This window comes from Girardinichthys multiradiatus, chromosome X (assembly GCF_021462225.1).
Source record: "Girardinichthys multiradiatus isolate DD_20200921_A chromosome X, DD_fGirMul_XY1, whole genome shotgun sequence".
Lineage (NCBI taxonomy): Eukaryota > Metazoa > Chordata > Actinopteri > Cyprinodontiformes > Goodeidae > Girardinichthys > Girardinichthys multiradiatus.
In genome coordinates, this window is record NC_061817.1 from 31,950,135 (window position 1) to 32,093,108 (window position 142,974).

The 142,974-nt window shown below is 39.0% G+C and overlaps 7 protein-coding genes, 1 long non-coding RNA gene and 19 other non-coding genes across 35 annotated transcripts in view; 4 read left to right on the forward strand and 23 right to left on the reverse strand.

Annotated features, from left to right (window-relative positions):
* Positions 1-4,787: 4,787 nt before the first annotated feature.
* LOC124863510 (alpha-2,8-sialyltransferase 8F-like) lies at positions 4,788-17,093 on the reverse strand. The gene is made up of 7 exons (XM_047357903.1): positions 16,751-17,093; positions 15,228-15,302; positions 15,022-15,096; positions 14,295-14,439; positions 5,669-5,781; positions 5,490-5,582; positions 4,788-5,409 (listed from the first exon to the last, which is right to left on the reverse strand). Exons 1-7 carry the CDS (start codon positions 16,837-16,839, stop codon positions 4,932-4,934), a joined length of 1,068 nt encoding a protein of 355 aa, XP_047213859.1. The 5' UTR covers positions 16,840-17,093; the 3' UTR covers positions 4,788-4,931.
* A 1,856-nt stretch (positions 17,094-18,949) lies between these two features.
* Positions 18,950-26,331, reverse strand: LOC124863253 (alpha-2,8-sialyltransferase 8F-like). The gene is made up of 7 exons (XM_047357560.1): positions 25,993-26,331; positions 25,490-25,564; positions 25,323-25,397; positions 22,754-22,898; positions 21,151-21,263; positions 20,978-21,070; positions 18,950-20,890 (listed from the first exon to the last, which is right to left on the reverse strand). The coding sequence occupies exons 1-7, from the start codon at positions 26,118-26,120 to the stop codon at positions 20,413-20,415; spliced, it is 1,107 nt and encodes a 368-aa protein (XP_047213516.1). The 5' UTR covers positions 26,121-26,331; the 3' UTR covers positions 18,950-20,412.
* A 13,330-nt stretch (positions 26,332-39,661) lies between these two features.
* LOC124862422 (60S ribosomal protein L19) lies at positions 39,662-42,164 on the reverse strand. The gene is made up of 6 exons (XM_047356320.1): positions 42,126-42,164; positions 41,682-41,788; positions 40,457-40,579; positions 40,254-40,374; positions 40,015-40,125; positions 39,662-39,855 (listed from the first exon to the last, which is right to left on the reverse strand). The coding sequence occupies exons 1-6, from the start codon at positions 42,128-42,130 to the stop codon at positions 39,732-39,734; spliced, it is 591 nt and encodes a 196-aa protein (XP_047212276.1). The 5' UTR covers positions 42,131-42,164; the 3' UTR covers positions 39,662-39,731.
* A 3,775-nt stretch (positions 42,165-45,939) lies between these two features.
* Positions 45,940-94,629, forward strand: LOC124862971 (voltage-dependent L-type calcium channel subunit beta-1-like). 8 transcript variants are annotated; one of them, XR_007037042.1, is made up of 15 exons: positions 45,940-46,220; positions 53,811-53,897; positions 72,300-72,419; positions 72,542-72,664; positions 75,667-75,803; positions 76,092-76,159; positions 77,706-77,866; positions 82,032-82,112; positions 82,200-82,258; positions 82,342-82,451; positions 85,575-85,583; positions 86,801-86,952; positions 87,859-87,954; positions 90,790-91,808; positions 92,639-92,776. XR_007037042.1 is itself a non-coding variant. In XM_047357186.1 (15 exons), exons 1-15 carry the CDS (start codon positions 46,128-46,130, stop codon positions 93,176-93,178), a joined length of 2,022 nt encoding a protein of 673 aa, XP_047213142.1. In that variant the 5' UTR covers positions 45,948-46,127; the 3' UTR covers positions 93,179-94,629. The 8 variants fall into 8 exon arrangements, 5 of the variants coding, with proteins under 5 accessions (XP_047213142.1, XP_047213144.1, XP_047213143.1 ...); XR_007037043.1 differs by having other exon boundaries at positions 90,790-91,897; positions 92,639-92,775; XR_007037041.1 differs by having other exon boundaries at positions 90,790-91,973; positions 92,639-92,771.
* On the reverse strand, positions 53,158-53,229 carry trnac-gca. The gene has a single exon. It is a non-coding gene; the product is annotated as a tRNA-Cys (tRNA).
* A 3,444-nt stretch (positions 94,630-98,073) lies between the features above and the next one.
* Positions 98,074-101,511, forward strand: LOC124863013 (ADP-ribosylation factor-like protein 5B). Its single transcript, XM_047357247.1, has 6 exons — positions 98,074-98,231; positions 98,554-98,614; positions 98,709-98,856; positions 99,056-99,139; positions 99,623-99,774; positions 99,860-101,511. The coding sequence occupies exons 1-6, from the start codon at positions 98,186-98,188 to the stop codon at positions 99,906-99,908; spliced, it is 540 nt and encodes a 179-aa protein (XP_047213203.1). The 5' UTR covers positions 98,074-98,185; the 3' UTR covers positions 99,909-101,511.
* Positions 101,512-101,954: 443 nt separating this feature from the next.
* trnac-gca lies at positions 101,955-102,026 on the reverse strand. The gene has a single exon. It is a non-coding gene; the product is annotated as a tRNA-Cys (tRNA).
* Positions 102,027-105,176: 3,150 nt separating this feature from the next.
* LOC124862972 (plexin domain-containing protein 1-like) lies at positions 105,177-140,112 on the forward strand. Its single transcript, XM_047357192.1, has 14 exons — positions 105,177-105,350; positions 115,508-115,656; positions 115,879-116,022; positions 137,365-137,434; positions 137,568-137,690; positions 137,761-137,879; positions 137,979-138,078; positions 138,620-138,715; positions 138,820-138,901; positions 138,981-139,041; positions 139,122-139,239; positions 139,344-139,370; positions 139,449-139,606; positions 139,701-140,112. The coding sequence occupies exons 1-14, from the start codon at positions 105,248-105,250 to the stop codon at positions 139,812-139,814; spliced, it is 1,464 nt and encodes a 487-aa protein (XP_047213148.1). The 5' UTR covers positions 105,177-105,247; the 3' UTR covers positions 139,815-140,112.
* trnac-gca lies at positions 117,371-117,442 on the reverse strand. The gene has a single exon. It is a non-coding gene; the product is annotated as a tRNA-Cys (tRNA).
* trnac-gca lies at positions 118,297-118,368 on the reverse strand. The gene has a single exon. It is a non-coding gene; the product is annotated as a tRNA-Cys (tRNA).
* On the reverse strand, positions 119,223-119,294 carry trnac-gca. The gene has a single exon. It is a non-coding gene; the product is annotated as a tRNA-Cys (tRNA).
* On the reverse strand, positions 120,543-120,614 carry trnac-gca. The gene has a single exon. It is a non-coding gene; the product is annotated as a tRNA-Cys (tRNA).
* Positions 121,865-121,936, reverse strand: trnac-gca. The gene has a single exon. It is a non-coding gene; the product is annotated as a tRNA-Cys (tRNA).
* Positions 122,791-122,862, reverse strand: trnac-gca. The gene has a single exon. It is a non-coding gene; the product is annotated as a tRNA-Cys (tRNA).
* Positions 123,716-123,787, reverse strand: trnac-gca. The gene has a single exon. It is a non-coding gene; the product is annotated as a tRNA-Cys (tRNA).
* Positions 124,641-124,712, reverse strand: trnac-gca. Its single transcript has one exon. It is a non-coding gene; the product is annotated as a tRNA-Cys (tRNA).
* trnac-gca lies at positions 125,566-125,637 on the reverse strand. The gene has a single exon. It is a non-coding gene; the product is annotated as a tRNA-Cys (tRNA).
* Positions 127,417-127,488, reverse strand: trnac-gca. Its single transcript has one exon. It is a non-coding gene; the product is annotated as a tRNA-Cys (tRNA).
* On the reverse strand, positions 128,343-128,414 carry trnac-gca. Its single transcript has one exon. It is a non-coding gene; the product is annotated as a tRNA-Cys (tRNA).
* trnac-gca lies at positions 130,195-130,266 on the reverse strand. The gene has a single exon. It is a non-coding gene; the product is annotated as a tRNA-Cys (tRNA).
* On the reverse strand, positions 132,046-132,117 carry trnac-gca. The gene has a single exon. It is a non-coding gene; the product is annotated as a tRNA-Cys (tRNA).
* trnac-gca lies at positions 132,972-133,043 on the reverse strand. Its single transcript has one exon. It is a non-coding gene; the product is annotated as a tRNA-Cys (tRNA).
* On the reverse strand, positions 134,823-134,894 carry trnac-gca. The gene has a single exon. It is a non-coding gene; the product is annotated as a tRNA-Cys (tRNA).
* trnac-gca lies at positions 135,750-135,821 on the reverse strand. The gene has a single exon. It is a non-coding gene; the product is annotated as a tRNA-Cys (tRNA).
* On the reverse strand, positions 136,676-136,747 carry trnac-gca. Its single transcript has one exon. It is a non-coding gene; the product is annotated as a tRNA-Cys (tRNA).
* Positions 139,697-142,974, reverse strand: part of LOC124862974 — a 3,452-nt gene continuing 174 nt past the window's right edge. Inside the window, exons 1-4 of one of the 2 annotated variants that reach the window (XR_007037045.1) lie at positions 142,966-142,974; positions 142,772-142,858; positions 140,685-140,819; positions 139,697-139,810 (exon numbers count right to left, since the gene is read on the reverse strand). The exon at positions 142,966-142,974 is cut by the window's right edge and continues 174 nt beyond it. This is a non-coding gene — a long non-coding RNA (uncharacterized LOC124862974). Of the gene's footprint in view, positions 139,811-140,684; positions 140,820-142,539; positions 142,689-142,771; positions 142,859-142,965 lie in introns of those variants that run through there. The other variant, XR_007037044.1, reaches the window with a different exon arrangement.
* LOC124862973 (LIM and SH3 domain protein 1-like) overlaps positions 141,764-142,974 on the forward strand; it is a 41,825-nt gene continuing 40,614 nt past the window's right edge. Inside the window, exon 1 of the mRNA XM_047357193.1 lies at positions 141,764-142,089. Within this exon, the coding sequence (XP_047213149.1) occupies positions 142,021-142,089 (69 nt within the window). The 5' untranslated portion in view covers positions 141,764-142,020. The remainder of the gene's footprint in view (positions 142,090-142,974) is intronic.

Below are 142,974 nucleotides of genomic sequence, written 5' to 3' on the forward strand. Positions count from 1 at the left end.
TAAAAGAATAGCTTCAGACTACATATTTAGTTAGCAAGCTAAATATAAAAATGTGATTTATTAGGAAAAAAAAAAATATATATATATATATATTATATTTTCCTAATAAGGTTTACTGCTTTTATTTACACATCGTACTTTTCATAGTAAATAAAATGAAATTACGACTGGTGACCACTATTTGATACAATAGAAATCTACTTATATTTTACATTGGATTTTAAAGCAGTCAACACGTATTTAACTGGTGATATGGTCTTACCCAATTGTTTTGCGTGGGCAGAGGTAAAAGTCGTATATAGCATAGATTACAATACACTTGAGTAAAAAAAAAAAAAAAACTTTACTCAGTTTACTAAGTGTATTGCCACTATGTGGCAAAGAGCGAGATAGCAGCTAAGTCACAAATCAGCACAACAATGCTGCACTTGAACCGTTTTGGCCAAGCTCACTGATGCTGGACAGCGATTTTTACTTGCACAGCTTTGTGCCCCCCTCATGGTTTGTAAGACCTATGCATTTGCCTAGTCTGCATATAACAAGGCAAAGCCCACAGTCGGCACAGAGTTTACTGTTCTATTGTTGTGGTTCTGTTATGGGAAGCTGCCAAAGCAAAGCATGGTTCTAAAACTGTAAAACTGTTCTAAAAACACTAAGCTAATGAAGGGTTGAAAACATCTGTCTGTGGGTATTTTATCTATATAATGTGTTTCACTTAATGAATTGAGTTACCGAAATAAATGTACTTTCAATAATATTCCAATTTACTGAATGGGTGTGTATATTTTAGTACTGGTCTTATTGCTTTGCTATGAGTAAATAGTTTCCATTAGAATTCTTCAGAAACTTGCCAGTTGTTGTCACAGCCTGTGGCAGTACTGTCTCATTAAGAGACATAAGTTTCACTTCAGGGAAACTTCCTGCTTTACTTCGCTCCAGATCATCCAGAGGTTTTTAAAGGATGTAGGTCTTGTGATCGAAATGACCACAGGAAAAAGTTTTTCAGTGTCTTTTGAAAATGTTTGTGTTGATTTGGTTTTTAATGGTTATCCTGCTTAAAAACCCAGTGATGACCTTGAGGTGCTTTTCATCATATTTATTCTTTGTTTCACATTAGACCCACCTGAGGTTTTTGCTACCAGTCTGAAAGTGTGGTGGAAAAGCAGTCAAACTAGAGTCAAAAATTTAATTACTTTAGACCCGACATAAAAACACAAGCGGATGTTTGCTAGGATCCCACCAATTCTGACATGTGCTACAAATTTTACCTGCATTACTATTTGTTAGAGCTTGTTTATATCATTTGAATGACTACCGACCAGTTGCAATGACACCAGTGCTCGTGAAATCCTTTTAACATCTGGTAAGGGATCACATCACTCCTCACAAAATACTTCGACTCCAACCAGCTCGCGTACAGAGCTAATAAATCCACTGAGGATACAGTAGCCACAGACCTTCATGCTGCACTGTCCCATCTAGAACAGCAGGGGAACTACATGCATCTGCTTTTTGTGGACTGCAGGTCATCATTCAACACCATCATCCCCACAGACTGGTGGACAAACTGAGGGACACTGGACTGCCACACTCCACCTGCATGTGGATCCACAGCTTGCTGTTGGGATTAGCCTGGGTCAGCCCCCTGCTCTTTACCTTTTACACCTACGACTGCACCCCCACTCACCACACCAACACTATTGTCAAGTTTGCAGATGACACCACAGTACTAGAGTTCATCTCTGGGGTGATGAGTCTGCCTATAGGGACGAGGTGAAGCAGCTGACAGCGTGCTACACAAAGAACAACTTGTTGCTCCACATTTCCATAACCAAGGAGATAATAGTGGACATTAGGAAAAAAGAGGATGGATATTTCATCACTGATCATCAAGCGGGGACGGTGTGGAGAGGTTGGCTGACTTCCGCTTCCTGGCAGTCCACATCGAATAGAACCTGACCTGGAGCATAAACATCTCTGAGCTGCTGATTAAGTCCCAGTAGAGAGTGTGCTTCCTGAGGGTTCTTAGGAGAATTAACATCACACAGAGACTGCTGGTGTTCTTGTATCAGTGCTCTTCTGAGAGCAAAATGACCTACTGCATCTGTGTGGTACAACAGCTGTACAGTAACTCAGAGGAAAGCGCTCCAGAGGGTCTTTAATGTGGCCCAAAAGATTGTTGGTAGCCCTCTCCACACACTTAAACAACTTCACAGTTTCCACTGTCTCCAAAAGGCCCAGAACATAAGATCTGATTCACGATCTGTTTGATTTGTTATCATCAGTTAGATCAACTGAAGCAAGAACAAACAGGTTTAACAACAGTTTCCATCCAACAGCAATAGCTAAACTCAAAACAACTAAAATGTAAAGTAGGATTCAATAAAGGGAAAGCGCAGATAGTATGAATGTGTACATGTGCTGTGTTTCCAATCTTTTTATTTTATTCTTTTAACAACTGCTTTTATTTTTCTATTTACATAAACTATTTATTGCTCATGCACCGACCAGAGAGTTTTTTTCTCAATTTGGTTGTAGTTCTGATTCTAAATAAAGTAGTATGTTCAAGATCTTGCGTCACAACTGTGTTTTAACTGTTCCTTAGTCTAGAACAGAAACATGTAAACCAAAAGAAAGGTGAAGGACAATACCATAGCCTTTTCAGATGATTTGTCAGTGTCAGGACATTTTGACATGCCTGTTCTTTAAATACGATGACAGAATAAACAAAGGCATTGAAGCCTTTTTAATTTAGTCATGGGGCATATAAAAAAAACAGTTGAAATGCCAGTAAGAACACTGATTAATACATGTACCTGGGTGTGATGTGATTTCTGGTATGATGAGGTTTTGTTTTAGTTTGATTCATGAAATTCCTCAACAGCCATTCTTGTCACTCCTTGCCAACAGAACTGACATCCAAAGTGAATTCAGCAGTACTACGTGAACTCCAGCAGATGGATTTACAAAAGTGTCATTACAAGCAGGAGACTTGTCAGAGTTGATACGTTGATGTGACAATCATATTGGAGTTTGATCTTTAGGCTGTACTGGGATCTCAGAGTAAGACTATTAGTGGGGTTATTACCTACTATTGCCATTGCTCTGTTTGAATTTCTCACCTGAAAGTAAGAATTTATGACTTCAGAGTACAGAGTAATCATCAGACCGAGATGTCCATAAAACTGGTTGTGTCATTTCAGCTACTGATACCAATCAGGTGTGGTACACAGAAAAGTAATGTGCAAACATGAAAATTAGTAAGATCTGACAAAAGTTGAAAAAACTGTTGCAAAAAAAAACTCTCGTGAACAAAATTTTGCTCTTAAATTGTCTCTTCATGATCATATTTTCTTACTTCAGGCTGTAAATATTGCATTTATTAATTTACAACTGCGCCAGTACATGTGTATTACCAGCTGTGGGGAGCTGTACAATGCAGACAAAGCCCCTCATACCTTTGAAGTCTCCATATTTAACCTGCTTTACTATTTGTTTGTGGAAAATACATTCATTACTATCAGTTTTTCTAATTACAAACATTTTTCTTAACTAAGTTACACTTTGTTTAAACAGGTTAAAAGCTTTGTTATGGAAAAATGTCTAAAGAAGTTTCCTAGTCAGTGTGAAAGTGGTTTCATTGAAAATGCTCAACCCAGGGCAATGGGCCACCTTGAAAATACAATAACTGTGATTTGAAAAGTTATAATTAGTAACTAAAAGACAGGACTGACTGCAGACTTACAATAACAATGATTCAAAATACCTGTTTGTGCATTCTTATTACAACAAACTTCCCGTGTTTCAACAGCTTAAACTATGTTTAACACCAGTAACTCTCAGTAGTCACTGTCTGTTTAACATTTAGTGTCTCACATTTTAAAGAGGATTTTTAGCCCATTCTCCTTACAACATTATTTTAGTTTGTTGAGGTTCGTCTGTTTATTTCTGCACATCTTTCTCAAGGTCTTGTTGCAGCAATTTAATCAGGTTAAGGTCTGGACTTTGACTGGTCCATCACAACAGCTTTATTTATTTGTTTTTTATCCACTCTGCTGTCAATCTGATGCTACATTTGACATTATTGTCCTGTTTAATTTGGGTCAAGCATTGGCAGTTGCATAGCACTCTACATTGTGGTTGTGGCTCATTTAGTTGCAGCCTTGCAAACTGATTGCGTTGCCATGTTCATTATTTAAAGAGAAGAGGCTTTCTTCTGGCAACTCCCATGAAGTCATACACGTTCAGACGGACGATGGAGTTGGCGACGCGGTTAAATTAAGGCGTAAGCCTGATTCTGTCTCTCCCCTTCAAAGTGCACAGCCTCTCCTGCATCACTTTCGTCTGCTCCACTCGGGCTTTCACAACATCAAAATGTTCAACATCCACATGTGGCTAATATGCAAAAGCTGTGTTTCACATGTGATTACAACATGTGTAACTTCACATGTGGTTAAAACCAGATGTTAATTTCATATGTTTTGTCTGTCAGGGCAGCTTAATAATTAGTAACACATAGCTGCCACCTCCTCTGTTTATTCTACATGGAGAAATCAATGGAACATCTACATTTCCTCCTGGGTGCATTGACAGCACATTTTATTACTTCTGGTACTGAGATGTCATTAGTTATTAGTGTTGTTAAATCAAATGGAATACCCTTTTCTGTGCAGCCTCTTTTGTAAATCTCAAACACCTTAAGAAAGCTATTGGGCAGGTTGGTTCTTATTTGCTGTTTTTGTCAATTATTATCAATATAAACAGACCTTACCTCTTTTGAAGAATACATTGTATGTTATGGTAGTTTAACAAGCCTAGAAAATGTTTTTCAATATTTGCACTAGGCACAGTCCCTTCTTCAAAAAGGATTAAGTGTGCCAATCATTTGCATCCTGTCATCACCAAGCAAAGACTCTTTATCCCTTACGTGATTAGTAATCATTTGGCTTACACTCGCCAAGGTGTAGGCGTAGCACACCCTGTTTGTGTAGCTGCAACAAAATGTTAAACTCAACTGGCATGGAGTGAAAATTTGTACTTGGCTTCATGTCATCATAATAGTGGTTGGTCAGGTTCTTGAAGCTGTATGGATGAACACTGAAGGGCCAAAACCCGTAAAGATGCACATTGTCACAGAGCTCCAAAGCCAGGCTTGTCATCATGACTCCAGTGCTGAGCCGTGCTTCTTTCAGCCCGTGTGAGCGCCAAAAGAGAGAGAGTTTATAGAGGTACTCAGGGTTGAAGAAAACAGGTTGGATGGCACTTTGAAAGTCCTGGATGGTGTAAAGAGCCCGCATACATACAGCTGTGTTCATTCCAAAGGAGAAGGCAGGAAGGAGCACCATCGAGTTGCCGTAGCTGCTCAGCTTTTCCATTAGTGGACGTCGGCGTCCTACAAGAGACTCAAACCTACAAATAAAACATATTTTGAGAAACACAACTATATGTAATATTTGTAAGGTGACAATTGAATTTTAATATCTACTCACTTTTTAAAGAAGATTGTTGGGTTTGCAGTCACAAGGTCTGTCTTGGTACCAACATGTTTCTCATATCCATCTGACAAAGGAGGTAGGTTGCATCTGAAGAACAAACATGAATTCAGATTTGAAAATGTTTTTATTTTTTTCATTTTGAAGATGGGTTTTACCCTCGGTGACTTTCTCACCTGATAACAAACTCAGCTGAGTTGATCATTTCTCCACAGTTGCTGTTTGCCAGGATCCCACCATTCCCGACGACAGCACATGTGTCCCATCTTTTGTTTGAGAAAGGATGCCCCTAGAATCATCACCAACAGAAGATTTATCACTGACTTGGTGCTCAGGGTCAAGTGAGATGAATATCTCAGCTGTCAACAAAGGAAGGGCAATGTACAGCCCAATGCATCACATCATTACCACAAAGACACACAAAGGCAGACAAGCACGCATGTACTTACACCTAATTGCAATTTAAAGTTACCAACTATCCTAACACACATTTATTATTGGGGGCAGGAGATATTGGAAGAGCCGGGAGAACTTGGAGGAAACCCACATGCACAGGAAGCACATGAAAACTCCACAAAGAACGTCCATAGTTATTTTCTAATTTATAACGGTAAACTTCAACTATCAAAATGTATAAAATATAAACTAAAATAGGCACAAAAAGTAATGAAATTTGTGTTTGGTTGATTAGTTCTTGGCAATAAATCCTATACTGTTGGAAAATTTCAGGGTTTCAAGGCAAGCCTATGTTCCACTTAAGAAAAAAGTTGCTATAAGGCAGACATCTACTTAAAAAGAAATTTGGGCAACAGTCGTAGCTGATAAATAGAAGAGGAAGAAATGCTGACTGGATACTTTTGCGAATCACAGAAGTTGTAAAAATATACAGTGCCACGAAATAGTATTGACTTCTTCAGGTGGTTGTTGGTGGGAAGCACTTGGACTTAAGCTTTTGAATTTGTACAGACAAACATGGAATTTGACTCCGGTACACTTTGCTCTGAATAATAAAGAATATCTTTTTAAATGTACATGTATACACAATTTACTTTACAATCGAATAAAATTTGAGATCGGTACAAGTATGCATGGTATTGTTCTGGAGCTCTGACAAGTGTTCATCAGAAAACAGCCTGGTGGAAGAAATTGTCTCTGTGGGAGCTGGTTTTACCAGGCAGCACTCTGTAGCGCCAACCTGAAGGTAAAGAAAATGAGAGAGCAGAGCTCCCAGGCTCCAATCAGTAGCGCCATTGTGGTCTTGGATTCATTAATTACGATATAAAAAATTATACATTTATTGGATAAACTAATAATAAACTGTGCAGTGTAAACCTACAGGTCCTTCTCAAAATATTAACATATTGTGATAAAGTTCATTATTTTCCATAATGTAATGATGAAAATTTAACATTCATATATTTTAGATTCATTGCACACTAACTGAAATATTTCAGGACTTTTATTGTCTTAATACGGATGATTTTGGCATATAGCTCATGAAAACCCAAAATTCCTATCTCACAAAATTAGCATATTTCATCCGACCAATAAAAGAAAAGTGTTTTTAATACAAAAAACGTCAACCTTCAAATAATCATGTACAGTTATGCACTCAATACTTGGTCGGGAATCCTTTGGCAGACATGACTGCTTCAATGCGGCGTGGCATGGAGGCAATCAGCCTGTGGCACTGCTGAGGTCTTATGGAGGCCCAGGATGCTTCGATAGCGGCCTTTAGCTCATCCAGAGTGTTGGGTCTTGAGTCTCTCAACGTTCTCTTCACAATATCCCACAGATTCTCTATGGGGTTCAGGTCAGAAGAGTTGGCAGGCCAATTGAGCACAGTTATACCATGGTCAGTAAACCATTTACCAGTGGTTTTGGCACTGTGAGCAGGTGCCAGGTCGTGCTGAAAAATGAAATCTTCATCTCCATAAAGCTTTTCAGCAGATGGAAGCATGAAATGCTCCAAAATCTGCTGATAGCTAGCTGCATTGACCCTGCCCTTGATAAAACACAGTGGACCAACACCAGCAGCTGACACGGCACCCCAGACCATCACTGACTGTGGGTACTTGACACTGGACCTCTGGCATTTTGGCATTTCCTTCTCCCCAGTCTTCCTCCAGACTCTGGCACCTTGATTTCCGAATGACATGCAGAATTTGCTTTCATCCGAAAAAAGTACTTTGGACCACTGAGCAACAGTCCAGTGCTGCTTTTCTGCGCTTCTGCCGCTGTTTCTGGTTCAAAAGTGGCTTGACCTGGGGAATGCGGCACCTGTAGCCCATTTCCTGCACACGCCTGTGCACGGTGGCTCTGGATGTTTCTACTCCAGACTCAGTCCACTGCTTCCGCAGGTCCCCCAGGGTCTGGAATCGGCCCTTCTCCACAATCTTCCTCAGGGTCCGGTCACCTTTTCTCGTTGTGCAGCGTTTTCTGCCACACTTTTTCCTTCCCACAGACTTCCCACTGAGGTGCCTTAATACAGCACTCTGGGAACAGCCTATTTGTTCAGAAATTTCTTTCTGTGTCTTACCCTCTTGTTTGAGGGTGTCAATAGTGGCCTTCTGGACAGCAGTCAGGTCGGCAGTCTTACCCATGATTGGGGTTTTGAGTGATGAACCAGGCTGGGAGTTTTAAAGGCCTCAGGAATCTTTTGCAGGTGTTTAGAGTTAACTCGTTGATTCAGATGATTAGGTTCATAGCTCGTTTAGAGACCCTTTTAATAATATGCTAATTTTGTGAGATAGGAATTTTGGGTTTTCATGAGCTGTATGCCAAAATCATCCGTATTAAGACAATAAAAGACCTGAAATATTTCAGTTAGTGTGCAATGAATCTTAAATATATGAATGTTAAATTTTCATCATGACATTATGGAAAATAATGAATTTTATCACAATATGCTAATATTTTGAGAAGGATATGCTATATGCTATGTATATGCTATATGAATTTCTGTTTACATGAGTAAAAATCAGATATCCGAATGCAAGTACAGTAGTTGCAAATGAAGAGAGTAGAGGGCAGTAGCATGTCAAGACGTGATTAAACAGCACTAAATAATGTAAAGTATGTTGAACACCACAGAGCTTCAACATTTAAAATTTAAAACCAAATAAACAACTTGACATGTGTCAGTGTCGCCATGCCATCATACTTTTAATCCAGATGGTTTTTTGCATAAACTTTATTGTCTTTTGGTTAATTGTGCACCATTCAAACTAGGGGGGTGAGGCTGTGGAAAAATCCACTACATGAAGAGGATTTAAATATCACATTGAACAGTTCTGAATTTAGAAGCACATGGCAGAAACCCTGTTCTGTAAAATACTAATTTAGCTTTTTTCTCAACATAGTTGCATGATATAGCGGACTATAAAGAGTAAAGCTGCTGATAGACTTGCCCTAAGTATATCAGCAGGATGTGGCTTCGTCGGCTTTTTGGGGATGAAGCTCTCCTGTGGGAGTGTGCCCATGTGCTGTGGGGGGGTGGCCCAGTGGGGAGATTCATGTCGGGTTCATTGAGGATGGAGGGCTCATGGGGTTGGGATCGGAATTCATTGGGGGTTGGGGCTATTTTCTTCTGTGGCGGCTCTGGTTAGCAGGCTTGTTTAGACCATGTAGACCCCTCTTTTGTACATGGCCCCCTCCCCGGATGAGGATGGGGGTGGTTGGAGACTGGGGTCGGGGCGTGGGGGTCGGGGTCCGGGCCGGGGTCACTCAGGTTCAGGCACGAGCCCGGGCAGTCTGCCTGTCTCCACCCACCTCCTGCGTCAGGGAGCTGGTTGTCCCAATGGGCTATCGGCACCTGGACCTGGGAGTACAGAGTATGTATGGGGAGTGTGAATGAGTGTACGACGTCCATTGTTGTTCGTCTTTACGTTGGTTGCGTGGGTGTGAATGTTTTTATGTGTACGCATGAGGGTGGGAATGTGTGATTGTGATTGTGTGTGCCTGTTTTTTGTGCCAGGTCGGGTCTTGGGCTGCTCCCTCTCCTGGATCAGTTTAGGCCCCCATCGAATGTGGGGCCTATTCCCTCCATGCCATACTACCTGCCGGTGGTTGGTATCTCTTCAACCATCTTTTTTTCCTCCATTCTATTCTGCTTCTCTCCCCTTTTCCTTTTTGCCCCCCTTTCACTCTTTTGTGCTTCTTTTTTTTGCCTTTCCATTTCTGTCTCCGTAACAATTGAAATAATTCCAAAGCAGTTTCTAATAAAGTTTATTTTTATGAATATCAAGCAGAGCTTTAAAGTGTTAGCTGTAATGCTCCACTTGTGAAAGTAAATCGATTGGGCTTTTTCTTGGCACTCAGACAACAAATCAGAGAGTGCTACTCTGCCGAACAGGACACGGTAGAAAAGAAAAAAAAAAAAAAAGACTTGCCCCAAGACGTTTTGTCCTATTGACAAAACGTCTTGGGGCAACACCACCACTCCCCCTCCCCTCCAATAATGAATTCACTGTGATTAACCACATAAGCACAGGTCAGTTTCACTGGTAACCCCCAGACTTGATGACCTGATTTAATTTGCAAAGCAACCATGTTGATGAGACCTTACACTTTTTCACTCGAAATTCCAATTTCCAATAAACTTTTAGTTTAGTTTTCTTACATTAAAGTTGAAAAATGTATATCACTTTTGGCTTGGTTTATAACATACCATAAAAATGGTAAAACTACCTTTTTAACACTTATGTCAACATGGTGATACTTGGTATCTACAACATTTGTTTGTTGAGTTTAACTGTGGGAAAATAATGTTAGAAATATACTTGAAAGTCTCCACACAATATAAATTTACACAATCCCAGGCTTGTTTTAGCAGAAGGCCATACCATACACCTTAGTGCGGGGATGTCAAAGTCAAATACACCGAGGGCCAAAAAACCAAATTTGCTACAAGCCAAGGGCCAGACTGGTTCAATGTTTATTAAAACTTATTGAAATGATTGCACATAGCCTATTGAACCAAGACCTAACACAGAGTACATTATTTAATAATTAAATGAATAAAGCAATATTTTGTTATGGCTCTGTCAGTAACCTCAAGGGGAAACATTTTCAACAGGCAAACAGCAAAATATGTAATTGGTTTGAAAAACAAAGTATGTTTCTTAATATCAAGTTGAATACATAAATAAAAGTGTGTGCATTATAAACTTTATATTGCATTATATTCTTTCATTACAGCCAAACTTTCTACACAGAAGACACACAGGTTTGCCTTTTGCCTCCGTGAACATGTACTCAGCCTCCCACCTGGCTTGCAACCCCCTGTTCTCAGCGTCCACCTTACGTTTAGCCATGTTTGAGGAGCGGGGTACCTGAAAGTTGATCTCTGCTGTGATTGCTGATGAACAATGAAGCCGCTTGTGTGCGCTACAGTGACTTCGCGGACTACCATTGCATTGTGGGGAATGTAGTGTTGGTGCGTGCAAAACGCCAGTGGGAGGCTGTGGCCTGCGGGCCGGTTCTAATAGTAATTAAATATCATCCAGGGGGCCGGAGTCGGCCCGCGGGCCTTGACTTTGACATATGTGCCTTAGTGTGTTCCTAGGAAGGCTTAACAAGACAAAGAAAACTGGATACAGCCCAGGCCTGGAGATAAGCTGTCTGGAATGAGATACTCTGTGCTGAAAGCAGGCTTTGATAGTCGGCTCTGTTCTGTTAAAAAGTTGCAGGTCAAACAGTTTCTAGGCTGTCAGTCTGTGAACATGAACAAAATAAATGGAAATTGCCTTACTGCAGATTACAGGTGCTCGGTTGTATGAGTTGAATCATAAAAAAGTTTACCTGCATATATGACCAAAAGTTCAAGTTGAAAATCCATTGTCCCTCTGATAGAGCAGTGCCGGTTTTTCCACATTTTTCCCATGAGTGTTTGACTAGGGATCAAGAGATCCTCAGTGTCATACAAGTTGTTAAAAGATCCATTGATGCCAGCCTCTTTTCATTTTAATTCCGTTCTGTTTTGCTATACATTGCATTGTAAGTTTAATTACCTGAAGTATTTTTTTTAAACGATTCGATTATTTTAGCATTTTTAGCCTAACTTTTCTTAAAATTGGAGCAGCGTTACTACAAATTTTAATCATTAGATAAATCACAGTGCCCAAAGGGTAAATAAATCTTTTCAATACATTTGTAGTTTCCCAGTTTAAAGTTTATATTTTAAGGTAAAGTGAAATTGTAGGTCTTAATTAATTTTCGTTAATCTAGAATAACATCGGATACAAACCAAGACGTTTCACAGCTGAAATCTGGGTTTTCTTTTATGTGTTTCACCCCTTTCACAAAACATTTCAATACAGGATTACAACACTTTTATGTTGTCTCTATGGCATAGGCCCGCTTCAGCGAACTCGTCTGGGGGCAAGCCGATTGGGTGCTACTGTAAGACCTCAAAAAGCAACAAAATGCATAAACAAAATAAATAATGGGTGCCCTTTTCTCATGCTCTGTATTAACAATAAAAAAGAATACATTTAGAAAATATAAACAACAAACTTTTGTAAGGATTATGATTATTGATTAATTAATATTAATCAAGAATTATAATTTAAAATCATACTTTGAATTTTTTTTATTTCTTAACCAAAAATAATTACTTACGAATAGAAATTATAGATGTCCTCTGGTGTTGTGATTATGGGCTCAAAGCTCTTTAATAATTACAAATTATTAACCAAACCACAAACTGTCACTGTTTATTCAACCACCGAAGGTAGGGGAACTTCAACCTTGTTTTGACAGATAAATCACTCTTGCACGAAATAAACACAAATGCTTTTCTTAATTAAATATATGAAGATTTATTGAAGCCAAATAATCCTGATATATCATTATTCTGGTCCAAAAACCTTCCCCTAACTAACAAGCACCATTCTACACAAAGGGAATAAAAATGACTACCTAACAATAATAATAAAAGAAAAACATATATGTGCATTTAGTGTCTATGAAGATCAAACCAGTAGTTTTATGGACAAAATGTGTAATTTGGGTTAAATGGAGAGAGAAGTTCTCCTGGTGCTGATGTCTCGAATGAAGCGATCGCCCCAAATCTTAACAAAGGATCATAAACTCTGAGGCGGGAACTCAGTGGACAATCTCCAGCAATAAAACTGGAACAAAGAGTGGTCGGGTGAGGCCCAGACCGCAGTTGCCTTGAATGAAAAACTTTTAAAAGTCCAACTTCTAACTCCTGGCTGATTTGAGATCAGCCGGACAAAACATGAACCACACACAATTCAGCAGCAAATCAAACACAGCTCAGCATAACATAATTCAATCAGTACTGCATGCAACAAGTTAATACCTGAGATTAACTACTCGTGATCCTACATCACTTTAACTGCCTCATCCTGCCCAGACCTCTAAATGCACCTATCCGCTTTAATATGAAAAGAACGAAATTACTTTGATGTTGATTTCTTCTCTCCACCGGTTGAGGAGGTATCAGGTCTGAAGAAAAAGGAGGGGAGGGGGACCAGGCATCCGTGATCAAATTAAAGAAAAAAAATACGGTAATTTTTCATCCGTCCGGGAGCGGAAAAGATGAACCGTTAGTCGACTGCATACACAAGGAGGAAAACTCATCTCCTTGGACATAGAACCTCTCTGGGTTTCCACCTGTGCTGGGTGTCGGCGTGGTCTTCGATCGGTAAATAAATCTCCTGATCTTCTCGTATCAGACAGATTTACAACTTTCAAGCTCTTCCGGGAATGGCCTTATGGAGCAAAAGTTCACCTGTGAGCTTTTGTCTCTCCAGATATGCGCCTCCGTTGCGCTGTCCTGTGAGACAGGCGGGAAATGGCAACGAAGCATCTCAGCCGGTTTATGCTCCCATTGATGTCTGTTGAGCTGCGCATGTCAAAATGTGCGACCAAAATGGATGACCCCAACACGTTATAGTCTTGGCTAAATTTCGCTAAGTTTCTGAAAGTGCATGTTAGCCTTTAATTTAGCTAAATACTTTTAGCAGACAGGATTAACTATCATTAAAAGCTGACATGAACATATAGTTTGTAGCCTCGGAAAAAAGGCTGCTAGGAGTTGTGCCACAATTTAAACTCCTGGAAGTGTTGAATCAGATGCCAAATTCAATGTTATATTTTCCACCTGAAACAGCTGTAAGGTGATGTTTGAACAGTTTTAGAGCTGAATGGTTGCTGGACTGTATTTACCCTTTGGACAATCCAAGGAGAGGCAATAAAAGGTGGGAAATAATCTTTTAATTGCGTTGTAAAATAATTCATAAATAGAAACAACTCAGTTATTATGACCCGCTCGAGGCACTAGAACTGTATAACTGCTTTTAAGTGATTGAAAAGGATAGGTACTCAAGATCAAGCTTCACTTACCATCTCATCTGTTTTTATTTTACCAACAATATATGAATGAAATACTAAAGAATACTATCTTGCCCTCGTATAAATATTCTAATATTAGCAGAGAGATTTAAAGATTGCAGCATCTTGTATTGCTGGTGAGGAACATAGCTGAAGTAAATGTTGTTTGGTTGTAACAGCTTAGTCACTGCCATACTGTTTGTGATTTTTGGATGTAGTACAAGGTGCAGCTTGACTTTTGCTCAATGTTGGGGTGCTGATCTTCTGTCAGTATATAGTTCAGAATAGTTTGTACATCCCGTCTGACTACAAAGAACAATGCGTGGGTTTTGCTTTATAAACTGCTGAACTGGATTGGATTTTTCCAGTCTTTTACGATATTCTTTCTTGATCATGTTAAAAATATGTTTTGTCGTAACTCATAATTAGAAAACAACTTACTTTTGGAAATGAGTTGAAAATCTGTGGATTCACATCATAGGTCCTCTTTCTTTCCCCATCATAAACAAGTGTCGATCCCACTGGGGTGTTCGTCTGGCTTATGATGGCCTCATCAAAACCGTTGACGTTGGCTTTTAAGTCCAACCTGTGAAACCATGAAAAAAACTTGTCAGCATTTTCTTTTTTGGCATAGTATACTTAATAAATATAGTATACCAGAAAACTGTAAAAGAGCCGAAACTCTAAATTGCTTTAAATCAAGATTAAAAACCTATTTGTTTTAGAGGCCTTTGACTGTGCCATCTAAACATTATTAGTTACATTTTCAGTCCAATTTTCCTTTCATTTTCTTCTCCATCATTCTATTCTCTTTATTTTTATTTTTTTTTTAATTACCTCTGTTGTTTGATTTTCTGTATCATTGTAATGTTGTTCCGTATGTACAACGCCTTGAGTGCCTTGTTGCTGAAAAGCGCTATATAAACTTGACTTGACTTGACTATACTATATTTACTACAACAAAGTTTATATTTACTTGTTCATTTAGGTTTGTCTCATTGTAAAAAAAATGTAATAAAAATTAAAGAAACTCAATAAATAATATCTTTTTAAATAGAAGATAATACCTTTTAAATTGACCTAAAAATACATTAATTCAAAAGGATATGGTGGTACAGTAAATAAAAAGTTAAGTTAAATCAGAATATTAATTTGGAAACATCCTTACCTGAATTTTTCATAATTGTAGTCCTGTTTCTTCCAGGTTTCATAGTAAACCTCTAAAGCTTTCTTAATATTCTCCCTGAGACACATAAACACATTCAACACGGAAGTAAGGTCTTTACGCCTTTTAGTGTTAACATATCTTGATGTGATTCTGACATAACCAAAGAGACCACTAAAGGAAATAGCTGCAGCCGTTGCTTTTCTTACCCGCAGTTTTTACAGGAAGCAAAGGAGCGTGGTGCATTTCTCATCTGGGGCTGAAATTGGTTACTTTTTGCATTACTGTGATACCAACAAGAGAAAAACAGCCAACAGATCAACAAAATGATGACCATATACAAATGCACAAAAAAAATCAAAAGTTGTATTAGTTTCATTTTTTAGAAACCCTGTTATTATTAGTTATTACATCTTTTTTTATATATTATTTTCCTTTTATCAGCTCTGACGGGTTCAGATAACATACTGTGCGTAGACTACTGCCATCTTTAGTAAGACACCTTCCTGCAATAGTAATCCATTATTAAGCATGTACAAATCTTAGCATGTCAGCTAATGTCAGTATTTTAGCAAATAATACCAAATAAGTTGCTGCATACTAGATAGAGTGTGTTCATCTTACCTAACACTGAAGTATTACCCAACATGGTTATGCCAACTAATTATCAAATGATAGCACATAATCTGCAGTTAGTATAGCAGATAGTGTTAGTTTTGATTAGCTAACATGTTGTTAGCACATTATATAACTTTAGCATAATAGATAATGTTTGCTATTCATAGCCCACATGCTATCCCTCCTATTGTGTCTAATCCAGGAATCAACAAGGCAATAGTTTGGACTTTCAAAATAAAGTTTAGAAATACTTTTTAAAAAACTTAAAGCTGATTTATCATAGATTACTACAGTACAAGTGGAGGAGTTAGAGTATCTTGGGGTCTTGTTCACGAGTGAGGGGAGAATGGAGCGCCCCCTTTACTGCGGGTCCGTTGTAGTGAAGATAGAGTTGAGCGAAAGCGAAACTCTCAATTTACGGTCTACGTTCCTACCCTCACCTATGGCCATGAACTTTGGGTCATGACCGAAAGAACGAAGTTTTCATCTTTATAAAGTTTTGCAAACTGTCAGGTTCCATATTATTAATAGCCCTAAACCTGGTATGAAAAAGGGATTCTTTACCAGTCAAAGTAAAGCTCACACAATAAGTATTTTCTATGCATTAAATGTTAGAAATGTAGGAGATGCCTGCAGGGCCAGAAAGTACTAAAAAAACAGAAAACTTGTAAACTAGTGGAACTGGTTAGATGACATTGTTTAAGTATTTCAGACAGATTTTTTGTACCAATAATACAATTTCCACAAGAAGGGTTATTTCCATCACACTGAAAATCACAGTGACATTATTACATAAATAATAAAACATTTTAATCAGTTGATTTTTTCTAAAGATTTCACAAAATTTTCCCGAGTAAATTTGTTTGTTGTCCTCAATAAAAAGAACAACTGTTGGGATAATCATGGAATGAGAAACCTGATTCTTACTGTTTAAGTCACAGAAAAAGGAGTGCCTTTGTGTGGATACATTTCAAAAACCCAGACATGTTGCTTTTGAATGATGTGCTGTAAAAGCAAAGTTCACGGCTTCCTTAATAAACAATAAATAAATTAATTAACATTTTCTAACTGCAAAAATTTGTTTTTGTCTTCTATAAATGTAAAAAATGCTTACTTTTTGTCCAACGTGTACCACATGAGAATAATCAACACGCTCCCCATAAAGACGAAGGAGGTAATAAAAGTGAATATCTGTCTCCCCATCTTTTTTTTCCCCTTCTGCTAACCTTTCCAGCCGGTCACCTCAGCTTTTGTCTTTTTCTTTTCCTTTCTCCAACTGATAACCTTCAGGATGTTTCTTCTGCTGGGTGTCACACTGGGTGTCACACCTCTGATAATTCATGAACCATCCCCTTCCTGCCAGAAGTACTTGCTGTGAGAATGCAAATACACACATAGGCTTCATCCCTGTTTAACTGTTTCATGTGACCTGCAGTGTTTAGTTTCGACTATATCCTTTTCCTGACTTTCTGGTTAGACTCAGTAAGCGTCTTTTTTCTGGAGAAAGTATGTGCAAGTCGTTTTGCTTTTTTTTTTTGCCTCTAATTAAGGCAATTCAATCATCCTCTAAAGGTTTTGACAAGAATTATCTGTTAATAGATGCATGGTCATTTAGACAATTTTAGTTTCAATTTACAATCATCATTCTGCAGTATTGGAAAAATGGTAGCTGGAATAATGTCACTGTCATCATGTATAATGTCCAAATGCATTGAGGGCTTTATACAGGTCCTTCTCAAAAAATTAGCATATTGGGATAAAGTTCATTATTTTCTATAATGTAATGATGAAAATTTAATATTCATATATTTTAGATTCATTGCACACTAACTGAAATATTTCAGGTCCTTTATTGTCTTAATACAGATGATTTTGGCATACAGCTCATGAAAACCCAAAATTCCTATCTCACAAAATTAGCATATTTCATCCGACCAATAAAAGAAAAGTGTTTTTAATACAAAAAACGTCAACCTTCAAATAATCATGTACAGTTATGCACTCAATCCTTGGTCGGGAATCCTTTTGCAGAAATGACTGCTTCAATGCGGCGTGGCATGGAGGCAATCAGCCTGTGGCACTGCTGAGGTCTTATGGAGGCCCAGGATGCTTTGATAGCGGCCTTTAGCTCATCCAGAGTGTTGGGTCTTGAGTCTCTCAACGTTCTCTTCACAATATCCCACAGATTCTCTATGGGGTTCAGGTCAGGAGAGTTGGCAGGCCAATTGAGCACAGTGATACCATGGTCAGTAAACCATTTACCAGTGGTTTTAGCACTGTGAGCAGGTGCCAGGTCGTGCTGAAAAATGAAATCTTCATCTCCATAAAGCTTTTCAGCAGATGGAAGCATGAAGTGCTCCAAAATCTCCTGATAGCTAGCTGCATTGACCCTGCCCTTGATAAAACACAGTGGACCAACACCAGCAGCTGACACGGCACCCCAGACCATCACTGACTGTGGGTACTTGACACTGGACTTCTGGCATTTTGGCATTTCCTTCTCCCCAGTCTTCCTCCAGACTCTGGCACCTTGATTTCCGAATGACATGCAGAATTTGCTTTCATCCGAAAAAAGTACTTTGGACCACTGAGCAACAGTCCAGTGCTGCTTCTCTGTAGCCCAGGTCTGGGGAATGCGGCACCTGTAGCCCATTTCCTGCACACGCCTGTGCACGGTGGCTCTGGATGTTTCTACTCCAGACTCAGTCCACTGCTTCCGCAAGTCCCCCAAGGTCTGGAATCGGCCCTTCTCCACAATCTTCCTCAGGGTCCGGTCACCTCTTCTCGTTGTGCAGCGTTTTCTGCCACACTTTTTCCTTCCCACAGACTTCCCACTGAGGTGCCTTGATACAGCACTCTGGGAACAGCCTATTTGTTCAGAAATTTCTTTCTGTGTCTTACCCTCTTGCTTGAGGGTGTCAATAGTGGCCTTCTGGACAGCAGTCAGGTCGGCAGTCTTACCCATGATTGGGGTTTTGAGTGATGAACCAGGCTGGGAGTTTTGAAGGCCTCAGGAATCTTTTGCAGGTGTTTAGAGTTAACTCGTTGATTCAGATGATGAGGTTCATAGCTCATTTAGAGACCCTTTTAATGATATGCTAATTTTGTGAGATAGGAATTTTGGGTTTTCATGAGCTGTATGCCAAAATCATCCGTATTAAGACAATAAAAGACCTGAAATATTTCAGTTAGTGTGCAATGAATCTAAAATATATGAATGTAAAATTTTCATCATTACATTATGGAAAATAATGAACTTTATCACAATATGCTAATTTTTTGAGAAGGACCTGTACATGTCATGGTGGCTAAAACAAAAAGTACACACCTCTGTTAAAATTCCAGGTTTTTTAAACTAAAAGAATTGAAAGCATAATCAATCATTTCAAAACTTTTTCCACCGTAACTGTCATATATATCCTGTACAATTCAAGTGAAATACAAATCTGTTATGGGGGAAAAATAAAAAAAATAAATGAAAATGCAACATGTTGCTTGCTTAATCGTGCATACCCTTCAACTAATACTTAGTTGAACAATTTTTAGATTCAGTTTCAGCCTTTGTTGTTAGGTCTCTTTCATGCTCTCTATTTCAGACCACCTCTTTGATCAGTAGACAGCACCACCTACTGGTATTGGGGTGAGAAGAAAAAAATACCTTTTTACAGCTTGTTGCATCTTTTGTCAAAAAATAAAGCCTTTGAATGTTGCCCTGAAATTCCGAGATAATAGTGATCTGTAGCTTGTAAAAATTGTTTATAAAGTTCCAGTAAAAAGTATTTTTAAGGCTCTTTGTTATCAAGATAAGCACAAAACTGAACCTCTCTCCTTTAGCGGAGCCTTCACTCTGTCAAACCTTCTTGACTTTGGTAGATACATGCAAGGTTTCTTCCCTCTCTAGTGACAGTAGACACAAAAAATTGTTTAAAATATCTATGTTTGCTTTATTTTCTCCCAAAGAGGTTTGATTTATTCCACCACAACAAACACTTAAAAAACAAATGTAACGTTTGAGCTCATTACCATTGGAAAAAGGAAAATAAATACCAGTAAACTATTTGAAATATTACAGCTAGTGGAGTAATTAGTAAAATCAACAAAAAATATGTTTTTCTTATAGAAACAAATCCCCTTTTACCCTCAGCACCACTATAGGTGTATGTCTGTCTCCAAACTAAGTTTGCTTCACACTCTGGTTTATAATCTAACTGGTTATGACAAGACATAGTAGTTGTGGCATTTATACTTGTATTAACATGTGGTAAGTAAAAAAAAAAAAGGATTCAGGTTCTGGATCTGTTAGAGACCCGTTAAACCAATGGTAAAATATGGACAAGGTGAGATTTAGTTTAACCTGTTCTGGGTTCTGTTATGACCTCTTCGATGGGTCGTTGATGCACTCTTGGAGTAATTTTGGTTGACCAGCCGCTAAGGTCTACCTCGGTTTTCTCCATTTGTGGATAATGGCTCTCACAAGGGTTTGGAATGTACAAAAATATTATGATAGCATTCTTTGTGTAACCTACAACTACTTAAGGCATGAATTTACGTGGGAAATGTATCACACTGGTGGATTTCTTTTCGTCACTGTAATAAAGCCTAACAATATAACAATAAACCACGGGTTTCCCATCTTAAAGAGACTAAACTGTGTCATGGTAAAGTAATTGCAAGCACATTGCAAAAAGCTCATGTTTAGAGTGGGTCTACCCCATCACAAAGAAGTTTTATTTAAAAGAAGATTAGGTTCCTTGCCAGCTTGATCATTTTTTGTGACTAATAATAATCTGGTTCACAGTCCCCCAAGTGTAGCTGTAGCACACCTTGGGTGTGCAGTTGCAGCAAAAGGCTGAACTCAGTTGGCATGGCATGGACATTCTGTTTAGCTGGTTTATCATCATAATAATGGTTGGTCAGGTCTTGGAAGCTGTGTGGGTGAACACTGAAGGGCCAGAATCCATACAGATGCACATTGTTACAAAGTTCCAGTGCCAGACTTGTCATCATAATGCCAGTGCTGAGACGCACTGCCTTCACGCCCTGAGAGTCCCAGAAGAGGGCCAGACTTTCAAGGTACTGTGGGTTGAGGAAGACAGGCCGAATAGGGCTTTGAAAGTCCTCAACGGTGTAGAAAGCCCGCAGAGACACAAGGGTGTTCACACCATAGGAGAAGGCGGGAAGAAGCAGCATAGAGTCACCGTAGCTACATAACTTCTCCATTAATGGACGCCGACGTTCCATTAGAGACCCATACCTATGAATATAAAGCACACATGAAGAAACTTGGCTATATATAACTTTTAGGGTACAAATAACCTCTTAGATTATTTTACTTACTTACTTATCTAAGAGGATGCTCGGGTTTATGGTCACAAGGTTCGTCTTGCTACCCACATGTTTCTCATATCCGTTTGAAACAGGAGGTAAGTTGCACCTTAGATGCAAAATAAACACAGATGCTGTTAGATGGAGTTTTTATAGCTGAGTCTTATCTTCACTGGACAGCTTTCTCACCTGATGACAAACTCAGCTGAATCAATCATTTTTCCACATTTGCTGTTTGTCAGGATTCCACCGTTTCCAACAACAGCACATGTGGACCTTCTTGTATTTGAGAAAGGATCCCCCTGGAATCAAAGTTCAAAGAATTAATCATTATTTGCCAGTTTTTGGCTACTTTCTTGCTTTGTGAGTGGTCTGATATATTTGTTCATCTTTTCCATTTTCAGATTTGTTTTTGTTATTGACTTCTGGACTTTAAGTTTGGTTTTGACTGGGCTCTGTGCTTCTTTGATGCTTTCTTGTGCATAGTTGTAGTTTCATAGATCCATTGCTTGCACACAGATTTTCAGCACTGGCAAAACATTTTCCATGGGACTAATTCAAAACATTGTCTCTGTTGTCCTTGGGTCAGTTTGTTACAGATGTGGCTGTAACATTAGGGTCATTGTCCATCTGGAAAACCCATTTGTGCTGCAGCACAAATGGGTTTCACAGGGTCTTTTACATTTCCTCTGGGCTGGATGCACACATTTCGCACCAAAACACATTTATCCCTCAGACCCTGAACACGTTCCTTTCACAAACAATATGATGGCTGAACATTTAGATACTGTTTAGGCTTGCTTGTAATTGTCTGAAAACTTGAACCTTTGGCATGTTCAGGCATCTGGAAATTGTACCCAAGGATGAACCAGACTTGTGTATGTTCATAAATCTAATTTGGATATTTTGCCTCATTTATGTAGATCTTTCCATGACATCACACAAGAGAGCAGTGTGTTTGAGGAGTTAAATACATTAAAATACATTCAAAGGTGGGCCTGCGTTTAACTCAAATGTTGCGAATTAATTTTATCGGAAGCTGACTTAACAACGGCATCATGAGCTTGGCTTTCTCAAATTCTTTAAAGACATAGTAATTTTATGTATATATGTAAATCTCTGACTTTGAAGGAATTAATTAAAGAATCACCCCCGAAAAATCTCTTACTCTTGTAATACTAGCATGTAGCAAATATAAATTATTTTGGAAATCTTAAGTACACTAAAAAGAGAAACAGCTTAGACTCCTTTCGTGTCTAACAGTGAGGAAAAAAGGGTATCAGCTGTATATACAGATTACCTTTAATTGTTAATATTTAAGGCAAGTTTTCATATTGTTTTCTATTTTCTATAGGGTTGAACTGATGAAATTGAAAGCTATGTCCGAGTTTCCTATAGTGTTCTTTATTATAAGATCTATGGGAGTGTCTGAGGTTGATTTTATGTGGTAGTTAATAGCAGTGTTTCCTCATAGTAAGTGGACCTATGATCTGAATACCAACTAGGACCATTTTGAATGGGGTTTGCACGTTTTTGTCTTTGCATATGTGTGATTTCTCTTGGAACTTCAGCTTCTCCTCACAGTACAAAGAAATAGATGTTAGATTAACTGGTATCTTTGAGGTGTGAGGGTGCAAATGCATGTGTGCCTCTGTGCTGCCCAGGGTGTACCTCAAACCACCTATCGCTGGAAATACAGACTGATAATGGTTTTAAAAAATCTAGACAAGGCTTTCATCAACATATGTGTAGTTTTTATTTTAACAACATTTAAAAAACAGAAAAAACTTACTTTTGGGAAGGTGTTGAAGATTTCTGGCTTCACTTGGAGGGTCCTCTTCTTTTCACCATCATAAACAAGCTTCGATCCCAGTGGAGTGTTTGTTTGGGTAATGATGGCCTTATCAAAGCCGTGGCATCGGCTGCTGAGCTGAAACCTGGGGAACCGCAAGTACTTTGTTGACACTCAATTTCAGTTAGCAAAGATGTTTCACTGAAAGATCAGGCATTGTAAAATTAGACAAACATATAATGATCTGTTATAAAGTAAATAAATCTGCCATTAATGAGCTCAATGATGGACCGTACTCCTCCATCGGCCAGCAAAGTTAAAGTATTGTTATTTGTCTCTTTTGGGAGAAATTTGCTTTGGACAGAGCAAAGGTAGAAGATCAATGTCCTTATTGAATTTTTGCATTTCGTTGAAAGGAATAATTGAAGCAGTCTTGGGTTTTTTTTTAGGAAGAAATCTGTTATGCACTTAAACCATTCCATATCAGTCTATTTTTACTGAAAAGCTTACATTTGAAATATAATTCAGTTTACAAATTAGATTACAGGTTAGGACTTCAAATCAATCGAAAATAACTAAGTGAACTCCTGTTAGTAGATATTATCTATCATAATCACATAACTATTTCTTAAAGTAGAGTGAATTTGGTTATTAAAGCAGATAAAATTAGTGCCTGGTCAATATAGAACGTCTTGGGTCAGACGGCTCCCTGGCAAATGGAAATCACCAGAAATATGCACTTTTTTACTGATATACACTACCACTCAAATGTTTGGGGTCACCCAAAAATGTCAAATTTTTCCAAGAAAAGTCACATTTTATTAATCAAATAAGTTGCAAATGAATAGAAAACATAATCACGCCATTCTTTAGGTCAGAAACAAACTTTTGCACTTGAAATAATTTTGTCCTTCAAATTTTGTTTTCATTGAAGAATCTTCCATTTGCAGCAATTAAAGCTTTGCAGACCTTTGGCATTGTAGCTGTTAGTTTGTTAAGGTAACCGGAGGAAATTTCACTCCATGCTTCCTGAAGCACCTCCCACAAGTTGGATTGGCTTGATGGGCACTTATTACGCACCATACGGCCAAGCTGGTCCCAAAACAGCTCAGATAGTTTAGAACTATGCTTTGGGTTATTGTCTTGTGGACCAAAATTGGCTCCAGTAAAGCGCTGTCCACAGGGTATGGCATGGTGCTGTAAAATGGAGTGATGGTCTTTCCTATTCAATATTCCCTTTCTCCTGTACAAATCTCCAACTTCATCCAGCAGTGTCAAGTACTCCTCCAGTATCTTCTCATTTTTTCTGCGTCTCACAAATGTTCTTCTTTGTGATCCAAACACCTCAGACTTAGAATTATCTGTCCATAACACCCTTTTTCAATCCACCTCTGTCCAGTCTTTGTGTTCTTTTGCCCATCCTAACCTTTTCATTCTGTTGGCTAGTCTCAGATATGGCTTTTTCGTTGCTACCACACCAAGTATACCAGCACCACTAAAGTCGCCTGTTTACAGTTGACTAGTGTTGTTTGCATAAAATTTTATTAGGCTACCAATAGAAGACCTGTGAGGCATCTGTTTCTCAAAATAGAGTCCCTGATGTGCTTACTCACTGGCTCAGTTGTGCACTAACACTTCTTGTCCTATTTGGGTTAGAGCCAGTTTGCGCTTTTCTTTGAAGCGAGTAGCACATACCGTTGTGTGAGGTCTTCAGTTTTTTGACAACTTTCCTCAGTTCCTCAAAACAAAATATGACTGATCAGTTTCAGTTGAAAGTTCCTGTTTTTTGGACATTTTAAGACTATCGTCAAATGCACAAATGTTGATGCTCCAGATACTCAACTAGTCAAATGAAGACCAATTTTTTGGCTTCTATAATCAGTAGAAGAGTTTTCAGCTTTTTAAATGATCAATTTGCCTTTTACATTATATACTTGGATTGGCTAACAGAATCTGCCACTGGAACACAGAAGTGATTGTTGCTGAAAAAGGGCCTCTGTACACCTATGTAAACATTACAGCAAAGATCCTGCTATATTGGACATTTACCTCTCTAGACTGTATTTCAAAATAATTCAGTGTTATTTTAATTGAAGAAAGTTCAGTGCTTTTTAATGAAAAATAAGGACATTTCAAGGTGATCCCAAACTTTTGAGCGGTACTGTAAAACCACACAGCTGTATTCAATATTACTAATTACGTGACTCATGAAGGGATTTTGTTCCACTGGATATTATTTAAGGGTTTCAGATTAACTGGAGCTAAACTTAAAACGCAAGCAGCGCTTTTTATTTACCTTTTGCTTGCAAATATTTTTTTTAAATAGAGTATGTATCCTTTCTCAGCAACATCACAATTAGGCAGCTCCTTTGCATTGGTCTTTAACATTAGATGCATTTGAATCACAGTGAAGTTTGTGATTGTAATGTGAAAAAACTTTAATGAAGTGTGGAAAAGTTAAAAGGTTGCAGACTCGGCTCTCAGATTCATCTACATAAGACTGGACATTGAATCAAGGCAAAGGAAATACCTAAAACCAACCAAAAAATTCAACAAAATAGGCTTTTACCTAAAATGTCGAAAATTGTCCTCTTGTTTTTTCCAGGTTTTGTAGGAGATCTCTATGGCTTTCTTTATACTCTCTCTGCAACAAATAAATGAATACAGATGATGTAAGTATATGGAGGCCATTGAACATACATAAAACAAAACAAGGCTCCAACAATTTGTTCTCACCCGCAGTTTTTGCAGGAATTAGTGGACCGAGGCACAATTTTCATTTTGGGCAGGTGTCTGCGAAACGTCATATATCTGATGAGATACCAACAAAAGTATCTGTATTATTGTTATTATTGTTTTTGTGTAATTGATTACTTAGCTTGACGTGCCGCTGTTGGTTGGGTTGTGTTTATATTTGCCGTGTTAACCCCTGTAAAGCACTTTGTGATACACTTGGCTGTATAAAGATTGCTTAATCAATAAAGATTGATTAATTGAAGGTGGAAAAATAAAAAAGTACAAACTTAACACAAAGTATTTTTTTTCAAGACTCAATATAAACTGTTTCTTAAGTGAGAAATATCTTACGATCTATTTTAGGTCACAGAAAGAAAAACTTTATCAGTAAAAATGGATGCAGACAAGGTTAAAAAATTTATTTGTCATAGGTTCTTTTTTAAGCACCTTCTACCACTTTTGACAAACTGCAGCAATGTTCACAGCAAATAAAGCCAACTTACTTCTTGTCCAGCATGTACAACATAAGAAAGGTCAGCAGGCTCCCCAGAAAGAGGAGAGTGATCATGAAAGAGAAAAATTGCCCCCTCATGCTTCTCCTTTGGCTCTTCTCACCCGTCACCCCCTTCATGATCTGCCTCCTTCTCTGACTGTTTCACAAGCATTACTCGCCCTCTGCCTCCTGCCACGCCTGTTGTAATTTTCAGAGTGTTATCCACCCTTCCCCATGGGATGTTTGCTCCTTGTATGAACACATATTCAAATACTTCTGCTAGTATGTTGCCTCTTTCTGTCATTCCAGGTAGTTCTCCAGATCCAGACTTCTTTGCTACTTCTTTCTTGGAAGAGTTTGTCCGGACATTTTCTGTCGTTTGGTTGTTGCATGTGATTTGCATTTACATTTACATGTGTGAATGCTGCATAAAGCCATTGGTTTCAATGTATATCACAATGCAGAAGGAAGACAAGGCCTCAAGCTTGTTTCCTTTTTTATCAATGGCAGAAAATGATAAAAACGACCTGAGTTCCCAGCACTGAATTAGTCCACAGTTTTTCTCTTGTCAAGGACTTGATGCAGTTTTTAACATCAATGAATGATGCGTTCTTCAGCTGCGATAAGCAGCAATCTCTCCAGATAAAATATTTATTAAAACAAAAATATATTTTGTGTTTTTTTGTTTTCATCAGCTGCTTGAGACTTCATTTGTGTTCATTGTGCAAATGGGGCCACCTTGTCACACGGGCAGTCAAAAGGGGTCACAGATGTTTAGACAGTATGAAGAAACTAGCAGATTATTAAGGCCTGGAAAAGTTCAAGAGATGTAGTTCATACAAAGGTTTTCAAAGTAAAGCATTCTGTGCTTTTAAGACTTGTACTGAGTATACTACAAGGTTTACTTATCAAGCCCACAATGATGGTTGAGTTTGTCAGTCTCCCCTGGCACCATTCCCTTAATCTCACCTTCTTAAACTGCACATAAACCACTCCCTGTCCATCACCACTCATAAAAGAGAGTTTTAAAATCATTGGGAAGTGCATTTCTAAAGAAACAGTTTTTGTTAAAAATCTTCCTCACCAGTCTGCAAGGAGAAAAGAAACAGGGAAAGAACATGAGAGTAACTGTTGATAGAGAGCTTTGCACAAATGTTCAAATTAAATATTCATTTTGTCAAGCTGAAACCCCCAAACCTCAAAGTATTTAAGTGGGATTCTTTGAAGGTTATTAATTCTTTCACGATTAAATTCTGAAACGTGTGGTGTACATTTGTATTCAGCCCTTCAAAGGCAGTAGTTTGCAGAATCACCTTTCCATTGCAATGTAATAAAACATGTTACCTGAAAGCGTCTCAGTAGCTGTCTTTTATCTGTCCATCTATTTTTTGTACCCGTTTCTTCTATACAGGTTCGCAGGGAGCTGGTGCCTATCTCCAGTGGTCTACGGGCGAGAGGTTATTTACACCCTGGACATGTCCCTAGTCCATTACAGGGCAACACAGAGACACACAGGACAAACAACCTTGTACACAACCATTCATACCTAAGGGCAATTCAGAGAGACCAGTTAACCTAACAGTCATGTTTTTGGACTTAAGCAGGAAGCCAGAGTATGCATGAGAGAGAATCCATGCATGCATGGTGAGAACATGCAAACTCCACGCTGAACCCAGGACCTTCTTTCTGTGGGGCAACAGTGCTACAAACCGTGCAGCCCAGTCTTTTAAATAGCTTTAACTTAATGCCCATTGGAAGTACCACATAACTTCTATTGTGAACTCCTACATCCAAGCAATGGCATTTCTCTGGCTGTGCTGTTACAACCATGTTTATTGATTTTTGCCAAATGCCTCACATATGCCCAAGTAGCTAATAGAAAAAGGCGAAAACAATTCAGCAAGTGTATAACTGTAACATGTACATTTTGCATTTTCAGTCAGTCAGTCAGTCATTTTCTACCGCTTATTCCATAGTGGGTCGCAGGGGAGCTGGTGCCTATCTCCAGCAGTCTATGGGCGAGAGGCAGGGTACACCCTGGACAGATCGCCAGTCCATCGCCAGTTCTTCTATACAGGTTCGCAGGGAGCTGGTGCCTATCTCCAGTGGTCTACGGGCGAGAGGTTATTTACACCCTGGACATGTCCCTAGTCCATTACAGGGCAACACAGAGACACACAGGACAAACAACCTTGTACACAACCATTCATACCTAAGGGCGATTCAGAGAGACCAGTTAACCTAACAGTCATGTTTTTGGACTTAAGCAGGAAGCCAGAGTATGCATGAGAGAGAATCCATGCATGCATGGTGAGAACATGCAAACTCCACGCTGAACCCAGGACCTTCTTTCTGTGGGGCAACAGTGCTACAAACCGTGCAGATAAAATAGATATGGCTCCTTAATCATCATCGTGTAAGATAAAATAGATATGGCTCCTTATCCTGTCTCTTTTTTTCTTCTTTCTTCATAAAACTGCTGCTCCAAGTCATAAGATATCACTGCTTGGTCCATCTGTGGGACTGTCGTACCCTGCGTTGGCATTTTGGCAAAAGCGATCTCTCCTCTCTCACTTTGGTTACTTCTCAGAGGGCCTTCACATATCTAGCCGGTGAGATTGTTTGCTTAACCACATGCCACACCGGTGCATGACGCTGACCTCCATCCATATGAAGTCTTGCTCTTCTGATCTGGGAGTCTTCATCATCCATGTCTTCCAGCACCAACCTCTTATAATGACTCTGAGCTGTTCCTTGTTTGACTGAGGGATGTGCTGTTACATGGCTCAACCATGATATTTTGGCCTCATCACTTTCAGTAGCATTGGTAATGATCGGCCGCACATCTTTGATGTAATCTTCATTTATTTCTTCTGGTCTTTTCTCTGTAACTAAGGTCTTGATCTTTTTGTACTCACGGAAAACATCGGTTTCTGGACTGGATGCATTTTTCCTATGGGCTTGCTTGTGGAATGCAGTGCTGGCGGCTGTGAAGGTTCTTCCTCTTCTTCCTCAGCTGACAGCTCATCAACCTTCTCTTGTGCATACTTGCATCCCGCTTTCTTTAGTCTTCTTAACATCACATCATGCACAACACCTACATAAGCGGTCCTGAATTAGCTGGTCAGGGGTTGAGAAGTTGCTAGGGTGTGGTAGGATGGCATCATTAAGATGTTGGCCCATTCCTCGACTGTTGCCTTTACCTTGAGTTCGACTTTGTCTTCCAGGCAGCCCATACAGCCGGGATGTGGTAGTCTCTCTGTCCAGCTTTTGGTGTGCATGCTATAATAATATAATAATAATTGTTGCATGGATTACACCAAAAGATGAGAATTTCTGTTCATTTAACTGTGAGCAGTTAATGAGTGCTGCATGGATTACATGGAAAGATCTCACCTCATTTTGACACTGTGGAAATGGATGTTGCATTCAAACAGTGGATGCATAAATCTGTTTGCAATGAAAAAGCAAACAAAAGAACATATGGATATCTTCTTTTCTGCGTAAATAAACAGTATTGTCAACAGTTTTAGCAGGTTTGAGGTCATGCTACAGCATCTCAATGGGATTTAAGTCCAGACTTTAACTAGGTAAATGCATTGCCTTCATTTTCTTTGGACCATTTCCTTCTTGCATAACCCAAGCTTGAGCTTAATGCCACAAACAGATGGCCAGATATTCTCCTTCAGGATTTTCTGGCAGAGAGCAGACGTCATGGTGTCTATAATTAAGGCAAGTGGTCCAGATCCAGAAACAATAAATTAGTGCCAGACCAATGCACTTCTCTGAGATGGTGGACCGGTTTAAATGTAACCAGAGGCACAACTTCCAAAATGTTTTGAAAGGTGTGCTTATGTTCTGTATGGTCAGCAGTGGTCGTATTTAGCGCCTGATTATGCGCCACACATTTTCAATAGTAAACAGGTCTGGACTGCAGGCAGGCCAGTCTAATACCCGCACTCTTTTAATGTGAAGCCACACTGTTCTAACTTGTAGAAAGTTGCTTGGCATTGTCTTCCAGAAATAAGATTTTTTAGAACGTGTTTTCTTAAGCCATTCGTTGATCATCATGAATCTCTCATCTCCACCCCGAACTGTCAGTAGAGGTCCACTGAACAACACCTGGATTTTGAGACCTTGAATTTTGTTCAGTAACTGAATAAAATCCTCTTTCGAAATTTCAGATTTTTGCTTCATAACATCAAGTGTTCCTGTGTGAACAATGAGGTTTTTCACCGTTGGATGGTCTTCCATGTTCATTAATATTTTGTTTTTGCTTTTGACAAAACTAAGTACTTTGATGTTTTTCTCGCTGCAAAAATGTTTAATCTCATTCACAGCTCCATCACCTACCATGTTCTTCTTTGTGATCCAAACACCTCAGACTTAGAATTATCTGTCCATAACACCCTTTTTCAATCCACCTCTGTCCAGTCTTTGTGTTCTTTTGCCCATCCTAACCTTTTCATTCTGTTGGCTAGTCTCAGATATGGCTTTTTCGTTGCTACCACACCAAGTATACCAGCACCACTAAAGTCGCCTGTTTACAGTTGACTAGTGTTGTTTGCATAAAATTTTATTAGGCTACCAATAGAGGACCTGTGAGGCATCTGTTTCTCAAAATAGAGTCCCTGATGTGCTTACTCACTGGCTCAGTTGTGCACTAACACTTCTTGTCCTATTTGGGTTAGAGCCAGTTTGCGCTTTTCTTTGAAGCGAGTAGCACATACCGTTGTGTGAGGTCTTCAGTTTTTTGACAACGTTTCCTCAGTTCCTCAAAACAAAATATGACTGATCAGTTTCAGTTGAAAGTTCCTGTTTTTTGGACATTTTAAGACTATCGTCAAATGCACAAATGTTGATGCTCCAGATACTCAACTAGTCAAATGAAGACCAATTTTTTGGCTTCTATAATCAGTAGAAGAGTTTTCAGCTTTTTAAATGATCAATTTGCCTTTTACATTATATACTTGGATTGGCTAACAGAATCTGCCACTGGAACACAGAAGTGATTGTTGCTGAAAAAGGGCCTCTGTACACCTATGTAAACATTACAGCAAAGATCCTGCTATATTGGACATTTACCTCTCTAGACTGTATTTCAAAATAATTCAGTGTTATTTTAATTGAAGAAAGTTCAGTGCTTTTTAATGAAAAATAAGGACATTTCAAGGTGATCCCAAACTTTTGAGCGGTACTGTAAAACCACACAGCTGTATTCAATATTACTAATTACGTGACTCATGAAGGGATTTTGTTCCACTGGATATTATTTAAGGGTTTCAGATTAACTGGAGCTAAACTTAAAACGCAAGCAGCGCTTTTTATTTACCTTTTGCTTGCAAATATTTTTTTTAAATAGAGTATGTATCCTTTCTCAGCAACATCACAATTAGGCAGCTCCTTTGCATTGGTCTTTAACATTAGATGCATTTGAATCACAGTGAAGTTTGTGATTGTAATGTGAAAAAACTTTAATGAAGTGTGGAAAAGTTAAAAGGTTGCAGACTCGGCTCTCAGATTCATCTACATAAGACTGGACATTGAATCAAGGCAAAGGAAATACCTAAAACCAACCAAAAAATTCAACAAAATAGGCTTTTACCTAAAATGTCGAAAATTGTCCTCTTGTTTTTTCCAGGTTTTGTAGGAGATCTCTATGGCTTTCTTTATACTCTCTCTGCAACAAATAAATGAATACAGATGATGTAAGTATATGGAGGCCATTGAACATACATAAAACAAAACAAGGCTCCAACAATTTGTTCTCACCCGCAGTTTTTGCAGGAATTAGTGGATTTTGTTCAGTAACTGAATAAAATCCTCTTTCGAAATTTCAGATTTTTGCTTCATAACATCAAGTGTTCCTGTGTGAACAATGAGGTTTTTCACCGTTGGATGGTCTTCCATGTTCATTAATATTTTGTTTTTGCTTTTGACAAAACTAAGTACTTTGATGTTTTTCTCGCTGCAAAAATGTTTAATCTCATTCACAGCTCCATCACCTACCATGTTCTTCTTTGTGATCCAAACACCTCAGACTTAGAATTATCTGTCCATAACACCCTTTTTCAATCCACCTCTGTCCAGTCTTTGTGTTCTTTTGCCCATCCTAACCTTTTCATTCTGTTGGCTAGTCTCAGATATGGCTTTTTCGTTGCTACCACACCAAGTATACCAGCACCACTAAAGTCGCCTGTTTACAGTTGACTAGTGTTGTTTGCATAAAATTTTATTAGGCTACCAATAGAGGACCTGTGAGGCATCTGTTTCTCAAAATAGAGTCCCTGATGTGCTTACTCACTGGCTCAGTTGTGCACTAACACTTCTTGTCCTATTTGGGTTAGAGCCAGTTTGCGCTTTTCTTTGAAGCGAGTAGCACATACCGTTGTGTGAGGTCTTCAGTTTTTTGACAACGTTTCCTCAGTTCCTCAAAACAAAATATGACTGATCAGTTTCAGTTGAAAGTTCCTGTTTTTTGGACATTTTAAGACTATCGTCAAATGCACAAATGTTGATGCTCCAGATACTCAACTAGTCAAATGAAGACCAATTTTTTGGCTTCTATAATCAGTAGAAGAGTTTTCAGCTTTTTAAATGATCAATTTGCCTTTTACATTATATACTTGGATTGGCTAACAGAATCTGCCACTGGAACACAGAAGTGATTGTTGCTGAAAAAGGGCCTCTGTACACCTATGTAAACATTACAGCAAAGATCCTGCTATATTGGACATTTACCTCTCTAGACTGTATTTCAAAATAATTCAGTGTTATTTTAATTGAAGAAAGTTCAGTGCTTTTTAATGAAAAATAAGGACATTTCAAGGTGATCCCAAACTTTTGAGCGGTACTGTAAAACCACACAGCTGTATTCAATATTACTAATTACGTGACTCATGAAGGGATTTTGTTCCACTGGATATTATTTAAGGGTTTCAGATTAACTGGAGCTAAACTTAAAACGCAAGCAGCGCTTTTTATTTACCTTTTGCTTGCAAATATTTTTTTTAAATAGAGTATGTATCCTTTCTCAGCAACATCACAATTAGGCAGCTCCTTTGCATTGGTCTTTAACATTAGATGCATTTGAATCACAGTGAAGTTTGTGATTGTAATGTGAAAAAACTTTAATGAAGTGTGGAAAAGTTAAAAGGTTGCAGACTCGGCTCTCAGATTCATCTACATAAGACTGGACATTGAATCAAGGCAAAGGAAATACCTAAACCAACCAAAAAATTCAACAAAATAGGCTTTTACCTAAAATGTCGAAAATTGTCCTCTTGTTTTTTCCAGGTTTTGTAGGAGATCTCTATGGCTTTCTTTATACTCTCTCTGCAACAAATAAATGAATACAGATGATGTAAGTATATGGAGGCCATTGAACATACATAAAACAAAACAAGGCTCCAACAATTTGTTCTCACCCGCAGTTTTTGCAGGAATTAGTGGATTTTGTTCAGTAACTGAATAAAATCCTCTTTCGAAATTTCAGATTTTTGCTTCATAACATCAAGTGTTCCTGTGTGAACAATGAGGTTTTTCACCGTTGGATGGTCTTCCATGTTCATTAATATTTTGTTTTTGCTTTTGACAAAACTAAGTACTTTGATGTTTTTCTCGCTGCAAAAATTTTTAATCTCATTCACAGCTCCATCACCTACTATTAAGGTTTGTGGCCTGGTCTTTCTGAAGACGTTTAGGAGAAAACTGTTCATAGGACAATCTGTTCTCACTGGTGACAGATGAGCTTTCCTTCGTCTTACAGAAGTGGAGCAAACCTGTTTTCTAGTTGAATTCCTGTGTTTTCAGTTGGTTTGCTCCTATTGTTTGTTGTGAAAGCAGTCCACTGTTGTTTTCTCCTATTTGCTGGGGTTGAAGAGACGTTTCTCTGTATTGGCAGCCAAGCCGTTTCTTCCTGTTAGCTGTCTTCCCAGAGAGAAGGAAGGGATTTGTCCTTTGACTTTGCGACAAGCAAGTTCCAGGGAGGACTGCTGGTTTACTCTTATATACTGCAATATTCTGTGTCGTGGTGGTACTGGTTAGTTGTCTTTCAGTCTTAACACTGTTTAGAATCATTGGTAGGGTTTACCCCCACATCCACTTCAAGCTGAAGAATTAACATTTCCATCACTGTTATTTTCTGGAGAAGTTTGTCCCAGTCATCTGTGGAAAAAGAAGGCATTGTGTACTGATTAGCTTGTGCTGCAATGAAAAGTGCAGCTGTTTCTAATGTTGTCTGGTCCTTCTTTCAAAAATGATTAGAATAAAATAAATTTTTGAGTGAATCCTTGATTGAAGTTAAAGTAATTATTTATATCAGATAATCAAAAAAAAAAAAAATAACTGTTAGTCCAGAAGTACAGGGAATTGATACCTGGACTGTGTAATCATAACCAAATATTTGTGTAAAGTAGAAGATGCGCAGAAACTGCAGGATGACAGAACATGAGGATGCAGAACCGCCACCTTAACGTGGTGGAGGGGTTTGAGTGGTCGAATGATCCTAGAGGCTATGTTGTCTGGGGCTTAAATGCCCCTTGTAGGGTCTCCCATGGCAAACAGGCTCTAGGTGATGGGTCAGACAAAGAGCGGTTCAAGAACCCCTCATGACAACTACGAAATCGAGGCACGTGATGTCACCCAGTATGGCGGAGCCGCGGTCCCACCCTGGAGCCAAGCCTGGGGTCGGGACTCGTCGGAGAGCGCCTGGTGGCTGGGTTGCTCCTCGCGGGACCCGGCCGGGCCAAGCCCGAACGAGAGACGCAAGGCCATCCCCCAGTGGGCCCACCACCTGCAGGGGGAACCGTGAGGGACCGGTGCAAAGAGGATTGGGCGGCGGACGAAGGTGGAGACCTCGGCGGCCCGATCCCCGGATGCTTAGGCTGGCTCTAGGGACGTGGAATGTTACCTCGCTGGGGGGGAAGGAGCCTGAGCTTGTGTGGGAGGTCGAGAGATATCGACTAGAAATAGTCGGGCTCGCGTGGGCTCTGGAACCCATCTCCTCGAGAGGGGCTGGACTCTCTTCTACTCTGGAGTGGCCTACGGGGAGAGGCGGCGGGCTGGGGTGGGTTTTCTTGTCGCCCCCCAGCTCAGCCGTCTCGTGTTGGGGTTTACCCCAGTGGATGAGAGGGTCGCATCCCTGCGCCTTCGGGTTGGGGAGAGGTCTCTGACTATCATTTCAGCCTACGGGCCGAGTGGTAGTGCGGAGTACCCAGCCTTCTTGGCGTCCCTGTCGGGGGTGCTGGATAGTGCCCCTCCCGGGGACTCCATTATTTTGCTGGGGGACTTCAACTCCCACGTGGGAAACAACATTGACACCTGGAGAGGCGTGATCGGGAGGAATGGCCTCCCCGATCTGAATCCGAGTGGTGCTTTGTTATTGGACTTCTGTGCTAGTCACGGATTGTCCATAATGAACACCATGTTCAAACATAAGGGTGTCCATCAGTGCACTTGGCACCAGGACACCCTAGGCAGGAGGTCAATGATCGACTTTGTTGTCGTATCATCAGACCGCATGTTTTGGACACTCGGGTGAAGAGAGGGGCTGAGCTGTCCACTGATCACCACCTGGTGGTGAGTTGGATCCGCTGGGGGAGGAGAAAGCCGGACAGACTTGGCAGGACCAAGCGCATAGTGAGGGTCTGCTGGGAACGTCTGGCGGAGCCCTCGGCCAGGGATGTATTCAACTCCCACCTCCGGGAGAGCTTTGACCAGATTCCGAGGGATGTTGGATACATAGAGTCCGAGTGGACCATGTTCTCCGCATCTACTGTCGATGCTGCCGCCCGTAGTTGCGGCCGTAAGGTCTGCGGTGCCTGTCGCGGCGGCAATCCCTGAACCCGGTGGTGGACACTGGCAGTAAGGGACGCTGTCAAGCTGAATAAGGAGTCCGATCGGCTGTGGTTGGCTTGTGGGACTCCTGAGGCGGCTGACGGGTACCGTGGGGCCAAGCCTGCCGCGGCCTGGACGGTGGCAGAGGCAAAAACTCGTACTTGGGAGGAGTTCAGTGAGGCCATGGAGAAGGACTACCGGTTGGCCCCGAAGCGATTCTGGCTTTGCAGCAGAAGAAAGTCCTAGGTTCGACTCCCGACCGGGGCTCTTTCTGCATGGAGTTTGCATGTTCTCCCGTGCATGTGTGGGTTCTCTCCGGGTACTCTGTCTTCCTCCCACAATCCAAAAACATGACTGTTAGGTTAATTGGTATCTCTAAATTGCCCTTAGGTGTGTGAATGAGTGTGTGCTTGGTTGTTTGTGTGCTGCCCTGCGATGGACTGAACCGTTGATACAAGGCAGGATGGATCCATGCTTTCATGTTGTTGACGCCAAATTCTGATCCTACCATCCGAATGTCGCAGCAGAAATCGAGACTCATCAGACCAGGCTACGTTTTTCCAATCTTCTATTGTCTAATTTTGATGAGCCTGTGCGAATTCTAGCCTCAGTTTCCTGTTCTTAGCTGACAGGAGTGGCACCCAGTGTGGTCTTCTGCTGCTGTAGCCCATCCGCCTCAAGGTTCAATGTGTTTTGCGTTCAGAGATGCTCTTCTGCATGCCTTGGTTGTAACAAGTGGTTATTTGAGATGCTGTAGCCTTTCTATTATGGAAGCAAATCGTTACCATATTTCAAATGAAAAAGCATTTTCAGAAATGCTTTTTCATTTTAAGAATGTGGCTGCATTGTTTGACTCATACATGAAATTAGTAATCAATAATCCTATTTGCATTTTAATTTTCTTCTTCAAGACTGCTCATTCTTTCACTTAATTAAAATGAAAAAGACATTTGAGATTTATTTTTCAAAATATGCCCCAGCAAATAGATACCAAAATTCAATTTGAAATGTAAAATTTGAAAATGAAAAAGCATTTTCAGAAATACTTTTTCATTTTAAGAATGTGGCTGCATTATTTGACCCATAAATAAAATTAGTAATCAATCATCATATTTGCATTTGCATTTTCTTCTTCACGACTGCACATTTTATGCCATAATCAAAAGAAAACAAAGCAGACATTGCTTTTTCGCATTGGCAAGTTTTACGGCCGGTTTGGCACCTTCTGGCATCCTCGCGGAATCCCCTGCCACCCTGCGGCAGGCTGTGGCAGTTCCGGTGGCAGCTTCGGTGGCAGGAGCCAATGCGGACGTGCACAGCGCCCCCTACCGAACAAGCTGGGTAGCTCGGTCAGCAGGGAGCTGAGGAAGAAAAAGCAATGTCTGCTTTGTTTTCTTTTTGATTATGGCATAAAATGTTCAGTCGTGAAGAAGAAAATGCAAATAGGATGATTGATTACTAATTTTATTTATGAGTCAAACAATGCAGCCACATTCTTAAAATGAAAAAGCATTTCTGGAAGTGCTTTTTCATTTTCAAATTTTACATTTCAAATTGAATTTTGGTATCTATTTGCTGAGGTACATTTTGAAAAATAAATCTCAAATGTCTTTTTCATTTTAATTAAGTGAAAGAATGAGCAGTCTTGAAGAAGAAAATTAAAATGCAAATAGGATTATTGATTATTAATTTCATTTATGAGTCAAACAATGCAGCCACATTCTTAAAATGAAAAAGCATTTCTGAAAATGCTTTTTCATTTGAAATATGGTAACGATTTGCTTCCATAGTCTGGCACCAACAACCATGCTACGTTCAAAGTCACTTAAATCACCTTTCTTCCCCATTCTGATGCTCAGTTTGAATTGCAGCAGACCATCTTGACCATGTCTACATGCCTAAATGCATTGAGTTGCTGCCATGTGATTGGCTTATTAGAAATTTGCATTAACAAGCAGTTGGACACGTGTACTGTTGGAGTTATCCCTAAACTCCTGCATGCTAATTTGTTTGGTAAAGCTAAGACCTCCTATACTGTTATTAAGAAAAAACAAAGTAATAAAAGAAACACAGAGACTGCAGTCTTTAGATGCCTGTACAGGGAGAAGATCGTCCGAATCCTTCTGAAACTTCTGATTACTTCCCCAAGAACAGCAGTCTTTATTCAAAAGCCAGGCGTATACTTGTACATGAAAAAAACATACATTTTAATCGACTGTCTTGATTTCATATCTGGAGCTGACCCCCATTCAGCTGACTTTTCGACACTTCCTGTTTTCCTACTTTTGACCTTTATTTACATATGTAGAAATATAAAAATATCTGTTGTCACTGGGCAGAAGTTATCTAAGTCAAACACACACCGGAGCCTGTTAGCAGACCTCCTCTAAATTACACAATACCTTTTATTTCACACATTATTAAACATACTTAAGCATAGCCATACCAATCTTATAAGCATAGCATGAATATTTTCCAACAGTACCTAATAAAGTGGCCGGTGAGTGTACATACATGCTCTTTAACTGACTAATCTGAGTAATCAAGACGGCACGATAGAGGCTGCTCATTCATTCAGGACATTTATGTCTAACTGTTGTACAAGGGTTACACAAATGTGCTACACAGGGATGTAGTTAAAACCTTGAAATACAGGAGCAGTGTCACCTGCACAAGCAAATATGTAGTTTAGGTTTAGACGTTGTCGTTTGTAATAGACCATATCTTCTAGATGCACCCTTAAGTTAGGATAGACGAAAGGGTAAGCCTAGTTTTAAAGAGGCTTTCATGGAGTTCTTGAGCATAGTTTTGAAGATGAAGATGGCAAGTAAGAGTGTTTTCGCAATTTTCATGAAAAAAAGCAGATTGCATTAAACTCATCTGAATGTGGTTCTACAAGTCAGGTCAAAACTGACTTGTTTTCTAGGGTAGCTCTCCTCCCTGTTGTGTTACTAAAGATGAAGAAAACTGCAAAGTAGCAACAGCCGTAAATGAAGGTCTTTTTGTTGCTGGATTTATCCCACGTGAACTGCAGCTTCAAAAAACCCTGATCACAGAACTTACTGAATATTCAGTCATCTTAGGTAAACTGAAAACGTATACATATCTGCTATTCTGGCTGGTTAACTGGTTGAGTAATCACCTTTCCACAGTATTTGCTCTTATCTTAAGACAAGCTTCGCTTTGCTAACAGTTGCTGCAGTCCTTTTTAGCATCACTATTGTAATTGTAGATCCTGTCAAAACATCTAGGGATGTTTATCTAATAAAACTTCAATTTGAACGTTTTGAAGGTAAAGCTCTAAAACTACCTGAAATACAGGTAAAATATGAATATCCAGCAGATATGACCCAAAACACACATCTGGTAATTTTCTACCTTTTTTGCAGGGGTTAAATTTTCACATGAAGAGTCCTGGCTATTTCAGGCTCTCATTGAAGTTTTGTTACATTTTGTGAGGCTTGAATACCAAAATCACTGGAAAAATGGACAGATGTGCAGTTTTATGAAAACCAGCATTAGTTATCATGTGGGGAGGGGACAGGGAATACCATCTTCAAATGCAAATATTTTTTCATTCTTATCCACACCTGGAAAATACTTATTCCATACTTTGACTTTCCAGGATTTAGAAATCCAGAATATCAATTGAATTCCTAAGTGTTGAATTCTTAATTTTTTTTTTTGGACAATAACACCAGTAAGATTTACCAAAATTAATAAACAAACAAACCTATTAAGAGTTTTAAAAAATGCTACATTTAAACTTTCCCAGGTTTTCAGTTTGGTCTGAACTGAAGGAATAATGGCATCTTGAAGAAGTAAAAACAGCAGACAGCGACTTGTCTTTATGTACACTTTTTATTATCAGCACTCGACAGGTGGCAGTCAGGTGGTATAAAAAGAACCAGATTACTTCTTGGTCTCCTCTTCCTTGGACAGGTTCTTAATGATCTCCTCCTTCTTGGCCTGGAGGCGCTCCTCTCTGCGCTTGCGGGCCTCCTTTGTCTTGGTACGACGAGCCTCGGCCTGATCGCTGCAGAAAAGACAAACAGAGGAGGGTTCAATTGACACATTCCCAAAATATTTACATTGGTAAAATAAAATCTGAAGCATTACAAAATACCACAAACTGATTAGAGACAATATTGTTCCACGTAAAGGATCCGGTTTGCACATGGAGATGAATACTTACGCCAGTAGCTTCTTGCGGGCCTTGTCTGCCTTCAGCTTGTGGATGTGCTCCATCAGGATGCGCTTATTCTTAAAGACGTTACCCTTGGCCTTCAGGTAGAGGCTGTGGTACCTGAAGGAATTCAGATGGGTAAAATGAAAACAAAGCACCAGGATACACAATATGTCTGCTGACGCTCATACATCACAACAGACCAACTAGTTCACGTGTTAAAACGGCTCCAAATCCAGGAAACCTACATGTGCCTGTCGATTTTTTTGGCCTCCCTGTAGCGACGCAGCAGACGACGCAGGATCCTCATGCGACGCATCCAGCACAGCTTCTCTGGCATACGGGCATTGGCTGTACCCTTTCTCTTACCTGGATACACAAGTTGAGAATATCAATAAAAAAGATAAAGATATTTCCCACTCTCATCTTCTAAACACAAGCTCCAACATACCGGTTCCCATGTGCCTTCCCTTGCGGCGTGCAAGTGTGTTCTTGCGGCACCGGGCCCTGGAGTGGACCGTGACAGGTTTGCGAATGATAAGACCATCTTTGACCAGTTTTCGAATCTGCTGGCCTGCAAAAAAAACAAAATAGGTGATATAGAAGACTGAATGAGCTAAACACCACAGAAAGTTCATTCAAAGAAAAATAAAACAGGGAAACTAGAAGTTAGAAAAAAAATAGAGATGATTCCTGATAATTTTACAATTATTTCACCTGCTATATCGCTTCACTCCTTCCGATATGAAGTGAGGCCCTTGTGTGATCAGAGTTCATTCTCAACATTCAAGCAAAACTTTTCTGCAGGCTAATGTCAGTACTGGTGATAAAGTTCACATGCTTTAAAATCTATCCCTACAACGAAGACGCAAAATATTCTCCCATCACCAGGTTTGTATCAAATATCAAAGTCAACTAGTTTTCTATAACTATCACTTGTGAATGTCTTAGTTTTTCAAATCCAAAGACCAAGACAATACTGCATTTGTATGAATTAAATAAATGCAAGAAAACCTATAATCCATAAACTTAATCCATGAGTTGTACTAGGGGACACCCACACTTGATTGGCTGAATCGTCCCTTTAAACACCGCTTTTTGCTCAATTTTGTGGGTCACAGTTTCAAGAATTTCCAAGGATAGCGTAAAGTAAGCATAACCTGAGTAACACTCATTTTATTTCTATCATTCCTGGTAAAGATATGGCCAGGGATTATTGCTGAGGACTTGGTCCAGCACAACGTTTTAAGTCTGTTATTATTTAACTACCAGCATAATAAAACTTATCTGATTTGATGAGAACATGCCCCAACAAGATCCACACAATTAAAACACTGGAAATTTCTATCTTAATTTTTGGATTTGACTTTGAGGTTTTATTTGAACAATAATGCAAACCAAATGTGTTTGGTTCAAGCAGAATGTCCTTTATTAAGGCTTAATATTTTATGCTAAAGTAAAAATAATACATTTTAAACTTTTATTTTGGCATAAACTTTGGTTTTGGCATTGTTTGAAAGATATTGTAACAGCTTTTCAGGTGAAAAGGTTTAGACATTCAAATTTTCTGGGAATTTTGCTAATACCTCCAAATGAATGAACAATATAGATCAACACTTTCACGCAAACAGCCGGACAGGGAAAAACAAACAAAATGTGTCTGATGCTGTGCTTACGGGAGTTGGCGTTGGCGATCTCGTTTGTCTCGTTGGGGTCCAGCCAGACTTTCTTCTTCCCGCAGCGCAGGACGCTGGAGGCCAGCCTCTTCTGGAGCCTGAGCATGCTAAAACGAAACACTTATTCAGAAGGTCGAATCTTTCTTCATAACACAACATGTAGGGTATTAAATACTGAACTAAAACACAGTAACAAGAGGTGCTAACCACACTGCTAACTTCCAACTACCCGGTGGCTAGCAGGTTGCTAACATGGCCTCGCTGTCGCTACATCGTGTTAACTAAAACACGTAAATATGTTAAATTTAAGGTTGGTAAAATGCCTGAAACACAAATACTCATTAAGAAGGAACTCTGCTTTCCTAGTTTTGCAAATTAGGGGACTGTGTGTGTATTTAAACAGTTATATTGGGACTTCTATTTTGCTATGAACAGCAATCCTACCTCATGGCTGATACACTCTGTAGAAAAAGGGAGACTTGAGAGGCAGCCTGGAAGATACCTCTTTCAGGGAGAGTCCATCTGTAATAATGAAATAACTTGGATTTAATCAAAGTAAAACTGGGCCATTATTACTGTACGTATTTTAACATACATACGCAACATACATTATACGTATATATCTTAAGATTAAGAAGCTATAAAAAGGACTAAAACAAAGCGACGTTAAAAATGTCCCCTTCCTCGTCAACGTATTGGTACGAACCGATGCGTTCACAATGCATTATGGGTCAAATGCCACAGCGATGTGATCTTCTCTATGAACACCAGAGGGCGGTGTTGAAGCAAGAATCACCGAATACTCCCTAAGCACAAAAATTGGCTTTCCAACAGAACCCTAATAATCTTTTTTCCTTAAGTTAGTGTAATATTTATCATGTAAAATTCAAATACAAAACTAACAGATATGTTAGGAGGAGAACATAAAAACGAGAAAAAGTCGCAAAAACCTGGTTGCACACCCTTAAACTATTTCTTTTAAATACCTTGTTGATTTTAGATTCAATGTTTTAAGCTAATATCAGTTCTAGTGAACCTAATGAACCAGAAATAAAGTGTAGCCATGGTGGAATTTTTTTGACATTTGATAAAACATTATTAATAACTGGAGAAAATAGGGGACAAGCCATTGCAAAAACTGGAAGCTTCTCCAAAATGAATGAAAAGACAAGACAGAAACATGTCAGGAAGGCTGCCCAGGGGCCTACAGGAACACTAAAGAAACTGCTTTATGAATTTCTTCCCAGCACTGATTGTGTTCTACGTGTGAAAGTTATTATGCCTTCAAAAAATCTGAAAATATGTAGCAAGAACCTGAGAGAGGTATCTGTTTATCATTTACTTTGTGCTGGCATTCACTTTGTTGCTACGTAAAATGCTGTTCTGTTTGTCCAATTGTGTAATATGTGCCATGCTTGTTTGATTCAGGAAATAAATATGGACACTGTGTGTCTTGTTGCACGCTGCTGGTAACAAACAAGTTAAAAAGCCAATTGACAACGTTCATGGCAACGTTTTATGTAATGCTTGAATGCAAAACTGGTTCATTTCCTGGGCTGCGGCATGTTTGTATAAATTATTCATAGATCAGAGCTAAATGGCTCAATGAATAAACAAAAAACTATTTGAAAATATACTATAACAAAGCAACATGTCCTTTCCCAAAATTACTAACTTTAGAAAGCTTGAAGTAATATTTTGATCCATTCTTGCATAGAAGTGTATACTGTACAACTGCTTCTAAGACAAACAGGTCAAAATCTTATATGTTCAATATAAAAGAGCAAAAAATAAAGATGTGATTTTTCTCTTTTTAAGTGGCATCCATTAGGAGGAGGAAGTGGAAACAGTGTGTTGGTGTAGCGGGTGGGTACTTGTAAAAATTCTTGTAAAAATAGCCAACTGGTACAGCACAAGTTGACCAGGGATCATTGCATCCTCGACCTTCTGAAGCGCCATCCCATCACCACATGGAGGCTGCAAGCTTACAGTGTGGGTGTATAAGGACCTCTTCTGTGACGTCTTCACCTCATGTAACTCAGAGCGGCGAATCAAATCTTACAAATGGGGCAGAGTATTCTTCAGCAATGTCTAACGGAGCAGAAAAACAGAACCTATAAGAGTTAAAGATGTTGCACTGTCTGATGATGACCTGCTCTCTGTTCAGAAGAAAGGTATATTATGAGTTGGAATAAGACTTTTGGAAGTATCTGAAAATACTTCCTGAATTTAGATCGGTTATAAGTATAGAGAGCTCAGTGTTAATGCTGAAAACCACTTTTAAAAGTATTTGTTAATTATTTTAAAAGGAGAAAAGCAGGTTTTAGGCATCCTCCCACCAGCTCATCGGACATACAAGCTGGAGAAGCCGAGGATAATGTTGTGGGTGTTCGGTCCATCAGCTCTGATACAAACTGTATCATGGAAAAGAGCCTCTATTACACACATTATTATCTCACTAGTGTAATGTGGGCAGAGTATTTATTAATCTCCATATTCAGACACATATATGCAAGTATTCATCCAGTTGACCAATTTCATATAGAACATTGCCAACTATAAAACAACTTTTATTGTCTTGCATTTATTTCTTTACGGGTTTTTCTCAATTTCAAAGAGCACTTTCTTCACAAATTGTCCTTTTAAGAGTGAAATTGAAGAAAGAATATAGAGACATGTTGGTGGTAAATACATAACAGAAATTAACTTCTCCTAATGATGTTCTGGCCTGTGGACAGAGTGGGCTTTTCCTGAACGATTGATATATGTAATGATGATTTGTAATGTCTGTATGAACATATGTTTGAGGGTGAATAAAAACAGAATCCAGCAATATTAGCGGCAACAAAACGACAGCACATCACACGAGGTCAGTGCTTCTTCACAGAGCAGAAGCTCAGCTCTCAGAGCTTCGATCATTTCTTCTGCTCTGTTGTCTACATTCAGCAGCTTTCATCTTCTCCGCAGTGAAGTCAACATCAGGTCATTTATGTTCCTGGAGAGAGCAATGGTGTTGTCCTCAGTGTAAAACCAGATGTGTTATTTCTTCAGATCATAATGACCTCAGACACTGTGCCTTCCTGCTTTACTTCATAAACTGAAGGAGAAGCTGAACCATTTTCTGCCCCATTTCAGCCCTGCAGGACCTCTGATCTGTGGATCTGTGTTGCCTGGCCTTCATTACACGGAGCTCTGCTGCTCTCTCATCACTCACTCTGTGAAGGTGGAGTCTTCTCATTTGGGCGTGGACCTCAGCTTCCAGTCTGAGTATGTTGATAGCTCACAAGCAGCACAAACGATGTAAAGTCGGGCAACAACACAGATACAGGCTGATAGCTAGAGGATGCTTCCTTAAAAGTAAAAGCATCAGGGTTTACCATGATAAAGTGGCTGGAGGGGCTGAATCCCCTCTTGTGGAGGCTGAGGGGCATGAAATGTTACAACAGCAGCAGCACAAAAAAAATCTAATTTTCTTTATTTATTTTTATTATCTAGCTTTATATCTGCAGTACAGCTAGTTGCTACAGGAAGTTAGAAAAATGTAAAACTCCCGTAAATTAATGATCCTGGACTGTCAGGCTCAATTACTCAATAGTTTTCAATGTTGCTTTTGCTGTTGCTGATATTTTGGTGATTAATAACCACCAAACTTAATCTTACTGTAATCGTCCTTGTTTTACGAGACTGTGAACACAATGCTTTTGTCGACGCAGCTATAGACTTTATATTATTTTAATATCGTTTGTACTACACATCAGGGATTAATGTATACACAGTTTTAATTAGAAAAGCTGTTGGGAAAAGTACAACATTTTATATGCAGTTATCAATATTATTATTATCAGTGGACCTGAATTTTCCTATAAATGTCATTTTAAACGCGTAATATTTGACATATAACAATGTGTATTTATTTAGTATTTATCCATTTATTTATTCACTTTTGAAGCTGCTTTTTTCCCTTTTTAATAAGGTTGAACATGTTGGATTCTGAATAGAACACCAAACAAAGATTATATTTTATTTTGTTAAACTTTTCACGACATGAAATTTATTTGATCTCTTTCAAGTGAAATCCCAAATGCACTCTAGACTTGTTAATACTTTTATTTATTAAGGTCATATGAACGTGTAAATGTGTATAATATGTGCATTATTATTATTATTATAATAACTCGTGTACTTTTAAAATAGTTTTATTGCTCTAACCGGATGCGTCCCTGCGTCATTGCGCACACTTGACAGCCGTGTTAGCGCTCAGTGCGCCAGTGTGTAACGCTAAAGACTGGAAGGAGGCAGCTGTTGCTATTATTTTAACCAGCCAGCGCAGATCCTTCTCCGAGTTCTCCCCTCCCGTGGACAGGAAAAAGATGACCCTGTCCACACCATCATAAACATACGACAACTGAAGGAGATTTTTTTTTTTTTTTTTTAAAGTGAAATCAAATGGTACAGAAAAGTAGTAGTATGTCCAGGACGCCTTCGACCCCAAACCAGGAGATCCCAATGGGCATGATCGACCACCATCCGCACACGCAGGTGAGACCAGAGAAACGGGGGGAAATTATGATTTCATTTTGACAGAAGTGAGGGACAAGTTGCTTTTAAAATGCACCAAGCTGTTTTACTTCTGGAGATTAACAGGTTGTTCGGCTCTCCGGGTGCTCCAATTGCCTGTGCGCTCATTAAAGCATCAATTGATTAAAAATCACTGTATGTAATGTGAAGGAAAAATAACACCCGGGTGGTTTTATTTAGAATGGCAGCTCTGATCTGTGTTTCCCTGTCAGCTTTCTGTGTTTTTTTTTTTTTTTGATCAAGTCACCGAGAGATTAAGCCATGATGTAACGCTTGTGTCTTTTCTGGCTAGCCGGATGATTCTGAGGAAAACCGCACCTTTGTTTAATTAATCTGTTATAACAACACACAAACTGCTATTCTGATCAAATGGAGAACACTTGTTGTCATCGGTAACAAAAAGAGAAATGTTCCACTTTTAAACCGGTTAAATCGTACATTTGGGATATTAAATCCAATGCTATTATAGGGATTAGGATAAAAACGTGTTTAAAAAAACTTCATTCAGTTTTTTCTTTTTTTTTTTTGCCATTTTAATTTTCCTTCCTTTGAAAGGTTTCAGTTTTTGAAGCCACAACTAGGCAGTGATTTGTGTGTGATGTGGGCATGTTTAGTCATAACTCTTTAAATTGATGAAAAATGAGGAGAGAATATCTAGAACAAACACACCCACGCTGAGCTCGGTCATTGTCTCTCTAGAGAAGAGAGAGAGGAGAAAAAACATCTCATGAGAGACAACCAGCGCTTCAAACCATGCCAAGTCCTGCTCTCTCCACTTTACTCCCACTCTTCCCAGCTCCCTCTCATCTCTTTTATCCCCCTCAGCTCCTCCTAGTTCTTCCCCATGAGTGTCCCACTATCACCATCACCATCTCACCTCATCATGTCTGTTTTTAGAAGTCTGAGCTTTATTTGCAGAGTGGCTGCAGCGAGAAACAGATGGACTGCCTTGTAGTACAGGCAGCAGGGTGTTTGTCTTATTTTGTCTTTTTAGTGTGTTGTAAGTGTGCTCCTCCCATCAATCAAACAGAACGCTCATGTTGGGGTAACTCTGCTTCAAAGAAACCAGCAGCTCTAATGTCCTGAATGAAATGGCCCGAGTTTGCTCAGCTTTTCAATAGAAACGAACCGCAGGTCGAGAACTCATCCCAATTCAGAGCTGGAGGACGTCTTAGATTAAAGATTGTGTCTGCAGACAGCACCCAGATTGCAGATCAGAGCAGATATCTGAGCAGAATAATGGATTGGGGATTCTGCCTAAAAGAGTTAAGAAATTTGTGTGCTCCCAAACCACCTGCTACCCTCTTAGTTTAAAACCTCCTTCTCACACACCCACCTTAATTACACTCCTAATCTGTGAGGATGTTTACCAACAGGAAGCCTCCCCTCCCTACTTCCTCTGGTATTTATCTGCCCTTTGCTGACATGAACGCAGCAGCATTCGGCTGCAGCATCTTTTCACAGATCATCTGCGCTCCATATGGAACACCTAACGAAGCGTGAGTTGGCTTCCCCTTTTTTCCCTCTGATCATAAGTCTAATGAGTCCTTCAGCTGTGATATTGCTTCATCTAACATCTTAATTGCTAATATATTTGGCGGCAATGCATCATCTGCTGCTCGACAGGCACTCAAACTGTTGGTTGCAAACCAAATTTACTTGATGCAATCTCATTTGGTAATGCTTGTAACATCCTTTTTAACTGAGCAATTTTAAAAAGTAAAACTGTTTTGCTTTACTGGGGAAATGTTTCAAGTTTAAATGTGTTTACTTTTTCTGAACAAACTGCTGCAGATTAGCTGCACTGGAAATTAGCTGTGTGTCTGGTTATTTATTTATTCTGTGCCTGGGCCAATCAGCTGTTTCAATGAGATCTGAAAGGACTGTTTATGTGGCTTTGAATTTGGATCGAAATGCAAGGTTTACATCTTTGTTTAGTTTAACCATCTCATCCTTCATGTAACATTACGGCGCTTTGCAAAAGCATTTTGCAAAGCAAAGCACCATCAAAACTTCAAAGGATTTCTGGGGGATTTTTATGATGGACAAACCAAAAGTGATGCATAACTGTGAAGTGGAATAAAAATAATTAACGATTTTCAAAATGTTTTACAAATAAGAATCTGGAAAATGTGAGCATTTGTATTCAGCCCCCTTTACTCTGACACCTCCAAATAAAATCCAGTGCAGCCACATGCCTTAAAGAGTCCACATGTGTGTAATTTAGTCTAAGAATAAATCCAGCGGTTGTGTGAAGGCCTCAGGGGTTTGTTAGAGATCACCGAACAAACGGCATCATGAGGGCAAATGAACAAACCAGAGAGGTCAGAGGTAAAGTTGTGGAAAAATTCAAGACAGGGGCATCTGGTTATAAAACAATAGCCAAAGCAAACCTGGTCTTTATAGAAGATCCAATTTCAATTCAATTCAATTCAATTCAAAAATACTTTATTAATCCCAAAGGGAAATTAAATGTTGTTATAGCTCATATTATGAAGGTTTCCTCAAAGAGCCGTTGTAGATGCTGATGGCTGTGGGCAGGAAGGATCTCCTGTAGCGCTCCGTCTTACAGCAGATCTGAAGAAGCCTCTGACTGAAGACACTCTGTTGTTCTAGGACAGTCTCATGAAGAGGATGCTCAGGGTTCTCCATAATGTTCTTCATTTTATGAAGAATCCGTCTTTCCACAATGATCTCCAGAGGTTCCAGAGGAGTCCCCAGAACAGAACCAGTATTTTTTATCAGCTTGTTGAGCTTTTTTAAGTCCCTGGCTCTGATGCTGCTTCCTCAGCAGATGATGGTAGAAGAGATCACACTTTCCACAATAGACTTATAGAAGATATGCAGCATCTTGCTGCAAACACCAAAGGACCTAAGCTTCCTCAAGAAGTACAGTCTGCTCTGTCCCTTCTTGTAGATGGCTTCACAGTTGCATCTGTTGTCCAGGTGAACACCGAGGTATTTATACTCCTCCACCAACTCCACTTCTTCTCCCATGATAGAAATAGTTTTTGACTTATTCCTGTTTCTCTTAAAATCTACAATCATCTCCTTTGTTTTAGTCACGTTCAAAATGAGATGATTGTTTCCACACCATGCCACAAAGCGGTCCACCACCTTCCTGTACTCAGCTTCTTGTCCATCTCTGATCCAGATCAGAGATTTGTGGAGTGCACTTTATTAACAGCAAACATGTGTAAGAAGGGGATCTAGCCACATGACATTTATGTTGAACTTTTTGACCTACATGCAAAACGCTATTCGTGGCAGGAAATGAACACCAGACATAACCCCTGAACACACCACTCCTACCATGAAAGATGGCAGTGGCAGCGTCAAGCTGTGGTGATGCTTTTCTTCAGCAAGTGAATGAAATCTAGTCGGAGTTGATTGGAAGATGGATGGAGCCAAATGCAGGGCAATGTTAGGAGAAAACCTGTTAGAGGCTTCGAAAGACTTGAGATTGGGGCAGAGGTTGACCTTCCAACTGTGAAACAATCCTAAACGACCAGAAACATCTACATTGAATTGGTGAAAATCAAAGCATGTTCATGTGTTATAATGAACACAACCTAAATCTAATTTAGATATTTTTGCAAGAATTGAAAATGGAGGTTTGTAGATTATTTCCTTCCAATCTGACTAAGCTTGAGCTTCTTTGAGCAGATAAATTGGCAGAAATGTTATTTTCAAGATCAACAAAGCTGGTGCTGACACACCCCAAAGGACCTTCAGCAATAGGTCATCCACAAAGTATTGCTTCTGGGTGGGTTGAATACAAAAGCAAGCTAAACAGATTTTTGTTTGTAAAATAAAAAATTTAAATCAATTTCCTTCACACTGTTGTATAACAATAAGCATCACAGGCGGATAAACAGAAAGGGTTTCATAAGGACGGGTTGTGGAAAAAACATTATTTTGGCTGAGCAAAACTAACCAGGAACTTCATGAACCATCCTTCACCCCGTAGTTCTGCCGATCTTACAGACAGGATGTTAAGTGACACTTTTCTTTAATTAAAAACTAAAAAAATAAACGCCATTTTTCCTACAGTGTACAAAAAAAGAATTTTGTACCGTAAGGATTTTTGCTTTACAAGTTATCATCTTTACTCACAACTGTAGAGTTTTTTTCAGGAATAGGTTCTAGTTGGAGAAATCGTTTTTTTAGTGGCACTATGAAACACAGGATTTATATGCAAACAGACAGGTATGGTAAGGCCGGTTGGAGTTTCAAGAAAAGAAAAAAAAAGAATAAAGTGAAAACTTGAGATAAATTAGGAATAAATGAAAGTTGTGCCGGCTGCACCGTGGCACAACTGGGTTTGGTTATAGTTTATTTATTTGATCTTTATTAGAAAAAACCCTGTTCCTTCAGAAAATGTTGCTGCTGGTTCAAATGTAATATCAGTATTTTTTAATATGGGTATCAGGTTTGAAAATTTTAACATTGTTCTTCTTGAAATAATAAAAAACTAAAATGCAAATGTTGGTGAACAGCATTTTTGATGATTCTCCGACTTCTTTTTTATTCTGTGTAGGCGGACAGTGATATCATGCTCTATTTCTGCTCCTGAACAGTACAAAGTACAGTCACATATTGTGCATTTTGATGATGGATCATCACTTTATATTCCCTGTTCTAATATTTATTATTTTATCAGAAAGTATTCCATATTTAGATTTAAGTATTTTTTTTGTTGAAGATTGATAAATGGTGATCCAAATAAAAACAAAAGAAAGAAAATCCCTGTTTTTTAAAATAAACATTAAACCATGATAAATGATTATAAATAAACTTTTACCACTTTTAAATGTATATATACCCGGTTCAACCAAAAAGCAAAAAATTGTTTGGAGAAAACAATAAAAAATAAAAAAGTTGTAAAAAGTGTGCACAGCCAGTCAATACTTGACTGAATCACAATTTTCACCATTCAGTCATTTTGAGATTACATTTGTCATCAATTATAGTGAATCTGATTGACCTGAAATGAAATTCAGCAGTCCTGCCAGAGCTTATAGAGAGGTTACATCCATGCATGTTTCTTCCATACAGAGTCGGTGGGGAGCTGGTGCCTATCTCCAGCAGTCTATGGGCAAGAGGCGGGGTACACCCTGGACAGGTCGCCAGTCCATCACAGGGCAACACAGAGACACAACGAATACACACTCACGCATTGAGAGATTTATGTTATTAATAGAGACCAATTAACGTAACAGTCATGTTTTTGGACTGTGGGGGGAAGCCGGAATACCCGGCGAGAACCCACGCATGCACAGGGAGAACATGCAAACTCCATGCACAAAGAGCCCTGGTCGGGAATCAAACCCATGACCTTCTTGCTGCAAGGTAATAAATAGTGCTACCAACTGAGGCCCAGAGAAGCCACAAGGGATCTAAATTATCTAATTTTACAGAGGTGTCAGGAAAAGGAAAGGCACAAATTCTACTATATGTTTTTATACTGTGACACACTGAAGACACTCATTGATATTTAGAGCAAATATAGGACATGACTGACCCCACAAAAGCAAAACCGATGAAAAGAAAAGATGCAAACTGGTCAGAAAGGCTCCTAAGAGACTGACAGCAAACCTGGAGGAAGTACTGGTTGTTTTCGAAATGTGACAGCAATCTCCTTCACATGTCCTGGAGATTGGGTTGGGGCAGCAAAGCAAAAGCATTTTGTTCCAAAGAAAACATAGAGGCAAAGCAGACAGATTCAAACGAAAAAATCGGAAATTGTTGCATCAGTGTGGTTGCACATAATGTGCAATAACCAGGTTATTGCACATATGCATTCCCCTGATTTATAATTCAGTGCAGGATAAATACCACATTAATATTCAAAACTGTTCGTAAAAGATTTGCAGCGGTCAAATGTTTTTACATGAAAACAATCTGGCATTTTAACATAGGTGTGTCCACTTTTTATATCCACTGACGTATAAAAAGTGAAAATGTGTTTCATTCAGTCAACTGAAATAAGCATAAGGGGACCCAAATGGTGTTACTTAACATTTCAACAATAATCAGCAGAAAATAAGATGCAGACATTTACTTTACATTTTTTAAATTAATTTACAAAAATGTCCAAACATATTTTCACTTCGTCATCCCAAGCTTTCTGTGAAAAGGAAAACTATACCAAAATTGGTTTTGGAATAAGTCTGCAACATAAAATGTGAAAAGTCCTGGTGCTACTAAGGAATTCAATAGAACAATCTAATGAACACAGACATTAATGCAACACGCAGCTTTAGATTTATCCTTTCCATAAGAAAGCATAATTTCTAGTGCAACAGGAGGGTTGAGATGAATTCGGGTTCCTCTAATATCTGTCTCCTGTGGAAACGTATTGACCGAGTGTGTTTTTTTACATTAGCACAAGTCGTGTTTGCTTTAAGGTGGCACGAAACCTTCCTTTATGCACATTGGACACCATATGACTGTGATGACAAAATAACGGCGTGGGTTACTTATTATGGGTTCCTTGTTAATCTGTCTCTGTGTAATCTGCAAGTCAACCACAGGGGCCCTTTGAGGCAGTTGCTCCTCGTGTGTATTAAGTACGTGTGTATGAGATCGAAGGGATGACTAGGTTACTGTAAGAAAGTGTGTGCATTCAGTTGTGCATGAATATAATTGACTTTCGGGGTGTGAGTAATAAACCAAACGAGGCTTACGTTAAGAATGTCCCTGTGAAAAGAATATGTGAGGCACCTGCTAGGAATACTTATTGTTTCTCACTGTTTAAATGCACTGTAGGCTGGTTATTTAAAAGCATTACATTTGTGCATGACTCGTGTTAGGTGCAGGAGAATTGTGTAAACAAGATAAAATGTACTTGTGTCACGCTGTTTAACACACCCTCATGGTTCAGAGCTGGAAAAGAAGGGGGCATCCGGATTTGAATCGGAGACCTCTTGATCTGCAGTCAAATGCTCTACCACTGAGCTACACCCCCCCAACATTTCACAGGGGGAGGGTTTAAACCTGTACCTGGATTGTGTGTACATGCTGTTGGTGTATTGATGTGTTTGTTCTTCACCAGCTGTCCTCTTTTCATGCTTAACTAGCCAGCCTCCTAATTCTCAACAAATATGATTAGTCTGTATTGTGTAACCACGACAATGTGAGCTGGGTAGGCTCATAATGCAATGTGTGGCCCCGGCCTAACCCGAATAGGCCATCTGCCAGAGGTCTTCCAATCAGATTACAGGGTCTCAGTTTGAATCACAACATGAAAAATGGCAAGTAAAAGAGGATGGTCATGAAGACGCTGGCCACATCTTTGGTTGACTTCCTCTGTGGTCTGGGACTCTTGCCGCTCTATCTCTGGCTCCATCTGACTGCCTGATCGTTTTCAGAGGCTTTTACAAATGCTCTTCCAAATGTTAATGGCTGTCAAGCTCCCCGGAAATGAGGGTTTCTCAGAAAAATGTCAAGTTAATTATTAGACTGAAAAATGACTCAACATTTTCTGTTTTTTTCTCTGTCCTCCTTGTTCCTAAACCCTCCTTACCCTTTTGCTCTCCATCTTTTAAGGGAAAGTATGCTAAGAGGAAGAGCCGGTTTAAGCGCTCAGATGGGAGCACCTCTTCTGACACCACCTCGAACAGCTTTGTCCGCCAGGTAACATTTCACACCTAATCTTCTCCTTCTCTGCCCTTCTCCTTAATTGGACATTTAATTGGACATTTAGTATAATTAAAGTAGGCACTTTTAATGCCAAGAAGTCAGGGATTTAACTTAAATATAGAAAACGTTCATGTCTTTTCTGCTGTGTTTTAAGAAGTCCTGGCAAGCTATTTTTTAACTTTATGATGGCTTGAAATGTTTTAATTACACAGAATGCACCTGGTGTTAATGGTTTACATACTTTTTACCCACAAAATGGTAGAATTAATTCATGTTTTTCTCTGATATTTCAGTCTTTAAACAACTAAGGACTTACTAAAGTTTGTTTGAAAATAAATGGCTTTGTCACTGTACCATAGTTTAAATACTGAAGACAATGCATAGGCAAACATCATAGGTTCACTTGTGTGCTTCTTAAGCTGTGTATAGTGTTTTAAATATCGAAAATAGGTGAATTAAAACAGGAAAGACGATAGGATCTTAACTAGGGACTTCTACAGTTCTCATTGTTAGTAGCTATCATGGAGGAGCTTTGTAGTGTAATTTCCAATTTCCGTTAAGAAAACACAAAATTTTAACAGCTAATTAAAATGTTTGTATGAAAATAGACTTTTTAAATCAGCAGTGTGTGAATGTTTATGAGAGCCTGAATGTGTAAATCTGGTTAGCTGTGAACTGTCGCTACATTACTTTCTATTCTTAAATGAACCGAATGTATTTTATTTAGTGACAAAGTCACCATAGCTGTCAGTGGTTTGGCTTTTAAATTATATAACACTGTTAGAAACTTAGGGTTCATATTGGATCAGGAGTTTAAATTCAATTCAAATCAACTCTGTGGTTTTTATCATCTGCGTCTTCTGGCCAAAGTTCAACCTTATACCTTCCTGACTTGGAGAAAGCCATTCCTGCTTTTAGTAGCTCTTTATTTGAATTATTCCTTTTACCATCAGGATGGAGATACAAAAAATCCTTTATCCCCGCTGCTATTAGCCTGCTCAATTTCAGGTCCACATTGTAAGGACATGATATTTTTTGTTGTTTTGTTTAGTTTTTTGTGTAGCTGATTTTTATGTTTTCACTGCTGTCTGCACTACAAATTACCCCTGGGGGATAATAACATTTACTTGACTTGACTTGACTCTAGACTCAATTATTGCAGTGGACTCTATATTGGTGTCTCCCAGTCTTCCCTGAAACGTCTTCAACTTGTCCAGAACACGGCTGCCCGTCTTTTAACCAACACCTATCAACGTGAGCACATAATCTTTGTCTTATCCCCTTTACACCGGCTTCATGTCCTTTTTATAATTAATTTTAAACTTTTATTGTTTGTTTTTAAAGCTCTTAATGGATTGGCCCCGCCTTGTTTATATGACCTTCTACATCTTTCTGAACATGGCAGATCCCTGAGGTCTTTAACTCAACTTTTATTTGATGTTCCAAGGACTAGACTTAAGCATAGGGCATAGGGTTGACCGGGTATTTCCAGTGGCAGCACCCTGACTCCGGAACCAACTTCACTTTGACCTTTTTGCTCCACCAGGCATCTTTAAATCTAGGCTAAAGACCTATTTTTTCAGGCTGGCTTTTAATATCAAGTAGTATGATGGCATTTTATCTATGATTCTTATTTTCCTGTTGTCTGCTTTTATGGTTGTATGTATTTATGTTTTTTTTCTCTCTTGATTCTCACTGTGTTTCTGTGATCTGTTAAGCACTTTGATCACCTTGGCCATTTGTTTTAAAGCACTATATAACTCAATAAATGAAATTAAATGAAAATAACCAACCCAAACAGGCTTTAATTAAACAGGATAAAAACCAGAGGCAGGTTTAAATAGTCCAGGAACAATGAGCCCTAATATTTCCAGTTTTCATAGCAGGCACAACTTATATACACTGCTCAAAAAAATAAAGGGAACACTCAAATAACACATCCTAGATCTGCATGAATGAAATATTCTCATTGAATATTTTGTTCTGTAAAAAGTTGAATGTGCTGACAACAAAATCACACAAAAATCATCAATGGAAATCACATTTATTAACCAATGGAGGCCTGGATTTGGAGTCACACACAAAATTAAAGTAGAAAAACACACTACAGGTTGATCCAACTTTGATGTAATGTCCTTAAAACAAGTCAAAATGAGGCTCAGTATTGTGTGTGGCCTCCACGTGCCTGTATGACCTCCCTACAACGTCTGGACATGCTCCTGATGAGACGTGGATGGTCTCTTGAGGGATCTCCTCCCAGACCTGGACTAAAGCATCCGCCAACTCCTGGACAGTCTGTGGTGCAACATGACGTTGGTGGATGGAGCGAGACATGATGTCCCAGATGTGCTCAATCAGATTCAGGTCTGGGGAACGGGCGGGCCAGTCCATAGCTTCAATGTCTTCATCTTGCAGGAACTGCTGACACACTCCAGCCACATGAGGTTTAGTATTGTCCTGCATTAGGAGGAACCCAGGGCCAACCGCACCAGCATATGGTCTCACAAGGGGTCTGAGGATTTTATCTCGGTACCTAATTGCAGTCAGGCTACCTCTGCCGAGCACATGGAGGGCCATGCGTCCCTCCAAAGAAATGCCACCCCACACCATTACTGACCCACTGCCAAACCAGTCATGCTGAAGGATGTTGCAGGCAGCAGATCACTCTCCACAGTGTCTCCAGACTCTGTCACGTCTGTCACATATGCTCAGAGTGAACCTGCTTTCATCTGTAAAGAGCACAGGGCGCCAGTGGTGTATTTGCCAATCCTGGTGTTCTCTGGCAAATGCCAAGCGTCCTGCACGGTGTTGGGCTGTGACCACAACCCCCATTTGTGGACGTCGGGCCCTCATACCATCCTCATGAAGTCGGTTTCTAACCGTTTGTGCAGACACATGCACATTTGTGGCCTGCTGGAGGTCATTTTGCAGGGCTCTGGCAGTGCTCCTCCTGTTCCTCCTTGCACAAAGGCGGAGGTAGCGGTCCTGCTGCTGGGTTGTTGCCCTCCTACAGCCTCCTCCACGTCTCCTGGTGTACTGGCCTGTCTCCTGGTAGCGCCTCCAGGCTCTGGACACTACGCTGACAGACACAGCAAACCTTCTTGCCACAGCTCGCATTGATGTGCCATCCTGGATGAGCTGCACTACCTGAGCCACTTGTGTGGGTTGTAGAGTCCGTCTCATGCTACCACGAGTGTGAAAACACCACCAACATTCAAAAGTGACCAAAACATCAGCCAGAAAGCATCGGTACTGAGAAGTGGTCTGTGGTCCCCACCTGCAGAACCACTTCTTTATTGAGTGTGTCTTGCTAATCACCAAAGATTTCCACCTGTTGTCTTTTCCATTTGAACAACAGCTGTGAAATTGATTGTCAATCAGTGTTGCTTCCTAAGTGGACAGTTTGATTTGGCAGAAGTTTGATTTACTTGGAGTTATATTGTGTTGTTTAAGTGTTCCCTTTATTTTTTTGAGCAGTGTATATGGAATCACCATCATCATTTTAATATCAGTGCATGCAATATTGCAATCGCAGATTACTGCTTGGTTGCAGTATCTGGTAGGTTGTAATAATTCAGGTGCCATGCATTCATGCTTTCGGCTAATACATTTGGCTATTTGTATGGGCACTAACTGTCCTTTACGCCCACAGCTTATTTAGATCTTTGTGGCCAAGATAAGAAAGCTTAGGGAGAGTGGTGAAGACATACTGGAAGAGTAGGAAAATTTATACTGCAACTGCAATATCAAACCATAATTGGAATATGAAATTTTCTAAATATTGTGCAGCTCTAGTGTATATAATCACTCCACAAAGTTGTTTTTAGTGGCCTTCCATTTGTAGAACATACCTAGAACAACTCCAAAGAGAAGCAACAAGAAGGCATTCTAACTAAGTTTGCGAATCACCTTTTCAAGGTAGAGGAGCCCCTATTCAAGCTCCCACTGGAAGGTCTAAGCTTCTTGATCTTTAAGACTGAGCCCCAGCACCCTTTGTAGAAACTTAATTTCAGGCTCTTGTGTCTGGGATCTTTTTCTTGCCTTTTGGCTCAGAAGAGACTTCATCGTTGTGGACTACCTTCATCTACAGTTCCATCCTACCATCTCTACTGAACAAGATAGAGTTTGTGTCTTTAACTGACTGCAAAGACGATGTCCATGCATGAATAATTAACTGGAATTTGAAGTTGAGTTACTTTAGAAGCAACATTCCTACTTTTTTGTGGTTGAAAATTATAGCCTAATAAGTCATGAGTTTCTTGAAAAGGAGCTCATCCTCACCCTTTTCTCCACAACATCTCTTTGGGAGGCTCAAGGAAAGGCGGGCAGCCCTGGAGAATTTCAACTAACACAAAAAACAAGGATGATGACCCAGCTTTGGTCAGATGCAACAACAGTGACTAAATACAGCCAAAAGCTTCTTAGAACAGTCACCGGTGAACAGATAATCACTATAACTCTCACACAAAGCTTCTGGCCTGACAATGAGATCCCATAGGCTAGTTTCAAAAGCTTTAACTCTAAAAAAAGAAAAATAACAAAAAAATAAACTCACTTCTCAGACTATTACAGTGCCATAATATACGTCTCCTGGGAGAGAGGGTTTTATCTCCACTGTTGACATGTTTTTTTTTTGGCTATTACTAAGTCGGTTTTCATCCTAGATTGTCTGTTACTTAGTTAATCTGAGTGCCAAAAAAACCTTTAGTTTCTTGTCTTTAAATGAGAAATGTCTTTCTTTCTTTACCTGTGTGTTTAACTGGTAACAGATCGTAGGCATCGAGATGGCTTTGTTAGCATGAAGCTAAGTTTCAGCACAGCCAGAGCAGAGATACCGTTGATGGTGGATGCTAGACTTGACCTGGAATGATCACTTCAGAGCTTAATCCCAACCCACCAAGCAGATGTTTCAGTTCATGCATTCTGTGTAAACAGTAGTATATTTGTACCACACGAAGGCTGGAGTAAAGCATCACCCACCCATCATGACCCGTGGAGCTCTCCGTGTCTGGACATGACATTTCTGAAAGCTGTGCGTTGTTTTAGCTGGAAGAGCCACCCTTTTCCTGTCTGACCTCTTCATTTGAGAGAGGAACTGATGTGCTTGGTGCTGTGTGACATTTAACTGTTTGGTTTGGTGCTGCTTAAAAAAAAAAAAAAAAATCCCATCACTGACGGTGAACACAGGGACCTAAAGTATCCTGTGGTTTCTAAAGGTTAGCAGCATTCTTGCCTGCACACATTGCCCTTCTCATTGCCTTGTACTTCATTAACTTAGAGCAGAGAAGACCCACGTGCAGTGCAGCCTGACAGTAGATAGTATTTATCATATCTCTCAGTGTGTAAGCAACACATTATCTGTCAGGAGAATGAATTATTCTCCTCTATCTCCTGTTGCTGCATTGCATTTCGAGCATTATTCCGACATTGCAAACTCAAGCTGTATGCAGGTTTTTAACACACATGCTGGTGCTTAAATAAGCTCAGAATTGCCAGTAAAACACCAACATATAGGATTTTGTAAACATAGCCCTCGCATGACAACTGAAAGCATAGCCCCGTATAGGCTTTACAGTCTCACACACGCCCACGCAAGCGCACACTCGCTCACCGTGTACACACAAACGCACAAGAGCCACAATCAACCAACGGTAGAGCCGGCTGGTACACTCGGCCTGGTTTCTATGGCAACCGGGTAGCTGAATCTTCCCCTGTGTGAGAGGCGACGGTGGGATGGAGAGATGAAGCAGAGGATGTTTCGATGGATTTGTGTTTGGGCGCCCGTGTGTGTTTGTTTTTTTCTTCTTTTCTCCGCTGTGGGTGGGTGTGAGGGCGCGGCCTATGTGCTCGAGTCTTGTAAGTTTGTGTGTCGAGTTCAAAAAAAGCACACTCTTGCCTGTAGGCACGCAAAAAACAAGGCAAACGCTGTCTGTTGCAGCAGTTCGACCATGATGATGTGCTTCCTGTTGCTCAGACTGAGACCGTGGAGGCTGTCAATGGGAAAAAAGCTATTTCATGTTTCATTTTACAGCAAAACATTAAGAGCCAGAAAACACTCACAGACCCATTAAACGATCATGATGCAGCATAAAATTAAAGGGTTAATTCCAATTTATTATTAACTTAAAGACAAATAGCTAATGGGCTGTTCTCTTTGCATCTCTTTATTTATTATTTGCTTTCCTACAAATGAAGGGGAGGAGGAGGTCAAGTTAAGCAATGATAAACCTCCTTTCACTGGGTCAGAGGTCGCCCTCTTGTGGACCAAGTCATTTTTTAGCATTGAGGACCATAAATAACTTTATGTGGGATCATTTAAATAAGCCGTGATACATTTGTTACATGATTAATAATGTATCTATAATTAGCTGTGTACTTACCTTTTTTATTTCCTGTGCAACAGTCCATCAGAAAATACACTAGATCACTAGAGCTGGTCAAAAACACATATAAATATTTATGAACAGGCTACTTTTTCCATAATTGTAAAAATTTTTATATAAATTGTAACATATATTTAGTTAACAAATAATTTATTGGATTGTGGTATTTTTTGTCCCTGATTTGAAAAAATGCTACTGATAAAAAGAAATTTGAGCGATTTATGTGAATAATCATTTTCAGTACTATATGCTCTGTGACATTTAAAATATACTTAAAAGGCTCAAATCATTAAATGTCAGTCACTGTAAACCGGTAAACTGAGACCAATGCCTTCAGTTTACTGCTGCAGCACCGAACCCCCACCTTACATCGCTTCCTGACTTTATCCATAATGATTCTTATTGTTCCAGATGACACAAAAAGGGACAAAAGGAGATGCTGGGAAGAATGGCATTAGAGCAGAGGTTCGGAGTAATGGAACAAAAAAGAAATGGAAATGGGGGTATGCGGGTTCCCTGTCACTGCCCACTTCTTTCTCTTGTCAGCTGGACCACTGAATGGCTGACGACTGCATACCAAACCTCCATCTGGATCTCAGTGTGTTCACGTCCCTGTTTCTGTCCTGCCAGGGCTAAATATATTTACCCAGATTGCAAATGTAGCACAAGTCCTGAAACCTGACCCCCCACCCCCCCCCCCCCTATAGCCAGTTTCGGCTCCGTACACGCTTCTCGGGGGTTGTGGAGGTGGGTACGTGCGTGTGCGCGTTCATGTATGACAGGGGCTGGAGGTTAAGAGTGCGCTCTCTTACTTTCAAACACTTTTCTGGCTGTCTCCTTTATCATACACACCACACACCCGCACATACACACAAACACACTCATGCACTTGTTAAACTAACATACAGACATCTTACACACACACACCCGAACAGAGTGGACTCTGGCTTTGTTCCCTTGCTGTGCCGGGGTGCGGCAAGCGTGGCAAACGAGGTATGGAGAGGACTGAGAGGATTCCAAGGCCCGTAATGGTAAGACGTATCAGGATAAATTTACAAGCTGCGCATGTTTGGCCACATCTAACTGAAATGGAAGCATGGTATGCGAGCCTGTAGCTGAGTGAGCGTTAGTGTGTAAAAGGACAGAGTTTTAAAAGTTCACTAGACACATTTTATTTTACATTTGACAGCTTAAGTAGATCTTTCAGTCACATCCCAGTTTGTATCTGTCTTTGCTCCCCCTCTTCCGACTGTACCCTGCGATTCCATTTTGGGCCGGACCACAGCTGCTCAAAAGGCGCTGCGTTTTTAATTAGACCTCCAGTCCCAGTGTCTGCGTCGGTCGATCAGCCTTCCCAGCATTGTCGCCATTTCAGGGGGCTTTTCTCACTGCTGTCCCCCTTATTCACTCATAGCCCCAGCTTCAAACTGCTTGTGGTAACCTAACAAATAACTTCAAGCTATACAACTTCAATATACACTTGTTGCTGATTGAGTTTTCATAATGCTTGAAGTTAGGAATAGCAGATGTATGCATTTAAGACACAACCAACAGTTATATTTGCTATTTCTGTAATGTGTTTTATGTTCCAAGTAATATATTTGAAAAGAGTCAGAGCTTAAAGTGGCAAGCTCAGACTTATAGCTTCATCTCTAACTGTCATAAATCCTAAAATAGTCGCATCTAAATGATGGTTCCCATACAGAGATACTGTATTTTTTGTTTGTTTGGCAAAATCAGTTAAAGATTGTCCACATGGTTTTGATTTGAGGGACTGAGGCAGAAATCAACAAATTATTGATTGAAAAATTCAGTTGTTTTGTTAAACAGAAGAGTATAACTGTTGAGTTGATTAGCCATTACATTATGACCAGCCGCCTGATACTGACTATTTAGCTGCTAACACAGCTCAGACGTATTCGATGTACTGAATCCAATAAATCTGAAAGTGTGCTTTAGTGTCTGGCACCAAGCTGTTAGTGGCAGATTTTCGTTTTATTTCTGCAGGTTTCCAAGTTGGGTCTTCATGGATTAGACCTGTTTGTTAGTCTCGTCCAATGGATAGTTCACTTGAGTAGGATTTGGGGAATTTGGAAGGTCCAGCCAACAGTTTAACTGGATTTGTTGCCCAGCCATGTTTGCAGGGTGGTGAGGAGGATTATCCTGATGTAAAACAATGGAAAGAACATGGTTAGTAATAATTTGCGATGTACAACTAATCAGCCGTTTTTAAATTTGAATTTTTGGCCCTGACTTATAAATGACATTTCAAATACTAAAAAAATTATTTTTACCCCTGTTCAAATGCATTAAAATTTTAAATGTTTTTTTTTGTCTGTAAACATATTAACAAACAAAATTTGCCCTTTGAGGCAGTTTGTTTTGAGCTTAGTAAAAGCCATATAAATATTAGGGACATGTAAATAATTCCATAATTTTTAGAAAGCCCTTTTTAGTTTGTGTGTTATCGGCCTGAGTAGGCATAAGCCTGTATGAGATTCTCTCAGTATGATAACCTTGACAGTTTTTTGATATTATGCACAAAAAGGTAAGGCAAAAGTATATCTAATGATGTCAATGCCCTAAACAGAAAAGCAGCAAGCATCCCTGATATAATTGTTAAATTATAGTAACAACAATGCTTTCTAATACATATATTTATTTTTGTTTGGATTTTGATACCTAGATTTACATCTCTAGCAACATTGCTTACGTATTGGACAACAAGTCTTCAAGCAGAATTTGGTCCAAAACAAAAAATCGTTGTCTGAACTTGTTTTGCGCACATGTCCAATCATGTGTCTTCATATTCAACACACACAAGGTAAAGATCCAGTTGACATAAAAGCAAAAGGTATTTTGCTTAGAATAGGCAGCATGGGTACCACATGCCAGTATGCGACCATGATGTGTTGTGTGTTCCTGGCTTCTCTATCCAGAATTATTACTGATCACACGTTTCCCCCAATCGTGCTGCTATTATTCTTTGTTCTCCTTTCTGGAAGTCTCTGACCTCTGAAGCCAGTGAGCATCCTTCAAGTTCTGCAACAGTTAGAAAGCTATTACAGTTAAGACACCTGAATCCTGCATTTTTGTGCTTCATGCATCTGGTTTCAGGGAGGGATGTTCACTAACAGCTAATATACATACCATAATAAAATAATAAATGCTGGCTAAGAGATAAGATCCTGAGCAGATTTTCTTGAGTAGAAAACATAATGTTGTCTTTCAACTAAGACATTGATGATCACACCTTTTTAAAAAAGTTTTTGCCTCCTTAAAGATTTCTTCTAATTTAACTTATTTGTCGCATTTATACATTTCAGATGCAAAATCAAATTTTAATATCAGACTTTTTTATCTTGAATATACCTAGATCCGAGTGAAGGTACAGCTACATCGAGGACTGAGGCTTCCGTATTTGGGTTGCACGATCTATCGCCACGCAGTGCACCGCGCCGTAAAAATGCAGTGTTAAAATAATTATTTTGTTTATTACACAGGAAAAAAAATATCAAAACCAAACTGGATCCATTTGAAAATGCTGTTACCCATAAAACCTAATAAGTGGCTGTGCCACCCTTGGTGGTAACAGCTTTTGTCAAGCATTGATTGCAAATAGCAATAAGTCTTTTAGATCGGTGTGAAGCGTGATGATCTATTCTTCTTTGCTGAATTGTTTTAATTCAGCCATGTTGGAGGATCTTCAAACAAAAACAGAGTGTAACAAGGCCATGCTACAACATATCAATCAAATTTAAGTCCAGACTTTAACTAGGTCATGATTGCAGCTATTTATTTAGGTCCTGAAGAAACAAAGCAGCCCCAGACCATCACACTACCACCACCATGCTTGATTGCTGGTATGATGTTTTTTTTTCTAAAATGGTTTGTTAGTTTTTTGGCAGACGTCTGTGATGAGATCATCAATATGTTTTTGGCAAATGTGAGATGAGCCTTTGAATTATTTTTGGTTCTTAGTGATTTTCACCTTCCAACTCTCCCATGGAGGCCATAGATAGATAGAGAGAGAGAGAGAGAGAGATAGATAGATAGATAGATAGATAGATAGATAGATAGATAGATAGATAGATAGATAGATAGATAGATAGATAGATAGATAGATAGATAGATAGATAGATAGATAGATAGATAGATAGATAGATAGATAGATAGATAGATAGATAGATAGATAGATAGATAGATAGATAGATAGATAGATAGATAGATAGATAGATAGATAGATAGATAGATAGATAGATAGATAGATAGATAGATAGATAGATAGATCGATAGATGTGACAAAGACATGGTGAAAGGCCAGTTTCAGCCACCAGATTAGAGATCCAGAAGGGATACTGTAATTTGCATACATGACTGTCCTCTGGGACTCCATCTTCCCTTCTTTTGCGTTTCTCCACCTCATTCTGTCCTAACTAAGCTAAACCCGCTCTCCTTATGAAGTTATTGCACATTTTGCCCCTTTTCTTCTCTGGATTGTGTGCTAAAACTCAGAGATAAAGCAAGAAATGATATTTAATTGTCTCACTTTTCATCTTTTTTATTCATTATCACATCATCCAGTGTGATAAGTCTGCAGATATTTGTATCTGTTTAATTATCAGGTTACAGGGTTCGCAGTACGTGTTAGCTCTCTGATGGTAATCACCTCTTAGTCATACGCTGTGGATTCTTGCAACACCTGCTGTGATGGTCCTGTTGCTTGTGGCAGTAACAGATTCAAATCTTTAAACTCTGCCCTGTTTTCTGGCACTGTTACAGAACGGCTCGGTTGATAGTAGTTACTGTGTTTATTTTTTCAAATATTAAACAAAGGAATGAATGATTACTAAATTATCATACCATTAATGCCGAGTCAATATTTGTTTAGTCTTGTAGAAATCTTCCTTTTCGTTGCTGCTTCAGAAAACGATGAGTTCATCTATATCTTCGCCAGAGGACCTTATCATTTTTCTAAGACACTCATGTTTTCCCATCCTCTCCTCTCTCCTTATTACATTACCTTCCCCCATTCTGTTGCTCTTTTTTCCCAACTCTATTGATTAAGTATGTTTTTCAGCCAGGAACCATATTTGGCAGCTTGATGACTGAATAAATAATAGAAGTTGGTAGTAGACAATGGAATACTCTCAGTAAAACACCAAAGATTTGAGCAATGTTACAGACAAATGATGGCATCTTAAAACTCAGCCGTGAGTCAGATAATTTCAAACTTCTGTGTTTGTTTTATGTCCCCAACTGCTTCCATTCTTACAGTAAAACCACTGAAAATTAATATGTACAGGGGTTGGACAATGAAACTGAAACACCTGGTTTTAAACCACAATAATTTATAAGTATGGTGTAGGGCCTCCTTTTGTGTCCAATACAGTGTCAATTCATCTTGGGAATGACATATACAAGTCCTGCACAGTGGTCAGAGGGATTTTAAGCCATTCTTCTTGCAGGATAGTGGCCAGATCACTACCTGATACTAGTGGAGGAAAACGTTTCCTGACTCGCTCCTCCAAAACACCCCAAAGTGGCTCAATAATATTTAGATCTGGTGACTGTGCAGGCCATGGGAGATGTTCAACTTCACTTTCATGTTCATCAAACCAATCTTTCACCAGTCTTGCTGTGTGTATTGGTGCATTGTCATCCTGATACACAGCACCGCCTTCAGGATACAATGTTTGAACCATTGGATGCACTTGGTCCTCAAGAATGGTTCGGTAGTCCTTGGCAGTGATGCGCCCATCTAGCACAAGTATTGGGCCAAGGGAATGCCATGATATGGCAGCCCAAACCATCACTGATCCACCCCCATGCTTCACTCTGGGCATGCAACAGTCTGGGTGGGACGCTTCTTTGGGGCTTCTCCACACCGTAACTCTCCCGGATGTGGGGAAAACAGTAAAGGTGGACTCATCAGAGAACAATACATGTTTCACATTGTCTACAGCCCAAGATTTGCGCTCCTTGCACCATTGAAACCGACGTTTGGCATTGGCATGAGTGACCAAAGGTTTGGCTATAGCAGCCCGGCCGTGTATATTGACCCTGTGGAGCTCCCGACGGACAGTTCTGGTGGAAACAGGAGAGTTGAGGTGCACATTTAACTCTGCTGTGATTTGGGCAGCCGTGGTTTTATGTTTTTTGGATACAATCCGGGTTAGCACCTGAACATCCCTTTCAGACAGCTTCCTTTTGCGTAAACAGTTAATCCTGTTGGATGTGGTTCGTTCTTCTTGGTGGTATGCTGACATTACCCTGGATACCGTGGCTCTTGATACATCAAGACTTGCTGTCTTGGTCACAGATGCGCCAGCAAGACGTGCACCAACAATTTGTCCTCTTTTGAACTCTGGTATGTCACCCATAATGTTGTGTGCATTTCAATATTTTGAGCAAAACTGTGCTCTTACCCTGCTAATTGAACCTTCACACTCTGCTCTTACTGGTTCAATGTGCAATCAATGAAGACTGGCTACCAGGCTGGTCCAATTTAGCCATGAAACCTCCCACACTAAAATGACAGGTGTTTCAATGTTTTGGGTATCCTTCCATAAGCTTCTCACTGCTGTGACTGGGTTGGGTTTGTAGACCACCTTTTTGTCTACAAATTACATGCACCACAGTTTTGTTATAGTCACATCCAAACTTTGACTTTATCGTCCTTCAGTCACCTTGGACCTAATTTGTTGTTATGCTATGAGTCATTGTCCATCTGAAATGTCTATTTGTTCCATAGCTTTAACTTTCTGATGTTTTAAGGTGTTGACTGTATAATTTCACTTTATGCCTTTTCCTGATGATACCATATCTTTTGTGAAGTGCACTAATACCTCTTGCACCCACATAGAATGATGCTACCACCCCCACACCTCAAAGTTGGAATAGTGTTATCAGGCTTTGCATGTTTCACCCTTTTTCCTCTGTAGAATCAGAATCAGCTTTATTCGGTAGGCTTGTGCACACAAATAAGGGATTTGAAAAATAAGATTAGTGAATCTGACTTTGAATTGGTTTCATCTTTGCTGAGTGGTCTTTCAGCCCATGTTGTTACAGGACTTGTTTCACTTTAGATACTGGCACTCTCTTACCAACTTCAACCAGCATGTTCACAAGGGGTTTTCCTCAGGGCGTTTAGCTATGTTTATCAGATGTGCATTTCCGACCAAAACACATTGTGGGACATTAAGCCTGTCTCCCTCCTGAATGCTATGTGGATAAACATTCCAGTGCTGTTTATTCTGCTGTTTATACTGCAAACAGATTTCACTAACTAACCAGTGTACTGTAATGGGAAATTGTCTATGCTACTGTTTTGTTGGTCCAAAGCTGAAACATTTGGAACATCTTGGCCTTCTAGGAGCCATTCATGTCAATTATCTGCCTTTTATATTTATTTACAATCGATTCCTATATATAGGCCATCACTTTCTCATTGCTTATGTAGCCCTGACTCTCTCGCTGGCTGCCTGCAACAAGCTGCTCCGATGGTTACTATGACACTGCTGAGGTCCCTGCCATGGCTCTTCCAATAGAAAGGCAGCTCTGCCATCAGGTGGCCTGTAGCTATTTTGAACAGGAGCTGTCTGTGAAGTGAAGCAAGCAGCTAAATTAGAGACACAACCTAATGACATCTGGGAGGAGGAGTAGTGAGGGGGTAGGAAATGAAGAGTATTCTCTCTCTCTGCGGGTCTCTCTTTTCTGATTTTGTTTGATATTTATAAAATAAATGGATGACTCAGACACTCATCCACATATAAAAAGTCATTGCTTATTGATCTCCCTCCCTACTGTGTTTTCTGCATCACCAACCTGTTGTTGTGGGTGGGTTAGATGATGCTCTTGCCCCTTTTTTTCCTTTAAAATGTTCCAGCAGGACCTTCTATCAGGTATTTCTTAGTCACTGCTGCATGCTGGGATGCACCTGAAAGGCTCATAAAATGACTCAGGCCCTCTAAGTGAGGGTGCTGCTGTTATTGAACTCATTAGATGCTGCTTGGAACTCACAGTGCCACCGGCGCACCACTTTGACCGTTTCCTTAAGTGAAACAGGAAGTGGCGAGCAGCCTTCCAGCGCCCTGGTAACAGGGAGTGCCCGCACTCATTGTGCTGTTGCCAAGTCACAGAGTGCCTCTGTGAAACAGGTGGCGGAGCGAGAATCAAGATCAATGTTTGTCATTTCATTTTAAATCCTGCAGATTTACATGGACAGCCATCAGAAGCAGAGACAATGAATAATCATACATCAATGCATTTGCAAACATTTACTCATAGCAAAGCTGCTTCACCCATAAGTGTTTTTTCCAGACATTTGACTCCAGCTAAAGATCTGTACAGTTTTTTGTGCTTTAATATAGTTGAAAAAACCTAATGTAGTATGTGAGACCCCCGCAGCTTTAAGAAGCAGCACCAAAACTCTGTACCATTATAAAAATGTCCACTGTTTGGGAACATTAAAGTTTCTTATTTAACTATAGTGACGATGGGAACAGAAAGGTGGACGAAATCAAACCCAATGCCGATGCTTATTTACGCATCTGAAGAAAGGCAAGCTAAATGTAAACTTCACAGAAAAGGAGAAAGGTGATAAATAATATTCAGTTTCCTGTAGCATTCAACCAACCCCAGATGCCACGTGAGTCTTTATAGGAGCAGATCCTACTGTGTCGAGGGAGTCCGTTCAATGAGGGGTTTTCCCAGCAGTGCTAGGAGCACAAATAAAAAAAACCTCCAAAACCAAGTTTGATTATTACCGAAAAACAAAAACCATGTGGCTATTTCATGTTATTTGACATTTTGATGGCAGATGGGATCATTTAATTGCTCTACTTATTCAGTCTATAGTTTGCCATCCTAAACCTTTAGCGAGTGGGAAGTATTTCAGACTCACAGTTCGGGATGTGTGTTGGGTCAGAATTTTCTGTATCTCCTTAAGGGTGGATTATTCATACGGAGACTGCAGGTAACAATGATCTTTATTATCCACCATCTTTATAGCTGATTTAATCAGGAACTGAAGCCTTGACTATAGCACATTATCACACTTGCAATGGTTTACTGGTAACACCATATAATTTGTGTAAGCCTTCTAACTATATGAAGTACATCCTCTGTTGTAGCTTACCACAGAAGCTTCCAACAAGAGTATGTAGACTAACACACTGTGAAAGAGCTCAGGGCTATGTTCCCAAATTGATCTTGGGTCAAATATAATCTATTTTATCTTCCTAGTGTTCATTACAAGGCGATCCACAAACTACTGGCTTTTCCAGTTGCAGAGTAGGCAGATAAGGATGGTGTCATGAGAAAATTTCACGTTGTAATTTTTTAGGTTTATACTGACACAGTTAGTACAGCTCTGAGGAGGACCCGTGCTGATCGGCCTGGGATCCGAGATAACCTTGTTAACCTTTACATGCTGAACATTATTTAAAAAGAAAAAAATGTCATTTAATAATAAAATGACTCACTTATTTAATTTCATTCGGTATATGCCATAATAAAGAGGGTTGGAGAGCATTCAAAGCTTAGCTAAAATATATAAAAAATACAGTAAGCCCAATCTGGGCCATTCAGTTTTTATTAAAATATCCTTCAGATGTCTGTCCTGTCTGTGTTTTTTAGCCCAGACAGGCTGGAAAATGTCCTTTGTGAATGTGTTGCAGACCATAAGTAATGGAATCAGTATGATTTTCTTCCCCACTGCATTCGAGTGTTTAGCTATATAGAGGAAAAAATAAATAATATCACACCAACAGATCATCAGTGATGAAGTTTGAGAATGTGTGTTACTGTTGTAGCCTCTTAGGTGTTGTTTTTAGCAGAATAATACATGGAAATTAAGAAATCTACTAATTAAATGTCTAATATGAGAGGAAACAGAAAGTTTACAAAAATCTTTAAAAATCTTTAATTTTCAGCAAGCTGTTGGATCATTATTTAATAAAATACTACTCACCATTCAAGATTTAGACGAAGATTTAGATGAAAGGTCTACTGCTCCTTAGGATGTGAGAACAGATCACTTTGGTTCTCCTGATCTGACTATAACTAAGATGTATTTATGCAAAATTCAAACAGGCTGCGATTCCATAGAGAAGTAATTTGTTAACTTTCTATATGGTTTCACAAGAAAAACACGGGAGAACCAAGACTCCCTGCTATCACTAAGAGTATTGGCTTATTGGTTCCCTACCTGACTAAGACCTTTCTTCCCCAATTACTCAGTTTGATCCAAAAGCCTTAATCCATTTTAAAATAAAGCTGTAACATAACATAATGTAGAAAAGTAAAGTGCTGTCCATATATATTGCCCATACAGACCCCCTGATCACATACTGATGCCTGTAAAAATCATAATTTAATTTAGTCACATTAGATTTTGTTCCGAAAACAAACTCCAGAAGAATATCTGGTGGCAGACATTTGCTGGACCTGACGGGTATGATGTGTGACTACACTCGAGCAGGGAATTTTTTTAATCAACATTGCATATGGCGTATGTCATCTTTGTGCATTATCAGAACTATTTTAAAAAGCCTACACCTAGTGAGTCACTTCTTCTGCCTGGCACATTCAGCTGTCCCGCATTCTTGTCACTACCTCCTACAAAGCGGCAGGCAGCCTGTCAGCTAAAAAATACACAAAACAACAAAAAAAGCTAGAGAACAAGTGGGACGGTTATATAAATTGAACACTCAAACTCTTCATAAGCTGAAGAGTGCATTGGGGCCAGGCTTACAGGACGTGCCGCTTTTTACCTGGCAGGCTTGTCTGGATCAGGGTCAGCAGAAGAGAGTCAAGTTACCGTGCATGAGTGGTGAATGTGCTGGAAACTTTAGCCACTTCATGAGAATTTTATATCCTAGCTGATATTATAAAGAGTTCCCGGTCTGTGGTATTGTCCATACTTGAGGCACCCACTCACTGAATCCCTCATGCAGGTTTGAGACCTTGTGTACACTGTCAGTCACTTGATTATTTAGAGTCAGCTTAAATGTAATATGAAGGGGCCCTTTGTGTTACTGTATGCTCACCTGAGGCAGGCTTTACAGCTCAGGACAAGAAGGTTTACAGTGCTGGCTGCATTTAAAGGCATCGCTGGAAAAGATGTGTAAAAAGCCTAGAAACAGATATAAACCTTTTAAAGCAGCTGCAACATCTCACACTAAACTTGTTTAGAAACAAACCTTTCATTAAGGTCTATCTATTCATGAGAGGAAACAAAATGTAGATATTATAGGAAATGTTAGAAAAAATTATTGTTTTCACAAAATCACCAGTGGCACAATTAGTGGTGCCCCAAATTATCATTTTAAAATAAACGCAGCTGAAGCATTTTTTATTTCTAGTTTACTTTCTAAATTTGATCACAATTTCTAGGAATTTCCAATTAGTAATCCAGGACTCTTTTTGTTCTCTGCGGTATAAACGTGATGCGAATGTGCAACATGGAAACAAGTCCAGATTGCAACACTGGAAGAGTATGCATTAGTTCTACTTGCAAAAACAAAATGTAACAAAAAAATACAAAACATCAGGAAATTTCTCGTACCTCACTGTCATTACAACGCGTTCCCCCTAGAGGGCACATGCCACACTTGAAGAATTACTGGTCGACAATGTATCTCATTTCCACTGTTCAGTACGGCTGAGGGAATGTGATCCTGTGGGCCTGTTTCACTTCTTCTGAAAAAGCAAGAACGTCTGAAATAATGAGACATCGTAAATAAAAATATTCTGGTAGCCTTTTCCTCAAAACCAAAAAAGGATAGTCATTGGAGTTTTTGGCAGGACAATCGTCTGAAAGACAGGGTCAAATCAACACAGCAATGGTTCCCCCTGTTAAAACGCATCACAAGAGAACATGAATCCAGTACGAACAGAAAAGAAAGAAACTAGTTAGTTGGGGTTCTTGTCAGCACGGTGTACCCTGAAAATTATTTTCTGCTTGCTAAACATCTTGTCACTTTTGTTAAAAATGAACTGTGTATTTCAGGGCTCTGCAGACTCCTACACCAGCCGGCCGTCGGACTCAGACGTGTCCTTGGAGGAGGACCCCGAGGCTCTGAGGAAGGAGGCTGACAGACAGGCTCTTGCCACACTTGAAAAAGCAAAGGTCAGTCATTAGTAGGATAATGTTTTGGCCCTCGTTGACCTGTGCGCCTTGAGATCTGTATTCTGTCAAGCACCTTCCAGCATACTGGTATCTAATATCTGCTCCTGCTGTTGTGATTCCAGACCAAACCAGTGGCATTTGCTGTGCGCACCAATGTTGGTTATAACCCAGGTCCCAATGATGATGTTCCTGTGCAGGGCATGGCCATTTCCTTCGAAGCCAAAGACTTCTTGCACATTAAAGAGGTTTGAACATTGCCTACACACTTTTAAACCTTTGCCTGGAGAACGTGAGGTCATAATTGGCCGTGGTCTCTGTAGCTGAGTCCACAAATGTAATCTAAAGGTAAGTGCAGTGTCAGAGCAGCCTGGATGCTCCACAGAAAGAAATGTCAGGAGCAGGGCTCCAGACTTTTCTGCCATAAAACAACTTGCAGTGATAGTTTTATACTTTGCTGCATCGTACTGTACAGCCACGTTCCATCGAAACCGTAGCAGGCCATGAGTGGGTGTTGGTAGCAACAAAACTTACAGTGCAGTAAGAAATTGGTGCTCTGGTTTTTAGAGGGGAAAGAATACCTAAAAAATATCCTAAATTCTCAAATTTCAGTGTTTATATGTTGCACAGTTCTGCACATAAGTCTGAAATTACCAGTGAGTCATCGTATTTGAGTCTTTATTTTTTCCTCCCTGGTGGGCTAAACTTTCATTGAATGTGGTCTTAATGAATACAGCTCTCCAGGCTTTCTGAAGGGCTTTTAAAGTATTCTTTGCATGGGTGCTTTTTCACTCATTTCTATTTGTTAAGCCATTTAACTCATCATCCATCATCTAGACATCACCCAGACAGAAAGAAAGACTCCTAAAAATTAGTGTTCAGTCTATACTTTGTTAAAACACTTTATAAATAGCCGCCTGTCACAAAAAGAAAATTTCTTTATATTTATTCAATTAAATCCAAAATTTACAAAGATAAGATTTTATTTTGGCACCAATAAGCTTATTTTCAGCTAGATAATATTTGAAACCTGGTTATGTTTCAGATTTTTTTCCTCACAATTTCATTTTAATCACACACAACCTGCTACTATGGTCAGGTACAAAGGCTGGGCTGAAGATGCTTTCAAAGGCAACTAAAGCCCAAAGAACATATTTGAAAGGCCACTTTAACAGATTGCAAGAAGTTTGACTCTACAGAATGAAAACGTAGAGAAATACGGGTTGTTTTAAAACGTTTGCATATTTTATACATGAGATGTTGAGCATCAAAGGAGAAATTACAAGGAAGTCTTCTATTAAGGGGAATTGGGTAGGAGAGATGTTTGTGTGATCTAACAGTTACATGATACACAGTACTTTTCACATTTTGATACATAAACTAAAACAATATATTTTAACGGGATGTTTTTGCAATAAGACAGCAAACATTTGTCCATAATTGTGAGGTAAAAGCATACATAGTTTTCATTTTGTTAATTAATCAGAAAATTGTGAGGTGTATTTGTGTTCAGCTCCTTTTACCCTTCCATGAAATCCAGTGCTGGCTGCATTCAGACCCTAATTAGTAAATTGAGTCCAGCGGTGTCCCACTTAATCCATCTTTTCTGAGTAGGCCTCAGAGGTTTGTTGCAGAACATTAGTTAACAAACAGCATCATGAAGGTAAGGGAATACAACAGACAAGTCAGAGCTAAAGCTGTGAAGATTAAATGGAGTAATGACAAAAAATCAATCTGGGAGACTCACCCAATGGCTTCTCCGTGCGTCTCCTTGCCAACCAATCAGCATCAAGTCTGCAGTAATCCTCAGCCAATGATCCTTCAAGGCTCCGCATTTAAAGTCTCCCATTCATGGATCTCCCAGCTGTCAGCCGAGCTTAGACCCTCCTCCACCCCATCGCCTCCATCGGATTCTCAGTTCCATTACCATCGGGCCTCCTCTCCATCACCAGTACCAGATCCGGGGGAAGACAATTCTAATTCTAATCCTAAGACGTTCATCAAGTTCATGCATTCTCAGCATTCATGTCTTCCTCTGGGGTCTGAGCGTCAAACAAATAAACATCCATCGTGTAACTTCTCTAATCGCATTTTGTGTTTCTTATAGTGAGTCTCTACAGGATTGAAATCAAGGTTAGGTTATAAAACAGTATTCTAAACTTTGATCATCTAACAGAGATCTGTTCAATCCATCATCTGAAAATGGAAAGAACATAAACCTTCCATGGCCGTCCGCCTAAGCTGACGAACAGGGCCGAACACGGAGAGCATTAATCAAAGAAGAGACTCATGGTAAGCTAAAGCGGAGAATCGTTTAGATGGGAAGGATTTAGTCTTGTACTCCACAAATTAGGTCGTTAAAAGAAAGCTGTTTGCAGTTTGTCACAAGTCATGTAAGGGGACACAATGAACGTGTGAAAGAAGTGGTGAGGCGAGACTAAATTTGTACATTTCCAGTTGAAATGCAAAACAGTATTTGTGTTGGAAAACGAAGGGCCTGATCATACAGTGCCCAATGGTGGCAGCATCATGCTGTGGGACTGCAGAACAGGGATGCTGGTCAGAGTTGATGAAAAGATGGATGCACCTAAACATCCAGCGGTACAATGGAACAGTTCCCATCAAAGCATATTCAAGGGTGAAGATGGCCCAAAGTTGCAATATTTCACTCACTTGTAGGTGCAATATTAAGGACTACCTCATGCTCTACGTGTGTACTTAGTACTTTGCAAAGTTAATTTCAGCTTCACTATTTAACTTTGTATATTTCTTTTTTTTTTTACTGATTGCTATTTATTGTGAGATTTAGTGATGTATGGTATACTAAGTTTTCTTTTTACATAAGTATTAGGTTTCTTAACCGGGACCCGAGTCCAAATTTCGTACCTTAACAGGTAAATGTGAGCTGGTATGACAATAAAAATCCTTGAATCCTCGAATTGAGTCCTTAAATTTAATTTAAAAATTGTCGCAAGACTTATGATCACAGACTCCATCCTTCGCCTCATCAGTCTCTTGATGTGCAAAGCTGGTAAAGATATGCCCCAAATGACCTTCAACTATTTAATCAGGGATCTGAATCCATATTCCCATCAAATCTTTCTGTTTTTGGTTCTTGGTTGACAAAATTAAAAAAAAAATGTATTATTACCTTTTTGTAAGGCACTGTAGTTACTTCTGTTCTGACATTGCTAAGCCATGCTTTATCCATTTAATCTTACTGATGTCTGGCTGTTTGACGTGTGTGCAGAAGTACAACAACGACTGGTGGATCGGGCGCCTGGTGAAGGAGGGCTGTGAGGTGGGCTTCATTCCCAGCCCGGTCAAACTGGAGAACACCCGCCTGCTGCAGGAGCAGCGGATCAGACAAAATCGGCTCAGCTCCAGGTAACGGTGAAAGGTCCTCTGTGTCTACACTACGAGCAGCACAAACAACAGCCCCGCTTTTAAAAAAAGGGGTCAAACATGAATCACTCCTGATCCACCAGTCTCTGTAAAACACACTAAAATAGACAGAAGCAAAGCTGTGAGTCACTTTAGTACTCTGTGCTTCTTTCGTACATACACGCCGGCTTCTTTTGTTGCTGTATTTACAGTTATTTTCTTGGAGCAACTATGCTTATTTAGGATATGAAATAAAAACACATAATTTTTTACCACCTTTTACTTTTACAGTAAATCTGGAGGAAGTTCAAGTCTGGATGTTGCCACTGGAACTCGCAGGCCAACCCCTCCGGGAACAGGTAAGGTCAAAAAACATCCCGCTATGTTTGCAACCTTAAGGCAAGAAAGTGTCAAATAAGACGGGTGCTTGGTTCTTTACATGAAGACGTTAATAATTGGCTAGTTACCCGAGCATGATGATGAAACGTCTCAATGGGCTCCTGTGAGAAATGAAAGAGGTCTTCGGAAGTCTGTCATTAGCACTCAGGATGCGACTGAAATAGAGATGAGAAAAGGCAATGATCATTAGAGCTGTTAAGTATGTCTGGTTTGTGTGCGTCTGCATCACTGTTTCTCTGCAGAGCTGCCGAAACAAAAATAAATCAACAGAAACAATTATTGTTGACTTTAACTGTTTTTATCAGATGGAGTCACAATGATGAAGTTTAGACCTTTAAAACTGCAGTTCTGGGAAAAAATGTAGTTTTTGGTCAGGGCTTTGTAAAGATCATTCTCGAAATCCTAATAGTCCTCCTACTTCCTTGTTCCATCCCGTGACAATAAAACAGCCCCACAGCATGATGCTGCCACCACCATGCTTGACAATTGACACACGGAAGGTTTCACCTTGACCCCTCCAAATGTACTCATCACCCCTAAAATAGCCAAATAGCTCTTCTGACATTCCTTCAGAAGGCATTTGTCTTGTCCATGTGGTCAGCTGCAAATTTCAGTCAAGCTCGGAGGTGTTCTCGAATCTTCACTGAAGTCCTTTGAGCTTCCCATTTTTCAGAATATTAGTAAGTGCCATCAAACTAATTATTTTGCATACCCAATTCTTGGTTTCCAGAATAATGAAGTTGTATGTTGTATAATCATTGCAATCTGGAAAAATATTGGCTCAGATGAATCAATAAAATGTATTAAATTCATGCCCATGATGACTGCATATGAATACACACCTCCTGAGATGATAAAATTAGATAAGATTTGCATTTTGGTTGTTTATTTATTCAGGTCCTGAGCATAAACTTGTTGCCTTCCCAAATCTACCTTAAGTATCTGGATTATTTCCAGTTTCAGGTTTCAACAGATGTCAGCCATGACAGTTTCTTTTGTTTCCAGTATGTTAAATAAATATGCTTCAACATTCATCTCACAGACCAAAATGAACTCCTTTTCCATCCAAAATCCTGGATTGACACTTTAAAACAAGACCCCACCACTAACACGCCATGATTTAGCTTGTATCCTTCTCTTCTGCATTCGACTTTCTCTCGGTCTCTTTTGCAGCTCCTCCTGTTTCCCACTTCTTTCACAGCAACACTTCAAGTTTAGTTACTTTCACACTGAATTCACCTTCTCTGCTGTTCTCGCTATTACGCCTGACATCTGTGCTGTGCTTCATGATGATCTGTTGTGTTCAATTTTTAATAACTTTTTTCTGTTATAATCACCTTTTCTATCACAGTTTATGTCATCTTTTGCCTCCCTCTTGGTGCCTCTCATGTTCTTTTCCTCCTGTCGGCATCTCTTTGTTATTTGCTCTTTTTTCTTTCACTTTTCTTCATCCTGCTTTCTTCTCTGTCTCATCTTCTCTGTACAAACTGTCCACCCCACCATTAGCTCCCGTGGACACGTCCACAGCAGCCTTTGACGTTGACCCTCTCGACCTGGATGCCGAGGAGCCCCCTGAGTCGCAGGGTGACCCTCGCTCCCCCAAGGGCATGTCAGGCAGCGTAACTTCCCCCCAAGCGAACGCCCACCGACTGCCCTTCTTTAAGAAGGTAACATTAAGCAAGCCTGGCCTGGGACATCTTGCTGTATCCTCCTTCCTCCAACCTTCCTGAACTTGACCTCTGAGAGGTGGCTGGGGTTAACGTCTCTATTTCCCCTCCTTGTTTTTCACTAACTGCTCGCAGTTTAACCATCCCTGCTGCTATCTCCCAAACCTAACCCTGTTTGGCCGTGGACGGCTCCTTCTCAGGATTGTTATGCTGAGATACATTTGAATGTGTGTTTCTGTGCTAGAAACACTGACTCAACACTCAAACACTGAATAATAAAACGTCTCCTCTCCCGTTTTTTTTCTAATCTGAACCCGTCAACTAAACATTGTCTTGTGTTTTGTGCTTTTTTTTGTCTCTTTTCGCTTTTGTGTGGAATGATGCTGTAGGTGGCCCAGCTAAACAGAAACAGAAGTCGGTGAGTGTTCATTCTCAACACTAACCTCTAACATTTAATCATTCTTTATCCTCTGCTCTTTCATGATGTCCTGCTTGCAGAAGGTTTTAGCAGCCCTTCAACTGTTTATGCTTCCAAATAATCACTGATGCAAAAAAAAGTCCACCGAATGGCTTTCAATTTATGTTGACGCATCTGTCATTTCCCCTGAGTCCCGTATTAGAGCCCTCAGTGTGCAGATGCAGGTGCAGGCCCTGTTAGTCAGAGTATGGCTGTAATGCATCCTGACATGCTTTCATTCCCATTTATGATACCTGATTTGAGTAACAGTAGCCCACAGTCAGTGTTGTATGCTTCGCTGCGTAATTTATGCTCATCATAATCATAAGCTCCTATAAGGTTATTTTAGCAGTGAGAGTAGCAGGCAGCAGTAATGTTTGCTTTGGTATTTACACAGGAGAAACATGCTTAAAAGTCCACACAAATCCAACTTTTGTTAGACATTTATTCTTTGGGGACCAAAATCCCACATTAGGGCAGATATTTTTTGCTTTAGGTCATGTGTACTACACTTAGTGGCACCCCTGCTGTTTATACTTAGTCTTCTCTTTTAGTATTTCACAAAATTCTTTGACTTTTCCACTTTACACAGTCTCTCTAGATCAATTTAGCCGAAGGTTGATTTTGTGTCTTGTGAACCATGTCTGTGTTAATTTGGATCATTACCCTGCTGAAAGTCCCAGTGAACACCATTTTTAGTTTTCTCATCAAATTTTCATTTAAAATCTCTCGGTATTTCAAAGCGTTCATGATGGCATGCACTCCAACAAATCTTTGGAAGAGAAACAGGCCCACAGCCTCACAGATCTTCCACTATACTTAACAGTGGTCATGAGGTGATTATCCATTCCTTTGTTTTTACATGCCACCCAATTGGAGTGTTTGTTGCTGAAACACTTAATTTTAGTCTCATCCGGCACTTCGGTCAAGTTAAAGTCCTAGTCATGTTTAACAAACTCTACACAAGGGGTGCCCAAGGCCAGTCCTCGAGAGCTACTATCCTGCAACTTTAACATTCAACCATGCATCAAAAAACTGGTTTATAACCAGGCCCTTCAGGGCTGAATGATAAGCTGATGGGGGAAGGCAGCCATTTAATTCAGGTGTGTTGGAGAAAGGATGCCTCTAAAAGTTGCAGGATGGTAGCTATAAAGTACTGGCCCTGGGCACCCCTGATTTAGAACAATATCTGCAGGCTTGAGAATATGAGAGTGGGTTAAAGCACATGCTGCAGCAGGAGCAGGGGGCCCAAGTAGGAAGTTAGATATGCAATGGTTCCACCTGTAGAAGAAGTAATGAGAAGTTTTTATAATGAGGTGTGAGATAGGAGTTGGATGAGTTTAGGCCTTTTCCCAAATGTAGTTATTTTATACTTCCCCTTGTAGTGATAGTATCTATATGTATGTACGCTATCAACCAAGTTACTTACGGCTATAAATTGTGCTCGAAATTGTGCTCTGTGCCTGCTTTAAAAACATCAGTGGAGTTGATGTTTTCAGCTCTCCAGCATTGCCCTTTTTATTGACAAGAACCATTTGGCCATTTTTGCACTGTGTATTTTTGGCTCTGATGAATAGAAACGAGGTGAAAGGAGCTTCCGTTGTTCAGGTTTATGTAATGTAACGTTTGAACAGGTCGCTCTAGTGCTTTCTGATGCCTGAAGTGTTATACCAGCACACAGAGGAGTGGGCACGCTTGGAATAAAAATCCAAAAAGGGAAATAAATTTCATCCAGTTTTATCGTTATCAGAGAATACAAGGCAGATGACTATCATTACCCAAATTAAAGTGGCTTATAAAAGGGTATAGAACTCATGATTGCAAACGAATACAGGATTTTACAGGCAATTTAACCTTTAAAAAAAATTGAAGACAACACAAGAAGGTGACGCAAAACAACTAAACACTTGAGACTAAACAAACTGAGAGTGCTGCAGAGTGGGACGGGGCTGTGATGGGATCAAAAACCAGCATAATAACAACAAAGAGTTGTAAAATCAAGAAGATGAGAAAGAAAAATCATGACAAAACCTATAGACTACATAAACAAATTGCATAAGAATAATCATCCAATCAGAAATTACACTTAAAAAATAAGCCCTCAATTCTCTACTTGCAGAACAGTGCAAAGGTCTTGAGTTATCTATTTGTTGATTGTTAGCATTGGCTTCCTGAAGCACTTTCAGTGTTTTTTCTAAGGAGTTTTACTATCTTTTCATGCTTTGTTAGGTTTTTAAGTCATATTTGGGCAAATTCATTCCCTGCCTCCCAGTAAGGTCCAAGTGACGTATGTTCGCAGACATGAAAAGGTATTTGGAGACCTTAAATCAGACTTATCAAGCATTCAGGCATTAAAAGGCCCTTAAACTAAAGGAATGACCTGATGTTGTGTCTACACATGAGAAATTAGTAAAAAACTCATTTTTAATCTATCTTTAAGGAGTTTTTTTGATAACATTTTGTCATAGTCATAGGTTTTGTTCAATTTTCTGTAGTTAAATCTGCTTAAAATGCTAAAGATAACAGTATTTGTAATAACAAAATGGTATTTTAGCACCAGCAAGGTGATCACCAAAGAGGTATCAGCTGAAAACCTTGCAGACAGTAAAGGATCCTCTCTTACGTTGTGTGTTAAATCATGCAGATGTTGTTCATCTGCTAAGACTTCCTCTGGCGTTCTCTATTTGACCACTTATTTTATTCCTGATGAGGAAGCTTATAAACTTATAAACTGAGGGAAGTGGAGTGGGAGGCAGGTATTCAGGGAACATATAATAGGTGTGGACCAGGCTGCAAGGAGGCTGAGGGAATGTGTCAGGTGAAACTAATGAGCATGAGGAAAGCAGGGACAAGAAGAACTGAGCACAAACTTGACTAAATAAAACCTGGGGAAACTCTGACCTAAAAGGAAAACAAACCAACACGTGAATGCAAGAATCTAGAAAGTAATAAACTAACAAAAAACCCAAAATGGCAGATCCTGATAGTCCTGTGCTGAGTTAAGTCCGGACCTTGATCTCATTAAGATGTGGGATGACTTGAAACATACAGTATGATGCAAGAAACTCCACAAACATCTCACAGCTGAAACATTGAAGTGGAATGAACTTTCCTCACTGAGATTATTTCTGCTAAAGGAGCCAACCCACCATTTAAGGGGTAGGGCATTGTAATGTTTTCCGTCAGCTAGAAAACACATTTTCGGTGATTTATTTTCTTGAAGGAGTAAAAAACAAAGTTCATTTTTGTTGCTTAAGAGCAATTAAATCACTTTCTTTTCCAGAGATAAATAAAAAATAAGGTTAGACTATTCTTAATAGAGAACTGAATATTTAATAGGATGTCCTCATTTTTATACATGACTGTAGTAGCAATTAGTAATGTAATATAACTGCAGCAAATGTTCCCATCTATAACAGAAAGTGTGAAGTACGACGTCTGTGTTTGGAGCTGCAGCACAGTCACGAGAGCTCACGCTGGCGTCTGGTTTAATTATGGACACATTCATTAGGGGCAGCACTCTGAGTTCAAAAATCAATCCCTCCCTCTAAACACTCAGACAGTTAATAAAACAAATGGACTCCATTGTCTAAGACTAGCCATCCATCACTCTGACCTCTCACATAAGGTGGAGAAGGATTTATGCGTGAGCGTAACTGTATGAGCTTTGGTTCTGTCCAATTCAGATCTTCTCCTTCCCTGCTGCAGATGGAGCACGTTCCTCCATACGACGTGGTTCCCTCCATGAGACCCATCATCCTTGTTGGACCTTCACTAAAAGGTTATGAGGTAAGGAAGGATAGGAAGCAGCAACTGCTAATTTCAGCTTACCTTCAGTCTCTTTGTGCATTCTTCATGTTGGATGTTGCTTCCTAGGTCACAGATATGATGCAGAAAGCGCTCTTTGACTTTCTGAAACACAAGTTTGAGGGAAGGTAAGTCATGCAAAAAGCCATTATAATCTGTAACTCTAGAAAATCTCCCTTTAAATAAATCTGGATGTGTTTTTGTTGTTCAGGATATCCATCACACGTGTGACAGCAGACATCTCTCTGGCCAAACGTTCAGTCCTCAACAATCCCAGCAAACACACCATCATCGAACGCTCCAGTACCCGCTCCAGCTTGGGTGAGACTGCCTGCTTTAGCTACCAGAGTGGGAAAACACACTGAGAAAATGTCACAAAATGTAGGATTTTTCTCCCGAGCTGAAATAATGCAGTGTAGAGAAAATATCGGAACAGAAAACATTTGATCCATCTTGTTTCATTGCTGAGCACCTTTTGCTATTTGTGTTTCACATCTGTGTTTTTATTTACACTAATAGAAAGATTTAACTCAGATACTTGATAATTATATAAAACAAAGTGGAAAAAAAAGCATTTTTGATAAAGGATAAGGACTGCAGGTTTAACTGGAAATTAAACACAAATTCTCTCTAAGTCAGACAGCTTTTGGTCATCACACTCAGATGTAGTCATTATAGGGATAGTTCAGAATTTCTGAAGTGGGGTTCTGTTAAAAGGTTATAAAGAGTCAATATCTTACATGCAGAAAGATATTATTATAATATATCATCCTCATTTAAAATTGTGAATACAAAATTCTTAGCGATACTAAGTCAAAATTATGTGGTAGTTTATCCTATGAGATAGCTAAATGATACACATACACTGACCGGCCGCTTTATTAGGCGCACCTTGGTTGGACCTTATTTTACTTTCAGAACTGCCTAAATTCTTCATGGCGTAAACTCAACAAGGTGTTAGGAACATTCCTTAGAGATTCTGGTCTCAATTGACATAATGGCATCATGTCAGCTTTGCAAACATGGATGCCTGATTCCTATAATTTTTTTTCTGTTGTGTCAGCTATATGCTGGATTCTCATAAGCCTTTTTAAAGAATTTACAGTTTGGTTTACAATTTTGGTTTGAAAATATCCACTGGGCTGCTGGTTTGGGGAATGTAGGGTAGCTTCAATTAATGTGTGCGTGATTAATTAACCTATGCTCCTCATTGGTGTCAGAACAGATCATAGATTATTATTACTATTTTAGTTGGCTAATTTTAAATAGTATAATGGAATTAACAGAGACTTTAGAAATTTTTCAAACTGCATGATGTGATCGGAGTTTTTTAGAGGTTTTTTTTAAAATTTATTTTAGGGGGAGCGGTTGCTCCACCTGCTCCTTTCTTCAGACACCATCCACGATCCGCATTTCCTGTTCCACCACATCCCAAAAGTGCTCTGTTGTGTTAAGATCTGTTGATTTTGGAGGCCATTGGATCAGAGCTTTGTGATATAGTGAATTCTCCTGCTGGAAGAAGCCATCAGAAGATGGGTACACTGAGACCATAAAGGGATGAACATGGTGATCAAAATTCAAGCTCAGGCTCTGGTGTTCAAACGTTGCTCAGTTGGTACTAAAGGACCTACATGTTGCCATTGCACTACCACCACCAGCCTGCACAAAGTTTGCAAGGCAGAATGAATCCATGCTTTCATGTTATGTTAAATTCTGACCCTACCGTCTGAGATCAAGACTCACCGGATCGGGCAATAGTTTTCTAACATGTTATTTTGGTATGCCCGTCTACGTTGTAGTCTCAGTTACCTACTCTTAGGTGACAGTAGTGGCACCCGGTGTGGTCTTCTGCTGCTGTAGCCCATCTGCTTCAAAGTGTGATATGTTGTGCGTTGAGATGGTTTTCTGAATATGTTGGTTGTGACATGTAGTTATTTTACCTATTGTTGCCTTTCTGTCATCTCAAAACCAGTCTGCCCATTTTTCTCTGACCTATGGCATAAACAAGGCAATTTCATCCACAGAGCTGCTACTCACTGGATATTTTATCTTTTCAGACCACTCTCTGTGAAGAGATGGTTGTGTGTGAGAAAAACACAGTAGATCTGCAGTTTCTGAAATATGCCGTCAGCACTCTAGCGTCAACACACCACAGAAGTGCCATGCCATGTGCTCTGCCCAGGCTGCTTCTGTCATCTCTGCACATGTGATGTCCAAGGGACAACGTATTTAGTAAAAACCCCCAAGGTCCCCCTGGTGGTTGAAGACAAAGTTGAGGACTACAAGAAGACCAAGGAGGCTGTGCTCCTGCTGAAGAAGTTTAAAGCCTGAAATGATATCAAGAAGGTCTGTGGCTCTCAGTGCGTGCGTGCTGGTAAGGATAAAAGGCCCCTGTATTATCTACAACCAAGATGTTGATTTTAACTAAAGCCTTCAGGAATTTTCAGCCTGTTTGGGAGAAACAACCAAAGTCACTTAAATTCGTCATGTCTGGATGCATAAATGCTTTAAGTTGCTGCCATGTGATTGGTTGAATCTTGATTTGTGTTGAAGATTAACTGAACAGGTGTACCTAATAAAGTGGCCGGTGGGAGTTATTTATCAAAATCTAAGGGCTAAGTAAAAACAATGACAACTATAAGCTTTTTTTATTGTACCAGTGATAGAAATCGAGATGTTTATGCAAACGCTATTTTATGAACTTTTAGACCAGCATTACAGTTTAAATGAAAACCTATAATTTATCATTATTTTTACATAAGAAATGGAAGAACGGATGGGTGTGCTACCAATGATCGAAGGTTAGAGATGCAGAAATTCATAAATGTAAATAATCTTTACGTTTCTACATTTTTAAAGCTACTACCTCTAACAAGAAACCTGCAGCACATTTACCTTTTACGCTCTGTTGATTACAAACAAAACTAAAACCGGAAATTGGTATTGGCTAGTAAAAGCCTTATCAGTGTTGTTACAGTTTAACTGATTTACCATTTTACACAAAAAAGAACATAATACAATACACATTATGAAGAGGCAAACCTGATTAATGTTACCCAAAAGATGTTGTGGGAAAGGAGAAGCTTGAAAAATACACATAGCTTGGGATGCGTTGAGTAACCAATTAGTTGGAAATGGTTGTGTTCATTAATTCAAGATGTTCATTAAAGGCACCCCTGGTATTAACTACAGCAAAGTGAGCAGAAAAGGCAACATCTTCAATGAGACACATATCAGGACTTCCTGGATGTAGATGTTAGACAGTAGAGATGGGCACAGCATGAATCTCAGGCATCACCATTTGTCATCAAAAGACCTACAAGCTTTTATTCCAGCTCTGATTGCGTCTGATCCAGCATCCTCTCTCTTTTCATCCTGTCTTTTCTGCCCTTCGCCCATCCTCCTCTCCCACCACCCATCCTCCTCCTCTGTCTTTTGATTCAGACGTACTGGGTACGTATGCTCCCCTCACAATAAAACATTGAAGCCCCTTTCTCTCTGCCTTTTTTTTCTCCTAACTTTATTCATAAAATGCTTATATTCATCCTCGCCTGTCTTCTTTTCTGCTTGCCTGTCAGTTTCTCTGTTCCTCATACTTCTTTGTGACAGCCTGTAGTCAGGAACAAAAAGGAAAAATTACAAAACCCAAGCAGGAAGTGATTAGCAGAGCTGCTAAAAGCTGCTTTATGATGCCCAGAGGGAAGCTTTAAAACAGTGTACCTAACTTTAAGCTTTGACCAGTAATTCCACCACTATTTTATATGTTTGCAATCACACTCTGGATCTTCCTTTATTAACTCATGGTGGGGGAGTAAGTTTATCTCAGCAGTCAAATGTATGAAATCACAGCCTTTGTTGAAGTTAATGAAGGCTTTGCCTGCTCTGTCTTTATACAAGCTAAAGTTCAGACTTGCAGAGAACCTGTTTGGCCTCCAGCTATAATTCTATACCGCTCAGCCTCGCCAGGAGCGGCTGTAATGTGTCCACGTGGCATCTCTTCTCCTCTTATCTCCCCCCGCCACTGGGTTTGCAGCACCTTAAGTTTTGACCAAGCAGGCGATGAGTTTATTCAGGCTTTCGGGTTTTAATCTCTCTCCTTCAACAGGCCGATAAAAAGCAGAACTGTGGTCCAAATGCGAAGTTCTGAGTTCTAATGGGCTGTTACTGAGAAACAATGAAAACATAACACACAAACCGTCCAAAGACTGCAATGGTCCACATGGTAGAATACTTACTGCCGTGCCTGTACTTCGTAACAAAAACTGATGTTTCATGCTTTATTTTAAATTGTGGCCTTATTGCAAGCTACTCAAAGGGCCACAGGCATCTCATTTCTAATCGCCTCCTTCCATCACAGCCTTGAATTAGTAATGATTAAAAAAAAACCTCAATATCTGAAGGGGGCAAATGAATGAGGATGCTGCTGCACTCCATTTAGCTTTGCATAAATGGAACTTAAACTGTGCACTGAACTGATTTACATGCCTGGAAGTTTGTTTTTTCCACAAAAAATTCAACATGCATGAGTAGTTACTAACATCTCAGTTATGTACATGTGCACAAGTTAGAGAAACTCTGTCTCATTAGGGAGAGATGCTTCTCCTCAAAGAAAAAAAAAAGACTTCTGTTTTGTTTTATTTATGAGCTCTTTGTGCTTCCTGGGCTTTCAGCTGAGGTGCAGAGTGAGATTGAACGTATCTTTGAGCTGGCCCGCACCCTCCAGCTTGTTGCTTTGGATGCAGACACCATCAACCATCCCTCTCAGCTGGCCAAGACATCCCTGGCTCCCATTATTGTTTATATTAAAATAGCCTCACCCAAGGTAAGATCAGATTGTATTCACCATATCCCATGTCATCTTTTCATTAAAGAGATAGTTTAGATTTTTGATGTGGGATCATGTGGAGTGCTTATGAGCAGTCAGTATCTTGTTTGCAGTAGGCAGCCCTCAGAGCAGTCACTGTCTGTCAAATCAGTCAGAAATGTTTACCGATTCAAGCTTCAAGCTAACAGCTGATCAGAGTAGATTTTAGCCTTACAGCATACATTTGAACAGTTAAAAGCAAATATTTACATACATAAGAGTGTCATTAGCCACAGTAATAGGTGGCTGAAATGCCAGTCAGAAAATAAAAGCCATTACTCCAAAAGCAACTGAAAGCCAGATCACAGTTTGTAAATGCTCTCAGGGACAAAGACATGTCCTGGTCTGATAATACTAAAGATGAAGTTCTTGGCCATATTGACCAGTTTTGGATCTGGACAAATAGGTAGAGGGCTTGCGAAGCCTGAGAACACCATCCCAACTGTGAAGTACAAGGGTGGTACAGTATAATGTTGTGGGAGTGTTTGGCAGGAGGAGAGACAGGTGCACTTCACAAAATAAATGGCATCTAAAGGAAAGAACGTTATGTGGAAATACTGAAGCAGGCTCTTAAGATAAAGCTTGGACACTGTGGGGTTATCTGTGTTTTTATTCAGTGTATAAACATTTCTGCTTCCAATATGCAAATGTAATATTTCTGTTACCTAATATCGTTTAAAGTGTTCGGAAAGTTTTCAGTATGTTTTTTTCAGGTTCTTGAAATTCACTCCTGAGTAGCTGATTGCTTGACTCTCCTGTTAGCTTGGCTAACCCAATAGAATTTAGATGCATTTTAGTAGCATACCTTAGTTGAGTTAGGGGTGACTGCTATTTCCTTCAACCGTGTTATCGACTCCCCTGCAGGTTCTCCAGAGGCTCATTAAATCCAGAGGGAAATCCCAGGCCAAACATCTGAATGTGCAGATGGTTGCTGCTGACAAGCTGGCTCAATGTCCACCTGTGAGTTGAGCCTTATGATTTGAGTTTGTCCTCATTTGTCATTTTGTAATCTGAGGAAATTCATACAGCTCAGTTTAGTACTTTACATACACTGATCATGTACATGAATGTCATTAAGATGTTTCCTTTTAATGATTCATTAATGTTCGAGTTTGGATTTGTTGTTGATTTTCTAAAATCCACACAAAGTTAGTATTATATATACAGGATCAATCATTTATGTTCACTAATATTTGGTTCAAATATTGCTAAGTAAGTTGTTCTTTAACCAAACACTTTGTAGCCATTAACAAAATCAAGAATAATAGTGGCTGGGAATATAACCACTGTTCTCAGCAAACCTACTACAGGAAATTTAAACTGGTTGCATTCCTACATACAGGGTTAGGGTTGGATCTACAGGATCTTCCAGGAGAATAATGTTAATGTTAAACTAAAAGTTACCATGATTGTTCACTGTGCTGTTGAAACACCCACATAACGCTAGGTTTAAACCTTCTAGCTGCTGATTTAAAATCAAGCCTGAGCATTTGGAAGTAGACCTCCATCTTCATTATTCCACCAAGAAACGCACCAGTTCCATTGGCAGTGAAATAACCCAATGTCTCACCTTGGTTCTTCTAAATATACCTTTTCTAATTGTGGCTAAATAGCTCGAGCTTCATCTTCTCTGACCATATACAGGTCCTTCTCAAAAAATTAGCATATTGTGATAAAGTTCATTATTTTCCATAATGTCATGATGAAAATTTAACATTCATATATTTTAGATTCATTGCACACTAACTGAAATATTTCAGGTCTTTTATTGTCTTAATACGGATGATTTTGGCATACAGCTCATGAAAACCCAAAATTCCTATCTCACAAAATTAGCATATCATTAAAAGGCTCTCTAAACGAGCTATGAACCTAATCATCTGAATCAACGAGTTAACTCTAAACACCTTCAAAAGATTCCTGAGGCCTTTAAAACTCCCAGCCTGGTTCATCACTCAAAACCCCAATCATGGGTAAGACTGCTGACCTGACTGCTGTCCAGAAGGCCACTATTGACACCCTCAAGCAAGAGGGTAAGACACAGAAAGACATTTCTGAACCAATAGGCTGTTCCCAGAGTGCTGTATCAAGGCACCTCAGTGGGAAGTCTGTGGGAAGGAAAAAGTGTGGCAGAAAACGCTGCACAACGAGAAGAGGTGACCGGACCCTGAGGAAGATTGTGGAGAAGGGCCGATTCCAGACCTTGGGGGACCTGCGGAAGCAGTGGACTGAGTCTGGAGTAGAAACATCCAGAGCCACCGTGCACAGGCGTGTGCAGGAAATGGGCTACAGGTGCCGCATTCCCCAGACCTGGGCTACAGAGAAGCAGCACTGGACTGTTGCTCAGTGGTCCAAAGTACTTTTTTCGGATGAAAGCAAATTCTGCATGTCATTCGGAAATCAAGGTGCCAGAGTCTGGAGGAAGTCTGGGGAGAAGGAAATGCCAAAATGCCAGAAGTCCAGTGTCAAGTACCCACAGTCAGTGATGGTCTGGGGTGCCGTGTCAGCTGCTGGTGTTGGTCCACTGTATTTTATCAAGGGCAGGGTCAATGCAGCTAGCTATCAGGAGATTTTGGAGCACTTCATGCTTCCATCTGCTGAAAAGCTTTATGGAGATGAAGATTTCATTATTCAGCACGACCTGGCACCTGCTCACAGTGCCAAAACCACTGGTAAATGATTTATTGACCATGGTATCACTGTGCTCAATTGGCCTGCCAACTCTCCTGACCTGAACCCCATAGAGAATCTGTGGGATATTGTGAAGAGAACGTTGAGAGACTCTAGACCCAACACTCTGGATGAGCTAAAGGCCGCTATCGAAGCATCCTGGGCCTCCATAAGACCTCAGCAGTGCCACAGGCTGATTGCCTCCATGCCACGCCGCATTGAAGCAGTCATTTCTGCAAAAGGATTCCCGACCAAGTATTGAGTGCATAACTGTACATGATTATTTGAAGGTTGACGTTTTTTGTATTAAAAACACTTTTCTTTTATTGGTCGGATTAAATATGCTAATTTTGTGAGATAGGAATTTTGGGTTTTCATGAGCTGTATGCCAAAATCATCCATATTAAGACAATAAAAGAAATGAAATATTTCAGTTAGTGTGTAATGAATCTAAAATATATGAATGTTAAATTTTCATCATGACATTATGGAAAATAATGAACTTTATCACAATATGCTAATATTTTGAGAAGGACCTGTAGCTTTTCTCCAGAAGGCTTTTGGCTTGTCCATGCTATCCAGCTTTTATATTTGAGGGCCTTTATGGGTGGTAAATGGGCAGACAAATTGGTCCCAGGTGGGATTTTCCATGGATTACCTAATGACCCAATGCTAATAATAGCCTTTCTAAATTTGACAGAAAAACTCTGGGCCAATAGTGACTGAACGTCCTAATGCCAATTTAAGACCCAGCTAAGACCGCTAAAACATGGTTTTCTAATGGTTTTGCCGGAACAGGTTTTATTTAGTCAACCCTAAGCGGGTTCAGGAAGTGGATTCTGAGTCTCGGCCAGAATCAACCAATCCAGCCACAGACAAAAGTTTGTCTGGGATGTGGGTAGTTACACATTTGGGTTGAACCTGAGGGTGTTCTTAGATCTTCACTGCGCTCCTTAGGTTTGCATATTTTCACTAGTATTGTGAGAGCTGCCTATATGTATAATTTTTACCATCTGCAGATCAGAGAAAATCCATTTAAAATTCAAACTTGCAAACTGTGGTAACCTGTGACAACAAAATGTTGGCTCTTCAAAATTAACAATTAATTAATTTGCTGCTGTGTAGGAGTTGTTTGACATCATCCTGGATGAGAACCAGCTGGAGGATGCATGTGAACACCTTGCAGACTACCTGGAGGCCTACTGGAAAGCGACACACCCGCCGAGCAGCAACCCTCCCAACCCTCTTCTAAACCGCACCATGGCCACAGCTGCCCTGGCTGCCTCCCCTGAGCCCGTCTCCAACCTGCAGGTACAGGTTCTCACCTCTCTGCGCAGAAATATGGATCTGTGGCCTGACATGGATGGTGCTCTGACCATGGAGGGGAAAGAGGAGGAGCATACTGTCTGACGTCAAGCAGCAAAGAGGGGGTTGGGGGTAACTTGACCCAAACTCAGCCTGAGCTCTGTAAACATGAGGGAAGAGTGCAGTGAAACCCTGTTTATTCTGTATATAAAAACACAGGACAAGTGCAAAATACAAATGTTGGAGTAAGGAGCAAATTTCCCACAAAAGAACAGCTAGTTTAAGAACACCTACAAGTAAAATGATGTAGTCTATCTGTGCACCATTTAAACCTGTAAAAGTGACTGGTCCAGGTCCCTCTGCCCTCAAGGAAATATCTGCTGCCCTAACCCCACCCCCATTAGCTCCGTGGCTTCGTTTCTCCTGCTCTTTTTTCTCTCTGAGAGGAGAATCCACTTTGCTGTCCTCCTCCGTGTTGCCATGGTACCGGCCCTGAAAACAGCAAGTCATATCCGCCTCTTCAAATAGAAAGGGCTCGGTTTGGTGGAGGCCGTCTCTAACACTCTGTCCAGTCCAATCGATCTGTGATATGGGTAACAGCAGAGGACTAATCAGTTTTCTTGCTTCCATTCAATCACGGCTGGTTACTCATTAACTGTAATGACCTGCAGCCTGAAAGCCTGGCTACTGCATGATGTTGTAACGCCACACGGACGTCTACCAGGAAACAATATTTCCAAAACAGAAAAAGAAAAATAACTTTATGTAGATTATTTATATATTTAAATCAGATTTACTATAGAGATCATGTGACACAGAATTGGCCTTGATAGGATCTGGTAGGTGTTGGTGCCGATTTTGCTATGAGATCAATCAGCCAGCAGATGGCACTGTTGTATTGGTAGATATTATGTAATTGTTGAATAAGGTAAGTCACATCGCTTTAATCAGCTAAATTAATCAGTGCAGCTAACTGGCTAAATGTTACACGTTTGTGCCTGTATGTAAGTATGTCAAGCTAACAGTGCCTTGGAAAAGTATTCGTACAGCTTCAACATTTTCGGTATTTGTCACTTTGCCACAAACGTTAATGTTTTTTGTTTGAATTTTATGTGATAATTGTGAAGTGGACATAAAGTAATGCAGGGTGTTACATTTTTATGTATATAAAAAAAACTGAAATGTGGCATACAGGGTGTATTCAGCAATCTTGTATCAGAAAAACCTTTTCATGTAATGCAGCTGCAGGTCTTTTCTGGTGTGTGTCTACCAAATATCAGAATGAAGGAGGCTGAATACATGTGCAGATGTTTCTTTAAAATTAAAGGAAAATGTTAAATGAAAGCTGGGAATGATGTATCATATTCCTTCCACTTTACATTGACAAGCTACTTTGCATTAGTCTATCACATTAAATTCCAATGAAACAAACTAAAGTTTGTGATTGCATTGTGACAAGAAATATTCAATAGGAATTAAATACTTTTGTGAGGCATTATAAAATGTGTGAGTGCAGAAAATTAATGTTTTAATGTCACAGTTAATCTTTAGTCCTATTTTTATTTGTGTGCTGATGTTGCTAACCTTGCTGGCTCACTACTCACAGTTTTGTTTGCTGTTTGTGCATATGCATGTCCTTGTTTTGTGGCATGGGTGTGACTGGCTGCAGGGTCCATACCTGGTTCATGGTGAACAGAAGCGTGAAGGGGGTCTTACAGAGTGCGGTGGGAGCAGCACTCTGCACGACTATGAGAGAGACCTGGGTGGAAAGCCTCAGCAGCAACACCAGCAGCAGGCTTACCTGCGCTCGTCTCGCGGCCAGCTACGAGGGGGTAGCGGGAGAGGCCTGTCCCGTCAAGACACCTTCGACTCTGAGACCCAGGGCAGCCGAGACTCAGCCTACACTGAGGCCGGTGACTCCTGTATGGACATTGAGACTGACCCTTACGAAGAGCCCGACCCATACAGAGGTGGTGGAGGCAGCCGTCTTCACCTGGCGCAGCATCACGGCCGACAGGCCTCCTGGGAAGATGAAGGTGCAGAACCGGACCAGGAAAACCTCAACCACCCTTCGATGCCTAGCCAGACGCAGCCGCATGGACGGGCCAAGCTGAGGGAGCGCTACTGCCAGGACCCCGTGGACACAGGATCCAACATGAGCCGCAACAAGAACCAGGACGACTGGGGAAAGGATGTTTACATCCGCTGAATGCTCACCACAGAGACTTGGAAGTTACAGACTGAGGACAGAGGGAGGGGAAAGGATTCTGGTTGTAAAGACACTAAAGTGTGGGTTTGGGGCCACACCCGTCAGGCTTACAAAAATGTGTTTACATCCCAGTAAAATGTAAAGATATACGTCACCTGCCAGATGCCATTCTCATCAAGTTCTTGCAAATCCACTGATTTATGTTTAGAAGAAAAAATATAGTTCTGTTTTTCTTTTTTTGTTTCTTTTGTCAATACTGCATGAATATCATGGGTTTCTATACTGACAGCACAAGTGATCTGTCTGACCCAATCTCTCCTTCAGTTGTAGAATGTGAAGGCTGGTAGGACTGTGGTCTGTCATGTCTGTCCTCTGCAGTCTTAAACAGGGTCTACTGTCTCTGTCCCCACATATGTATATTGTCAGGGTTTCTCTTTACATTTTTCTCACTCACAGCTTTTCACTTCCAGGATTTCCTCCCATACCGGGATCCAGAAGTTGTGAGTCTCTCACCGCCTCTCTATTATCACCCAGACCTTAAAAAGCTGGTAGAGGAGTCGCCATATTTTAACAAATTTATATTCATTGCTACACTCATGACAGCTAGATCACAACAAAGATGTGTATTTCTTCCCTGAGCTGGTTGAGCTTTCAGTGTTCACCTGCAGTGCAGCTTCACAGCAGCACTCAGAGCAACAACACTTATAGTTGTGAGAATGAAGTGTCCTGCCTTAGTCGCTCACACCCCAAAACACCTTTATTTCAAGAAACCTACAATCACAAGTGCCGGAATGTCTTGCCAAGCCATGTCCACCAGCGGGTGGGATGTCTTAACTCTTGTTACACTCGTTTTCATACAGTGTTCTTGTCTCTGTGTTTGTCTCTCTTGGCTACTCTGCAGCATAGCCCTGCTGCTGCTCCAGCATGTCATTCATCTCATTTAGTTTGCACCAGCCTAACCGATTGCATTTCAGGGCTAACGTTCATATAAAAAGTGTTTGTGTGTGAGGTTAATCACTTCCAGCTTCCACTTGAATTGCAAGCTTGTCTGACATTAAAAACCATTCTCTTCTTACTCCTGATTTCTGTCTCAATTAGTGATTATCCCCCTGTGAACATTTGCAGTTTTTTTTTAATCTTCAGTTTCTGTGAGGTAGTAGGAGGAGTTTCATGTGGGGAGGGGGGATAGGATCATCTTTGATCTTTAGTAAGTTATCTTTAACGGAGAATCCATGAATGTCTTCAGTGGGCTGCTTAAGCCCACCTCTGTCTTCGGTTGAATAAATAAATATTAATGATCAGTAAATAATGTTATTGTTGCGTTATCGCAATTGTTAAAATAACATGTATCATTGGTGCCTGACTGTAGCTACATTTTGCTTTTTCTGCCTTTCATTTTTAATCTGTGGATAAATTCGTATTTTAATTAAAAATTTAATTTAAAAATGTCACTGTGTCTCTTAATCATTATGGAACACAGCTGCAAAATCTTCATGTGTGAACATTACCTCAAAAACACAAATTTACACCAGATTGGCCAATACACCAGGCAAGACTTACATGCAGATAAAAAGCACATTCAGTTAGAATACACAGGACGTGGGTTTTCATTTCTGTGTAGCGTCATTTTCATATCTTTAGCCGGATAACATTGCATGGGTGGGTGTTGCAAAGTTGTGGTTCACACATCAACGTGAGCCTTATATCAGTGAGCCAAAGCAGCCACACAGCAGAAATCCTAAAATGACACACCACAGAATCTTCTTGGTGGTGTTTTTTTTTTTTTCTGAATAAGTCCTTTCTTCAAACTACATATTATTAAATAAAAAACCATGAGTATGGTAAATTACAGTGCTTTGCAAATGTATTCATTCTGCTTGAATTTTTTGATTTTTTTATCAAACTGCAACCACAAATTTCAATGTATTTTATTCAGATTTTATTAATAGGCCTACACAAATTAGCACATAACTACGCACAAGCAAATAGCACAGTTTCTGGTACCTTTTAAATTAATCCTAGTGCAGCCAATTATGTTTAGAAGTCCCCTGATTAGTAAATAGAGTCCACTTGTTTTTAATTTAATTTCGGTAGCTGTTCTGTGAAGGCCTCAGAGTTTGTTGAAGAGAACATTGGTGAACAAACAATGTGAACAAACAAAAAATACACTGTTGTATGTTGTGTTTAAAGCAGGATGTGGATAAGACATGGCTGTCCACCTAAACTGAGAGGCAAAGAGAGCATTAATTAGAAAAACAGCCAAGAGGCCCATGGTATACTCTGAAGGGGCTGCAGAGATTGCAAGTTCTAGCCAGAGAATCTATTGACGCAAATAAAAATCTGTCTTTTATGGAAGAGTGGCAAGATTGTTGAATTTTTGGATTGCCATAAAAATGTCTTACGTGAAGGTTGCCACAAGTCATGTAGGGGACACAGCAAACAACAGGGTACTCTAGTCAAATTCAACAATTTCACAATTTGGCCTACATACAAAACGTGTGGTGGAAAACTAAGACTGCACATCACCCTGAACCCACCATGCCTATAGTGAAACATGTCACTGGGAGCATTAGTGGGGATTCCCTGCAACCCTGTACAGAAGAAGCAGGTGTAGAACATGGATGTATGGATTTTGCAACAGTTTGCTTTACAATGTATTGACTCAGAAGGGCTGAATACAAATGCACACCATAAAAAAATATAAAGAAACCATGTACCACGTTCCTATAACTTCACAGTTTTAAAAACCCCTCTAAAAACCTCCAATAAATACACTGAGGTTGAGGCTGTAATGTGACAAAATTAAAAAAAAGCTCCATGGGTATTAATATTTATGAATTGTACTGTATGATCATTATGTATAATTCATTAAAAAATATAACCTTGAACGTTTGGATATGAAGGTAAACAAATACATTTTGTGCTTGCTTTATAGTACACTATTTTACCTGGTTTATATTAGCTTGTATTTTAGTCGCTTGAAAACTTAAGAGTAAAACTTTATAACCTACGGTTGGTATTTGTTACAAACTTATATAAACACGTATAGGAATTGCATGGGTCAGTTCCTGTAAATGCCCCGACCGTTTAAAGAAATTCCCGGGGAATTCTTCTTGATATGATGTTTTTGCTTTCTGTTTGCCAATGTTCCTCAAGAAGACAGGAAGGGGAGAAAACGGTTTCCCCTCCCCTTTCCATATAAGGACTGGAATTATCCGTACGTCATCTGTTACGCCATCAGCTGGCTCCTGTCGTCAGAGCGACCGAGGAGACGGCGATGTGAAGGTGCCTTCAGGAACCCAAGCCAAGCTCAGATATTTAACAACATGACAAATAAGTGTTCAGGTGCGTTACACTGGATCAGTGAATGCTAAATCTTAGGTTTTATTTTTTACTTATTTACCTTTTTATTTTCGGATTATAAATGTTCTTAGTTTAGAAAACACTTCAGAGAGTGAAAAACATTTATACGATACCAGTACTGTCTGAGAGAATTAAAAATTGTAATTTTGTTTTTACAACCAATAAATAATGCTGCTATAAATATAATTTAATCCAAATGTCAAGTTCTGTTCAAAGCTACATTTTGAAAGTAAATGCATAGTGCACCAAAAAACTACTTCCATGCACATTTGGCAATGCACATTTCTTCTGGCAGTGAAACAGTTCCACACCATGATGCCACCACCAAGCTTAACAGTTAGTACAATGTATGTAAAAGCCTTACCTTGGCACCTCCAAATAATTAATATCAAAGACTTCTTTGTCTCATCTGCATCTGACCAAAAAAACGTTCTCCAGCAGGTGTCTGGCTAATCAAAGTGGGCAGCTGCACATTTAGTCGAGCTTGAAAGTGTTGATTTTTCTGGGAGATACTTCTTTCTTGGTCACCACCGTCTCCGTACAGGGTTATATTTATCAAGTGTTATGACATGCTTGAGCTTTGGTGGTTCCTGGGTTGTTCCTATAAATCTGAACCAAGTGTCTTTCACCTGTGGGTAACTTTGGGTCTTTTGAACCTTGATAAAGTGATAAGACATTTGAATGACAAGTACAAGTGTACATTATTTTAACTGATGATATAAACCCATTGAGAAATTGCGCTTAATTCATTCAAATCTACAACTTTCTTTTTTAAATCTTCTCTGAATTCCTGGAACTTTCCCATTGTTTTGAGTATTGGTCTAGTGTTTGAAGTCAAACAAATCATTTCTATAGTGGTAAAAAACTGCTACACAATCAAAATTATGATAAGAAGTTAATAGGTCTTTCACTTAGCAAGTTAATACATTCTCAAACCTTAAGCACCACTTATTTAAAATGTAGGTAAAATTCTTCACAATGCTGTGAAAGGGTATTTGCCCTCTTTCAGATTTTTTCATGAATGAACTTAAAATCTGGTTTTGCTATTTACCTAGTTATTTAATCAAACAGCTCCTTTGATCCAGTTTTTAAGCTTTTCTCACAAAGTAATGACTCCAACATGAGGATCTATCTATCTATCTATCTATCTATCTATCTATCTATCTATCTATCTATCTATCTATCTATCTATCTATCTATCTATCTATCTATCTATCTATCTATCTATCTATCTATCTATCTATCTATCTATCTATCTATCTATCTATCTATCTATCTATCTATCTATCTATCTATCTATCTATCTATCTATCTATCTATCTATCTATCTATCTATCTATCTATCTATCTATCTATCTATCTATGTGTGTGTGTATCTACACAGCTGAGCTATCATACCTGGTGAAGCTACAGTCGTCACCTGTTTGTGTTTCTGTACTAACTTTTCCCACTGCAATTGAATGCTTCACTACCAGAAACACCGAGGATTTTTTCCGAGGCGCCTCCCACAAAAGCTGAAAGCGAAGCAGAAACTGGTATAACATGCCAAAGCAAAGGTTTGTGCGTCAGTCAGGTGTTGATTGAAACTGAAGTTCGTCTTCCTCAGGATTTATTTTGTTCTCAGCACTTACACACTTCCTGAACATGGGGTTCCTGTTGACAAAGATGATGGCTGTGTTCGGAGATAAAGGTATAACAAAAACACTTTAAATTTCTGTCTTACATTTACATGATCTGGCATATATGTTGACTAGTATTATTCAGTTGTGGTTAAGTATCTCCGTCAAATCGTTTAAGGATATGAGTTTTATGAACTTTAGCTTTAGTTATAGGTTTGTTTTTTTATTTGATTCTGAGTCCAAACGTGAAACTGCTGTTGTAACATTACTGCTGTGCTGTTAAGTACATATGACTCTGACTATCCTTATCTTATCTATATCTATATGTGCTGGAAATGGCAAATATTATGCAACAATAAACGAGCACTTTTGACCATTTGGTTTTGCTTGCAGAACACAAAGTCATCATTGTGGGTTTGGATAATGCTGGGAAAACGACAATCCTCTACCAGTAGTAAGTCATCTGACTACTTTATACAGACCTAATCTGCTCTTCCGTTATTTTTGGCCTTAGTTGAAATGTGTTTTCCCCTCACGAATACTTTCAGCCTGACGAAGGAGGCCGTTCACACGTCACCCACCATTGGCAGCAACGTTGAAGAGATCATCGTCCGCAACACTCACTTCATGGTTTGGGACATCGGTGGGCAGGAGAGTCTGAGAGCCAGCTGGTACTCGTACTACTGCAACACAGAGGTACAGTTTTGCTGCATTTCACAGGTTGAAATGGAACACTAAAAAGAGCTATATAGTCTGATTCAGGATTCGAGAAAGAAAACGAAAGCGCTAAAGCTGACTGAAGCCCTGCAGACTGCTTTTCAACGCTTCAGCTTTTAATTTACAGTTTATGGCATCGTTCTGTAATGTAACTTACTGTTAATGGTTGCCTTCCCAGATTGTCATTCTGGTTGTGGACAGCACTGACCGTGAAAGGCTGACTGTAACCAAAGAAGAGCTGCACCGAATGCTTGCACATGAGGTATTACTCCACTTTATAACTTCATTTCACTACTTTATGTTAAACCTATTTAATACATGACGCACCCCTTTATTATATAACTGCATTGTGATCACTTAATAGCTGGGTGTAAAGGTGTTTAAAAATAACATCTTTAATTGAAATAATGTTTTTTGTTTTTTTTTTTGTGTTTGATGCCTAGACGTAAAACTCTTTTGTTGATTCGACGAGTTTATGTTCTGGTATTCATGTTTTCACGCTTGAACACCCCCCCGCTTTCTGCATATGACAGATTAAGTTGTGAAAGCAGAACAAGTTCTAACAACCCATGACACAACGTGATGAGGAAGTTTCCTTTGTGGCTATTTGAATCAGCATCTTCAAATGTTCCGCTGAGGTGGCTCTTTGCTGGCCTCACTGTTGATATTTTGGAGATTTTAGTGGACATTTATAACTTTATTAAATCCCTTTTTTGGTAAACAACATTCTTCTTTTTGGATGTAGGACCTACAAAATGCAGCCATTCTTGTTCTGGCTAATAAACAAGACATAAAGGGCTCCATGACAGCAGCAGAGATCTCTCAATGCCTCACACTTGACTCAATCACAACACACTCCTGGCATGTCCAAGCCTGCTGCGCCCTGACTGGAGAAGGGTGAGTACGGTCTCAATTTAAGGCAGTAATACCAGATTACATTTACACCATTTATTAAAACCCACTTTCCTTTCACCTTCTGCAGTCTTCCTGCCAGTCTGGACTGGATGAAATCGCACGTTGTGGCAAACTGATGCTCCCTTGAGTGGATCAAACTTCATCTTAAAAACAAAACTGAGCCAGCCCCCTGTGCTACAGAGGCTGCATTGTCAGTATGATTTACAGTGTTTTCGGGCAGTGTAATAGCATCTGAGGCAGAGCTGACTTGCCACTCTTGCTTTGTTTTTGTGTGGGAGTCACCTTCGACACGAGCTGCTTCAATTCTCTCTTAACCTTTAGAGTGAACAAACACCTAAAAGGTATCAGGGCTGTTTTTGGTATTATTGTTATTATTCTTAAAGATCTAATTCTTATACTGTAAGAATTAGGGTATATTAAGACTACGATGCACTTTTCAAACTTTCTTTAGACAGATGCATAATAATCAGGTAAAACATCCTGCATACCATTATGTAGACATGAGATTTCCCTCATTTCACAGTGGGTTGCTGTGAGATAACCACTTTTTGCAATATGTACAGCACTCTATTGGCACCCCTAGTAAAAGTGAGTAATGCCTTCAAAACTTTAATTTTATTAAATCAGTTCAGTGGAGAAAAGTAATCCCATGTTTTTACAAAATTACCAGTGCCCCAATTATTGGCACCCCCAAAAATTCCTGTAAATTAACTGTAATTGAAGCATTTTTGATGTACACTTTACAGAGGACCATTTCTATTCAAAATGAGAAAGACGTGCCTTTTTAAGTAAGGTTATTGTTTGTTGATCATCATAATCAAGAAAATGGCTACAATAAAATAGCTTCTTGCCTGACTTTTCCCAAATCTACTCTTCAGAGCAATAATTAAAAAACTGAAAACAGCAGAAACTGTGACTAGCAAGCCTGGTCAAGGACCGAAGTTTATCTTGCCACAACGGCCAGTCACAATGATGGTAGTGGCAGCTCACTGTTTGGAAACTGCAGCAAGGAACACCTTTTTTTCTAACTTTTGTACCCTCTATATTAGTGGTGCCAGTAGTTGTGGAAGCTGCTATAACTGTTGGGCTGTAAATGAAATGCCCTCAACTTGGTGCTGATATGATTTAAAACTAAACTTGAACAGCAAACGAATAAATAAGATGAGATATTTGTCAGCACTCGTGCATTTTAACATTAAAAAAATGTTATCACTTCACATAAACCCTGCAACTTATACAATCATTATCTAATTTTGACCTTTGACTGTTATTTTCTGTGAGGACTTTCTTTGTGTTCTTTGCCAGAAGCTTTTTCTAAAGAAGCCACTTGCCTCGCTAATGTTAAAAGCAACTTTTCACGCACATTTTAGTAGCTGCCTGCTATAACAGTTAGCCTCTAATCAAATCATTTTATGTTTACACTACGAGAATGAATTCCTGTTGCCTCTACTATCTCAGTAACTCTGAAATGTTGACAAGAACAGCTTGAATCTGATGGATAAAGGTAAATTATGTATTTTATGTCACTGAATGCCAGCAGTTTTCAACTGAAGGTGTTTTTTTATATGTTTTAAAGCTCAAAGTTGTATTCTGTATATTATAGAATAAACTATTTCCTGGTTGGGAAAAGGAGCTAGCTGCTAATGAATATGACATATGTATATATACTGTGTTTTTGTAAATTGTTTTTGGAATAAATACTAATATTGCAACTTTCAATGTGGTGTGTGTGAGTTTTGGCTAAGCTTCGGGGCTTCCTTTCCACATTTCAACTCAAGGCAACTTCTAGCTCCACTTTTATGGACACAAAAGTGGAGCTAGAAGTTATCTTTTCCCCACACATTAGACAACTGGACCTATCCTATTGTTTGCGTGAGTTGGCAGGACAGCACAAGTACAAAAATGTGCTGTTTGCCAGTTTTGTTTTTAATGTCTGCAACAACAACAAAATATTCCAACATAAAGGTTGGTTTTTATTTTAATAAACCTATCCACCAAATAAATAATACTCATGAACTTTTCCTAATTAACTTTCAACAGATAAAGCTCTAACATTGATCATTCGGAAGCAAGTGCTATTCTGATTACAGCTTGGTTAAATCATCGACATGATAACTAAAACGCTGCGGAGTCATGGGAGAAATTCTGACGAAAAATGTTAAAGGGGGCATCCGGATTTGAACCGGAGACCTCTTGATCTGCAGTCAAATGCTCTACCACTGAGCTATACCCCCGCCTGGAAGCACAATTTGGTGGCTAGCTTTTTTATCGGTGAATGTTATGGCTGATTGTTGCGATTTATCGTTTGTATTTTTTAAAGTTAACATGCCCAGAAGGGAGATAAACATGTCGTGATTGTAAAATATTAAAATCTACTGTGAGAGCAACACAAACAGCTAAGCTATTGGCTAGCCAGCTAGCTAGCTGCAGGGCGCTAAAGCTAGCCAGGTAAAGGGTTCATTTTTAAGAACCCACGGCAATGCCTCTTGGGCTTTAGTTCAGATTCTAAAATACTTCCAATTATCCAATTTGGACTAAGTCATGTAAAACGGAGTTTGTGATTTTTGAAGCATTTCTATGTCACCTTGGAGTTTGTGCTGAAAAACACTAAAACATAAACTGGTCAAACTTGGAATTATTCTACACCAACTGTTGAATTTCTAAAACACAATATGTAATTCATCCATCCATTGTCTTCCACCTATCAATGGTCAGGTTGCAGAGGTAATAGGTCCAGGAGGAAAACCCAGATCCCTTTCACTCTCCAGCTCATTCTGGGTATCCCAAGGAATTCCCAGACCAGAAATATAGTTCTTCCAGTGGGTTTGCCCCAGGGCCATTCCTGGAAAACTTCCAAAGGGAAGTGGCCAAGAGGCATGCTGATCAGATCCCCAAACCACCTAAATTGACACCTTTCAAAGCGGAGGAGCAGTGGCTCAAGCCCCAGCTCTCCCTAGATGACAAAGCTTCTCATCCTTTGTCTTTAACGATGAGGCCAGCCACCCTACGGGAGGTTCATTTAACCCACTTGTACTGGGATTGAGTTCTTTCCATCATGGCATCTCATGCCTCAAGGTGAGGCTTGGATAAGGTGACCAGACGTCCCCGATTTCTCGGGACAGTTCCCATTTTAGAGGACATGTCCCCGGCTAAAGCTGCCCCCGGAAATGTAGCCGATTTTAGCATTTTTGTGAATGAGAATAAAAAATGTTGCACGCAGACTGTTATTTATGGAGGACCAATCCTGCCATAATTAAGATTAAATACAGAAATAAATAAATGACTCAATTAAATAACTAATGGGCTGAAAAGTGACTAGAAATATAAATTGGTGCACCATTAAATGCTATAAAATAATAAAAAGGAGATTTATTCAATAGTTGAACAATTTATCATATATATATATATATATAATCCACTGTTTTTATATAAATCACAAATTTTCAAATCATATTTTTTTTCTTGAACTCAGTTTAAAATAGACCGATAGAAAGAATAGTGAAGCTAAGAGGATGGAAAGAAAGAGTGTTTGACAGAAAAAGGAAAGAAGACAGACATTACTACTACTATTACTTTATTCATTTTATTACTCTTAGGAAATGCTTACAGCATTTTCTAAGAGTGTAGATAGATACTGTCAACAGTGTGGACAGCGTAGATAGATACTGTCCTGCTATTACACTTTATATTTATTGTTTAATTATCAATACATATTTTAAAATAAATGAAATCATAACTGTACATATGTTTTCACTATATCTTGATAACATTTAATTATTTTAATCTCCAAGCTGGAAACGTCCTCGGATTTGATTTCAGAAATCTGGTCATTTTAGGCTTGGTACCTAGATGGACTGGTAAATGGAGATCATTGCTTTTTGCCTTTGGGCCTCATTCACCACAACTGACTGGAGAAGCGCCAGCATTACTGCTGACAAAGACCCAGTAACTCTATGCAAGACACCAAGATGCTTTAATTCCTCAGTTTGAGGTAGAGACTCACCTTCAACCCAGAGGGATCAGTCCTTTTTTCAGCTGAGAACCATGGCCTCAGGCTTAGAAGAACGGATTCTCATTCTAGTCGCCGCATACTTGGTTACAAACCACTCTAGCATGTGCAGTCTAGGTCAAATGGTCAGAAATCATATAAAGCCCACTTAATTTGCATTGGGTTTAAAGGAGAGAAACCCTCAAGGTTTAAAAAACACTCACATTTCATTCAGTTTTAGTGTAGCTGCACCACAGCACCAAGTCAGGGAACCAGTTGGCATTACCATGAAGGAGCCTGAAGATAAATACAAATACTTTCTTCTTGCTATCCATTAAATTGATGGAGACTAGTGCTTCACTGAGACTACAGACTTCACTGACATCTTGTGGCTGAAACTGTAACTGCAACTGTGAAGTGAAGCAGAAGGCCCTTTTAACAAATAATTCATAGCTATCTAATTTAATATTGACTCTGCTCATATTTTGTCACGGACTTCAAAAAAGAGAATTCACATCTTTGACTTCTTTTGCATCATCACTGGAACCTTATTGTCCTCCTGTGTAATGTTGCTGTCCTCAGTGTAGTTCAGCAGTAAAATGTTGTTTGGGCAGACAGAGAGAAATCTACTGAATTGAATGATTGCTCAGAATTGATATTTACTTTTTTTTTTTTTTACCTTAAAATGAAAGCTGACGCATAAAACATGGCTTGTGGCATTTCTAACTAAAATGCTTTCTATGTGATTTCTATTTTCTATGGCTAGACAGAAAGAACAACTGCAAAAATGTCAGTATTGATTATGCTGAACCACAAACTTTCTAACATCCAATTGAGATGCTGTAACATGACCTTAAACAAGGCATTCATGCTCAAAACCCCGCAAAATGGCTGAATTGAAACAATTCTGCATAGAAGAGCTGGCCAGAATTCCTTCATAGCATTGCTTCATGGCAGCCGTTGCCAAATGTGGCAAATTTGGGGAGCAATTACCTTTTGACATGATATGGAATATGAAATGTTATAAATAGCACTCGGTGTAAGCCAGCCTTGCTGAGTTTCATACTCCATACCAAATCTTACATGTCAGAAATCGACTGGATTTATATCTTGTTTGGAAAGATTGAGGATTAATACTGCTGGTTGTCATATTTAAAATTGTATTACTCTGAAAGTTGCAGTGGTCCAAGGCAGCAACTACATACCCATGTTTGTAGAAAAACAACTAAGAGAAAGTATGAACACCTTTCATGAAGGTGATTTTTGTTTAATGTGTTTATTGTAGTCATCTCTGCTGCATCCCGAAAGCATCCCAGAGGAGAGAAAAGGGGTGTAGTTAGTGAGTAGAAACTGGCTGGTGTCTGAAGCGAGTGAGATTCAGAGGGACAAAGGAGACAACAGTGGGTGGAAGCAGGCTGAAATCTGTTTTTGTAAAGAAAGGAAAGAAAGAAGTGGAGACAGAATTTTATGTTTTTGCAGGCGAACCTTAAGATGTGGTCCAGTTTGATGATGCTGTTTCTCTGTCTCTCCCAAACAGAGCCAGTCAAAGTCTGGGATCAGCAGCAGACAGGTGAGCTGTGGATATTTTTATCTTTTACACACCGAAATCCTCTTTAGTTCAGTTTAGTTTAGTTTTAAAAACAGGGCAACTGATATTAATCAACATTAACCTGAGATTTTAGCCAGGTGACTAATTTCTATCTCTAGTCCCATGAGCAGGTTGGTGTCAAAGAGATTAAAAAAAATATCAGCAAAAAAGATAAGCAGACACAATACTGCTTATAATGTGATGTTATTTGTCTTCATTATATAAATTTTAAATGTTGTAAAGCTGTGTAATGAGTTGTAGTCAAAGCTTTTTCTCATCAGTTCTAAATTTTTGGGTAAGTTAACATCTCTGGTGTAACTTTTGTCTATTGAAATGTGCTTTAAACCACAGAACTTCAGTAGTATCTTAATAAAGGGGCAAATTGGCATGCCATGCATTTTTCTCTTTTATGCACAAAATTGAATGAACAAGTTTACAATAAAGTGTACAATAAAACGAAGTCTTCCCCACAAGCATGCAACTAAGTCTAAGCAACAACCCACAGTCTGTCGCAAGTTTAAAATTAGATTTGGACCTGCTTTTCTTTTTGCCACTCTGCTGCAGTCTGGCAGAGAAAGAAAAATACTTATTTACTGCTGTTCTTCAACTGAAAAGTTTTGATTCATGTAAGAATTGGGGAAACAGAAAGAAGATCTTGCCTGTTTTTTTCTCCTGTTATACAGGTCCTTCTCAAAATATTAGCATATTGTGATAAAGTTCATTATTTTCCATAATGTAATGATGAAAATTTAACATTCATATATTTTAGATTCATTGCACACTAACTGAAATATTTCAGGTCTTTTATTGTCTTAATACGGATGATTTTGGCATACAGCTCATGAAAACCCAAAATTCCTATCTCACAAAATTAGCATATTTCATCCGACCAATATAAGAAAAGTGTTTTTAATACAAAAAACGTCAGCCTTCAAATAATCATGTACAGTTATGCACTCAATACTTGGTCGGGAATCCTTTTGCAGAAATGACTGCTTCAATGCGGCGTGGCATGGAGGCAATCAGCCTGTGGCACTGCTGAGGTCTTATGGAGGCCCAGGATGCTTCGATAGCGGCCTTTAGCTCATCCAGAGTGTTGGGTCTTGAGTCTCTCAACGTTCTCTTCACAATATCCCACAGATTCTCTATGGGGTTCAGGTCAGGAGAGTTGGCAGGCCAATTGAGCACAGTGATACCATGGTCAGTAAACCATTTACCAGTGGTTTTGGCACTGTGAGCAGGTGCCAGGTCGTGCTGAAAAATGAAATCTTCATCTCCATAAAGCTTTTCAGCAGATGGAAGCATGAAGTGCTCCAAAATCTCCTGATAGCTAGCTGCATTGACCCTGCCCTTGATAAAACACAGTGGACCAACACCAGCAGCTGACACGGCACCCCAGACCATCACTGACTGTGGGTACTTGACACTGGACTTCTGGCATTTTGGCATTTCCTTCTCCCCAGTCTTCCTCCAGACTCTGGCACCTTGATTTCCGAATGACATGCAGAATTTGCTTTCATCCGAAAAAAGTACTTTGGACCAATGAGCAACAGTCCAGTGCTGCTTCTCTGTAACCCAGGTCTGGGGAATGCGGCACCTGTAGCCCATTTCCTGCACACGCCTGTGCACGGTGGTTCTGGATGTTTCTACTCCAGACTCAGTCCACTGCTTCCGCAGGTCCCCCAAGGTCTGGAATCGGCCCTTCTCCACAATCTTCCTCAGGGTCCGGTCAACTCTTCTCGTTGTGCAGCGTTTTCTGTCACACTTTTTCCTTCCCACAGACTTCCCACTGAGGTGCCTTGATACAGCACTCTGGGAACAGCCTATTCGTTCAGAAATTTCTTTCTGTGTCTTACCCTCTTGCTTGAGGGTGTCAATAGTGGCCTTCTGGACAGCAGTCAGGTCAGCAGTCTTACCCATGATTGGGGTTTTGAGTGATGAACCAGGCTGGGAGTTTTAAAGGCCTCAGGAATCTTTTGCAGGTGTTTAGAGTTAACTCGTTGATTCAGATGATTAGGTTCATAGCTCGTTTAGAGACCCTTTTAATGATATGCTAATTTTGTGAGATAGGAATTTTGGGTTTTCATGAGCTGTATGCCAAAATCATCCGTATTAAGACAATAAAAGACCTGAAATATTTCAGTTAGTGTGCAATGAATCTAAAATATATGAATGTTAAATTTTCATCATGACATTATGGAAAATAATGAACTTTATCACAATATGCTAATTTTTTGAGAAGGACCTGTAATTGAATCAGTGATTTCAGATAGGAAAAAGCTGTCTGTGATGAGGGCAAAATGTTTTAGACAGAGTTCAGCTGAATGCTGTTTTGTTAAGATAATGTGACAAATTACAACTGAGATCATGAAAGTTCTTCTGCATCAGGAAATGTGTTGCAAATTAAAATAGAGAGTTTGCAGGAGGTGCTTGCAACATAAGAGGTCAGCTTTCAGTACTGACCCAACATAATTCCCCTTTTTTCTGTATTTCTGCTCTATCTTCTTTGGCATTGAACTCTTTACACAGTTCTCTTTTTAAAAAACGACTTTGATCCCAAGAGAGTCGTTGACGCTATCTTGACCAGAAAAACAAGGAAACTCAAGCTGAAAATAAATGGTGCACCCTGTTATGACCTCAGATTTTGGCCTTCTGTCTTTGTCCTGCTTAGAAGTTGCCTAAACAAGGGGTTTGAAAGTGATCAAAACATTTTAGAATCAGGCAGTAATCAAAAATAACATTGTTTTGTAAAGCTAAACCAATGATATGATGTTATTGTCAGTTAGTCCAGTATCTGGGCTTGTTGAAAAAGTTTTGTCCAAGCTGAAAACTGACCTGTTACGGGAAACATACATGTGATTTGGTGGGGGAATGATAACAACGAAAGGAGTGAAACATATCTTATAAAACTGTGAAGTAATTTGGAACAGTGTTTGTTTGAAAAATTGTTTTGAGCTGAACACACTGAACTCATTCATTTCTCTAATTGGACAATGAAAAGCAGAATGTGCAGTCTTCTCTAAGCTGAGAGCTGGATAGATGAGGATAAGTGAGAAAAGCACATGTTTCACCTTGAGAAGATTTGTCTTAATAAGAGGTGTGTGATGAATTTTATTTGGCTCTGTTTAAGATTCATTGTCTCCTTTGAATTCATTAAAATGTGGTCATTTTTGCTGTGGTGTGTGAGCAGATTGCTAGCTGTCCAAAAAACACATCGATGGCAGGAGCAGGAGCATCGTTTTCAGGATTTAATCTGAATCTAATTGAAGCCAAAGATGTCAGAAAAAAGTGACATAATTTAGGCAAAAACTATTTTGGTGAAGAGCAATTTAAGAAATGTAATTCAGCAGACGTCGTTGAGAAGAACTATAGATGTTTAGTGTGGTTGATGTGTGGGACTTGATGCCAACTCCTCTGGCCTTTGCTCAGGAAGGGTGCGTCCACTCTGACCACACTAAGCTCGCCATGCACAGAAAAAGGCAGCTAAACGTTGAGGTTTGGTTGCTCCTGAAAGAACAGGCAAAGGTCAGTTTTCAGGCCAAAGCATCTGTTCTTTTAATGCTTTAAACGTGTTCGTCATTTGTTTTTTTAACTTAGTGGACTTTTCCACCAGCTCCTGATCCTATACATTTTTCAGCAACTTTTACATTTTGAAAGAGATTTTGTAGTCCAAACCTCACCTATATTCTTTATGCGCTGTGTGTTTACAAAGAAATTAAATTTTTTTTTAAATTTGGTACATCCAAGCTTTCTACAGAAGCAGCCTTAAATAAAGATCGTAACATTTGTTAAAGGCATCCAGGGTGAAATGAATATAAGAGTTCCATTTGTTTTTAAAAACAAGAATTCGGATTTCAAGTTTGAATTTATGATAGATTTTCTCTAATCTGCAGAGGTTTAAAATTAGGTTTAATAATGAGCTCTGAAAAAGTATTTGCATTTGTGTTTAAAATCACTGCAGCTGTGTAATAGATCCACCCTCCCAAGAAGAATGGTTCAAATAAATCAGGGGTGTCCAAGGTTTGGTCCAGGGGCCATATGAGGCTCTTGGAATAATTGTGTGTGGCCCACGACCGCTTTTCAAGAATGATACAAATTTGGTCCTCTGGCAAACGAAGCTAATAGCAAGTGGACACTTTTGGTAATTTTTTAGGATGAGATGTTCCATTGCTAGTTTCTATCTTCATAAATGGAAAAATATTTGGTAAAACACAAAGTATTTTTCTTTTATTTGCCATGTTTTTTTTTTTTTTTTTGCTTTTATTCTATTTTCACAGTAATCCGGGCTAAAATCATCCAGCGACCTTTTACTCATAAAAAACTCAGGCCAGGCCCATTTATTGAACTTAACTAAATACAGCAAAGCTTTTAGAAGAAAGTTCTCATTTTTGTTACTGGGAATAAACTAAAAACATTACATAGACCAAGAAAAAAAGAAAGCATTTGACCCAAAAAGTTAAAATACTGTACGTTCATGAAGGCTAATGTCTGAAATCCCTTCTCAAAACTACAATTTTTTTTTCTTTTTTACTTTGTTTCATTGAAATATTACATATTTAATTTATTGCTAAGAAGGTAAAAAGAAAACAGTTCATAATAAAATTAATTTTCAATTTAATCGGAAAAAAGGCAAAACATGCAATCACCTCTTTTAGAAGATATTTAGTCACCTAATATGTTTTGTAGAAAGAAAAACAACGTTGTGTCACCAACTGATGTAGAACATTTAGGTTCTTTACATAAGCTTTCTAAAGCCTAAATAAATAACTTGACTATATTTGTTAGAGAAAAAAGAGGAGATAGCTGTGAGATCATCATTATAGTTAGCATTTTTAAAATCTAATCTTTGGCAAGTTTTTCCTATTGAAATTAGTCTGTAGTCTTCATTAAGAGGAAATGATCCTAAAGCATTTGTTTTAATGGAATACGCACCATGAACATGATGCCTGGAAAAACCAGGAACATCCCCACAATCACTGATGAATCTGAATGTCACTTCAAGGAGCAGAGGAGTTGGCGGTCATCGCATCTACATTAACAGGTGTTCGTTAAAATCTTTCACTCTTTCTTTCAAGAGTTGTTTCGTCTAAATTAGGTACAATTCCTGCACTCTTCCCTCAAAGAAGAACGGATGTTCAAATCAAATCTTGACACTGAGTCACCTCAATAGTATTCTGTTGCTTTATCCCAGTAGTGTGTGATTTTCTGAGTTAAGTGTCGATACTATGATGTAGGCGTTAAAATGCGTTAAAAAGAGCAACTTTTACATGAGACATCAGCAGGAAGTTGCAACTTTCTTTTATTTTCGTCAATATTTAAGTTCACATTCTTTGTTAAATCCTACCAGCATCAGCAAGCAGAGGTATTTGCAATACGTAACTTTAAAATCTTCACATTAAATATGTGCAGTTTGTGAGACTTCATCTGCCCCCCATTAAAATGAGACTTCCCTGTCCCCCCCTTACCAAATAGATGTCCCGTCAGCGTAGATCCGCTGACCTAGAATCACGTCTAGATTTATAGTGATATAATTGGCAGCCACAAATGATCTGACACACCACAAAGGATAACATATTCCAACAGCCTATTAGGTCAAGGAATATGGACTATGGCTTAAAACTAATTATAAAGTAGTTTTGATAAGTGTGGAAGATATTTGCTAGCAGACTGATGCTTTAAGTCACTTTAATGGCCCATAGAGGGTGAAATAGAGAATAACAAGCCCGGACATGCCCCCCTTATAGAACTGAAAAGCTGTTTGGTTAAAGAGCTCCAGCTGTTTGTTTATAAAAAATATTTGGCTTATAAGGAAGTCAGTTTAAATTACTTTCTGTTAAAGGTAGATTACAGCTAAACTGAACTAAGAGTGAATTTCTTTTTTAGACATCCCAATAACTTGACCTATTGAGAAAAAAGAGGGAGTCAGAGTTTTATCTGAACACAAGAAAGTCCTAAAATGGACTAAATGCCATGCAATATGTGGTAAAATACTCAATAGTAACATCAGAAATACTATAAAATACCAACTTTTGAAAAACAGTCCCAAGCTGGAATATAATCAGATATAACTCCCCACTTCTGTATGAAATAAGGCTTTAAGCTATGTGACAATTTAACTCGTTTTTTTTTTAATATCCGGATTTCATTCTTCAGTATTTTTCCTACATTAATGTGGCTACATCTTAAAAAGTGAAAGTAAAGTGAATGGAGCATCACAGTACCTAAAAACTGACTTTAAAGTGGCCTTGGACTGCATTTTCTTCGGAATTTCCCATAAATTACAAAATGGCGACATTTTGGTCCACATTTCCAGCTAAACTGATACTTTCCCTGTTTTATCACTTGAGCTTCTGCACACATGCGAGCCCATTTTCCAGCTTCAACCTTCATGCAACTTTGCGCTAGCTGTGTGAACTAGCCGTGAAAAGTCCTGCAAAAGCAAGAAACAACAGTTAAACTATGGCTGACTCTTTATTTTTTTAAAGCGTGTTTGAGCACAGGTCTCCTAACCGGACACCGGTTGGTCCGGCAGGGTCACCTCACTCAGTTTTAATCTGCTCAGAGAGACTCCCCCACTGGGAAAAAACCCACGGAGCAGCAGAGGCTAACTCTTCGCGGCAGCCGGGCTGACCACGGTAAAAATACCCCGGGGTTTCAGGGAGGAAGCTGAGCACCACAGGGTGATTTCCTGGCTTTTTTCCCCCATTAACGCGCCTGCTAACATCCTCCTGTAATCTGCTGAAAGCCTGGAACGAAAAAACAGCAAATGTGGAGTACAGGAAGTGACCCTCACTTAGGGTTAGACGAGACACCCCGCGGAAATTCAGCGCCGCCTTGGATTTATATAGGCCGTTGAATGACGTCACTACGGCGTTCCGTAAGGCAAACAAAAAACAAAAACCGAACATAACTGTTTCTAAGTTTGGAGCCAGGTTCTTGATATTGCAATGATATTGTTTTTTTGGTTTTTTTTGTCAACTGATTTAAGTATTCTTGGATGTTTAGGTGTTTTTTTTATATAAACTCTTACTGTTAAAGTGAATAACTGAACAGTAAATACTTCTCTGTGAGGCAAAACAATGTTTTGTATAAATAGTTAAGGAAGTTAGAATCAATATCAGTGTCTGTGTTCATATCGATGTCCTGTAAATGTTGTTAAGTTGTCCCATAATCAGATGACTGTGATTACCTTGTGTTGTTCCTTCCATCCTTCCATCACTTGAGTTTGTTCAGTTCTTTCAAATGATCAGCACTTTAGCTTCATCATGTGAAACATCCAGTTTAGCAGGTAGAGGCTCATGTGGCTTGGATTTTATTAGTGTTGTTTTCTAAGAAAGTGTGCATTTCTGACAAAGGCCACAATTATTGTATATTAAGGTCAAGTATCAAATCGGAGCTCATTGATTAAGTAAAATAATTTACCCATCAGAATTAATTTTTGATAGATACGGAACTGATCAGTTTTATTAATGAAATTTAAAAAATTTGAATTACATAAATATTACTGACTAATCTTAATTGCTGCGTTTTCAGTTCCACTGTTTGTGAGTCTTAATCTCTTTCCTAAACGGTCTGAAGGCCTCAGTTAGCATGTTAGAAATTATGTTTTATGACTGTCAAAAAAGACTAAACAAGAATTTATTGTTTTGAAAGGTTGTTAGGAAAAAGCCTCTTCTTTTTGAAAATGTGTGTTCATGTTTGCAAAGTTGCACAAAAATGAAACACCAGACTTCTGGAACCAAATCTTTTAGACAGATGAGACCAAAGCAGATATTTTGGAGAAAAAACTATTCACATTAGCACAAACATCTCATACAAACTGTCAAGCATGGAGGTGGACAAGTGATGATTTGGGGTTATTTTGCCGCCACAGATCCTGGAGATATTGTAGCCATTGATCAAGGATGAACTCTTCTGTATAACAAAGTATTTTGACTGAGTCAAGTGTAAGATCATCTGTCCAACAGCTGAAGCTTGGCCCACACAGGAACATCAACAGAGTTGTGGAAAAATGACGATTGGGACCACAACAAACTGAGAGATTGATAAAGTCATATAGAAAGTGATTATGTTATATTATTGCTGCTAAAGGTTTTTATTTAAAAATAAGGTCCTCCCGGAATGAAGGGGACCACTTCCTGGGTCTGGGGTCTGGTTGCCCCTCCGGGGTATCGGTACCTGGACCTGGGAGTATAGAGTATGTATGGGGAGTGTGAGTGAGTGTATGACGTCCATTGTTTACGTTTGGTGTGTGCGTGTGTGTGTTTTTATGTGTACGCCTGAGAGTGGGAATGTGTGCCTGTTTTTGTGTCAGGTTGGGTGTTGGGCTGCTCCCTCTCTTGGATCAGCTAAGGCCCCCCCATCAGATGTGGTGCCTATTTCCTCCCCACCGGTGGCTGGTGTCTCTGCCTGCTGGTGTATGGGTGGTCTTCGGTGTCCGGGACTGGGTGCTTCGGTGTGTGCCGTCCCGCTCCCGGTGGCAGCTTGCCTGGACCTGGGCCTGGGCCCCCTGGCTCTGTGGAGCCTCTGCTTGTTGGGTGATGTGTCCCGGGGTCTTGGGTATCTGAGTGCATGGCTGGATCTGCTTCGCTGTAGACAGCTCCCGGCACAGGCTGGGGGCTCATCACTGCAGCTTCCTGGGGCTTCTGCACTGTGGCTGCTGGGTGGTTCCTCTGGGGCTGTATTCTGTTCTTCTCTGGGGGGGTTGTGGTAGCCCCAGCAGTGGTCCACCCAGGGTTCCCATGCTTTGGTCGGCTTTTGGATGTCTGTGGCTCAGATCTCCTCTTTGTCACACTCGCGATTGCATATTTTTACGGAGAAACCTTATATACACAAGCGCGTTCACAGTTACACCCACAGGTGTTTAGATTCAGGTGTTAACAGATACACAGATGTAATATACTGAGCTGCATTTACCACTAAATACATCTTGCATGCATTAGTCCCGTGCACTTTTCGGTAAAATTGTTGTTGTTTTATATGTTTCTGTAGGTGTAGACGTAATCTTCCCGTATTTTGTATGCTCTTCACCTTCTTTCTGTACTCTATTCTTTTCTCTTTCTCTCCCTTTTTCCTTTTCGCCCCACCTCTATCTTTCTTGCTTCTTTTTTTGTTTCTGTCTCGATGTTCATTGCAATTAAAAGGACCCCAAAGCAGTTTCTAATAAAGTATTTTTCATATATATCAACCGGAGCATTTATAGCGTTAGCCGTAACTTGTGAAAGTAAATCTGTTGGGCTTCTTTTTGGCACTCAGACAGCAATTCTGAGTGCTACTCTACCAGACAGGACACATAAAAAAATAAAAAAATAACATAAAATTAAAAAATAAGGTCCTTCTGGAATCTGTTGTGTTCTTTGCCCACTTGTGGTGTGATTTAAATAACTTTAGCAGTAAGTAAATCCAAGATCATTTTTATTATTGTCCTAATATATAAGAATCAAAAACCACAATCCATATAAATTCTTTTCACCCTGACCATATTTTCAATTTTCACAAATTTGTATTATCCCCACTGAGAAAGCCCCTGATAAGCCTTTCCAGTGGTGCTTGTATATAATCATTGTCAAAATTACCACTTTGCACCACCGTAAAGGCTTTTTTTATACAGCTGCATAAAGTTGAGGTTGTGCAAGGACAAAATGTCTACACATCAAAATCAAATAATGAGGATAAATATACCAGCAGAACATGAATTTTCCACACAGCAAGTAAAAACAGAGCACAGTGCAGAAATAAACTTTTAACATGAGCCAAGCTTGAGCGGCTTCAAAGAGGGCAAGTTGTCAATTAAAACACCCAAAAGTTTAAAACAAAGCCTACCTACCCCAGTTTGCTTACCAGATAGGGTCAGCTCTGATTGCAGGGTTTGACAACACATTCAAAGCAGAAGAAAAATATTGTTGTATGGTTTCAACAAATCGCTTTTACTGACAAAGCCAAGGCAGACAAATTCAAAGGAACATTTTAATTTCTCACAAGACTCACTGTCTGAGCACAAAACCACAGCATTGTAAACATCTGATTTTAGAGCTGCAGTAAAACTGGCATATTCATTTGTTTCTTTTGTTGAAATGCTCCTTGTAATTCAAAATGCATTTTTCTGACAAAAAAGAACTAATTCACACTATTCCTACCAGATGGCTCCTACAGTGTAATCCCACAGCAGCGTGAAGCGTTAACTGCTGGCTACAGAGACCGAAGATCTTTTTCGGGCAGGACAAGCAGGACAGTTCTGGGTGGAGGACTCACTATCAACACATTGCCAAACAACATGACACATGTAGTGGTGAGTGCTAACCCACATTGTTTCTTCTCACTGTAAATATTTAAGGGATGTAATAGTACTTTGGTTTGTAACTTGATGTATTTGTTTTAGTTGAGGTCAAACAGTGCCCTCTTTTGGAAAGAAATATTTACTCCTCTACACAAGCTTGGAAATGCATAAAACAGCATGACATTTAAACATGTTCCTGAGGTCCTTCACAACCACCTTATTTCTGTCTTTAAGGAGGCCTCTAGCAAGTACTACACATGGCAAAGCTTTGGCCCTGAGGACCAGCGAACGCAGGACCTGTGGTTTGACATGAACGACGTCCGGCATGGCCAAGTCAGAGTCCACAGCATTCTGTCAAATTCACATAAACAGGCTGTGGTGAGTCTTATTGATATTTGTATGAATGCATTAGAAATCAAGCCACTGACCAAAAAATGTTCTACCAGCATCAAACATTTTGTCTCTTTATCTGTTCTGTTAAATGCACATTTGATGAGATTTTTCTCATCTGTTTACAGCATTGATCAAAGAAACTGAAAGGTTGGAAAAACGAAACAGGCTTTATTATTGTAATTTTCTTCAGGCTACAAATATAAGTAACACTTCATTTTATTATCTTTAAAAACTGATCATTATATTTGTTGCATGTTTGTGTTTTCAAATCCCTAAAACAGTATTCATACTCCTTGAAGTTCTTCATATTTTGTCACATTACAATCAGAAATGTCATGGTCAATTGTTGGGATTACACCAAGCCATGTAGGGGACACAGTAAATGTGAAAACACAGGCTCTGATCAAACGAAACCAAAATTAAGCTTGCTTTTAATAGCACAAAACTGTAGACTGGAGGGGAACTTATACATGTTTTTCAAAACACTTTATTTTTCATAATTTGTACTGATAAAAGTTAGAAAAGCGTCAAATATTTGTAACAATTAAGTTAAACAAAAACGGAAAATCAATGGAATCTGGAAGGGGAAAATACTCTTTCACAGTTAATTTGAGTCTTTCACAAAGTTTTCCAAAACAATGAGAATCACTACCCCCAATACTTAATTATTTAATTAAATGCATTTTTGGAATAAGGTCATATGTGCCACGTCAAACCTATGGTGGTTGACTTGTTAAAAGAAATTTTTTGATTTTCCACAAGTCTTGTTGAAAACAGTATATTTTGCCAACATCTCATCTTAAACTCAGATTTGCAGTCAAGCTTTTAGTGCTGTTCATGGTGAGCTACAATTTGGATAGCTTATTCCTAAATAGTGTTAGTGCTTACATGTGGTAAATTGAATTAGACTGTCTTCAAATTTGAAATCCTGGTAGATGGAGATGTAAGTGTTTCAATGTGAATTTAGGGCAGTTCAGAATGCGTCGATTGGACTACACGCTATGTTTTTAGGAGGCCCGTGGAACCAGAGTTTTCACCTAATCAGCGTGTTTGTTACTAACGGTGCTCAGTTGGGATTGGAAGAAATAAACATAAGGGGCACCTAGATTTGAACTGGGGACCTGTTGTTCTGCAGTCATATGCTTTACCACTTAGATATTCAAGGCAGAGGACCTACAGAGACAGATAATTCAGCATGTTTATTACTGAAACTGCTCTATAGTATAGTAAAATATTTAACTGATACTTATATGACATCATCCTGACAGATAATTCAGCATGTTTGTTATTGAAAGTGCTCTATAAGGAACTTAGTAACATATTTAAATGTTGCAGGGGGCACCCAGAATTGAACTGGGGACCTCTTGATCTGCAGTCAAATGCTCTACCACTGAGCTACACCCCCATGTGCTGTTTGTTCTGCTAGCATACAATACAATGAGGACTATGGATATTTATTGTAGAGACAACACATTTCTCCTCCCATAATATTTAACAGATATATGTTGGAAACAATATTTTTTGTCACCTCAAGTGTTGTCTAGACTAATTGCCCTTTTTCATGCTTTTCCTTGATTGTAGCTTCAACAATCCTGTGGAAATACACTTAGTGACCAAAAACATAGAAGACATAGAAACTCTTCTGACGGCATCCTGCCTGCATCACTGAGTCTTTCATGGCTAAATTTGTTCATTTTTAAGACATGGACATTTGATTATTTATCTCATTTACTTTTGTTTTCAAAGAAAATTAGACATTATGTGAAAAACAAACTCAGGAGTTGATCTCCTTACAGAAAACTGAAACATGCTTTCAGCAGTCCATGTTTTAACCCTCCTTGGTCCTTAAATATATATATTTGCCTAACTTTGGCTGTACATATGTAAATTGCAGGGGATTTGCCTGTTTTTTATAGTTTTTCATCTGGTTTTAAAACAAATAGCCCAACATGTGTCCCTTTGGCATTTTTCCTCCAATTACTCCAAATAAATTGCACTTTTTAACTGAATATGATTGCATTTAATCCATCTTTTTCATATGTCATTCATCAGATGGTGTAAAAATTCAACTTTTTCACATCTTTGCGCATACAGGTGACTTCAATGTGAACCACTGCTGGGTCCAATTTATAAAACCCTTCAAGTGAAACAACAAGTAGTCTGTCTTTTCAAGGCAGAGGACCTACAGAGACAGATAATTCAGCATGTTTGTTATTGAAAGTGCTCTATAAGGAACTTAGTAACATATTTAAATGTTGCAGGAGGCACCCAGAATTGAACTGGGGACCTCTTGATCTGCAGTCAAATGCTCTACCACTGAGCTACACCCCCATGTGCTGTTTGTTCTGCTAGCATACAATACAATGAGGACTATGGATATTTATTGTAGAGACAACACATTTCTCCTCCCATAATATTTAACAGATATATGTTGGAAACAATATTTTTTGTCACCTCAAGTGTTGTCTAGACTAATTGCCCTTTTTCATGCTTTTCCTTGATTGTAGCTTCAACAATCCTGTGGAAATACACTTAGTGACCAAAAACATAGAAGACATAGAAACTCTTCTGACAGCATCCTGCCTACATCACTGAGTCTTTCATGGCTAAATTTGTTCATTTTTAAGACATGGACATTTGATTATTTATCTCATTTACTTTAGTTTTCAAAGAAAATTAGACATTATGTGAAAAACAAACTCAGGAATTGTTGTCCTTACAGAAAACTGAAACATGCTTTCAGCAGTCCATGTTTTAACCCTCCTTGGTCCTTAAATATATATATTTGCCTAACTTTGGCTGTACATATGTAAATTGCAGGGGATTTGCCTGTTTTTTATAGTTTTTCATCTGCTTTTAAAACAAATAGCCCAACATGTGTCCCTTTGGCATTTTTCCTCCAATTACTCCCATTAAATTGCACTTTTTAACTGAATATGATTGCATTTAATCCATCTTTTTAATATGTCATTCATCTGATGGTGTAAAAATTCAACTTTTTCACATCTTTGCGCATACAGGTGAATTTGATGTGAACCACTGCTGGGTCCACATTATAAAACCCTTCAAGTGAAACAACAAGTAGTCTATCTCTTCAAGGCAGAGGACCTACAGAGACAGATAATTCAGCATGTTTGTTATTGAAAGTGCTCTATAAGGAACTTAGTAACATATTTAAATTTTGCAGGGGGCACCCAGAATTGAACTGGGGACCTCTTGATCTGCAGTCAAATGCTCTACCACTGAGCTACACCCCCATGTGCTGTTTGTTCTGCTAGCATACAATACAATGAGGACTATGGATATTTATTGTAGAGACAACACATTTCTCCTCCCATAATATTTAACAGATATATGTTGGAAACAATTTTTTGTCACCTCAAGTGTTGTCTAGACTAATATCCCTTTTTCATGCTTTTCCTTGATTGTAGCTTCAACAATCCTGTGGAAATACACTTAGTGACCAAAAACATAGAAGACATAGAAACTCTTCTGACGGCATCCTGCCTGCATCACTGAGTCTTTCATGGCTAAATTTGTTCATTTTTAAGACATGGACATTTGATTATTTATCTCATTTACGTTTGTTTTCAAAGAAAATTAGACATTATGTGAAAAACAAACTCAGGAGTTGATCTCCTTACAGAAAACTGAAACATGCTTTCAGCAGTCCATGTTTTAACCCTCCTTAGTCCTTAAATATATATAATTGCCTAACTTTGGCTGTACATATGTAAATTGCAGGGGATTTGCCTGTTTTTTATAGTTTTTCATCTGGTTTTAAAACAAATAGCCCAACATGTGTCCCTTTGGCATTTTTCCTCCAATTACTCCAAATAAATTGCACTTTTTAACTGAATATGATTGCATTTAATCCATCTTTTTCATATGTCATTCATCAGATGGTGTACAAATTCAACTTTTTCACATCTTTGCGCATACAGGTGACTTCAATGTGAACCACTGCTGGGTCCACTTTTGTTTTCAAAGAAAATTAGACATTATGTGAAAAACAAACTCAGGAATTGTTGTCCTTACAGAAAACTGAAACATGCTTTCAGCAGTCCATGCTTTAACCCTCCTTGGTCCTTAAATATATATATTTGCCTAACTTTGGCTGTACATATGTAAATTGCAGGGGATTTGCCTGTTTGTTTATAGTTTTTCATCTGCTTTTAAAACAAATAGCCCAACATGTGTCCCTTTGGCATTTTTCCTCCAATTACTCCCATTAAATTGCACTTTTTAACTGAATATGATTGCATTTAATGCATCTTTTTAATATGTCATTTATCAGATGGTGTAAAAATTCAACTTTTTCACATCTTTACGCATACAGGTGAATTTGATGTGAACCACTGCTGGGTCCACATTATAAAACCCTTCAAGTGAAACAACAAGTAGTCTGTCTCTTCAAGGCAGAGGACCTACAGAGACAGATAATTCAGCATGTTTGTTATTGAAAGTGCTCTATAATCAAACTTGGTAACATATTTAAATGTTGCAGGGGGCACCCAGAATTGAACTGGGGACCTCTTGATCTGCAGTCAAATGCTCTACCACTGAGCTACACCCCCATGTGCTGTTTGTTCTGCTAGCATACAATACAATGAGGACTATGGATATTTATTGTAGAGACAACACATTTCTCCTCACATAATATTTAACAGATATATGTTGGAAACAATATTTTTTGTCACCTCAAGTGTTGTCTAGACTAATTGCCCTTTTTCATGCTTTTCCTTGATTGTAGCTTCAACAATCCTGTGGAAATACACTTAGTGACCAAAAACATAGAAGACATAGAAACTCTTCTGACAGCATCCTGCCTACATCACTGAGTCTTACATGGCTAAATTTGTTCATTTTTAAGACATGGACATTTGATTATTTATCTCATTTACGTTTGTTTTCAAAGAAAATTAGACATTATGTGAAAAACAAACTCAGGAGTTGATCTCCTTACAGAAAACTGAAACATGCTTTCAGCAGTCCATGTTTTAACCCTCCTTAGTCCTTAAATATATATATTTGCCTAACTTTGGCTGTACATATGTAAATTGCAGGGGATTTGCCTGTTTTTTATAGTTTTTCATCTGGTTTTAAAACAAATAGCCCAACATGTGTCCCTTTGGCATTTTTCCTCCAATTACTCCAAATAAATTGCACTTTTTAACTGAATATGATTGCATTTAATCCATCTTTTTCATATGTCATTCATCAGATGGTGTAAAAATTCAACTTTTTCACATCTTTGCGCATACAGGTGACTTCAATGTGAACCACTGCTGGGTCCACTTTTGTTTTCAAAGAAAATTAGACATTATGTGAAAAACAAACTCAGGAATTGTTGTCCTTACAGAAAACTGAAACATGCTTTCAGCAGTCCATGCTTTAACCCTCCTTGGTCCTTAAATATATATATTTGCCTAACTTTGGCTGTACATATGTAAATTGCAGGGGATTTGCCTGTTTGTTTATAGTTTTTCATCTGCTTTTAAAACAAATAGCCCAACATGTGTCCCTTTGGCATTTTTCCTCCAATTACTCCCATTAAATTGCACTTTTTAACTGAATATGATTGCATTTAATGCATCTTTTTAATATGTCATTCATCTGATGGTGTAAAAATTCAACTTTTTCACATCTTTGCACATACAGGTGACTTCAATGTGAACCACTGCTGGGTCCAATTTATAAAACCCTTCAAGTGAAACAACAAGTAGTCTATCTCTTCAAGGCAGAGGACCTACAGAGACAGATAATTCAGCATGTTTGTTATTGAAAGTGCTCTATAATCAAACTTAGTAACATATTTAAATTTTGCAGGGGGCACCCAGAATTGAACTGGGGACCTCTTGATCTGCAGTCAAATGCTCTACCACTGAGCTACACCCCCATGTGCTGTCTGTTCTGCTAGCATACAATACAATGAGGACTATGGATATTTATTGTAGAGACAACACATTTCTCCTCACATAATATTTAACAGATATATGTTGGAAACAATATTTTTTGTCACCTCAAGTGTTGTCTAGACTAATATCCCTTTTTGATGCTTTTCCTTGATTGTAGCTTCAACAGTCCTGTGGAAATACACTTAGTGACCAAAAACATAGAAGACATAGAAACTCTTCTGACGGCATCCTGCCTGCATCACTGAGTATTTCATGGCTAAATTTGTTCATTTTTAAGACATGGACATTTGATTATTTATCTCATTTACGTTTGTTTTCAAAGAAAATTAGACATTATGTGAAAAACAAACTCAGGAGTTGATCTCCTTACAGAAAACTGAAACATGCTTTCAGCAGTCCATGTTTTAACCCTCCTTAGTCCTTAAATATATATATTTGCCTAACTTTGGCTGTACATATGTAAATTGCAGGGGATTTGCCTGTTTTTTATAGTTTTTCATCTGGTTTTAAAACAAATAGCCCAACATGTGTCCCTTTGGCATTTTTCCTCCAATTACTCCAAATAAATTGCACTTTTTAACTGAATATGATTGCATTTAATGCATCTTTTTCACATGTCATGCATCGGATAGGGTAAAAATTCAACTTTTTCACATCTTTACGCATACAGGTGAATTTGATGTGAACCACTGCTGGGTCCAATTTATAAAACCCTTCAAGTGAAACAACAAGTAGTCTGTCTTTTCAAGGCAGAGGACCTACAGAGACAGATAATTCAGCATGTTTGTTATTGAAAGTGCTCTATAAGGAACTTAGTAACATATTTAAATGTTGCAGGGGGCACCCAGAATTGAACTGGGGACCTCTTGATCTGCAGTCAAATGCTCTACCACTGAGCTACACCCCCATGTGCTGTTTGTTCTGCTAGCATACAATACAATGAGGACTATGGATATTTATTGTAGAGACAACACATTTCTCCTCCCATAATATTTAACAGATATATGTTGGAAACAATATTTTTGTCACCTCAAGTGTTGTCTAGACTAATTGCCCTTTTTCATGCTTTTCCTTGATTGTAGCTTCAACAATCCTGTGGAAATACACTTAGTGACCAAAAACATAGAAGACATAGAAACTCTTCTGACAGCATCCTGCCTACATCACTGAGTCTTTCATGGCTAAATTTGTTCATTTTTAAGACATGGACATTTGATTATTTATCTCATTTACTTTAGTTTTCAAAGAAAATTAGACATTATGTGAAAAACAAACTCAGGAATTGTTGTCCTTACAGAAAACTGAAACATGCTTTCAGCAGTCCATGTTTTAACCCTCCTTGGTCCTTAAATATATATATTTGCCTAACTTTGGCTGTACATATGTAAATTGCAGGGGATTTGCCTGTTTGTTTATAGTTTTTCATCTGCTTTTAAAACAAATAGCCCAACATGTGTCCCTTTGGCATTTTTCCTCCAATTACTCCCATTAAATTGCACTTTTTAACTGAATATGATTGCATTTAATGCATCTTTTTAATATGTCATTCATCTGATGGTGTAAAAATTCAACTTTTTCACATCTTTGCACATACAGGTGAATTTGATGTGTACCATTGCTGGGTCCAATTATAAAACCCTTCAAGTGAAACAACAAGTAGTCTATCTCTTCAAGGCAGAGGACCTACAGAGACAGATAATTCAGCATGTTTGTTATTGAAAGTGCTCTATAAGGAACTTAGTAACATATTTAAATGTTGCAGGGGGCACCCAGAATTGAACTGGGGACCTCTTGATCTGCAGTCAAATGCTCTACCACTGAGCTACACCCCCATGTGCTGTTTGTTCTGCTAGCATACAATACAATGAGGACTATGGATATTTATTGTAGAGACAACACATTTCTCCTCCCATAATATTTAACAGGTATATGTTGGAAACAATTTTTTGTCACCTCAAGTGTTGTCTAGACTAATATCCCTTTTTGATGCTTTTCCTTGATTGTAGCTTCAACAGTCCTGTGGAAATACACTTAGTGACCAAAAACATAGAAGACATAGAAACTCTTCTGACGGCATCCTGCCTGCATCACTGAGTCTTTCATGGCTAAATTTGTTCATTTTTAAGACATGGACATTTTATTATTTATCTCATTTACGTTTGTTTTCAAAGAAAATTAGACATTATGTGAAAAACAAACTCAGGAGTTGATCTCCTTACAGAAAACTGAAACATGCTTTCAGCAGTCCATGTTTTAACCCTCCTTAGTCCTTAAATATATATAATTGCCTAACTTTGGCTGTACATATGTAAATTGCAGGGGATTTGCCTGTTTTTTATAGTTTTTCATCTGGTTTTAAAACAAATAGCCCAACATGTGTCCCTTTGGCATTTTTCCTCCAATTACTCCCATTAAATTGCACTTTTTAACTGACTATGATTGCATTTAATGCATCTTTTTCATATGTCATTCATCAGATGGTGTAAAAATTCAACTTTTTCACATCTTTACGCATACAGGTGAATTTGATGTGAACCACTGCTGGGTCCACATTATAAAACCCTTCAAGTGAAACAACAAGTAGTCTGTCTCTTCAAGGCAGAGGACCTACAGAGACAGATAATTCAGCATGTTTATTATTGAAAGTGCTCTATAATCAAACTTAGTAACATATTTAAATGTTGCAGGGGGCACCCAGAATTGAACTGGGGACCTCTTGATCTGCAGTCAAATGCTCTACCACTGAGCTACACCCCCATGTGCTGTTTGTTCTGCTAGCATACAATACAATGAGGACTATGGATATTTATTGTAGAGACAACACATTTCTCCTCCCATAATATTTAACAGATATATGTTGGAAACAATATTTTTGTCACCTCAAGTGTTGTCTAGACTAATTGCCCTTTTTCATGCTTTTCCTTGATTGTAGCTTCAACAATCCTGTGGAAATACACTTAGTGACCAAAAACATAGAAGACATAGAAACTCTTCTGACAGCATCCTGCCTACATCACTGAGTCTTTCATGGCTAAATTTGTTCATTTTTAAGACATGGACATTTGATTATTTATCTCATTTACTTTAGTTTTCAAAGAAAATTAGACATTATGTGAAAAACAAACTCAGGAACTGTTGTCCTTACAGAAAACTGAAACATGCTTTCAGCAGTCCATGTTTTAACCCTCCTTGGTCCTTAAATATATATATTTGCCTAACTTTGGCTGTACATATGTAAATTGCAGGGGATTTGCCTGTTTTTTATAGATTTTCATGTGGTTTTAAAACAAATAGCCCAACATGTGTCCCTTTGGCATTTTTCCTCCAATTACTCCAAATAAATTGCATTTTTTAACTGACTATGATTGCATTTAATGCATCTTTTTCATATGTCATTCATCAGATGGTGTAAAAATTCAACTTTTTCACATCTTTGCGCATACAGGTGAATTTGATGTGTACCATTGCTGGGTCCAATTTATAAAACCCTTCAAGTGAAACAACAAGTAGTCTGTCTCTTCAAGGCAGAGGACCTACAGAGACAGATAATTCAGCATGTTTGTTATTGAAAGTGCTCTATAAGGAACTTAGTAACATATTTAAATGTTGCAGGGGGCACCCAGAATTGAACTGGGGACCTCTTGATCTGCAGTCAAATGCTCTACCACTGAGCTACACCCCCATGTGCTGTTTGTTCTGCTAGCATACAATACAATGAGGACTATGGATATTTATTGTAGAGACAACACATTTCTCCTCACATAATATTTAACAGATATATGTTGGAAACAATATCTTTTGTCACCTCAAGTGTTGTCTAGACTAATATCCCTTTTTGATGCTTTTCCTTGATTGTAGCTTCAACAGTCCTGTGGAAATACACTTAGTGACCAAAAACATAGAAGACATAGAAACTCTTCTGACAGCATCCTGCCTGCATCACTGAGTATTTCATGGCTAAATTTGTTCATTTTTAAGACATGGACATTTGATTATTTATCTCATTTACGTTTGTTTTCAAAGAAAATTAGACATTATGTGAAAAACAAACTCAGGAGTTGATCTCCTTACAGAAAACTGAAACATGCTTTCAGCAGTCCATGTTTTAACCCTCCTTAGTCCTTAAATATATATAATTGCCTAACTTTGGCTGTACATATGTAAATTGCAGGGGATTTGCCTGTTTTTTATAGTTTTTCATCTGGTTTTAAAACAAATAGCCCAACATGTGTCCCTTTGACATTTTTCTTCCAATTACTCCAAATAAATTGCATTTTTTAACTGACTATGATTGCATTTAATGCATCTTTTTAATATGTCATTCATCAGATGGTGTAAAAATTCAACTTTTTCACATCTTTACGCATACAGGTGAATTTGATGTGAACCACTGCTGGGTCCACTTTATAAAACCCTTCAAGTGAAACAACAAGTAGTCTGTCTCTTCAAGGCAGAGGACCTACAGAGACAGATAATTCAGCATGTTTGTTATTGAAAGTGCTCTATAATCAAACTTAGTAACATATTTAAATGTTGCAGGGGGCACCCAGAATTAACTGGGGACCTCTTGATCTGCAGTCAAATGCTCTACCACTGAGCTACACCCCCATGTGCTGTTTGTTCTGCTAGCATACAATACAATGAGGACTATGGATATTTATTGTAGAGACAACACATTTCTCCTCCCATAATATTTAACAGATATATGTTGGAAACAATATTTTTTGTCACCTCAAGTGTTGTCTAGACTAATTGCCCTTTTTCATGCTTTTCCTTGATTGTAGCTTCAACAATCCTGTGGAAATACACTTAGTGACCAAAAACATAGAAGACATAGAAACTCTTCTGACGGCATCCTGCCTGCATCACTGAGTCTTTCATGGCTAAATTTGTTCATTTTTAAGACATGGACATTTGATTATTTATCTCATTTACGTTTGTTTTCAAAGAAAATTAGACATTATGTGAAAAACAAACTCAGGAGTTGTTGTCCTTACAGAAAACTGAAACATGCTTTCAGCAGTCCATGTTTTAACCCTCCTTGGTCCTTAAATATATATATTTGCCTAACTTTGGCTGTACATATGTAAATTGCAGGGGATTTGCCTGTTTTTTATAGTTTTTCATGTGGTTTTAAAACAAATAGCCCAACATGTGTCCCTTTGGCATTTGTCTTCCAATACTCCCATTAAATTGCATTTTTTAACTGAATATGATTGCATTTAATCCATTTTTTTCATATGTCATTCATCAGATGGTGTACAAATTCAACTTTTTCACATCTTTGCACATACAGGTGACTTCGATGTGAACCACTGCTGGGTCCAATTTATAAAACCCTTCAAGTGAAACAACAAGTAGTCTGTCTCTTCAAGGCAGAGGACCTACAGAGACAGATAATTCAGCATGTTTGTTATTGAAAGTGCTCTATAAGGAAATTAGTAACATATTTAAATTTTGCAGGGGGCACCCAGAATTGAACTGGGGACCTCTTGATCTGCAGTCAAATGCTCTACCACTGAGCTACACCCCCATGTGCTGTTTGTTCTGCTAGCATACAATACAATGAGGACTATGGATATTTATTGTAGAGACAACACATTTCTCCTCACATAATATTTAACAGATATATGTTGGAAACAATATTTTTTGTCACCTCAAGTGTTGTCTAGACTAATATCCCTTTTTGATGCTTTTCCTTGATTGTAGCTTCAACAATCCTGTGGAAATACACTTAGTGACCAAAAACATAGAAGACATAGAAACTCTTCTGACGGCATCCTGCCTGCATCACTGAGTCTTTCATGGCTAAATTTGTTCATTTTTAAGACATGGACATTTGATTATTTATCTCATTTACGTTTGTTTTCAAAGAAAATTAGACATTATGTGAAAAACAAACTCAGGAGTTGTTGTCCTTACAGAAAACTGAAACATGCTTTCAGCAGTCCATGTTTTAACCCTCCTTGGTCCTTAAATATATATAATTGCCTAACTTTGGCTGTACATATGTAAATTGCAGGGGATTTGCCTGTTTTTTATAGTTTTTCATGTGGTTTTAAAACAAATAGCCCAACATGTGTCCCTTTGGCATTTTTCCTCCAATTACTCCAAATAAATTGCATTTTTTAACTGACTATGATTGCATTTAATGCATCTTTTTCATATGTCATTCATCAGATGGTGTAAAAATTCAACTTTTTCACATCTTTGCGCATACAGGTGAATTTGATGTGTACCATTGCTGGGTCCAATTTATAAAACCCTTCAAGTGAAACAACAAGTAGTCTGTCTCTTCAAGGCAGAGGACCTACAGAGACAGATAATTCAGCATGTTTGTTATTGAAAGTGCTCTATAAGGAACTTAGTAACATATTTAAATGTTGCAGGGGGCACCCAGAATTGAACTGGGGACCTCTTGATCTGCAGTCAAATGCTCTACCACTGAGCTACACCCCCATGTGCTGTTTGTTCTGCTAGCATACAATACAATGAGGACTATGGATATTTATTGTAGAGACAACACATTTCTCCTCACATAATATTTAACAGATATATGTTGGAAACAATATCTTTTGTCACCTCAAGTGTTGTCTAGACTAATATCCCTTTTTGATGCTTTTCCTTGATTGTAGCTTCAACAGTCCTGTGGAAATACACTTAGTGACCAAAAACATAGAAGACATAGAAACTCTTCTGACAGCATCCTGCCTGCATCACTGAGTATTTCATGGCTAAATTTGTTCATTTTTAAGACATGGACATTTGATTATTTATCTCATTTACGTTTGTTTTCAAAGAAAATTAGACATTATGTGAAAAACAAACTCAGGAGTTGATCTCCTTACAGAAAACTGAAACATGCTTTCAGCAGTCCATGTTTTAACCCTCCTTAGTCCTTAAATATATATAATTGCCTAACTTTGGCTGTACATATGTAAATTGCAGGGGATTTGCCTGTTTTTTATAGTTTTTCATCTGGTTTTAAAACAAATAGCCCAACATGTGTCCCTTTGACATTTTTCTTCCAATTACTCCAAATAAATTGCATTTTTTAACTGACTATGATTGCATTTAATGCATCTTTTTAATATGTCATTCATCAGATGGTGTAAAAATTCAACTTTTTCACATCTTTACGCATACAGGTGAATTTGATGTGAACCACTGCTGGGTCCACTTTATAAAACCCTTCAAGTGAAACAACAAGTAGTCTGTCTCTTCAAGGCAGAGGACCTACAGAGACAGATAATTCAGCATGTTTGTTATTGAAAGTGCTCTATAATCAAACTTAGTAACATATTTAAATGTTGCAGGGGGCACCCAGAATTAACTGGGGACCTCTTGATCTGCAGTCAAATGCTCTACCACTGAGCTACACCCCCATGTGCTGTTTGTTCTGCTAGCATACAATACAATGAGGACTATGGATATTTATTGTAGAGACAACACATTTCTCCTCCCATAATATTTAACAGATATATGTTGGAAACAATATTTTTTGTCACCTCAAGTGTTGTCTAGACTAATTGCCCTTTTTCATGCTTTTCCTTGATTGTAGCTTCAACAATCCTGTGGAAATACACTTAGTGACCAAAAACATAGAAGACATAGAAACTCTTCTGACAGCATCCTGCCTACATCACTGAGTCTTTCATGGCTAAATTTGTTCATTTTTAAGACATGGACATTTGATTATTTATCTCATTTACTTTAGTTTTCAAAGAAAATTAGACATTATGTGAAAAACAAACTCAGGAACTGTTGTCCTTACAGAAAACTGAAACATGCTTTCAGCAGTCCATGTTTTAACCCTCCTTGGTCCTTAAATATATATATTTGCCTAACTTTGGCTGTACATATGTAAATTGCAGGGGATTTGCCTGTTTTTTATAGATTTTCATGTGGTTTTAAAACAAATAGCCCAACATGTGTCCCTTTGGCATTTTTCCTCCAATTACTCCAAATAAATTGCATTTTTTAACTGACTATGATTGCATTTAATGCATCTTTTTCATATGTCATTCATCAGATGGTGTAAAAATTCAACTTTTTCACATCTTTGCGCATACAGGTGAATTTGATGTGTACCATTGCTGGGTCCAATTTATAAAACCCTTCAAGTGAAACAACAAGTAGTCTGTCTCTTCAAGGCAGAGGACCTACAGAGACAGATAATTCAGCATGTTTGTTATTGAAAGTGCTCTATAAGGAACTTAGTAACATATTTAAATGTTGCAGGGGGCACCCAGAATTGAACTGGGGACCTCTTGATCTGCAGTCAAATGCTCTACCACTGAGCTACACCCCCATGTGCTGTTTGTTCTGCTAGCATACAATACAATGAGGACTATGGATATTTATTGTAGAGACAACACATTTCTCCTCACATAATATTTAACAGATATATGTTGGAAACAATATCTTTTGTCACCTCAAGTGTTGTCTAGACTAATATCCCTTTTTGATGCTTTTCCTTGATTGTAGCTTCAACAGTCCTGTGGAAATACACTTAGTGACCAAAAACATAGAAGACATAGAAACTCTTCTGACAGCATCCTGCCTGCATCACTGAGTATTTCATGGCTAAATTTGTTCATTTTTAAGACATGGACATTTGATTATTTATCTCATTTACGTTTGTTTTCAAAGAAAATTAGACATTATGTGAAAAACAAACTCAGGAGTTGATCTCCTTACAGAAAACTGAAACATGCTTTCAGCAGTCCATGTTTTAACCCTCCTTAGTCCTTAAATATATATAATTGCCTAACTTTGGCTGTACATATGTAAATTGCAGGGGATTTGCCTGTTTTTTATAGTTTTTCATCTGGTTTTAAAACAAATAGCCCAACATGTGTCCCTTTGACATTTTTCTTCCAATTACTCCAAATAAATTGCATTTTTTAACTGACTATGATTGCATTTAATGCATCTTTTTAATATGTCATTCATCAGATGGTGTAAAAATTCAACTTTTTCACATCTTTACGCATACAGGTGAATTTGATGTGAACCACTGCTGGGTCCACTTTATAAAACCCTTCAAGTGAAACAACAAGTAGTCTGTCTCTTCAAGGCAGAGGACCTACAGAGACAGATAATTCAGCATGTTTGTTATTGAAAGTGCTCTATAATCAAACTTAGTAACATATTTAAATGTTGCAGGGGGCACCCAGAATTAACTGGGGACCTCTTGATCTGCAGTCAAATGCTCTACCACTGAGCTACACCCCCATGTGCTGTTTGTTCTGCTAGCATACAATACAATGAGGACTATGGATATTTATTGTAGAGACAACACATTTCTCCTCCCATAATATTTAACAGATATATGTTGGAAACAATATTTTTTGTCACCTCAAGTGTTGTCTAGACTAATTGCCCTTTTTCATGCTTTTCCTTGATTGTAGCTTCAACAATCCTGTGGAAATACACTTAGTGACCAAAAACATAGAAGACATAGAAACTCTTCTGACGGCATCCTGCCTGCATCACTGAGTCTTTCATGGCTAAATTTGTTCATTTTTAAGACATGGACATTTGATTATTTATCTCATTTACGTTTGTTTTCAAAGAAAATTAGACATTATGTGAAAAACAAACTCAGGAGTTGTTGTCCTTACAGAAAACTGAAACATGCTTTCAGCAGTCCATGTTTTAACCCTCCTTGGTCCTTAAATATATATATTTGCCTAACTTTGGCTGTACATATGTAAATTGCAGGGGATTTGCCTGTTTTTTATAGTTTTTCATGTGGTTTTAAAACAAATAGCCCAACATGTGTCCCTTTGGCATTTGTCTTCCAATACTCCCATTAAATTGCATTTTTTAACTGAATATGATTGCATTTAATCCATTTTTTTCATATGTCATTCATCAGATGGTGTACAAATTCAACTTTTTCACATCTTTGCACATACAGGTGACTTCGATGTGAACCACTGCTGGGTCCAATTTATAAAACCCTTCAAGTGAAACAACAAGTAGTCTGTCTCTTCAAGGCAGAGGACCTACAGAGACAGATAATTCAGCATGTTTGTTATTGAAAGTGCTCTATAAGGAAATTAGTAACATATTTAAATTTTGCAGGGGGCACCCAGAATTGAACTGGGGACCTCTTGATCTGCAGTCAAATGCTCTACCACTGAGCTACACCCCCATGTGCTGTTTGTTCTGCTAGCATACAATACAATGAGGACTATGGATATTTATTGTAGAGACAACACATTTCTCCTCACATAATATTTAACAGATATATGTTGGAAACAATATTTTTTGTCACCTCAAGTGTTGTCTAGACTAATATCCCTTTTTGATGCTTTTCCTTGATTGTAGCTTCAACAATCCTGTGGAAATACACTTAGTGACCAAAAACATAGAAGACATAGAAACTCTTCTGACGGCATCCTGCCTGCATCACTGAGTCTTTCATGGCTAAATTTGTTCATTTTTAAGACATGGACATTTGATTATTTATCTCATTTACGTTTGTTTTCAAAGAAAATTAGACATTATGTGAAAAACAAACTCAGGAGTTGTTGTCCTTACAGAAAACTGAAACATGCTTTCAGCAGTCCATGTTTTAACCCTCCTTGGTCCTTAAATATATATAATTGCCTAACTTTGGCTGTACATATGTAAATTGCAGGGGATTTGCCTGTTTTTTATAGTTTTTCATGTGGTTTTAAAACAAATAGCCCAACATGTGTCCCTTTGGCATTTTTCCTCCAATTACTCCAAATAAATTGCATTTTTTAACTGACTATGATTGCATTTAATGCATCTTTTTCATATGTCATTCATCAGATGGTGTAAAAATTCAACTTTTTCACATCTTTGCGCATACAGGTGAATTTGATGTGTACCATTGCTGGGTCCAATTTATAAAACCCTTCAAGTGAAACAACAAGTAGTCTGTCTCTTCAAGGCAGAGGACCTACAGAGACAGATAATTCAGCATGTTTGTTATTGAAAGTGCTCTATAAGGAACTTAGTAACATATTTAAATGTTGCAGGGGGCACCCAGAATTGAACTGGGGACCTCTTGATCTGCAGTCAAATGCTCTACCACTGAGCTACACCCCCATGTGCTGTTTGTTCTGCTAGCATACAATACAATGAGGACTATGGATATTTATTGTAGAGACAACACATTTCTCCTCACATAATATTTAACAGATATATGTTGGAAACAATATCTTTTGTCACCTCAAGTGTTGTCTAGACTAATATCCCTTTTTGATGCTTTTCCTTGATTGTAGCTTCAACAGTCCTGTGGAAATACACTTAGTGACCAAAAACATAGAAGACATAGAAACTCTTCTGACAGCATCCTGCCTGCATCACTGAGTATTTCATGGCTAAATTTGTTCATTTTTAAGACATGGACATTTGATTATTTATCTCATTTACGTTTGTTTTCAAAGAAAATTAGACATTATGTGAAAAACAAACTCAGGAGTTGATCTCCTTACAGAAAACTGAAACATGCTTTCAGCAGTCCATGTTTTAACCCTCCTTAGTCCTTAAATATATATAATTGCCTAACTTTGGCTGTACATATGTAAATTGCAGGGGATTTGCCTGTTTTTTATAGTTTTTCATCTGGTTTTAAAACAAATAGCCCAACATGTGTCCCTTTGACATTTTTCTTCCAATTACTCCAAATAAATTGCATTTTTTAACTGACTATGATTGCATTTAATGCATCTTTTTAATATGTCATTCATCAGATGGTGTAAAAATTCAACTTTTTCACATCTTTACGCATACAGGTGAATTTGATGTGAACCACTGCTGGGTCCACTTTATAAAACCCTTCAAGTGAAACAACAAGTAGTCTGTCTCTTCAAGGCAGAGGACCTACAGAGACAGATAATTCAGCATGTTTGTTATTGAAAGTGCTCTATAATCAAACTTAGTAACATATTTAAATGTTGCAGGGGGCACCCAGAATTAACTGGGGACCTCTTGATCTGCAGTCAAATGCTCTACCACTGAGCTACACCCCCATGTGCTGTTTGTTCTGCTAGCATACAATACAATGAGGACTATGGATATTTATTGTAGAGACAACACATTTCTCCTCCCATAATATTTAACAGATATATGTTGGAAACAATATTTTTTGTCACCTCAAGTGTTGTCTAGACTAATTGCCCTTTTTCATGCTTTTCCTTGATTGTAGCTTCAACAATCCTGTGGAAATACACTTAGTGACCAAAAACATAGAAGACATAGAAACTCTTCTGACGGCATCCTGCCTGCATCACTGAGTCTTTCATGGCTAAATTTGTTCATTTTTAAGACATGGACATTTGATTATTTATCTCATTTACGTTTGTTTTCAAAGAAAATTAGACATTATGTGAAAAACAAACTCAGGAGTTGTTGTCCTTACAGAAAACTGAAACATGCTTTCAGCAGTCCATGTTTTAACCCTCCTTGGTCCTTAAATATATATATTTGCCTAACTTTGGCTGTACATATGTAAATTGCAGGGGATTTGCCTGTTTTTTATAGTTTTTCATGTGGTTTTAAAACAAATAGCCCAACATGTGTCCCTTTGGCATTTGTCTTCCAATACTCCCATTAAATTGCATTTTTTAACTGAATATGATTGCATTTAATCCATTTTTTTCATATGTCATTCATCAGATGGTGTACAAATTCAACTTTTTCACATCTTTGCACATACAGGTGACTTCGATGTGAACCACTGCTGGGTCCAATTTATAAAACCCTTCAAGTGAAACAACAAGTAGTCTGTCTCTTCAAGGCAGAGGACCTACAGAGACAGATAATTCAGCATGTTTGTTATTGAAAGTGCTCTATAAGGAAATTAGTAACATATTTAAATTTTGCAGGGGGCACCCAGAATTGAACTGGGGACCTCTTGATCTGCAGTCAAATGCTCTACCACTGAGCTACACCCCCATGTGCTGTTTGTTCTGCTAGCATACAATACAATGAGGACTATGGATATTTATTGTAGAGACAACACATTTCTCCTCACATAATATTTAACAGATATATGTTGGAAACAATATTTTTTGTCACCTCAAGTGTTGTCTAGACTAATATCCCTTTTTGATGCTTTTCCTTGATTGTAGCTTCAACAATCCTGTGGAAATACACTTAGTGACCAAAAACATAGAAGACATAGAAACTCTTCTGACGGCATCCTGCCTGCATCACTGAGTCTTTCATGGCTAAATTTGTTCATTTTTAAGACATGGACATTTGATTATTTATCTCATTTACGTTTGTTTTCAAAGAAAATTAGACATTATGTGAAAAACAAACTCAGGAGTTGTTGTCCTTACAGAAAACTGAAACATGCTTTCAGCAGTCCATGTTTTAACCCTCCTTGGTCCTTAAATATATATAATTGCCTAACTTTGGCTGTACATATGTAAATTGCAGGGGATTTGCCTGTTTTTTATAGTTTTTCATGTGGTTTTAAAACAAATAGCCCAACATGTGTCCCTTTGGCATTTTTCCTCCAATTACTCCCATTAAATTGCATTTTTTAACTGAATATGATTGCATTTAATGCATCTTTTTAATATGTCATTCATCAGATGGTGTACAAATTCAACTTTTTCACATCTTTGCGCATACAGGTGACTTCAATGTGAACCACTGCTGGGTCCAATTTATAAAACCCTTCAGGTGAAACAACAAGTAGTCTGTCTCTTCAAGGCAGAGGACCTACAGAGACAGATAATTCAGCATGTTTGTTATTGAAAGTGCTCTATAATCAAACTTAGTAACATATTTAAATGTTGCAGGGGGCACCCAGAATTGAACTGGGGACCTCTTGATCTGCAGTCAAATGCTCTACCACTGAGCTACACCCCCATGTGCTGTTTGTTCTGCTAGCATACAATACAATGAGGACTATGGATATTTATTGTAGAGACAACACATTTCTCCTCACATAATATTTAACAGGTATATGTTGGAAACAATATTTTTTGTCACCTCAAGTGTTGTCTAGACTAATTGCCCTTTTTCATGCTTTTCCTTGATTGTAGCTTCAACAATCCTGTGGAAATACACTTAGTGACCAAAAACATAGAAGACATAGAAACTCTTCTGACGGCATCCTGCCTGCATCACTGAGTCTTTCATGGCTAAATTTGTTCATTTTTAAGACATGGACATTTTATTATTTATCTCATTTACGTTTGTTTTCAAAGAAAATTAGACATTATGTGAAAAACAAACTCAGGAATTGTTGTCCTTACAGAAAACTGAAACATGCTTTCAGCAGTCCATGTTTTAACCCTCCTTGGTCCTTAAATATATATATTTGCCTAACTTTGGCTGTACATATGTAAATTGCAGGGGATTTGCCTGTTTTTTATAGTTTTTCATGTGGTTTTAAAACAAATAGCCCAACATGTGTCCCTTTGGCATTTTTCCTCCAATTACTCCCATTAAATTGCACTTTTTAACTGAATATGATTGCATTTAATGCATCTTTTTCACATGTCATGCATCGGATAGGGTAAAAATTCAACTTTTTCACATCTTTGCGCATACAGGTGAAATTGATGTGAACCACTGCTGGGTCCATTTTATAAAACCCTTCAAGTGAAACAACAAGTAGTCTATCTCTTCAAGGCAGAGGACCTACAGAGACAGATAATTCAGCATGTTTGTTATTGAAAGTGCTCTATAAGGAACTTAGTAACATATTTAAATGTTGCAGGGGGCACCCAGAATTGAACTGGGGACCTCTTGATCTGCAGTCAAATGCTCTACCACTGAGCTACACCCCCATGTGCTGTTTGTTCTGCTAGCATACAATACAATGAGGACTATGGATATTTATTGTAGAGACAACATTGTAGATATATATTTGTCTATCTTTGGCTGTACATATGTAAATTGCAATATACTGCCTGGTTTTTATAGTTTTTCATCTTGTTTTAAACCAAATATCCCAACATGTGTCCCTCTGGCATTTTTGTGGGCTTAAAGCATGTCAAGCTGTGCTTGTGTGAACTATAGTCTGTCTCTTGAAGGAAGAGGAATATCAAAACAAATAATTCGGCATGGTTGTTACTGAAACTGCTCCATTGAGAACTTACCAATATATTTAAATGTTGTAGGGAACACCCAGATTTTAACTGGGGACCTCTTGATCTGCAATCAAAGGCTCTACCACTGACCTCTATCCCATATATAGAAAGGTCCTACCTGTACGTCTTCTAGTTAGCGGACCAACTGTTATGCCATATGCTTTTACACTAGATTTGTCATTTTTGCCTATTTTTTAACTTGAGAACAGTTCTTCAATATGTTTCTTATACTATTTTCCTCTAAAATACCATTTCTCTGACTGTTTTTTTTTTGTCCTTCTCGATGTATCATTTTATGTCTCATCTGTTTGCAGAGAGTTGCCCTGTCTTTTGACTTTCCTTTTTATGGACATTACCTGAAGCAGATTACCATTGCAACAGGAGGTACAACTTCAGTAAACTAACAGATGCTCAAGTAACCTTTCCTCCTCTCCTGCATATGCTCAGAGAGGGCCTCTTTACATTTGAACAAGTCATACTCAAGATTTACATATTCTTCCATCTGGTCTTTTGTCAGGATTCATCTTCACCGGGGATGTTACTCACCGTATGCTGACCACCACACAGTACATTGCCCCTCTGATGGCTAATTTTGACCCCAGCCACTCTAAAGATTCCACCGTTCAGTACCTGGATAATGGTAAAACACCATCTCACATGTTAACACCTAGATTTCGCCCAGATGTTTAAGACTAATCATTTTTTTGTAGGAGAAGTGTTTGTGGTCCAGTGGGAGCGCGTCAGACTTCCAGGCAAAGAGTCGGAAGGAGCCTTTACGTTTCAGGCTGCTCTTTATAAGACAGGAAGAATCACATTCAGCTACAGAGACGTGAGGCACATCTGTCATCTCTGCTCTTAAAAATCTAATTTCATTATTCTCCACCGTACCTTTATACCCAGCCTTGATATCCCGTTGTCTGCTCAACAGATCCCTTTGTCACTAGACGAGATCGGATCAGCCGAACATCCAGTTAAGGCCGGCTTGTCAGATGCCTTTTTGGTCATGTCACCCACTTCTCAATCACCAGGTCAATAACAATTGTTTATTATAAATGCAGCACCCTCCACAATTATTGGCACTCCTGGTTAGGATGTGTAAAAAAATGACAAATTATGCTTTTGTTAAAGTACCATGATCTCTAATTGAAATAATCAGTGGGATTTTTTGGCATTCCTAGTAGCTCCTATGACATTAATATAACTGAAGCTTGGAGATGCGCTGACCCAGCCATCTAGACATCAAAATTAGGCTTTTGTCATGATGAAGACATACTCAGTTCTTATTCAACTGTCAGTGGTCATAATATTATGCCTGTTGGATGTATTTTCCTTTTTTCATACTAAACAACTGTTCTCAAAGTAAAGAAAATTTGGTTTTCTTCTATGTTTTGTGGATCTACACTACCAGTCAACAGTTTGGACATACTTTCTCATTCAACTGAATAAGTAACTGTAGAAACCTTAGACTGGTAGTGTATTTTGAGGGGTTTTACAAATATTTACAAGGGTTGTCAATAAATGTGAAGAGCACTGTAATTAACTGCCACTATACTTATTTCTCTCCTTCAGATGGAGCTCAGCAAACAATCTATGAGTACCATCGAGTTGAGATCAGCATGACAAAGATAACCAACTTATCTGCTGTAGAGCTCACACCACTACCCAGTCAGTGAAATCTCTCACTTTTCAATGCCGTTCAGTATCTTAATATCAGGTTTAAAACAATGAAATATCTATTTGTTGTCTATGTGTTTGTCTTCCCTTTTCAGCCTGCCTCCAGCATGACAGCTGTGAATACTGCCTCTCCTCCAACCGAACCTCTGGTTGCAGTTGGTGTAACGTTCTCCAGAGGTGAGCAGCTCATTCTTCAGGCCCAAACTACAACTCTGATAAAATATCCCCTTTGCTCTATACAAATGTTGTGTTTCAGGTGCTCGGATGGCATGGACCGACACAGGCAAGAATGGTTGGATTATTCCTGTTCGGAGGAGGTATATCCAGATCAGATGTTTACGTTGGTTTCACTGGGTTTTGAAGTATCGCACAACTTTATTGTGCTGTGTGTGAACAGAGCAAAGACGCAACTTGTGATGATTACTTCAGGGAGGACGGTTTCACGGGTTCCTCCGTTGCACCAGAGACAGAGCACATGACACCTTTGACTCCAGAACAAAGAGGCTGTAAAAGTGGTAATCTTTCCCATATCTTGTGCAGAATTTGATTTTTGGTAATCATAATTATTTAACAATTGCGGAGCAGAACTGAAGAGCTTAAACCCACTCATTTCTTCCAGATGATCAGATTTTCATGTCGGGCAGCGGTGAGTCACAAATAAAAGTTATTATCTACTAACTGTCATTTTGGATTTAAAAAAAAGGTATGTTAATCTTGGCTGCAGATGTGAAAACAGAGTCTTCAACCAAGAGTAAAGGATTATCTCACACTGGCATCATAGCTGGTATTGCAACTGCTCTATTTTTACTCTTGGCTTTGATACTTGTTGCCGTTTACATCCACTGCTATCCCACCGGCTCATCACCGCTTTGCCTCATCCAGGTACACTGCCTGCACCAAGGATATGATTTAAACAAACTCTGGCATACATGTTGTACTTGTTGTATCATGTTTTCTATCAATGAATGTCCTACAGAGACGCAAAAGCTACTGGCCATCCATGAAGTTCCAACAGCAGCTACCAGGATACACAGAGGTGGAGGGAGAAGGTCATGAAAAATACAGCATTGTTGAAGCTGGACCATGCTGAAATCAGAAAACAAAGTGCTCTCATGCCTAAAATCTGTGCACACAGATACTTTTTACAATAAAGTTTTACTATGAAACACTGTGATATGTTAGTTTCCACAACCGAAAAACATTTATGATATTTTGGAACAGTGTTGCTGAGTTTTATACGACATTTAGTAACAATTAGCCAACATTTTCACACTGATCAGTTTCAAATAAAAGGTACTGCCCGAAAATATGTATACCTATGCCAGCAGTCTTATAAATTTAAGTGTGCTCCTCTTTCACCGATCCAATAAAGAACTGGGAAAAGTGAAGTTTTAGTGTCTTGTGCTTTTAATTGAGTGGTCTGTTTGGTGCAAGAATTTCTGAATACTGTAGTACAGCATAGTGTCCGCGTACAATTTCTCCACATTATTTACAACCACGAACTTTGGTGCAGATATTTTGTCATAGACTGACACAATGTTGCCCATAATTGTGAAGTGGAAGAAAAGTGATACATGGTTTTCATTTTTTTATTTATTTTCTTTTACAAATAATGGTCTGGTAAGTGTGGTGTGCATTTGTTGAGGTCTGGTTTTGTTGGTGTGTTTTTTTTAACCACTGTAAATTCTGTCCTGTTTTGCTGTCTGATATTTTCCTATTAGAAGTGTTACATGTGATTATTTTATTTTTAATTCACTTGTTTAAGTTGTCTAGAAACTTTCAATTAATAGATTGTGACTGCCTGTGTCTCTGAGATATAAATATGATGTGATGGAGGTCTGTTTCTATTAGCAACTCTTCAAAATAGAAAAAAATATGAGAACAAACCAAGAAAGCAACGTGTTAACTTTCATTTCACTAGCAAGGACCATGCCACAAAGATATGAGATTAAAGGTTTACTTGAAGGAAGGGGTCAAGGGTTAGGTCATCTGGGGAGAGCGCCGGAAGGCTGGAGCGGAAGAGACTCAGCGTGGGGGTGCAGTCTTCAGAAAAATTGCTTTTTCCCAAGCCTACTTAGGACCCCCCAGATGGGACCTGCAATGAAAAGAAGAGAATAAGTAATGAGGAAGTAGGGAGGAGAGTGATGGGATGAAGGGGAGGTAGAGAGATGAGGGTGAAGGGATGAGGGGAAGGAAGACAGAGAAGGTGAGAAGGGGTTAAGGGTCAGAGAGGGTGGGTGATTGGGGTTGATATAATGTGACATACTGTGTGGTATAGGTGAAGTGGCTATAAGTAGACTGCGGGGTAATTAGAGGTGTGGTTTGGGCGTGACCCTGCTCCTGAACCTGAGTTAACATATTAACTTCATATGTCAGGTATTTGCTACAAGAAAATATCTACTCACAAAACTGATCAACAATTAAAGGGTTTAAAACAACTCAAACTGTTGCGAATCTCTACAACTTTTATCTTGCAACCATGTGAACAGGATGGTAAAATAGTATCTCCAAAGCTCACAGTCAGAGAACTGCAGCATTGAGTTGCATCGTGGGGTCTCCAAGTCCTTAGCCCTAAATTGTCCTTAGGTGTATTTGTTTTTTTCTGTGTTGACCGTGTGATTGTGACTGTCCAAGGTACAGAAAACGGATGGATAAATGAAACGTCAGTGATGAAAAGGTTTGTTATACCGTTTGCCAGCAGGTGTCGCCCTACACAATCGTTTCACCTGGACATGAAGTGAACGTGGCAGATGTGTAAAATGTGATTTAGGAGCACTGAATTGGTGGAGCCCCAAAATCTGCAATGTGACTGCATGGGTTCGCTATGCAAGAACAGATGGAGCTTGGATAGGACAGACAGGAGGTCCACAGGGCTCGATGAGATATCTCTGAATGCTGATTTGCACCCCTTTAAAACAGCTGTTTGAGTATTTGGTGGACATATTCAAATTATATAATCTCCCACTGAGTCTTGTGATGAGTAATTATTCATTCAATTGACATTTTAACTAATTGTACAACCCCCTCTTCCTCTCTGCGCGGACACGCGCATTGTAAGGAAGGAGGGCGTCGGGGGCGCGCTTTCCGTGTCTGATTAGTGGACTGACAGCCAGCTGTGCGACTACAACAACAATCCTCTGCTACATATAACTGGATTCTGGTTTTGGTCTGCCGCTAATCACAACTGTCCACTGTAGCTGGTGTTTTACAGCCAACACTCGACAGCACGCTGCCACTTTTGGCCCGTATCGTCGCCGGGTTGTCTGCTAACTAGCTAGAAGAGCGTTTCCTCCAACATGAATCCGTTGTGTGGCAGATGTAATCAAGTCGTTTACCCTACGGAAAAAGTGAACTGTCTGGATAAGGTAAGAGCTCGAAATCTCTTTGTTTTCCGTTCTTTTTACTCTGTAAAATATTCCAAACTGGCTCGTGTGGTTTTTGGACCCTAACTGAGCTTGTTTCTGCCTCGCTTAAAGCGAAGCCGTTCACACATTTTGGTGAATGAACTGAACAGAAGAGCCCAACAGGCGAACAGGTATGTCGACGTTAGCAAGCTAACAGCTAGCCAGCGTCTGGTGATGCGGTGGCATCCCCAACGTGGTCGAAAGGAGAAATAGTGCCCATCCAGGTTAATAATGTACTCTTTTCACACTGGTTTGGTGGTTTCGTTTGGATTAAGGTGTATATTTGCCCTCAAGCAAGGCTTTGTCGTGCTTCCCGATATCCGACCCTTGTCTGGGCCCGAAACGACAAACGCGCCACACTTAATCAAACAGGGCGTATTTATTCGTTAGTTAGTACGCTTTTAATCTCACCCAGGAGCTTCCTCAGGTGGGGGAATTTCCATTCAGTTTCCAAACGATACAGCACTTTAACCCCGACCGAACACGTTTGTTTCCGTGTCCTGAACTCCTCCCAGGTAGCGCGGATTGTCTCATTTTCACCGGCTAATCTCGAATTAGGGATTATTAGACGAGAAGGCTCGTTTAGATTCACCCAAAACACGCTGCTAATCTCTGAGGTGGTAATCGCATCAGTTTTACCCACCGTGACTGCGGAGGTCAGCCATTGGCAGTGCTGGCACAGCTAAGGGAAATGTTAATGGTGTCAATCTGGTTCCCGTTTCTTCTCAAACTACAAGAACATGTTTACACAAAGAAACTTGAATATTAAGTTTGATAAAGAGCGTTACAACTATTTAACTCTGCAAGCCATTGGAAGCATTCGTGCACAATGCTTACTGTACTCAG

Excerpts from the sequence above, each read along its gene's own strand:
- LOC124863510 (XM_047357903.1), bottom strand. The coding sequence starts at position 16,839 with ATGGGGAGACAGATATTCACTTTTATTACCTCCTTCGTCTTTATGGGG. Across the intron at positions 15,097-15,227 it reads GCTTCCTGTAAAAACTGCGG|GGAGAATATTAAGAAAGCTT; the intron begins GTAAGAAAAGCA and ends TATGTGTCTCAG. Across the intron at positions 5,583-5,668 it reads TCAGCTGAGTTTGTTATCAG|ATGCAACCTACCTCCTTTGT; the intron begins GTGAGAAAGTCA and ends TTTGTTCTTCAG.
- LOC124863253 (XM_047357560.1), bottom strand. The coding sequence starts at position 26,120 with ATGAAGGGGGTGACGGGTGAGAAGAGCCAAAGGAGAAGCATGAGGGGG. Across the intron at positions 25,565-25,992 it reads TTGTACATGCTGGACAAGAA|ATATATGACGTTTCGCAGAC; the intron begins GTAAGTTGGCTT and ends GTATCTCATCAG. Across the intron at positions 22,899-25,322 it reads GACAATTTTCGACATTTTAG|GTTTCAGCTCAGCAGCCGAT; the intron begins GTAAAAGCCTAT and ends GCGGTTCCCCAG.
- LOC124862422 (XM_047356320.1), bottom strand. Across the intron at positions 40,375-40,456 it reads GGGAAGGCACATGGGAACCG|GTAAGAGAAAGGGTACAGCC; the intron begins GTATGTTGGAGC and ends TTGTGTATCCAG. Across the intron at positions 40,126-40,253 it reads AAAAAAATCGACAGGCACAT|GTACCACAGCCTCTACCTGA; the intron begins GTAGGTTTCCTG and ends GAATTCCTTCAG.
- LOC124862971 (XM_047357186.1), top strand. The coding sequence starts at position 46,128 with ATGGTACAGAAAAGTAGTAGTATGTCCAGGACGCCTTCGACCCCAAAC. Across the intron at positions 87,955-90,789 it reads AGCTGGCTCAATGTCCACCT|GAGTTGTTTGACATCATCCT; the intron begins GTGAGTTGAGCC and ends GCTGCTGTGTAG. Across the intron at positions 90,976-92,638 it reads AGCCCGTCTCCAACCTGCAG|GGTCCATACCTGGTTCATGG; the intron begins GTACAGGTTCTC and ends GACTGGCTGCAG.
- LOC124863013 (XM_047357247.1), top strand. The coding sequence starts at position 98,186 with ATGGGGTTCCTGTTGACAAAGATGATGGCTGTGTTCGGAGATAAAG. Across the intron at positions 98,857-99,055 it reads CGTACTACTGCAACACAGAG|ATTGTCATTCTGGTTGTGGA; the intron begins GTACAGTTTTGC and ends TTGCCTTCCCAG. Across the intron at positions 99,775-99,859 it reads TGCGCCCTGACTGGAGAAGG|TCTTCCTGCCAGTCTGGACT; the intron begins GTGAGTACGGTC and ends CACCTTCTGCAG.
- LOC124862972 (XM_047357192.1), top strand. The coding sequence starts at position 105,248 with ATGTTTTTGCAGGCGAACCTTAAGATGTGGTCCAGTTTGATGATGCTG. Across the intron at positions 139,042-139,121 it reads ATTATTCCTGTTCGGAGGAG|AGCAAAGACGCAACTTGTGA; the intron begins GTATATCCAGAT and ends GTGTGTGAACAG. Across the intron at positions 139,607-139,700 it reads CACCGCTTTGCCTCATCCAG|AGACGCAAAAGCTACTGGCC; the intron begins GTACACTGCCTG and ends AATGTCCTACAG.